Source organism: Rhinoderma darwinii, chromosome 9 (genome assembly GCF_050947455.1).
Source record: "Rhinoderma darwinii isolate aRhiDar2 chromosome 9, aRhiDar2.hap1, whole genome shotgun sequence".
NCBI lineage: Eukaryota > Metazoa > Chordata > Amphibia > Anura > Rhinodermatidae > Rhinoderma > Rhinoderma darwinii.
Genome location: NC_134695.1, coordinates 7269226 through 7413404, shown reverse-complemented (window position 1 = coordinate 7413404; position 144179 = coordinate 7269226). Strand labels below are relative to the sequence as shown.

Genomic DNA, 144179 nt, shown 5'->3' with positions numbered 1-144179 from the left:
AACAGTCCCGGTTTTTTGGAACGGTTGTACTGAGCGACAAAAGGAATGGAGTTTTAGTACTGTATGCATAAAGTGGAGGTGTTTCTGGAGTGTAACTGGGGCGAGTTTAAATAACCTGAGATTTGGTCTTTAAATGTCCGTTTCCCTTAGCCTGCTACTAGCAAGTCGCACATTGATCAAGGATTCTGCAATTGTTTTGACTGAAGCCGAACAACCTCGGGCTGTCTTTCACAGCATAGTGATATAGTTGTTTTTTTTGGGCTGTAATTTTGACATGAATTTTTGCAAAAATGCAGCAAAAAAACGCAATATGACACCTACATGTGAAAACACCCTTATTAATTTATTTGCATCGTGATCAGCTGTTTCCTGTTTTTTTTCACAGCATGGTGGGACAGCTCGACTTTTGTAGCTTTTACTGCATGAGTCTGTAACATCTAGACTACTAGGCCAAACATCTGCCCATTGATTTCAATGGGAAAAACTGCATTCTTTTCCAACGGGGCGTTGTTTTACACGGCCGTTTTGAAAAACAGCCGCGAAAAAAAAATGCCTGCGAAAGAGTGCATGTCACTTCTTGAGCCGTTTTTCATTGACTATAGAAAATACAGCTCCAAAAACTGCCGTATAATCGCAGTGAAAATCACGAGTGGCTTAAAAAACGTCTGAAAATCAGGAGCTGTTTTCCCTTGAAAACCGCTCCGTATTTTCAGTGTTTTTTTATTTTGTGTGCACATACCCTTATGAGTCTGTGTCTTATTGATCCCTTCACTGGTTTCTTGCTATCTGGTAGTGTTATAGGACGGGTGCTTTATAGCTCCCAGTGGACAGCAATGCTTTCTGCTTCCATGGTGACCGGAAATGTATGCAAGACAATAAGTGTAGAAACTCACTGAAGGCATTGGCTTTCCACCCATGAATATACGGTACTATTGGGAGCAGTACACTATATGAGCTAATGTGTTCTCTTGCTGTTGGAGGACAGAGCTCTTCTCTTGCAGGTCTCTAATGATCTCGTTCTACGGCTTAATTACAAAATGTTTATTCAACTTTGTGTGTTCATATATCCTTATTTATTGCCAAAAAGAGGAATGAATCCCACCATAGACAAGTGGGGGCAGGGCATGACAGACTCTCTTGTGTTCTTTGAATGTCTGTCATGCGCTGCCCCTTCAGCTCCTGCACTAGTCAGAACACTGTACAAGTTTTGCTCAGTGTTCCTTCTAGCTATGTGTGTATATGAAATATGTGGTGGGGCATCTTTAGGCTTCACTAAGGCGGGATTCACATGACCGGGTCCCGCCTGAGTGCCGGCCGGTAAAATCGGCCATTTTGCCCGGCCGGTTTGCATAAAGTTATGCATCCGTTCCGGGCCGGGCAGATCTGGACAGTGACATCAGCGGCAACTCCTGAAGGGGAATCCCCATGTGTTCGGGGATTCCGCTTCAGGAGTTTCCCCTGATGTCACTGCCCAGATATGGACAGAGACATCAAGCGTTCTGTCCAGGAGCGGAATCCCCGAAAACACGGGGATTCCGCTCCTTCAAGGAGCTAAAGTGGGGCTAGTACATAGCAGAGCGGGGAGATACCTCCCTGCTCTGCTATAGTGGCGTCGCTACAGTAGTAGCAGCAGCAGCTTCTAGCGGCGCCATCGAAGGTGTCGCCGGGCCAGGGCGCTTTTAAAACAAGCAGGGGAAGGGAGCCAGCGCCCTTCCACCTGCTGTACACCCCGGCCCGGCCACACAGTGTACAGCGTAGCCATTCGTCCGAATGGCTTCAACTCCTCCTCCTCAACTCCTGCACTCTGTGCTGTGAGGAGGAGGAGACAGAGCGCAAGCCACGGAAAACCCGGCCATCACTCGGGACACATTCCGGTGATGGCCGGGTATTAGCCGGCCCCATAGACTTTTATGGGAGCCGGGCGGCCAGGTACCCGGCCGAAAATAGAGCATGTCCTATTTTTTGACGGCCGGTTTTCCCGGCCGTCAAAAAATCGGTCGTGTGAATAGCCCCATTAGGGGTCTATTATTCCTAATGCAGCCGGGTGCCGGCCGATTTATGAACGGCCGGCACCCGGCCGGGAAAACCTGTCGTGTGAATGAGGCCTAACACTACTGTATGGTTTGTGCAAAAAGCCGGTTCGCATCCTGTGAGCAGACGGCTTTCACCAAAGAAAATTATTCTCTCACGGGATCAGACGCGCTTACTCCACATTTAGTCACATCTGCTCAGTTCCTAAAGTGAACTACCAGTCATTCAGAAGTAGTCACAGTAGGTCCAGGTACCGTAGCAAGAATAGTCTGAACAAAATTCAGAATGGAGCTCTGTTTAAAGCCAGCCTTTATAAATCCTTGATCCTGGCAAGGCCAGTATAGACAGAGTGAAGAAATATCATTCATAATTTGCGCCTATCCGAACGCTAAAAGCCCTTTTACACGGGGCAATGATCACACGAACAATTGTTCATACCCAATAGTTTCCCGGTGTGAACATGTCTCCCAACCAAAAGACAAAATGCTCATTTGTCATTGATCACATCTTTTATGCGGGAATAAAAATTATCGTTTGTCAGCAGCACTTTTCTTGTGTAAATGGGATGTGTGGCTGACAATCATATAAAGTGCATGATTTTTTTTAACATTTTGAGATACAGCTGCTATGTATCCTGTATCTTGGACTGAGACATGAATCCATCACGTTAGCGGCACGAACGGGCTCAGTGTCAGCGCGTCCTGCATGCCACCTGTTATCCGTCACATCTAAGTTATGAACTTTGATTTGATAGGTAACCCCTCAATCCTGAGTGTCAGACACGCAGGACCTGCTGTCACTGAACCACACAACTGCTCTGTATACAGGATATTAAGCAGCTGTATCTCAAAGTCCAAATATTTTTTTTTTATAAAAAAAATATTTTTTAAGTTTTAACAATTACACTGTTTTATTAAAAAAAATAAAAATAATAATATATTATTTTGAAAGGTGTATATAGCCTTTAACCCCTTCAGGTCTGAGCCTGTTTTGGCCTTGAGGACTAAGCAAATTTTTTTCAAATATAACTTGGGAATGCTTTTACCCATCCAAGTGATTCTGAGCTTGTTTTCTCTTGACATATTGTACTTTGTTTGTGAAAAAATTTGGTCGATAAATTCAATATTTATTTGTGGGAAAACACCAAAATTTAGGGAAAATTTGCAAAAATTATAATTTTCTAGATTTAAATGTATCTGCTTGGAAGACAGTAGCTAGTTTGTTTGGTATTACTATCTTTACTATCTATTTCACATATTCCATATATTTACATCGGTTTTTCAACATCCTTTTATTTTTCTACGACGTTGCAAGGCTTAGAAATGAAGCAGCAATTTCTCATATTTTCAAGGATTTCAAAAGGCTATTTTTTAAGTGACCAGTTCAGTTCTGAAGTGGCTTGTGGGCCATATATATATATATATATATATATATATATATATATTAGAATGTCCACATAATTCACGCTACTTTGAAAACTGCACCCCTTTAAAATATTTAAAACTGCATTAATTCCTAAAGGGTTAAAACACTTTCTGAATGCTAAGTAGAGGTGAAACACTTTTTTTTTTGGGCAAAATTTATTTGTAATACATTTTTTTCTGTAACACAGAAGGTTTTACCTGAAAAATGCAACTCAATATTTATTGCCCAGATTCTGCAGTCTTTAAAAATATCCCACATGTGGCCCTAGTGTGCTGCTGGACTGAAACACAGGCCTCAGAAGCAAAGGAGTACCTAGTGGCTTTTGGGGCCCCCTTTTTTTTTTTTTTAGAATGTATTTTAGGCACCATGTCAGGTTTGAAGAGGTCTTGTTGTGGCAAAAGAGTAAAAGAAAAATCAAAACGGACTCCCATTTTGGAAACTACACCCCTCAAGGAATTGTTCTATCGGCATAGTTATCATTTTGGCCCCACAGTTTTTTTTTGTAGAATTCATTGGAATTAAGCTGTAAAAATGAAAATCTACTTTTTTTTGGAAAAAAATGTAGAAATTTGTTGGTTTTTTTTCTTACAAGGAATAAAGGAGAAAAAGCATCCTAACGTTTGTAAAGCAATTTCTCCTGATTACGGCGAAATCCCATTTGTGGTAATAAACTGCTGTTTGGACCCACAGCAGGGCTCAGAAGGGAAGAAGCGGCATTTGGATTTTGGAGCGCTGATGTTGCTGGAATAGTTTTCAGTGCACTGGAGGGACCAAAACAGTGGAAGCCCCCCAAAAGTGACTGCACTTTTTTTTTACCGTATGGTTTTTTGGCAGAATCTTGTGGAAACCTGGCGTGAAAAATAATAATAAATTTATTTTTTTCAGAAATGCTTCATTTATAGGACATATTTTTCAGACACAGAGCATGTAAGTGCAAAAAGCACCTCAACATTTATTGGCCCATTTGTACCGAGTTCAGAGATACCCCCAAAGTGGTCCAAATATGTTCTGTGGACACATGGCAGTGCCTGGAAGTGAAGGAGCAGCCTTAGATTTTAAGCACCCAGGTTTTGCATGATTGGTTCAACATCCCAATTTGATCTTTGAAGAGACTCTGAGCCCCCATAACGATGAAAAAAAAAACAGAAATGACCCCATTTGGAATACTACACCCCCTCAAAGAATTTATCTAGGGGTGTGATAACTTTTTTTTGACCGTAGTTTTTTTGCAGAAACTTGTGGAAAACTGGCATGAAAAAGAACATTTTAAATTTTCTCACAAATGCTTCATTTATAGGACAGATTTTTCAGACAGAGCATGCAAGTGAAGAAAAGCATCTCAACATTTATCAGGTTATTTCTTCTGTGTTTAGAAATACCCCCAAATTGGCCCTAATCTGCTGTTGCTGGACATATGGCAGGGCCAGAATGTATTGGAACAACAAAAGGATTTTGAGGCCTTATTTTACTTGGATGATTTTTGGGCACATGTCATGTTTGCATACTCCTAAAAAATTGTGCAGATACTACATAATGTCGCTTGAGGAGGACAGAGAGTGCGAGTGATGCTGGGTCCACTTTTGCTGTGTCCGATGCGAACATCTCATACGCCTCCTCTGCAGTAAATGTTTTGTAGGCCATTTTTATTATTTATGTAGAGTATATGTATAATAGAACTTTTTTGTTTTTTATTACATAAAACACTAAATACTAACGTACACTAATATATTTTACTAACTAAACTACACTGACAAAAAGACGACTAACTGTTCATCAGCGTCAGTCCGTTAGTGTCAGTCAGTGTGTGATTGTCAGACGGTCTGAAACTAAGTGACACGGACTAAATTGACGCAGACTAACACTGACTAAATTGACGCAGACTAAGGCCTTATGCAGACGAGTGTATTTCACGTCCATGTTACACGCGTTAAAACAACGAACGTCACAAGGACCCATGCAATTCAATGGCGCCATTCAGACGTATTTTTCACACACTATGTCTGCTGCGTAAAACTCACTGCATGTCCTATACTTCCGTGTGCTGTCCGTCATTCACGCAACAGTTGCTAAAGAAATGATGAGGAAAAGAAAAACGCCTTCAGTTTTGCTGATGTAAAAAAACGTGTGACATACGGATAACATACTCACGTAAAAAACGCAGACGCACGCCGCACACTGATGTCACACGGAACTGCAACGCAGGAAAAACGTTTCACACGTGCAAAACTGACACTTTCGTGTGAATAAGGCCTTACACACACTAAATTGGAGTTAAATTGACGCTGACCCACACTGACTAAATGGACGCTGACTAACACACTAAATTGACGCTGACTAACACACTAAATGGACACTAACACTGACTAAACTTCTTTTTATAGGCTGGGAGAGGAAGGGGGGGTGATCACAGTTACAGACTGTGATCAAGGGGTTAATGGGGATATTACGTTTTTTTTTTACTTTTCCTGAAAATGACGGCTGCAGGCTCTAATCTCCTCGACTTCCTGACTCCAACAGAGGAGATCAGAGCATGTGACGTATTCTTTTCTTAAAGGGGTTGTCCACCTTCTAACAATTGATGACCTATCCACCGGATAGGTCATCAGTATGTCATCGGTGCAGGTCCGACACCCAGACCCAGCACCGATAAGCCGCTCTGGTGGCACATAATGCTATGTACGGAGGCAGTTGACTTGAATAGGAGCAGTACTGCAGCTCGGCCACTGTTCCGTGGCCGGAGCGAACTGCTTCCAGCTTGTACGTCCGGTGCACAGAGGCATCGGACCAGCTGATCTGGGTGGGGCCCGGTTGTCGGATCCCCACATATCATGTACTGATGACCTATCTGGTGGATAGGTCATCAGTTGTCAGAAGCTGGAAAACCTATTTAAGTTCTAAGCTCCGATTGGTAAGTCTGTACAGACTAACTAATCGGAGCGATCTCCAACAAGGGACCGCTTTAAATTGGTCCCTTGTAATCAGCACGGAGACCAGGGCAGACAGACTGTGAAGTTAACCGCCGCTGCGATGTAGCACCAGGGGGGTAGATAAAAAGCAGCTGGTCTCTCCGGAAGCGTTCTGCCTGGGGAAGCACCTGATGTAACTGTCCATATATGACAGTGATGCCAGGAGCTTCCCCAGGGACGAAGTCCCCAGGCAAAGCATCAGGTAGCGCTCTAACGTGGGGAGGGGGGGGGAGAGGGAGTCAGGGGTGTGTGGGCGACATATCCCACTGCCTACACACATATACCTCTGCCTGGCTGTTTAACCACTTATATGCTTCAGTCAATAGCGATCGCTGCTTTTAAGATGTTAGAAAGAGGACAGCCCCCTCAGACAGCCCATCGCCCCCGCAACGCGTGGTGCCGATGTTTGTCGTGGCAGTCCAGGGGCCTAAAGAAGGCCCCCAGGACTGCCTTCTGTCTGCCTCAGGTTTAAGAGAAGCCTGTAAAATTTACAATATACTACAATACATTAGTATTGCAGTTTATTGTACTGAAGATCGCTGGTTCAAGCACCCTAGGGGGGACTATTAAAAAGTGAAAAAATAAGCTAAAAAGTTTTCCGTAGTATAAAAAATATATATAAAAAAAATGAAAAAAAAATAAAATCTTTCCAATTATTTCCCTAAAATAATGTTAGAAAAAAAAATAAAGTTTACATAACTGGTATCTCCACATCGGTAAAAGTCTCAACTATAAGAATATAATGTTATTGAACCTGCTTGGTTGTAAAAAATATATATTGAAACTGCCCTAATTTCAGTATTTTGGTCACCTTAACTCCCCCAAAAATGGAATAAAAAGTTGCATAAAATAATACCAATAAAAACAACAGCTCGCCCCGCAAAAAATAAGCCCTCAGTGCTTAACAGACGGAAAAATAAAAAAAAGTTATGACTATCGGAATGTGGCAACACAAAACAATTTTCTTTTTTAACAAATAGTTCCTTTATAAAAGTGGTAAAACAAAAAAAAACAAAACAGCAATTTGGGATCGGCGTAATCGTATCAACCTTTAGAATAAAGTGAACATGTTGTTTTTACCGTACAATGAACTCCGTAAACGCAAAAAAATGGAGTGATCGCTGTTTTTTTGCCGATTGGACCCCGCAAACAATTTATTTTTCAGTTTCCCAGTACAATATATAGTACAATAAATGGTGACATGAAAAGCTACAGCTTGTCCCGCAAAAAACAAGCCCTCATATGGCTATGTCGATGAAAAAATAAAACGGTTATGGCTTTTGGAAGACGAGGAAGAAAAAAATAAAAAATGTCTGCGGCGGGAAGCAGTTAATGGCACCATTTAAAGAGGATGTGACCACATTATAAGTGGCCTATCTTGTACATAATGTGATCGGCGCTGTAATGTAGATTACAGCAGTGTTTTTTTATTTAGAAAAACGATCATTTTTGACAGTTATGACCTATTTAAGCTTTATGCTAATGAGTTTCTTAATGATCAACTGGGCGTGTTTTACTTTTTGACCAAGTGGGCGTTGTGGAGAGAAGTGTATGACGCTGACCAATCAGTGACCAATCAGCGTCATACACTTCTCTCCATTCATTTACACAGCATATAGTGATCTTATTAGATCACTATGTGCAGCCACATACACACACACACTAACGTGCACATACTCAAGTGCACTGAGACTTCATAGACATCACTGCCAACCAGGACGTGATGTCTATTCAGAATCCTGATACTTCGCTAACGTTTGTGTGCCATTTACAGCACAGCACATCATGTAATCTAGTGGGAAACTGAAAAAAAAATATCTTAGTTGGTGATACATTGTTTTTTGGGTTTTTGTTTTTATGGCATTCACCAGACAGTAAAAACTTAATGTTTCTTTATTCTGCGGGTCAATACGATTACAGCGATACCACACTTATATTGTTTTTTTATTTTTTATTATGTAATACTTTTACAAAGAAAAGATTATTTGTTTAAGAAACTTATAGCTCTCTGAATATTGCGACACATACGATATACCTTTTTTTAAAGTGTAATTAAATGTTCGACGAACTTCTGACATGTCATAGTGACATGTCAAAAGTTTTGATTGGTGGGCGCCAGATCAGTGAGATCCCCACCAATCACTGAAACGAAGCGTCAGAAGCGCTCGTGTGAGCGCTCAGTTGCTTCGTTTCTATTCGTCTTTTTCCGGAAAGCCGATGTAGCGGAGTACGGGCTCATAGGCTTTCTATTGAGTCCACACAATGCTACATTGATATCCGGAAAAGGCCGAAAAGAAACTAAGCGGCTGAGCGCTCACACAAGCGCTTCGTTTTAATATATAACCTGTTTTTATTACATTTTCAACTTTTTCTGGAAGGGATACAGAAGGAAAAAGGGAAGGGGATAAAACAAAAATATTCCAAAATGTCCATTTCTACAATAACACGTTCAGAATTATTATGTGGTACAATCGGCTAATGACAGTCAATCAAAATTCTAGTCTGGTAAAACACAATTTGTCATGGACAATATAGATTAGCATGTTATCAGAACAAGGGGGAGGGGGGGGGCAGTGACGGGGCATCCGGGCCCGTTCCTGGTCCAAACACTTTGGGTCAGCACCCCTAGTATATTATATTGATTCCGTCATATCCTAATTGGTGGGGAGCCCGAGAGAGTCTGCTGTAAATACCAAGTAGTAGGGCCAAAGCAAGATTGTACTTTAAAGAGGCTCTGTCACCAGATTTTGCAGCCCCTATCTGCTATTGCAGCAGATAGGCGCTGCAATGTAGATTACAGTAACGTTTTTATTTTTAAAAAACGAGCATTTTTGGCCAAGTTATGACCATTTTTGTATTTATGCAAATGAGGCTTGCAAAAGTACAACTGGGCGTGTTGAAAAGTAAAAGTACAACTGGGCGTGTATTATGTGCGTACATCGGGGCGTGTTTACTACTTTTACTAGCTGGGCGTTGTGTATAGAAGTGTCATCCACTTCTCTTCACAACGCCCAGCTTCTGGCAGTGCAGACACAGCCGTGTTCTCCAGAGATCACGCTGTGACGTCACTCACAGGTCCTGCATCGTGTCGGACACATCGGCACCAGAGGCTACAGATGATTCTGCAGCAGCATCGGCGTTTGCAGGTAAGTCGATGTAGCTACTTACCTGCAAATGCTGATGCTGCTGCAGAATCATCTGTAGCCTCTGGTGCCGACACGATGCAGGACCTGTGAGTGACGTCACAGATCTGCACTGCCAGAAGCTGGGCGTTCTGAAGAGAAGTGGATGATACTTCTCATCAGAACGCCCAGCTAGTAAAAGAAGTAAACACGCCCCGATGTACGCACATAATACACGCCCAGTTGTACTTTTACTTTTCAACACGCCCAGTTGTACTTTTGCAAGCCTCATTTGCATAAATACGAAAATGGTCATAACTTGGCCAAAAATGCTCGTTTTTAAAAAATAAAAACGTTACTGTAATCTACATTGCAGCGCCTATCTGCTGCAATAGCAGATAGGGGTTGCAAAATCTGGTGACAGAGCCTCTTTAAGCTTGATCCTATCAGGAAGAAGGGTTATAAATTTGTTCCAGACTTTGAAGAAGTGTTTTACTTTCTTTTCTTTAGACAAGGAGGCTTCTATCCAGTCCATACGAAAGAGGTGGGATAATTTCTCAAGAAAGAGTCTAATAGTGGGCGGGGAGGGTGAGATCCAGCAGTGAAATATAGTTTTACGCGCTGCTGCTGAAATAAATAGTAAGAGCTTTTTCTCATGTTGTAGGATTATGTTATGTTCAGGTGGGACAATACGAAATAAGCTCCACACATCTGCATTTGGACAAGAGTGTAGCAGGTTATTGGTGACAAAAGAATGAATTTGCGTCCAGAATACTCTTATTTGAGGACACAACCAAAGACAGTGAAGTAAATCTGCGTTGGGCGAGGAGCATTTGGGACAAGAGTGATCAGTGGTGTTGCCTATCAGAAAGCCTCTATGTGGGGAGATGTAAGCTCTGTGAGTTATTTTATATGCCATTTCCCAATACATTGCTGATGGGAGATATTTATTTGCTGTTTGTAGTGCAACCAGAATATCGTCTACCATAATGTCAGATAGTAGAGTGGTCCAACGGATTATTCCCGCCTTGGATTTAGAGTAATCCCATTTATGGGAAAGTAGTTGGTAATATGTCGTTATTAGTTTGGGGGAGTGTTGTCTGGCTGGTGACAGTGCCAGAAAGGGATCATCCCAATCGCTATCTGTCATGTGATGTAGTATCTTAGTGATGTAGCTGTGAGCTTGTAGATAGTAGAACGGGTGCGGACCCACTACATCATGTTGCAATCTTAGTTCATTAAAGGTATATATCTGTCTCCTGGACTTATCCACTAGGTTTTCAATGCTACTCAGGTCTCCCAAGTGCCAGAGTTTGACCATGTTGAAAAGTAGGATTTTTCAGGAATTGCAGGGATAGGGAGTATCTCGGATTAAGTGACAGTAACTGTCTACTCTTGGTCCAAGATTTCCATGTTGTGAACAATAAAGGGTTTTCGGTAATGCCTTCAGGGAGTTCTGAGTATGGGGTATGTAGGAGGTTAATCAACGATATATAAGGAAAAAATTGACCTTCCAATATGGTGTCTGTGTATACCGAGGTTTGTTGTAACCAGTCCCCCACAATGCGCAGCTGGGCGGCTATGTTATAACGTATGTCCGGGAAGTTTATACCCCCATTTGTTTAGTGTTGTTGCAGAATATTTAGTCCAATTCGTGGTCTTTTGTTGTTCCATATGAAACGGCGAAATAACCCATTAATGACTCCTATGTCCCGTGGTTTTAAAAAAACTGGGAGAGATTGGAAAATGTATAATAGCTTGGGAAATATTACCATTTTTAGGAGATTTGCCCTTCCTAGAAAGGAGAGTGTGAAGCCTTGCCATGTGGTAAGTTGGGACCCCAGATATGAGATGAAGGTTCCTATATTCTGTTTGTATAGGCAACTGGGAGATCTAGTGATTTGGATGCCCAAATAGGTAAGAGAGGTGGTGTTCCAGTGGAAGCCATATCTAGGGGTCCAAGATGGGTTTGCAGGGCCTTTTAGAAGTAGTGCTTCAGACTTAGTTGTATTGATTTTAAAACCTGATATTGAGCCAAATTTGATAACATCAGACAGTAATGTATCAAGAGAGGTTCGTGGGTTGGTGATATATAACAATATATCATCGGCAAAAGCTGAGAGCTTCAACTCCGTGGGGCCAACATGTATCCCCTCAAACGGCGTCAGCGTGAGTAAGTGTCTGAGAAAGGGGTCTATGGAGAGGTTGAACAAAAGGGGTGATAATGGGCAACCCTATCGTGTGCCTCTGTGAATTTCAATGGGTAGTGTGTTACTGCCATTTATAGTGAAGGTAGTATGTGCCTGGTCTTGTGATCCCGTGAGCAAGATTAGGAAAACCTTTCCAAACACTCTGTATTGAAGATTGGCGTGTAAGAAAGGCCATGAGACAGAGTCAAAGGCCTTCTCCGCGTCCAATCCCAAAATGCATTGTGGGTGCAGAATGTGGGTGCAGGGCCTTTATCGTGGCTGCCACTGCCTGTCTGATCCCTTTGGTGGAGTGTCTATTTCTAAGAAAACCTAATTGATGCTGCGTAATTATGTTTCCCAGGATCAGTTGCGTCCGATCTGACAAAATCTTCGTTAGCAATTTGTAGTCCTGGTTTAATAGGGATATAGGTCTGTAGGAGCCTATGTCTGTCGGGTCTTTATGTGGTTTCTTAATTAAAATAGTACGTGAGCTGAATAATTCACGTGGCCCAGATCCCTTGATATAGATGTCATTCAGAAATCTAGTTAAGGGCTGTATTAAGTGGGGTGACAACATTTTATAATATTCTGAGGATATGCCATCCGGGCCTGGTGTTTTATTATTTGGCAAGGCAGTGATGGCTCTTTGTACCTCCTCTTCTGGGAGTGCCTGTTCTAGGAGTTGCTGGTCTGGTAGTGAGTTTAGGTAACTTAAAAAGGCTCTGTCACCAGATTTTGCAACCCCTATCTGCTATTGCAGCAGATCGGCGCTGCAATGTAGATTACAGTAACGTTTTTATTTTTAAAAAACGAGCATTTTTGGCCAAGTTATGGCCATTTTTGTATTTATGCAAATGAGGCTTGCAAAAGTACAACTGGGCGTGTTAAAAAGTAAAAGTACAACTGGGCGTGTATTATGTGCGTACATCGGGGCGTGTTTACTACTTTTACTAGCTGGGCGTTCTGATGAGAAGTATCATCCACTTCTCTTCAGAACGCCCAGCTTCTGGCAGTGCAGATCTGTGACGTCACTCACAGGTCCTGCATCGTGTCGGCCACATCGGCTACAGTTGATTCTGCAGCAGCATCAGCGTTTGCAGGTAAGTAGCTACATCGATTTACCTGCAAACGCCGATGCTGCTGCAGAATCATCTGTAGCCTCTGGTGCCAATGTGTCCTCGCTCGTCTGACACGATGCAGGACCTGGGGAAGTGACGTCACAGCGTGATCTCTCGAGAACACGGCTGTGTCTGCACTGCCAGAAGCTGGGCGTTCTGAAGAGAAGTGGATGATACTTCTCGTCAGAAAGCCCAGCTAGTAAAAGTAGTAAACACGCCCGATGTACGCACATAATACACGCCCAGTTGTACTTTTACTTTTCAACACGCCCACTTGTACTTTTGCAAGCCTCATTTGCATAAATACAAAAATGGTCATAACTTGGCCAAAAATGCTCGTTTTTTTAAAATAAAAACTTTACTGTAATCTACATTGCAGCGCCTATCTGCTGCAATAGCAGATAGGGGTTGCAAAATCTGGTGACAGAGCCTCTTTAAGAGAGGATAGGAAAGATCCCGTTGTCTCCGAATCAAATTGTGCGGGTTTGTAAAAATCCAAGAAAAACTCTCTAATAGCTTGTTGGATTTGGTCTGGGATCAACATGGTTTCTCTTGTGATGGGATGAATTAGTTTTGGTATATCATATGAAGATCTACGCGGCTTGTGGATTTTCGCCAGCAGCTTTCCTATACGGTTGCCCCAGCAGAAATACTTGTTATTTATGGCTTCAATGTGCCATTTAGCTTGACCCTGCAAGTACGTGTCTAGATGAGCTTTAGCTTCTATGAAAAGGGATTTTTTCTCCGCTGATCTGTCTGATAAATAGGATTTATGTGCCTCCATCACCCCAAGATTTAATTTATCAAATTGTTTCTGTAGGTTGCTACGTCTGTGTTTCAGATATGAAATAACATGACCTCTCATAACTGCTTTTGATGTCATCCAAAATAGGCTGGAATTATCTATATGTTCCCTATTGTCTGTGGTAAATAGATAAGAGGTAAATAGATAAGAAGGAAATTTACAATTACGTCTTTTAAGTTTTAGTGGTCCTGCATCTATTGTGAGAGTTATGGGAGCATGGTCAGATATGGCCATTGTTAATATTTCCACCGAGACAATCGCAGGGAAGGCCTGTAGTGACATCATGAAGAGATCAATTCTGGAGTGTGAGTGGTGAGTGTGAGAATAGTGGGTATAGTCTCGTTCAGTCGTATGTAGTAAGCGCCAGGGGTCACACAGAGATAGTTGAGTCATTAGGTCAAGAATAACCGAGGCTGCCGTGTCATCCTGCTTAGACGAGCTAGTATGGTCTATGCAGGGTGGTGTTAAAGTCTCCCCCAATTATCAGGGAATGAAGTGATTGTTGTAGTAGAAATTTTAGCAAGTGAGAGAAAAAATGTGCATTCGGGTAATTAGGAGCATATATATTGAGGAGACTGTATCTAGTGTCCTGGATTGTTACATCCACATATAAGAATCTCCCTTCTGGATCTGCATAAGATTCATGAATGGCGTATGATAATGATTTGTGTATGATGATCGCTACTCCTCTAGTCTTTGATGTGTGAGACGCCGTCAGGCAATCGCCTATCCAGTTCGCTTTTAGGGTCCCTACTGCCTCTTTGTGCCAGTACGTTTCTTGCAGGAAGACTATGTCTGGTTTCAATCGTTTTAGGTGAGTTACAATTTTTCTACGTTTAACAACTGTGTTCAGTCCTGCTACATTCCAGGATACAAAATTTAGTGTTTGGGGTTGTGGGTATGTGTGTGTCAACGTGTCTGTGTCAAGAGTACTCATCCTATTCCTGTGCGTGGATGATAGTGTACGTTTGATCTGTCATTTCGGGAAGACTCCACGTCCCAGCTAGCGTAGAGCCTCCTCAGTTCCCAGAGCCCGGATGTCCAGAAGGGGGGGGGGGGGTAGGGAGACCATGGGTCATAGGAATGAAAAAACAAAGGTTAACATGTAAACCCAAAACTTTTGACAATATGCAAAGGTAAAAGGGAAAGAAAAGCATAACATTAAAATTATTAAACATTTAGAAATGGAGAAGATGGAAAGTCTCCTCCCTGGGATTATATTAATATAGATCAGTCCGGTGCCTCTCTGATCAGGCGTCGTCTATCTTCAGCCGGATCTTCATAGAACGTTGGTCTGCCATCCTCCAGAACCTTCAGGCGGGCAGGAAACAGCAGTTGAAAGCGGATCTTCTGTTCGAAGAGATATTTGCAGATCGGAGTAAAGGCCTTTCGCTTCAATGCCACTGCAGCCGAAAAGTCCTGGAATATCAGGATGTTATGACCTTGTATTTGAAGGGGAGATTGCTTCCGATATGCTCGAAGAATTGTATCCTTGATAGTCCAGTTTAAGTATTTGGCGATAACCGGTCTTGGTCGGTTGTCTCTCTCTCCCCTCGGTGGCCCGATTCGGTGAGCCCTTTCGATGGTCAAGGGATCAAATGTCGGGTCAAGGTTGAGAGCCAGCGGAACTTCTTTAGTGAGATAGGGAATAATGTTCTCAGCCGAGATCTTTTCCGGAATTCCTATGAATCGTAAATTATTTCTCCTATCCCTGTTCTCCAAGTCCTCTATTTTGTCACGGAGAATAATTTCAGCATTTTGTCGTTGCGACATAGCTTGTTCCAAGTTCGAGATGGTGTCCTCGTGCGACATTAATTTATTTTCAAGATTAATTATCTTTTGAGAGTTGGTTGTTATTTGAGTCAAGGCAGAGTTGATAGAGGCGTGCAAAATGTCGAAGCGTTTATCCAGTATTGGGAGGAGCTGTCGTGTGACTTCTTGCGCCATATCAAAAGCTGGCCCCTGCATAGAAACTGGGGAAAATTCAGGAGAGGGTGCTGGAGAAAGATTGGGGGGAGTGATATCCCCATCTGAGAGTAGATCCTGTGATGGCGAGAGTGTCTCTTCCACCGGTGGAGCACAAGATTTTTGTTGCGCCTTTGTGTTGTCTTTCGGTTGTTTCCCTTTAGACATCGTCAGTGTAGGTGGTCGTGACGATTGAGATTGTCTAGTCTGTCGTAGATTCGTGGCTGAGGAGGACTTGTGAAGGTATTTGTCCATTTCTGTATGGGTAGAGTGGGAGAGAGAGATCAGCTTCCCCACGGAGGGTATCCAATTAATCTAGTTCATGTGGACGCCCGGTGGACCCAGATAGGTCATCAGTACGGAAAAAGTCAGGGCCAAGCATTCAGGAAACTATGAACCTGTATCTTAGGGCGTCTCTATGTATTATTCGTGCCGGTTGTGTTCACCTGCTAAGCCAATATTAACTTTCAAAACAACGTCTCTAGAGTATCCGTAGAGAGGTTAGAACCTCAGGGCCAAATAGGTCGTAGTGTCAGAAGATATACAATTTATGCACCGAATGGATTGCCACATGGGGTCCTATTATGTATTATAAAAGCACTTTCAAAGTATCCGGCCAGTACACAGCTTCAGGGCCAGACACCCCCTCTCAGGGACCCCAGGGAGCGTGGGGCAGGGGTTGTACACCTGCAGCAGTGTGGATGTAGCTTCGCAGCCTGGGATTACAGTCAAGCAGTCAGGCAGGAAGGGGGGCTCAGGCCTAAACTCTGGGCCACACACCAGGGTCTCAGGGGAGCAAAGATCACTTCCCTGTGGTAAGTTGTAGCTATGCTGTCCGAGGTGGTAATTCAGGATCTTTCCTATAGAGGCCCTCTGTGTGTATTCATGCAAGAGGGGAGGGAGTTGCAGGCCTAGACTCAGGGCCAGGCGCCCCTTCCCAGGTATACCAGGGAGCGTAGGAGTGCTCACCTGTGGCAGCCGGAGTCTTTGCTGTCCGGGAAGGCAGGTCCACAGTAGCGCTGGGTCCCCACTCTGCACACCGGCTCTCCCAGGGCGAAGTCCGGAATGGCGTTTAGGCCCGAATCAAGGTGGCGGACCGTGTAATGTGGTGCCGTGCACCCAACAGCATTGCCCGACTTTCGGGCCGATTCCGGCGGAACTTTTGGTGCTCCGAGATCCGCGCTCCCTGCAGGGTGCTACCAGACCCCCGTCCACGTCGGATGAGGTGTAGATGGCGCCGATATCCCCCCGCTAGCACCCGGTCTCCCGGAGCCTCTGTAAAATGCGGCCACTCGCGATGCCCCGCCCACCGGAAGTCAATCTGCCGCTTTGTTTTAGCGATTGGTTGGGGTCTCAGTGCTCGGACCTTCACTATCAGATGTCAGCAGTTCGTCGAACCTTTAGTTATCCTTTAAATAATATTTTTTGGGAATTCCAGCCGAGAAACCGCAGTTTTTCGTCCTTAATGTCTGCTGCGGAAAACTGCACGTAAAAAAAGTTTCATGCTTACCCGCAGTCTTGGTGACGCGTCCCTGCCGTCCTGCAGCCAGGCCTCCTCGGATGACTCATTTAACTCATGTGACCGCTGCAACCCGTGATTGCAGCAGTCACATGGGATGAAACGTCATCCCTGGATGCAGGAGCAGGGAATTCTGGGTAAGTAAATATATATATATATATATATATATATATTTTTTTTTTTTTATTTGCCATTTTTGCAGTGGAATTGTAGCTTTTCCGCCGCAAAAATCGCAACAACTGCTATTTGCTGCGGGTTTTACCTACCCAATCAATTCAATGGGGAAAAACCTGCAACAAAATAGCAGTGATTACACAAATACAACGGATATCCTGCGGATTAAAAAACTGCACCGCAGGTCAATTTAAGTGTTTTTTTCCCAGCTTATCATTTACGCAACATGTGGATGTGATTTGTTCAAATCTCATCCATTTTGTGGCTACCATTATGGTGTGGATTTTCCACAACAAAATCCTTTGTGCAAAATCCACAATATTTATGGTGTGAGCCCAGCCTAATAGCACATTTTACAAAAAAAAATAATATATAATATATATATATATATATACATATAGCAAATCAGAAGATCCAGCAGCACCGGAATAGAGATGTGGGTGCAAGCCTATGGGAGCAGACCAGGTCCCCAGTAATACAGCAATTCAAAAACAGGCAGCACACCGTAGTTTAAAGTGACAAAGAGGGTACTTTATTGCCCCATGTGCGACGTTTCAGCTCCAAACACTAGAGCCTTTCTCAAGCAAAATACATGTGCATACACAGCAGTATAAAACAAGGTGTAAATCAAAAATTGGCAATTAGCAATTAATTACATACATTATAAAAATGCAGAGTAAACGTGAAAATGATATTCATTATATACTCCAATAGGAGTAATTTAAGATACAATAGTGATCAAATAGTAAGTGTAATCATACCCAACAGAAACGTATAGGGAGTGTAAAGTTTCAATAATTATTGATACCTCCACCTGTATCGTGATAATACAAAACATAGTTAAAAACTAATATCACCTGAGGAGACTCCATCATTGCGCCGCAACGGCGGCGTCCACCTGGCGCTTCTGCGCATGCGTGAAAAATGGCTGGGTACTACGGTGTCCCGGATGTGTAGCGCGAATCTGCGCATGCGCACTAGCTAGATGGATACTACGGGCACCATCTTGGAAATTGGCAGACAAGAGGGATATCTTGTCCGACGCAACACTAAGTAAGTGCTGGTTAATTTAGTATTATGTAAATGGCAATCGCTGAATGCGTGTCCACTGAGGATAGTATAGGGAGGCAGGCATTAAAGTGATAATACATCACCGGGACCCGTACACATAAACGGCTACAATCCAATGGGGAGAAATCAAACTCATACAGCTTAAGGGACAGATGGAGGTCAGAAGACCGCAAATGCAGTCTCCAGCCACCAAAGATAGGGATAGCACCAACACTAATTTGAGTGAATGTCACACACATGTGCAATGGTGCGCTCCCAAACATCCCTGCCATATTTGTGAGCGTATAAGCAACAGTATTGGAGAGCACTTGTGTCACCATGGGTCCAGGCAAAAAAACTATGTATGCCTATAGCCAACTCATTACTCACTCATAATTAGATAGCATCCAAATAATTAAAATGTAGTACAATAGAACACAATCACAGGGTAACCAGCCATAAAGTAGATAAGAAGTAGTAATTCAATAGGTCCACAGGGGTGATATCCAAATAGATGTAACATCATCTAAAATAAAAGAAAACAATTAGTATCAATTCAGTAAAATGTAATCATCATGTCAAATCTATACACGGAAAATGATATTAACCCATATCACCACTGAGAATCACTGTCAGGGGGACCTATACCAATCCTCCCAATGCGAAATCTATATTCAAACCCTTAGGTTTCAGAGTATCGAGCCTACCTATCCATTGCAATTCCCTTAATTTCAGGAGCTTAGTCCTATCACCTCCTCTTCTGAGTGGCGGGATGTGATCTAAGATCCAAAATCTCAACTGTGACTCAGTATGTCCCTATTCAGCAAAATGTTTGTATACTGGAAGATCCAATTTTTTCGTTCTAATGGTGTACCTGTGCTGATTGAGTCTAGTTTTGAGGTCCAGGGTGGTTTCACCCACATACAGCAATTTACAGGGACATTGGAGAACATAGATAACAAAATCACTGTTACATGTAAGATCTGGAATGATCTGCCTGTGGTGGGGTGCTCTAAATAGGGACCCTTACGTATTAGTTTACAGTTGACGCAGCATAAACATGGAAAACAACCAACTTTAGGTTTAATCAAGTATGTCTGTTTTCTTGCTTTAATTGGACCCACATCTGCTCTGACTAATTTGTCCTTGAGACTCGGGGGGTCTGCGGTACGAGAACAAAGGTTGATTAGAGAATTCACTGATCGATCAGGAGTACATAAAAAGAAAAAAGTGGAACAGAGACGCGGATGATTACCAGAAGGGCAGGATCTACAACTGGCAAGGAGACAACTAGTGTTGGACCCATCCTTGTAAGGACAATCGGAGACGCAGGAGATCGGTGGGATCTAATAGAGCGGTGGCAGGAGCTACTTTTCCTTTTTTAGGGGAGACCTCGGACACTTCCACACTAGCAGGAAGCGTACCAGGAGAGGGGGCAGAAGACACGGCTGGCGGATTAAATCAAAGGGCGAACAGGTCCAGACCTCAAATGAGGAGGGGACCAATGGAGCTGAGGAAGCGATAGTCATCAATATTTCTTCCAAGGTATTGACTGAAACACAAATGCAACTTCTGAATAAAGGTCTTTCATTTTGCCCAGCATCCTGCACTGATTGGTTCAGGATTGAAGCAGATTTATTCCATTTTTTTAGGTCCATTAAACTTAAATGGTGGTTCTCTGATAAGCAAGTTCTCTAATTATGAGTGAGTAATGAGTTGGCTATAGGCATACATAGCTTTTTTTGCCTGGACCCATGGTGACACAAGTGCTCTCCAATACTGTTGCTTATACGCTCACGAATATGGCAGGGACGTTTGGGAGCGTACCATTGCACATGTGTGTGACATTCACTCATATTAGTGTTGGTGCTATCCCTATCTTTGGTGGCTGGAGACTGCGTTTGCGGTCTTCTGACCTCCATCTGTCCCTTACGCTGTATGAGTATGATTTCTCCCCATTGGATTGTAGCCGTTTATGTGTACGGGTTCCGGTGATGTATTATCACTTTAATGCCTGCCTCCCTATACTATCCTCAGTGGACACGCATTCAGCGATTGCCATTTACATAATACTAAATTAACCAGCATTTACTTAGTGTTGCGTCGGACAAGATAACCCTCTTGTCTGCCAATTTCCAAGATGGTGCCCTTAGTATCAATCTAGCCAGTGCGCATGTGCGGATTCGCGCTACACATTCGGGACACCGTAGTACCCAGCCATTTTTCACGCATGCGCAGAAGTGCCTGGTGGACGCCACCTTTGCGGCGCAATGATGAAGTCTCCTCAGGTGATATCAGTTTTTAACTATGTTTTGTATTATCACGACACAGGTGGAGGTATCAATGATTATTGATACTTTACACTCCCTATACGTTTCTGTTGGGTATGATTACACTTAAAGGGATATTCCCAAGTTGACTCCAATTTTTTTTTATAGACATTCTAAGCAGAAAATTAATTTTAAAACATTTGCTGTTTAAAAATTCATTCCCGAAGTACCTTTTTTTTTACACTTATAACCAGCACTTGCTGAGTTATCCTTTTCTAAAAAGAGGCGTGAGCGGCTCGATGTCAATCAAGCCGCTCTGCAGTCCACGCGCTCCCAACGTTGCTAGATACTCTAGTTCTAGCAACACCGGGAGAATGTTCGTCTCAAGCGGGCATAGTAAGCCCGCTTCAGACGAACTTACCGTGAATGTCAACAACACTACACTACACCACACTACATTACATTCACCCCGTTTCGGCAACCAACTCCCCCCCCCCGTCATTACATGTAATTTTTGTAGCCGCCGCACCGGTGCTGCATCAGCACCCGGCGAACAACAAAAAATATGTAAAAAAAATTAACTCACCTAAGACGTTCCTACGGAGCTCTGAAAGGTCCTGTCACTTACCATCTTCCTTCTACTTGGCGCCGCTCACATTCATAGTAACAATGCGTTGTGGCGCAGATGACGTAATCATATCAGGCCCACGTGATTACGTCATTTGCGCCCACCGCTCTGTTATTGTGAATGGGAGCAGTAAGAAGAAAAGTGACGGGACCGTTCAGCTCTTCGTGGGAACGTCTTAGGTGAGTTTATGTATGTATGTGTATATGTGCATGTATGTATGTATGTATGTATGTGCATGTATGTATGTATGTTGGCATGTATGTATGTTGTCATGTATGTATGTGTATATGTGCATGTATGTATGTTTGCATGTATATACGTTGTCATGTTTGTATGTTGTCATGTATGTATGCATGTTGTCATGTATGTATGCATGTTGTCATGTATGTATGTGTATATGTGCATATATGTATGTATGTTGTCATTTATGTATGTTGTCATGTATGTGTATATGTGCATGTATGTTGTCATGTATGTATGTGTATATGTATGTATGTTGTCATGTATGTATGTTGTCATGTATGTATGTGTATATGTGCATGTATGTTTGCATGCATGTATGTACAGTATGTTGTCATGTATGTGTATATGTATTTTTGTTGTCATGTATGTATGTGTATATGTGCATGTATGTTTGCATGCATGTATATGTGCATGTATGTGTATGTTTGCATGTATCTTGGCATGTATGTATATATGTGCATGTTAGTATGTATGTTTGCATGTGGTCATGTATGTATGTTTGCATGTATGTATTTTGTCATGTATGTATGTGTATATATGTATGTTTGCATGTAGGTATGTTGTCATGTATGTGTATATGTGCATGTATGTATGTATGTTGTCATGTATGTATTTATATGTATGCTTGCTTGCATGTATGTATGCATATATGTTTGCATGTATGGTTGCTTGTATGTATGTATGTTGTCATGTATGTATATACAGTGAAGGAAATAAGTATTTGATCCCTTGCTGATTTTGTAAGTTTGCCCACTGTCAAAGACATGAACAGTCTAGAATTTTTAGGCTAGGTTGATTTTACCAGTGAGAGATAGATTATAAAAAAATAAAAAAGAGAAAATCACATTGTCAAAATTATATATATTTATTTGCAATGTGCACAGAGAAACAAGTATTTGATCCCTTTGGCAAACAAGACTTAATACTTGGTGGCAAAACCCTTGTTGGCAAGCACAGCAGTCAGACGTTTTTAGTAGTTGGTGATGAGGTTTGCACACATGTTAGATGGAATTTTGGCCCACTCCTCTTTGCAGATCATCTGTAAATCATTAAGATTTCGAGGCTGTCGCTTGGCAACTCGGATCTTCAGCTCCCTCCATAAGTTTTCGATGGGATTAAGGTCTGGAGACTGGCTAGGCCACTTCATGACCTTAATGTGCTTCTTTTTGAGCCACTCCTTTGTTGCCTTGGCTGTATGTTTCGGGTCATTGTCGTACTGGAAGACCCAGCCACGAGCCATTTTTAATTTCCTGGTGGAGGGAAGGAGGTTGTCACTCAGGATTTGACGGTACATGGCTCCATCCATTCTCCCATTGATGCGGTGAAGTAGTCCTGTGCCCTTAGCAGAGAAACACCCCCAATACATAATGTTTCCACCTCCATGTTTGACAGTGGGGACGGTGTTCTTTGGGTCATAGGCAGCATTTCTCTTCCTCCAAACACGGCGAATTGAGTTAATGCCAAAGACCTCAATTTTAATCTCATCTGACCACAGCACCTTCTCCCAATCACTCTCAGAATCATCCAGATGTGCATTTGCAAACTTCAGACGGGCCTGTACATGTGCCTTCTTGAGCAGGGGGACCTTACGGGCACTGCAGGATTTTAATCCATTACGGCGTAATGTGTTACCAATGGTTTTCTTGGTGACTGTGGTCCCAGCTGCCTTGAGATCATTTACAAGTTCCCCCCGTGTAGTTTTGGGCTGAGCTCTCACCTTCCTCAGGATCAAGGATACCCCACAAGGTGAGATTTTGCATGGAGCCCCAGATCGATGTCGATTGACAGTCATTTTGTATGTCTTCCATTTTCTTACTATTGCACCAACAGTTGTCTCCTTCTCACCCAGCGTCTTACTTATGGTTTTGTAGCCCATTCCAGCCTTGTGCAGGTCTATGATCTTGTCCCTGACATCCTTAGAAAGCTCTTTGGTCTTGCCCATGTTGTAGAGGTTAGAGTCAGACTGATTAATTGAGTCTGTGGACAGGAGTCTTTTATACAGGTGACCATGTAAGACAGCTGTCTTTAATGCAGGCACCAAGTTGATTTGGAGCGTGTAACTGGTCTGGAGGAGGCTGAACTCTTAGGGTATGTGCACACACACGAATTACGTCCGTAATTGACGGACGTATTTCGGCCGCATGTCCCGGACCGAACACAGTGCAAGGAGCCGGGCTCCTAGCATCATACTTATGTACGATGCTAGAAGTCCCTGCCTCGCTGCAGGACAACTGTCCCGTAGTATAATCATGTTTACAGTACGGGACAGTTGTCCTGCAGCGAGGCAGGGACTTCTAGCATCGTACATAAGTATGATGCTAGGAGCCCGGCTCCTTGCACTGTGTTCGGTCCGGGACTTGCGGCCGAAATACGTCCGTCAATTACGGACGTAATTAGTGTGTGTGCACATACCCTTAATGGTTGGTAGGGGATCAAATACTTATTTCTTTGTGCACAATGCAAATAAATATATATAATTTTGACTATGTGATTTTCATTTTTTTTAAATATATATAATCTATCTCTCACTGGTAAAATTAACCTAGCCTAAAAATTCTAGACTGTTCATGACTTTGACAGTGGGCAAACTTACAAAATCAGCAAGGGATCAAATACTTATTTCTTCCAATGTATGTGCATATGTATGCATGTATGTATATATGTGCATGTTAGTATGTATGTATGTTGTCATGTATGTATATATGTGCTTGTATGTTTGCATGTATGTATATATGTGCATGTTAGTATGTATGTATGTATGTTGTCATGTATGTATGTATGTTGTCATGTATGTATATATGTGCATGTTAGTATGTATGTTTGCATGTATGTATGCATGTATATATGTGCATGCTTGTATATATGTCTGTATGGCCATGTATGATACGGTCTGCTGGTGCCCTGTATCTAAGTCAACTTCGCGGCAGGCTTCTATACATGGTATAACAGTCAGTATCACACATGAAACTGAAACTAAGCATATGACATGTTTTATTTCTTTTTTTTATATATATATATATATATATATATATATATATATATTTTTTTACAGGTTTGGTGTTTGGACTACGTCGGTTTCGAGGACTACTTAGATGACGTTTTTTTTCTCTACAATAAAATGGTTAATGAGGGTTGTGTTGGGGGTGCTTTATTTTATCTATATCCTTGTCTTTTCTTTTCAAGTTTTATTACTACTTTAGTAATGGCCGCGGTCTGAGTGACAACGTCAATTACTAAGGGGAGGCTTAGTGTTAGCCGGTGCAGAGGCTAACACTAACCACCATTATTACCCCCGTACCCACCACCACTAGGGGTGCCGGGAAGAGCCAGGTACGATCCAGTACCCGACGATCTGATGTGGTCTGGCACTGGGGCGGCCGCAGGCTGGTATTGAGGCTGGGAAAGGCCAAAAACAATGGACCTTCCCACCCTTGTAATGCTAGGCGGCGGCTGCTGCTACTGTGTTGTATCTGGCTGGTTATAAAAGTGGGGGGACCCCACGTCAATTTTTTTATATATTTATTATTTTTTTTAAAAAGACATGGGGGTTCTACTCAATTTATCATAACCAGCCACAAACAAGTGTTATTAGCCTGGGAATCTACTAAACCAGTGGCCCCTCCCACCCACGTAATGCCAGGCTGCTGCGGCCTTGTATATGGCTGGTTATTAAAAATGTGGGGGACCCAACGTCTATTGTTAAATCCCCCCCCCCCCCCATTTTTATAACCAGCCCGATACAACACAGCAGCCTAGCATTACAAGGGTGGGAAGGTCCACTGTTTTTGGGCCTTCCCAGCCTTGTAATACCAGCCTGCAGCCACCCCAGTGCCCGACCATCACAACAGATGGTCAAGTACTGGATCGTACCAAGCTCTTCTCGGCACCCCTGGTGGTGGTGGGTACCGGGGTAATAAAGGGTGGTTAGCGCTAGCCTCTGCGCCGGCTAACACTAAGTACCGCCTTAATAATGGACGCCGTCAATCAGCCAACTGCCATTATCTAGGCACTAATAAAGTTTTGAAAAAAAAAACCACAAATACATTTTTTTTTTATTGAAATAAGAAATTCCTTAACAAAACCCTCGTTAACCATTTTATTAAAATTTGCAAAAAACTTAGATCTACGCCGTAGTCCAAAGAATCGAAGATGTAGTCCAATCACTACATCAAAATCTGCAACAACATAAAAAAAAGTTATCAATGTGAACAATACCAATACTTATACTCACCTACACACACACAAACACATATATTACACAAACACACCAATATATACACAAACACACACATAAACAAACACACACATACAAAAACACATATATATATATATATACACACAAACATATACACAAACACCCATATGTGCACAAACACACCCATATATACAAACATGCACACACATACACACCCATATATATATATATATATACACACACACACACCCATATATACATACAAACACATATATATATATATATATATATACTTACCTTTAGCGGAGCGCAGACTTCTCGCGACGGGTGCCTTCCACTGCATCTCCTGCGCAAGCGCCGATATTCGCGTTCACGGGTAAATGACATCCTCTGCTCAGGACGCAGAGGATGTCATTACGCATGCGCGGCCACCGATAAAAGGTAAATAGCGGTGGCCGGGAACCTAGACAACGAGCAAGATACAAAGAGGGACTGACCACGACTTCAATTAAGAAAACGACATCGCTGGGCGACGGACAGGTAATTAGAAAACTTCTTATTTTTACATGGGGGAGCTTCCTAGATACATTTTTTAAGATGGGAATAACCCTTTAAACTGTTTGATCACTAGTGTATCTTAAACTACTCCTATTGGAGTATATAATGAATATCATTTTCACGTTTACTCTGCATTTTTATAATGTATGTAATCAATTACTAATTGCCAATTTTTGATTGACACCTTGTTTTATACTGCTGTGTATGCACATGTCTTTTGCTTGAGAAAGGCTCTAGTGTTTGGAGCTGAAACGTCGCACATGGGGCAATAAAGTACCCTCTTTGTCACTTTAAACTACGGTGTGCTGCCTGTTTTTCAATTGCTATATACACTACCGTTCAAAAGTTTAGGGTCACTTAGAAATTTCCTTATTTTTGAAAGAAAAGCAGTTTTTTTTCAATGAAGGTAATATTAAATTAATCAGAAATACACTCTATACATTGTTAATGTGCTAAATTTCTAGCTGCAAACGTCTGGTTTTTAATGCAATATCTACATAGGTGTATAGAGGCCCATTTCCAGCAACCATCACTCCAGTGTTCTAATGGTACATTGTGTTTACTAACTGTGTTAGAAGGCTAATGGAGGATTAGAAAACACTTGAAAACCCTTGTGCAATTAGGTTAGCACCGCTGTAAACAGTTTTGCTGTTTAGAGGAGCTATAAAACTGACCTTCCTTTGAGCTAGTTGAGAATCTGGAGCATTACATTTGTGGGTTCGATTAAACTCTCAAAATGGCTAGAAAAAGAGAGCTTTCATGTGAACCTCGACAGTCTATTCTTGTTCTTAGAAATGAAGGCTATTCCATGCGAGAAATTGGCAAGAAACTGAAGATTTCCTACAACGGTGTGTACTACTCCCTTCAGAGGACAGCACACACAGGCTCTAACCAGAGTAGAAAGAGAAGTGGGAGGCCCCGCTGCACAACTGAGCAACAAGACAAGTACATTAGAGTCTCTAGTTTGAGAAATAGACGCCTCACAGGTCCTCAACTGGCAGTTTCATGAAATAGTACCCGCAAAACGCCAGTGTCAACTTCTACAGTGAAGATGCGACTCCGGGATGCTGGCCTTCAGGGCAGAGTGGCAAAGAAAAAGCCATATCTGAGACTGGCTAATAAAAGGAAAAGATTAATATGGGCAAAAGCACACAGACATTGGACAGAGGAAGATTGGAAAAAAGTGTTATGGACAGACGAATCGAAGTTTGAGGTGTTTGGATCACACAGAAGAACATTTGTGAGACGCAGAACAACTGAAAAGATGCTGGAAGAGTGCCTGACGCCATCTGTCAAGCATGGTGGAGGTAATGTAATGGTCTGGGGTTGCTTTGGTGCTGGTAAAGTGGGAGATTTGTACAAGGTAAAAGGGATTTTGAATAAGGAAGGCTATCACTCCATTTTGCAATGCCATGCCATACCCTGTGGACAGCGCTTGATTGGAGCCAATTTCATCCTACAACAGGACAATGACCCAAAGCACACTTCCAAATTATGCAAGAACTATTTAGGGAAGAAGCAGGCAGCTGGCATCTGTAATGGAGTGGCCAGCGCAGTCACCAGATCTCAACCCCATAGAGCTGTTGTGGGAGCAGCTTGACCGTATGGTACGCAAGAAGTGCCCATCAAGCCAATCCAACTTGTGGGAGGGGCTTCTGGAAGCATGGGGTGAAATTTCTCCAGATTTACCTCAGCAAATTAACAGCTAGAATGCCAAAGGTCTACAATGCTGTAATTGCTGCAAATGGAGCATTCTTTGACGAAAGCAAAGTTTGAAGGAGAAAATTATTATTTGAAATAAAAATCATTATTTCTAACCTTGTCAATGTCTTGACTATATTTTCTAGTCATTTTGCAACTCACTTGATAAATATAAGTGTGAGTTTTCATGGAAAACACAAAATTGTCTGACCCCAAACTTTTGAACGGTAGTGTGTGTGTGTGTGTATATATATATATATATATATATATATATATATATATATATATATATATATATCTATATATCATTTGCTATTGCTGTACTTTTACTGATCCGCAGAAAAAAGAAACAATGTACACGGTAAACGGCGTTAAAAAAATTTGAAGGTTTCCTGTTTTTTTTTACCTTTCCATCCCACAAAAATATTTTTTCCAGTTTCCCAGTACATTATATAATTATATTATTTAAATGGTTCCCGTCAAAAAATACAACTTGACCTGCAAAAAAATAAGCCCTCATACGGCCATGATTAGGAAAAAATATTTAAAATGTTATGGCTTTTGGAAGGCAGAGAGGAAAAAAAATTAAACACAAAAACTGGCTGCGTGGCTAGAGATTAAGATAAGCGAGTAAAACTTCCAAAAAAGGATTATACAGCCCTGTCTAGCCGCCATATGAACATAAGTCGGAGGCTGACTGTTTAGCATTGCTCTTGTGCTAGAATGCTTCACTTTGATGCTTGAAACCCAATATGAAAGTCCTCACAAAATGGTATCTGACTCCAGCCCGTATAGCCAAGGCATTACCAGAATACTCTCCATGCGGTTTTAGAGGTTGCCAGGAACCAGGGGATATGCTTCATATATAGTTGCAATGTCCTAGAGTACGGAGGCTTTGGGTGTGGGCATATTTTCCTGACCCTCACTGGTCAAAACTTAGTTTAAAACCCTTCTGTATATTCTCTCCTTGGCCGTTAATCAATTGCAAGGTCATGGAAGAAATCATCTCTTGACTTTGCTTACTAAGAGACGGCTGTCCTGGCACGTGACTAATGAGAAACGGACAACCATACTTGTGGACAAGTTTTAATCTGTATAGTCCCCTTTGGCCGACCATGTCAGCAATACCCCATTTCCTCGTCTTGCTCTCCCCTCGTTCCTGAGTGGAGCTGAAGTTTTTGTTAGTTGTCGGCATAAGCTTAGGGCTTGTGGGCTCATTGTCTTCCACTTTTCCTTTCTTCTGTGACCTTGACCACATTTCTCTATGGTTCCTTACGTACTACATGGTCTGTAGTTTTTATTGTCGAGCGGTCTCATTGATCGGTACTCTTTCACGGCTCATATTGGCCAGTGTAAAAGTATCTTCAGTGAGCTTCTATTGCTCTATTATACAGTACATGCCTAACCAGCATCATCTTTTGCTTCCAACTTCTGCTGTAATTTATCGAGCCATCTCTCTACATTGTTACCATGCCTTCTTTGTTAATGATTTGCAGGCTTCTGTTTTGGCCTGTATGCACTTTTATTGCTTGTATTCCTTCTGTTATCGATTTCTTTACATTTGGTTGGAAAACTGAAAAACGTTAAAACAAACAAGTTTACAAAAAAAAAAAAAAAGAGAAAGGATTGTACAGCCATTTTAACATGGATTTTCAAAGTAAATACACCAGATTCATCAGGTCGAGTTCCATTTAATAACGTATGCAGTTTGCATTGTGAAATCTGGTAACAAATCCTCTTTAAATTACCATAGAATCTGTGGTGATCTAAGTCCAGTTAAGTAGAACCACAGGTCATCTCGGTAGGTATTGTATATACAGATGCTAAAATACGTCCACATTACAGCGGTGTGAAACCAGCCTACAAATAAATCAACAATGAAATCCACATGTCATTTTGCTGTGGATTTTACTTATTAGGATATGTTCAGGCGTAATTCGGGCTCCATTACGCCTACAAACATCTGCCCATTGCTTGCAATGGGATTTACGATGTTCTGTTCCCACATTATTTTACGCGTCACCGTCAAAATACGGCGCGTAAAATGACGGCTCGTCAAAAAAAGTGCAGGACACTTCTTGGGACGTTTTTGGAGGCGTTTTTAATTGACTCCATTGAAAAACAGCTCCAAAAACGGCCGTAAAATACGCTGTGAAAAAGCGAGTTGCTATAAAAACATCTGAAAATCAGGAGCTGTTTTCGCCTGAAAACAGCTCCGTATTTTCAGACGTTTTTGGTCAATGCGTGTGAACATACGCTAAGATTCAAAATTGTTTGGAAAAGTGTCTGACAAGTCAATATAAGCACAATTTACTTTTTTTCAATCGTTTTATACATAACCCCCAAAGTCTGTAGAGTTGCTAGTAATAAACTTATATCTGTCAGCACCGTTCACAAGAAGCGCCAACTCCCAACAGTATGAACTTGTACAACAAAAGAAAAAGTCACAACCTGCATGAGGAAACCAGGTTTATCTGTAGCATACAGTTCTCACAGTTCAGATAGAGCATCATTATTTTCATATTTATAAGCCAAAAAAAAACACAACAGGAAAAAAAAAAAGTAATGAACAGGTCCCCAGCTCGAAAACTTTTCAGTCTGAAATTTAACATTGGGAATGCTTTCTTATAAATGAAAGCCAAAATGAGGCCGATTAATAAACAAAATAGACAGTTTATGTTAAGAATTATAACAAATCCATTTCTAAGCCACGTAAATTCATGTTCAATATGCTTCATATTCCTCTGGATCGGAGAGGTCGAATTATCACTCAAGCAGGTTCTCAACAACAATGTCCCGAGATGCTCGAGTGGTTATCAACGTCCTGGTGTGTGTGTGTGTGCGTGTGTGTGTGGGGGGGGGGGGGGGGGGGTTAAACAAACATATTTGTAGGCCAGCAGTATCATCACAGTCATCTTACTATCCCATTGAGACAAGTTAAATTATATGGGTGCAACATTACTTTTCTGAAAACTTATTACATTTGAGAAAATACATAAAATGCCTGCATTAAGGTTTCCAAGAAACAATATTTAATAAAGAGTTCATTGAGAAACAATTAAAATCTTCCTTAATGCAGCATACTTCTAGCAACAAAAGGTAACACCTAAGGAAGAGCCATACATTTGCTGGGATTAAAGCATTCAGGGGAATATAAAAAATAAAGTACATTGTGGACCATGTATTTTACCCCAAAACAAAATCTTTCATGGACCATGATTTCAGTCTGGTTCACGTGGCTGTAAAATGCAAAGCCACAAACAAGTATAATACGGTATGCATAGTTACAGTCTGCTCGCAAAGGAAGAACTAATGGATAAAAAGATTTCTGGTAGCGACTAAGTGGATGCATGGTCACTGATAGCAAGGGAGGAACTATGGGATATTCCAATGCTAATTCCCAATGCAAATCTTACAATGGGTAGTGAATCCTCTACTTGTCTGAAATGACGGGATCAAGACTGTAGATCGGGCCTAAAAATGACTCACCATCTTAATGTGCAAAGACTACAGAATGAGCCACAAGTTAGGCCAAGTCAAAAGTGGTGGTTATTTCTTTACACGTTAAGGTTTTGGGTTCTTTATGACTCCTCCATAGCAAGGGACTTTCGCTTGCGTCCTTTCACTTCCTCCTGGGGTTGAGTTTTAAAACACTCCTCAGAATGAATATAATGTAGTGCCATTTCACTATAGGCCTCCAAGATCCTCTGCCGCTCCTCAGCCGTGAAATCTACGGAATAAGGGTGCACCTGAACTATGTGGCGCTTGATAGTGCTGACTTTTAGGGTGGCTAATGTCCCACCACATACCATGCAGATGAGACCTTGGCGACGGCAGTCATAGTCCATCATGAATTCTGTGCGCCAGCGGACCTGGTAGTTGCGCTTTGCACTATTACATGGAGGTGGCAGGGAAGGGGTAGATTTGGCCGACTTGGTTGGTAGAGTGATTTCAGGACGGGGGCTGCTGGTTGCAGCACTTGATCCATTCGTTTCAGAGGTGGTTGAGTCTTCTGTGTTGGGGAAAAGAAAAGCATAAAAAGTAATTATAGTTTGGAAATTATAAAACATAAGATGGTAACAAACCAATAAAAATGTTTTACATAGTACAGTCACTTCTCAGTAAAGACAGAGTGTAAATCTGACTTTGAAAGGTCTGGAATGATAATCCAGAATATAGGTATCCCTTTGGTGATCCCCTAAGTCCTATTTCTGGGACACTGTTGCTATATTGAACCCATTGTGCTCCGATACTGGCCAAAGTACACAGGTGCTGGGATTATTAGAAGACACAGCCCTGATACACGCACTGTAGCGAGCCATGCAGCTGTGTGTACATCACATGACCATGGACAGAATTGTATTCACTCGAAGTAAACAATGAATGTTTCTACTGAATAACAACCTGCAGAGATCTTTAAGTCCAATTAATAAAGAATATTGTAAAATTGTATAACTTTGAATTACACAAAAATTAACATTAGCTAAAACCGGACAACCCCTTTAAAAGTGACCTCCGAATCCCAGCACCATCTAGTGTATTTCTCAGGTAGGAAATTAGTGTCTTGCTAATTAACTCGCAATAAATGGGTAACATCCACAAATGCACCAACACTGCAGGCTGCTGTCACAAACGGTCTAATGTGAAGCTCCAATGGCTCTAAAGCTGCACACAGACAATTCTAGAGAAAATAGAGGGTACAGTCCCAACTGCTGGATTTGGCACGTGGCAGCGGCCTCAGCCTATGTGGTTGCAGGAATTCCAAAAGAGTGCGCTTATTGCATAATTTTTTTATGTTTTTTTTTTTTATATAGAAAGTGAGGCGCACGCCTATTAAAAAGCAATACGACCCCATTCTGTAATAAAGCAAATGGAATGGGAGCTTGTACGGTCTTGACATATTACAGTTTTGACACTGGCCACTAGAGCAGTCACAAAGCTGATATTTCCTGTTCTATGTAGCTCACTTGTCAGCTTCGCTGTAAATACAGGCACAGGGTAAGGAGAATCATCTCATGGTTAGAGGGTGGGCAAGTTAAAGGCAGCTCTATTGGACTGTAGGCCTAGATAAGGCAGACACACACACAGACACACACGCACGCACGCACCCCCCTGGTCTCTGCAGTAGTCTGTAGCTATATTTCATCACTTCATGGAGACTATAAAAATCTTGGTCAATTGATTCCTCTTTATTTCAGCTGCCATAAAGTGCACACACCATGCTGTACGGAGTACAAAGAAAATACAGGAAGGAAGTGTCTCCAATATGGCCACCCCCAGGAAAGATTTTAAAGATAGAAAATAGCCACAACATTTAAAAAATAAAGATCACACAAATTTTTAATCCATACGCTTAAATCTAATTAATGAAACTAAAATTAAACACGTCACATTCCCGTTAAGTTGTATATAATGACTATTGTCCCCACTAAGAAACAAACAAAGGGGCAGATTTACTACCGTTGTCTAAGATTTAGACCATGTAAACTTAGACGAGGAAGTTAAAAGATGAACAAAATTAATCAAACTTGTGCACGCTGTATGATAAATTTGGCGCATCTAACTAGACATGCTAAACACTTTTCACATCCTTATACCTCCTCTTGTTAGCTCAGTTTACGTGTCTTTTGCGCATAAATTTAGGAGCACGGCGTTGCATTTTAAGCCACAACCTGTTAGACCACGCTCCCATTTTCGCCAAACCACTCTCCCTTGACGTGTGTGGCACCAAACTGTTAATAAATTTGGCGCACAGCATGCAAGCAAAAATTCTGCCAATTTCAGCCAGAATTCTGGCACATTTTGAAGAGTAAACGCTCCCAAATGAGTTGGATATCACTGTTGGATCATTTTTATACCCCCACACAATTTACTCACCATTTATTTCTATGCAGATTTCATCTTCGCCATGGTGCGGTCCTGTAGTTTTTTTGCCAACAGACAATTTTTGCTCCCACTCTTCCATGACGACAGCTTTTTCCTGATCACTCAGGTACGTTGTATCTGGGTGCTTCTGTTGGATGTGCATCTTCACTGTACTGATTTTTGGATTCATTAATGTCGCACCACATACCATGCAGATTAATCCATCCTTTGCTGGGGTGTAGTCCATTAAGAACTCTAGCTTCCAACGATCATGCTGATACTTACGGGGGTCCTTTGCACCTTGCAGTCTTCCAAATGCAAACTCCCAAGAAGCGCCTTTACCTTCTGGTAGTACACCAGCCCAGCTAGACTCTTCCTCCTCAGGTTCTACAGGGTCACAATCTGGTGCTTTTACAATATTCCGGTCCTGGTCTGAAATAACATAAGAGGTAAATAAACATATGAGAAAGATTAAAAAGCTAAGACGTGGATACTGTATTTGGGTGAATAATGTGCAGAGACTTCCAGGAGCCTATAAGCTATATAAAGGGATTGCCTCACAAAGACAAATTTAAACCACGGCCATGAACCGCTGGGCCGACTTCTCACACCCTTGGCAAACAGCTGTTTTTGCCAGGGAAGTTGCCATCAGCTTTACATTTCTTCTGCAGTGCCCGCTACAGAGAAAATTTTAGTATTACATGCGCCTATCCACGTAAGCATTTTGACCCATGAAAATGAAAATCTACATTTTTTCAAATAAAATGTAGGTTTAGCTATTTTATTTTCATTTCCAAAAGAACTAAATTAGAAATAGCAACACAACATTTGTAGAGCAATTTCTCCAGAGTAAAACAATACCCCACATGTGGTAATAAACGGTTGTTTGGACAAATGGCAGGGCTTAGAAGGGAAGGAGCGCCATTTGGCTCATGGAGCTCAAATTTAGCAGGAATAGTTTGCGGAGGCCATGTCACATTTGCAAAGCCCCTGAGGGGACAAAACAGTGGAAACCCCCAACAAGTGACTCCATTTTGGAAACTATACCCCTTGAGGAAATTATCTAGGGGTATAGTGAGCATTTTGACCCCACAGGTTTTTTGCAGAACTTATTGGAAATAGGCCGTAAAAATGAAAATCTAAATTTTTTCAAAGAAAATGTAGGTTTAGGTATTTTTTTTTTCATTTCCACAAGGACTGAAGGAGAAAAAGCACCGCAACATATGTAAAGCAATTTCTCCCGAGTAAAACAATACCCCACATGTGGTCATAAACATCTATTTGATTTGGGGGCAGTTCAGTTGTGAAGTGGCTTTGAGGTCCTTAGATATTAGAAACCCCCAATAAGTCACCCCATTTTAAAAACTGCACCCCTCAAAGTATTCAAAACAGCATTTAGAAAGTTTCTTAACCCTTTAGACATAGCGCAGGAATTAAGGCAAAGTAGAGGTGAAATTTACAAAGTTCATTATTTTTCTCCAGAAATTCATTTTGAATCCATTTTTTTTGTACCACCAAAGGTTTTACCACCAAAGGTTTTACCAGAGAAATGAAACTCAATATTTATTGCCCAGGTTCTGCAGTTTTAGGAAATATCCCACATGTGGCTCTAGTGTGCTACTGGACTGAAGCACCGGCCTCCGAAGCAAAAGTAGCACCTAGTGGATTTTGGGCCTCCTTTTTATTAGAATATATTTTAAGTACCATGTCAGCTTTGAAGAGGTCTCGTGGAACTAAAACAGTGGAAACCCCCCAAAAGTGACCCAATTTGAGAAATGATACCCCTCGAGGAATATATTTAGGGGTGTAGCAAGCATTTTGACCCATGAAAATGAAAATCTACATTTTTTCAAATAAAATGTAGGTTTAGCAATTTTATTTTCATTTCAAAAGAACTAAAAGTAGAAATAGCAACACAACATTTGTAGAGCAATTTCTCCCGAGTAAAACAATACCCCACATGTGGTAATAAACGGTTGTTTGGACAAATGGCAGGGCTTAGAAGGGAAGGAGCGCCATTTGGCTCATGGAGCTCAAATTTAGCAGGAATGGTTTGCGGAGGCCATGTCACATTTGCAAAGCCCCTGAGGGGACAAAACAGTGGAAACCCCCAACAAGTGACTCCATTTTGGAAACTATACCCCTTGAGGAAATTATCTAGGGGTATAGTGAGCATTTTGACCCCACAGGTTTTTTGCAGAACTTATTGGAAGTAGGCCGTAAAAATGAAAATCTACATTTTTTCAAAGAAAATGTAGGTTTAGGTATTTTTTTTTTCATTTCCACAAGGACTGAAGGAGAAAAAGCACCGCAACATATGTAAAGCAATTTCTCCTGAGTAAAACAATACCCCACATGTGGTCATAAACATCTATTTGGACACACGGTAGGGCTCAGAATGGAAGGAGCACCATTTGGATTTTGGAATGGTTTCTGGGCGCCATGTCACATTTGCTGAGCCCCTGTAGTACTAGTACAGTGGAAACACCCCAAAAGTGACTCCATTTGGGAAACTGCACCCCCTGAGGAATCATCTAGGGGTATAGTGACAATTTTGATCCCAAAGGTTTTTTGCTGAATTAATTAGAATGAAGCCATGAAAATGAAAAATATTTTTTTTTTCAACAAGATGTCGTTTTAGATCAACATTTTTCATTTTTACAAGGAATAGAGAAGAAAAAGCACGCCAACATTTGTAAAGAAATTTCTCCCGAGTACGGTAACACCCCATATGTGGTTATAATCAGCTGTTTACATATATGGGAGCATTCAGAAGAAAAGGAGCGGTATTTATCTTTTGGAGCGTAGATTTTGCTGGAATGGTTTGCGGACGCCATGTTGCATTTGCAAAACCACCGATGTACCACACAAAAGTGACCCCGTTTTAGAAACTACACCCTTAAAGGCATTTATCAAGGGGTGTAGTGAAAATTTAGACTCCACAGGTGTTTTTATAATAATAATCTTTATTTATATAGCGCCAACATATTACGCAGCACTTTACAATTTAGAGGGGACATAGAGGTGTTTTTCAGAAATTAATACGCAGTGGATGGTGCAAAGTGAAAATTGCAATTTTTCCACTGATCTGCCTATTCACCGCACAATATGTTGTGCCCCTAGAGAATCTTACCCCATAAATTGTTAAGCGGGTTCTCCCGGGTATGGTAATGCCTTGTGGCCATAAATTGCGGTTTGGGCACACTGTAGGGCTAAGAAGGGAAAGACCGCCATTTTGAGCATGGATTTTGCTTGGTAGTAGTTCTGTTTGGGGTTTTGCTGGTATTTCAGTTTATAATGTGGTGGCATATGTAATCTGTGCGGAGTACATCAGGGCAGAATAAGAAGGTATAATAATGGGGTAAATAATAAAATTATCCATAGATTCAAAATATAGACTCCAAACAAAATTGTAATAAAGGCTGGGAACTGTTTCAACTACAACTGTCCCCGCATGTCACTTAGGCGGCTCCATAGACTAATCCATATAACATAGAGAAACAATTTAGAGCCTTTGACGCCTCTATATATATAAGTTTTTGATTTTTATTAAACAAACACCATAAATAGTTAAAACAAACAGAAAGATACGATTCTAGTATAACAAGCGGAGTCCGCACCAGATATTGTTGCTGACTATAGTATATGGGCAAACATGTGAGTACTTAGACAGACATCTGTTTCAAAAGAGTATCACTAGTACACCGTCTCTTAGACCAAAAGAGAAATTAACTTCATAAGTAGGAAATTGTAAGCAAGAGAAGGTGTAATACAAATAACAGTGCATTGAGCAAAGTTAGCTGTCTGGTCATAGACTTACCCATAGGTAGCAACAGAGAGTAAAGGACAGTGTCCGCTCCGCTACATAAACCCCGACGCGCGTTACGCCACGTGTGCTTCCTCAGGGATATGTGTAATTGTGTGTGTCCTATCGCTACCCTTATATAATGCCTAAACTGTGTGATTATTATGATGTACAACGGCGCATCAATGCTGAAACGGCTGGAAGCGAGGCAGGCCCCACATCTGGCTCCCGGCACGGCAGCACGTGTCCGGATTCCCGACGCGTAACGGGAGTTCTGGACATACGCAGTGCGCCCAAGGAGGCGGAGCGCTTCGCAGGCAGCCGTCGCAGCGGACATGCGCACATCACAAAATCGAAGTTATAGAAGCCTGGACCGGTGTATTGAGCTAATCGATCTCTCTGACCTCTCACTATGGCTTGTATTAGCAGTGCATAGGTTAGTAAACCCAAACAACTATCTCTCCATAGTAAGGTGCGTTCAAAACATGAATATGTAGGGGTTATATCGTAATCCAATAGTTCTAAGTGTATTCGAGGAGTTTTTTGTCTTTATCTACGTGTGTGTATCTATTATTAAAAATATATTAAAGAAAAAAGAGGAAGAAAAGGATAGCTGCGTGGACAAACAGTGAAGAAGTGTTAATGTGAAGGATATATTATATCACAACCAGAAACTGGTATTATGACTACTACAATTTGTGTAAACTAACACAGAGTGAGTTTAAATTATGTATAAGGGGAAAGAAAAAGTAAGAGAATAAAAAACACAATTAACAGTGTATAATATGAAAAATCAATACCACTAAAAAATTAAAGGGGTACATAATGACCCGGATATATATATAAAACACCCCGTGTTATAAATCGACAAAATACTCTTAACACAGAACAATAAATACAAAAGAAAATAAATAAATAAAATGACCCAGATATACACATAAATTATCCTATATATATATCACAATCGAAAATATTAATTAACCCAGTCAATAAATATAGAGGAATCAATAAATAGAATGAATAATGACCCAGATATATAAACAAGGCGCCCCATGTACCAAAATAGTGGAGTATTAATTGGATATGTCAACAGATACAGAAGTAAAAATAAATAAAGTACGTAATAACCCAGATATATAGATGAAACATCCCATATACAAAAATAGTGGGATATTAATATATAAAAATGGAGAGTATTAATTAACCCAATCAATAAATACAGAGAAATCAGTACATAAAATACATAGTAATCCTGATATATAAATAAGACGCCCCATATATAGAAATAGTGAAGTATTAATTAAATAAGTCAATAAATACAGAAGCATGAATAAATAGAATGCATAATAACCCAGAAATATGGATAGATAAGACTCCCCATATACAAAAATAGTGAAATATTAGTTAAATAAGTCAATAATTACAGGAAAATAAATATATGAATAAGTGATAACCATATATTACATCCAAATAAAACAACCTCAAAAAACACTCCAAACACAAAAATAGTAGAAAACAGATCAATAAATACAAAAAAAATTAATGTATAAATAGTAGCCATATATTACTTCCATTTTTAAGCCTACTTGAAAAGTCATCATGTACCCCTTAATTTTTTTAGTGGTATTGATTTTTCATATTATACACTCTTAATTGTGTTTTTTATTCTCTTAGTTTTTCTTTCCCCTTATACATAATTCTTGAACTCACTCTGTGTTAGTTTACACAAATTGTAGTAGTCATAATACCAGTTTTTGGTTGTGATATAATATATCCTTCACTGTTTGTCCACGCAGCTATCCTTTTCTTCCTCTTTTTTCTTTAATATATTTTTAATAATAGATACACACACGTAGATAAAGACAAATAACTCCTCGAATACACTTATAACTATTGGATTACGATATAACCCCTACATATTCATGTTTTGAACGCACCTTACTATGGAGAGATAGTTTGTTGGGTTTACTAACTTATGCACTGCTAATACAAGCCATAGTGAGAGGTCAGAGAGATCAATTAGCTCAATACACCGGTCCAGGCTTCTATAACTTCGATTTTGTGATGTTGTGCGCATGTCCGCTGCGACGGCTGCCTGCGATGCGCTCCCCCTCCTTCGGCGCACTGTGCATATCCGGAACTCCCGTTACGCGTCGGGAATCCGGACACGTGCTGCCGTGCCAGGAGCCGGATGTGGGGCCTGCCTCGCTTCCGGCCGTTTCAGCGTTGTACATCAGAATAATCACATGGTTTAGGCATTATATAAGGGTAGCGATAGGACACACACAATTACACATCCCCCTGAGGAAGCACACGTGGCGAAACGCGCGTCGTGGTTTATGTAGCGGAGCGGACACTGTCCTTTACTCTCTGTTGCTACCTATGGGTAAGTCTATGACCAGACCGCTAACCTTGCTCAATGCACTGTTATTTGTATTACACCTTCTCTTGCTTACAATTTCCTACTTATGAAGTTAATTTCTCTTTTGGTCTGAGAGACGGTGTACTAGTGATACTCTTTTGAAACATATGTCTGTCTAAGTACTCAGATGTTTGCCCATATACTATGGTCAGCAACAATATCTGGTGCGGACTCCGCTTGTTATACTAGTCGTATCTTTCTGTTTGTTTTAACTATTTATGGTGTTTGTTTAATAATAATCCAAAACTTTTATTTATATATATATATATATATTATATATATATATATATATATGCGTCAAAGGCTCTAAATTATTTCTCTATGTTATATGAATTATCCATAGATGTGTGTTACGATGTGAAGCAATCCGTTATGCGCAGGCCGTGTGCGGTCTTGTTTTTTGCGAGACGGGCTGTAGATTTTATTGGTACCATTTTAGAACACATACGACTTTTTGATCACTTTATATTTCATTTTTTGGTAAAGGAATATTACCAAAAATAAGCAATTCTGGAATAGTTTATTGTTTTTTTTTTTTACGTTTTTCCATCGTCGCATTCCAAGAGCTATAACTTTTTTATTTTTGCGTGGACATAGTTGTATAAGGTATTGTTTTTTGTGTTTTTTGCGGGGGGGGGGGGAAAGAAAAAAAACCTGAAATTTCGCCACTCTTTTTTGCGTCCTAAATCTACGCCGTTTACTGTGTGGTATAAATAACGCAATAACTTTATTCAGTGGGTTGTTACGATTGCAACGATACAAAATTTGTATAGATTTTGTATGTTTTACTACTTTTACACAGTAAGGCCTCATGCACACGACCGTAAAAACTCCCGTTATTACGGGTCGTAATTACGACCCGTAATAACGGGCTCATAGACTTCTATTGGCGACGGGTGCCTTCCCGTTTTCTCACGGGAAGGTGCCCGTGCCGTTGAAAAAGATAGAACATGTCCTATTTCAGGCCGTAATAACGGCACGGACAGTCCATAGAAGTCTATGGAGCTCTCGTAATGACGGGTGGCTACATGTGTGCACCCGTCATTACGGCAGCGTTGCTAAGCGACGTCAGTAAATAGTCACTGTCCAGGGAGCTGAAAGAGTTAACTGATCGGCAGTAACTCTTTCAGCACCCTGGACAGTGACTACCGATCAGTATAAACCTGTAAAAAATAAAAATAAAAGACTTTCATACTTACCGACAACTTGCTGATTCCTCCAGTCCGGTCTCCCGCCCGTTGCCTTGGTGACGCGTCCCTCTCGACATCCGGCCCGACGTCCTGGATGACGTTTCAGGCCATGTGACCGCTGCAGCCAATCACAGGTCAATCACAGGCTGCAGCGGTCACATGGACTGCCGCGTCATCCAGGGATGTCGGGCTGGATGTGAAGAGAGAGACGCGTGACCAAGACAACGGCCGGGTAAGTATGAATTTCTTTAACTTTTATTACAGAAAAGGCTGTTCCTTCTCTCTATCCTGCCCTGATAGAGAGAAGGGGCTGCCGATTAGTGCAGTGCTATTTTGCCGCCAAAAACGTGCCCGTAAATACGGGTGGAATACGTGTACACCGGACCCGTATTTACGCCAGTATTTACGGGTGGGAAAAAATACGGCCGTGTGCATGAGGCCTTAAAATGCTTTTTTTTTTTCAAAATTATTTGTTTTTGTATTTCAATATTTGAAGAGCCATAACTTTTTTATTGTTCCGCCGATGCAGTTGTATGAGGGCTTTTTTTTGTTGCGGGAAGACTTGTAGTTTTTATTGGTACCATTTTGGAGTAGATGCGACTTTTTGATCACTTTTTAAGGCCCCATGCACACGACCGTGCCCGCAATCACGACCCACGATTGCGGGCACGGCCGGCCACTGACTGACAGCCGCATTTTCGGGCCGTGCTCCCATACAAAGTATGGGAGCACGGCCCGCAAATTGCTAAAGAACGGACATGTTCCATAATTCCCGGAACATTTCCACGGCACTGACACCCTTCCGTAGTGCTACGGAAAGGTGTCAGTGTTCAATGAAAGTGAATTGCTCTGTTTTTGCAGACCGCAATTGCGGTACGCAAAAACGGAGGTTTTTTGCTGTCGTGTGCATGGGGCCTATGTCAGGATTCACAGAAAACAGCAATTGTTCCATAGTTTTTTATTTTATTTTTTACCGCGTTCACCGTGCGGGTTAAATAATGTAATGGCTTTATAGTCAGGGTCGTTACGGACGCGGCGATACCAAATATGTGTAACTTTTTTACTTTATTTTGTTTTTTTTATTAGTAAAGCAGTTTGTAAGGGGAAAAAGTGGGTTTTTGTTTTGTTTTTTCCAGGTTTTTTTTAATTAACTTTATTAAACTTTTTTACTAGTCCCACTAGGGGACTTTAATATGCGATTCTCCGATCACTATTATAATACACTCCAAAACAACTCAGATTCGATGCTCGCTATGGAGCGCCGCATCTGATTGGTTAAACGGGTGAGATTGATACTTATATATCGATCTCACACGTTCGAGCAGGAATGCCCCCAGAGAGAAGGGAGATTTAACGGCTTCCTGATCTGTTTATTTATTCTGATGCAGCGCCGTAAAAAGGTGTATGCATCAGAATAAAGCCCATTAGCGGCCGCCATGAAAAGGAGTATTGGCAGTCACTAACAGGTTAATATCTTAATTAACAATGCATATGCCCTGGATTTGAGCGAGAGATTTACATGTTATTCTTGCTCCCTAAACATCCTGTTACTATACTAATATAGTCTTCCAAAGATCCATAAAAATTTACAATGTCTACCCGGACTCCCGATTGTATTGGGTAGGGATTCTCTGCTCAGTCCTTCAGCTTTCTTTTTTGGACAAGCGGTTAAGGAATTTAGCTACTGGAGCCAAATCTTACATTAGGGACACGTCGGATTTCTTTCCAAAATCCATGATCTGGTCATACCCAATGGAGCCATTTTAGTCTCTTTTGATGTCATTTCTCTATACACATCTATTGGTCATGATAGGGGTCTATTGAGTATTAAGAGAGCTTTAGATACGACAGGCTACTCTTCAGAATGTAAGGACTTTGCCCTTGGCCAATTGGAGATAATTCTGAGCTGTAATTATTTTCTTTTTGGTGACATTTTTTTTGTTCAATTAAGAGGTACAGCTATGGGTCCAATGTAGCCCCTACCTACACAAACATGTATATGGCTGACCTTGAGGGATCTATCTAGGTGTCCCACCACTTCTCTAATGTTCTGTGGTGGTGCCGATACATAGACTACATTTTCCTCATTTGGACTGGTTCACATGATGCTCTAAATGAGTTCTTTAGCTATTTGAATTCGGTGGACCGGGATGTCAAATTCACAATGGTGAACTCGCTTGAGTCCATTCAGTTTTTGGACACCACGATCTACATTAAGGATAATTGTTTATTGACTGATCTTTTTATAAAACCTACGGACCGTAATAACCACCTAAGGTATGAAAGTTAGCACCCACAGAACATGATTATATCCCTCCCCTTTAGCCAAATGCTCAGGGTAAGGAGGATCGTTGATGATGAGCCAGTTATGACCGACCGCCTAAATCATATGGGTTGGAAACTTTGTTCTAGGGGCTATCCGTGCAAATTGATTAAAACACATATTTCTAAGGCTAGAGGCAGTGGTAGGTCAGTAAAGAAAGTGGTTGATTCCCCTAAGAGACGAATCCCATGTATCCTACCATGGACAAAGTCCACAGATGACGCAGGTCATACATAAATATTGGCGTATTTTGGGCAATTTCTGAGATTCCGTCTTTTCAAATACCCCCTCTCTTTTCATATAGGAGGTCCCTCAACTTGATGGATAGACTCAACTTAATGTAAATTTTTCACTGTTACTCCAACCACTGTGGGATGTATAAAAACCTGTGTGTTACAGCTGTGTATTACTGCTTGGCAAAGGCTGAATTGAGCAGCTGAAACATACTACTTTATTGCACATATGCGAGAATAAATCCATCTCTTTGATATTTTCAACTTGGAGTGCTGCCGCTGCCTCTTCCTCTTGTTCTTGTCTGCATACTGTGGGATCTTCAAGGCCGGCACCCGTTTGCCCTGGAGGCTTTGCTGTTCTGCCCATACCTCTAACATTTTTATTTACTCAGAGTCACTCACACTGAACTATCCATCTAGCAAGGCAATTCAGCAACCAAACACTTGAGGCTATACTTATATATTACTACATCGAGATTTATAGAAGTGATACCTTGATTCTATTGACGCATGGACGCACGCACACACACACACAGAAGATCAGGCTCACCAGGAACTAGCCTTGAGGTGTATGATAATAAGGCCCTGTTCACATCTGTGTCGGAGGCTCCGTTCAAAGACTGTCAGATTTGGTGTGAAGAATAGTGATGCATGCTTCCCGTCAAAATTATAGACACCGCGACAGAATCAGACAAGCCCAAATATAAGTTGGGATCCGCTAGGCACCAGTGGTATCACGGTCGTACTGCATCGGAGTATCAGTTATAATTGTAAACTGCAACACAGATGTGAACAGAGCCTAAGATGTCACAAAGACTGATTAACAGGAAGTAAAAGGGAGAAGGGAAGACATACTGGGGGGAATCTTCAGAAAAAGGTGACCAACCAGAGAAGCTCCATTACTAAGAACATGAGGAGTGGAAGTGGTGGGGTAAAACTAAAATTGGATCCGCTCATCGTCCTTATCTTCAGGGAGAGGGGAGGGCTATTTCGATGCTCCCTCCTAATGTCCATGTCAGGTAACAAGGCAGTTTGGAAGCAAGGTCATAAAAAAAAATCCTGATATTGATTGAATTCTTGTCTTTTAACATAAAAAACATGATTTCCATCTAATGCTTTGTAGATGTCCCTTACCTCCTATAGCTACTCCTTCCTTGATTGGCTTTAATGCCATCTTCTTTATTTCAGACAGCTTATTCTCCCAGTCACGCATAACCGTTGCCTTCTCCTCTGCAGTGAAATTTGCTGTATGTGGGTGCTTTTGTACAATGTGTCTTTTGATACTGCTCTCTTTGAGTACAGTTAGGGTGGAGCTACAATACATGCAGACCACGCTACCACGTACTCCATTAAAGTCCATTAGGTAATCCGAGCGCCAACGCATTTGGTAAGTGTTGCATTGGACTAAATTTCCGTTGTTACCCCGCCACACACTAACCTCCCATACTGTGGGGTCAACCCCAGCGGGAGACTGTGGGGTATCAGTGCTAGCAGAGGCTAGTCTTGGATTTTGGTTGTCTACTTGAGAGATTTTTGGAGCAATAACCCGCCAGGTTTTCGAGATATCAGAAGCAGAAGTGGAGGGTTTGGGTTTTGATGGCTGGAGAATTGTATGTTCTGGGAGAACAGAAACCCGTGTTATAATTATAGGTGTTGGAGTTTCCACTGAAAGAGAAGCATACGAGTTGCTTGTTAGGTTACTAACATACATTCGTTATCAATAGCTTTGTAATAAATCTTTAACATGTCAGTTATAAACACATTTCTAATTTTATACCAACCAACAAATGCTACAGATCTTTTGTATATTAGTGTAAATCACGATCTTTTGTACATTAGTGTAAATCACAACATAGCTTTTTGTGTCAAAAACTCATTTTTACCCATTTACTCACTTTTTAATAAAGGAAGTCCAATTCCCAGCACAGCTGGTGCTTTCGGCATTGGTTGCACCTTTATTATATGCTTCAATGGCTCACTGGACAGTGTTTTTCCACCTATCACAATTTTTTTAATAATATGTTGCTTTTCAGTTTGAACATTATTTGCAGACTGTGTCTCTTCTTTATCATTCCCTGCCAGTTCAACATTGTGGTGGTCCTCTATCTTGACAATTATTTCTTGTTTCACATTCTGCGCTTCCCTTGATAACCCTTGGACCTCTTTCAACTTCTCTTGTACTTTCGGTTCTAGTGCCTTGGTCTCCTTAACCCTGTCTTCATCCAGCAACTGAGCTTCCCTAGTTTTTGTTTTGTCCTCCTCCAGCAGCTGAGCCTCCCTGGCTTTCTTCTTCTCTTTCTCCAGCAGCTGGAAATCCCTAGCTTTCTTCTCTTCCTCCAGCAGCTGGACATCCCTAGCTTTCTTCTTATCCTCCAGCAGCTGGACCTCCCTAGCTTTCCTCTCATCCTCCAGCATCTGGACCTCCCTAGCTTTCTTCTCTTCCTCGAACAATTGAGCCTCCTTAGCTTTCTTCTCTTCCTCTAATATCTGTGCATCCTTAGCTTTCTTCTCTTCCTCCAACAGTTGCGTCTCCCTAGCTTTTTGTTGTTCCTCTTCTAACAGTGCGGCCTCTCTGATTTTCTCTTGTTCCTCCAACAATTGCTTCTCTCTAGTTTTTTGTTCCTCCTCCAGCAGCTGTCTCTCCCTAGATTTGCTTTTCTCTTCCCCCATAACCTGGCCTTCTTTAGCTTTAGGTTTCTCTTCCTCTAGCACAGAAGCCTCTCTTGCTTTCTGGTTTTCTTCTAGAATTAGTAGTGCTCTGGCTTTCCATTCTGACTCTAGCAGAGGTTTCTTTCTTGCTTTCCATTTCTCATCGGCCAGCAGTTGCACCTCTTTGGTATTCCATTCCTCTTTATCAAGCAGCTGAACATCTCCGGTTATTGGTTCCTCTTCCTCCAAGAGCTCTATATCTGTAGGCTTAAGTTTCTCCTTTTCCATCAGTTGTGGACTACAAATGTCAATATTCTCTTCTCCTAAATAATGGACAGATTCTTTCTCTATTAAATCACTAAAACATTTAGCTTTTAACATCCTATTTTTAGATCTTGAATCTGTAGTGGTCTGTGCCACTTGATCGTCTTTCACATCTATGTTAGATAATTTCTCATCTGCTTCATCATCATCCATGTCTTCTCCCGCCTCCGGAGTCATGTCTTCTCCCGCCTCCGGAGTCATGTCTTCTCCCGCCTCCGGAGTCATGTCTTCTCCCGCCTCCGGAGTCATGTCTTCTCCCGCCTCCGGAGTCATGTCTTCTCCCGCCTCCAACTCCGGAGTCATGTCTTCTCCCGCCTCCAACTCCGGAGTCATGTCTTCTCCCGCCTCCAACTCCGGAGTCATGTCTTCTCCCACCTCAAACTCCGGAGTCATGTCTTCCCCTGCCTCCAGAGTCTCCTTACGATTTATCCAGGCATCTAGAATCACACTTTTCTGGGTAGGGCTGAACTGCAGTGAGGTGGGATGATTATCCAAAATGTGATGTTTTATGTCTGTAAGACTGAGACTTGGTAAGGCAGTTGTACACATCATACAATGGAGCTGGTTTCCTTGGTAGTCATAATCCATCAGAAACTCTAACCTAAACCACTGTTGAAGAGACTCATTCATATACTGCTCCAGCTGGGTTTTGTCAGGTGGTGAAGGCAGAATACGTTCTGGACCCAGCAGAGGCCGCCACGTTCCTTTAGCCACTGGTGGCAGACGCCGTCTTTTCTTTTTTGGGCCAGTTCTGGCTTTCATACTCTCTGGAAAAAAGCAAAATAAAACACTAAAGATATAATACTAAATAATAAAGAGATATTGGTAAGTAGAAAATAAAAACATGAAAGAAAACCAGAAGTAGTAGAAACGCAAATAGGGAAACTGACCATTTGCTTATTAAAGAGGCTCTGTCACCAGATTTTTCAACCCCTATCTGCTATAGCAGCAGATAGGCGCTGCAATGTAGATTACAGTAACGTTTTTATTTTTAAAAAACGAGCATTTTTGGCCAAGTTATGACCATTTTTGTAGTTATGCAAATGAGGCTTGCAAAAGTCCAAGTGGGTGTGTTTAAAAGTAAAAGTCCAAGTGGGCGTGTATTATGTGCGTACATCGGGGCGTTTTTAATACTTTTACTAGCTGGGCGTTCTGATGAGAAGTATCATCCACTTCTCTTCAGAACGCCCAGCTTCTGCCAGATCACGCTGTGACGTCACTCACAGGTCCTGCATCGTGTCAGACGAGCGAGGACACATCGGCACCAGAGGCTACAGTTGATTCTGCACAGCATCAGCGTTTGCAGGTAAGTAGCTACATCGACTTACCTGCTAACGCCGATGCTGCTGCAGAATCAACTGAAGCCTCTGGTGCCGATGTGTCCTCGCTCGTCTGACACGATGCAGGACCTGTGAGTGATGTCACAGCGTGATCTGGCAGAAGCTGGGCGTTCTAAGGAGAAGTGGATGATACTTATCAGAACGCCCAGCTAGTAAAAGTATTAAAAACGCCCCGATGTACGCACATAATACACACCCACTTGGACTTTTACTTTTAAACACACCCACTTGGACTTTTGCAAGCCTCATTTGCATAACTACAAAAATGGTCATAACTTGGCCAAAAATGCTCGTTTTTTAAAAATAAAAACGTTACTGTAATCTACATTGCAGCGCCTATCTGCTGCAATAGCAGATAGGGGTTGCAAAATCTGGTGACAGAGCCTCTTTAAAGTCCAAACTATTGCAAGCAACATTTTACGGAGCCTGTAAAAAACAGGTGGCTCTCCAGTGGTTGCTAGACTACAACTTATGGTGAGAAAGGAAGAAGGTAGGATCCAGCGCTAAAAACTGCTTAAAAAGGTAGATTAAAAACATTAAATGTATAAAATAAAAATAAAGCCCAGCAACTTGTACCTTAATCTCTATTCCTTGATTCCTATATTGTCTCATATTGCAATCAAAACCGGGAAATATATATGTAAAAAAAATATGATAGTATAGGTGTTCCAGCTCAGCTCCAGCTTTAACAAGCTTGTGTCTGGCTGCAAGACAAGTGGCTGCAGCAGGACCCTCCCCTCCTTGCCCGGTCTAAAGTGGACTTAGACGCAAAAAGGGATGAACTAGTCCACTCAGCATCAGCGACATAAATGGAGGTTAGAAATACCTTGTTTGTATCAAGAATGCTGTCATTAGCCATTGTTTTAGGGAAACTTGTCGGGGGTCAGATAGGGACTTCTTAAAATTTCAAAATAACAAAAACATCTCCTGAGTTAGGGCAGATTCAGACAAACGTTGCGTTCTTGCGCGCGCAAAAACGCGGCGTTTTGCGCGCGCAAAAACCACTTGACAGCTGCGTGTGTCATCCGTGTATGATGCGTGGCTGCGTGATTTTCGCGCAGCCATCATAGAGATGAGGCTAGTCGACGCCCGTCACTGTCCAAGGTGCTGAAAGAGCTAACTGATCGGCAGTAACTCTTTCAGCACCCTCGACAGTGAATGCCAAACACAACATCGAGAAACCTGTTAAAAAAAAAAAGAAAAAGTTCGTACTTACCGAGAACTTCCCTCCCGGCCGTTGCCTTGGTGACGCGTCCTTGGTGACGCGCCTCTCGACATCGGGCCCCACCTCCCTGGATGACGCGGCAGTCCATGTGACCGCTGCAGCCTGTGCTTGGCTGGAGCTGTCACTTGGACTGAATTGTCATCCCGGGAGGTCAGACTGGAGGAAGAAGCCGGGAGTTATCGGTAAGTCAGAACTTCTTTTTTTTTTTACAGGTTCATGTATATTGGGATCGGAAGTCACTGTCCATGGTGCTGAAACAGTTTAACTCTTTCAGCACCCTGGACAGTGACTATCTCCTGACATCGCGTACCGGAAATTTTTTTGCCGGGTTCGGCCAAAACGAGTTCGGCCGAACCCGGTGAAGTTCGATTCGGTTGTCCGGGTTCACTCATCTCAAAGACACTCCGTTTGGATGCTTGGAAACAGAAAAGCACGTGGTGCTTTTCTGTTTACATTCATCCTTTTGACAGCTGGTGCGCTGTTTCAGTCGGTTCGCACGGAAGTGCTTCCGTGCGACCTGCGTGGCTTTCACGCACCCATTGACTTCAATGGGTGCGTGATGCGCGAAATACGCGGAGATATTGAGCATGTCCTGCTTTTTGCGCAGCTGACAAACGCTGCGCAAAAAGCACGGACTGTCTGTACTGCCCCATAGACTTGTATTGGTCTGTGCGTGGCGCGTGAAAACCACGCGGCCCGCACGGACCCAATACACGCTCGTGTGAATCCCCCCTTAGTCTACAGGACATATTGAGAGCTGCAGCCACGTTTATTTAATCATATATCTGTGTGTTGAAGGATAACAACACTATTGGATCTTGTCCAAGCCCTAGATCATTATTACTATATTCAGCATAGATGTTCGTGGTTTTAGGAAAAATTTATCTATTTAAGTTAAAACACAAATAAAAGTTGTGTTTAATTGGGATAGAATAAGGGTATTTGCTGCCTTAGAGCAAAGTGTGAATTAATCTATTAATTTAGCCCTAACCACACGTAGAGTCAATTATAAACAAGTACTATGGACTGTCTGCTGTAGGACACAAAGATTGCTACGCCCCTCAGCCAAACCCCGCCTCTGTCGTTTACCATTCTAAAATGGAAAAGATAATTAGGAAATTAACCCATGTTCAGTGCAGGATTTCTAAAAGGCTGTTTGTTTCAGGGACGTGCAGAACATCCTGCAGGTTGACAGACAGTGTGGGCAAATATATATATATATATTTAGGGCTAAATTAATAGATTAATTTATACACGGGCGGAAAGCAACCGGAAAAACTGGAAGCAGAACACCTCCAAACATCTGCCCATTGATTTCATTGGGAAAAACGGCCGCGTAAAAAAAACGCCTGCGAAAAAGAAGTGCATGTCACTTGTTGAGCCGTTTTTGGAGTCGTTTTTCATTGACTCAATAGAAAAACAGCTCCAGAAACGGCCGTAAAAAACGCAGCGAAAAACGTGAGTTGCTTAAAAAACTTCTGAAAATCAGGAGCGGTTTTCCCTTGAAAACAGCTCCGTATTTTCAGACGTTTTTTGCTAAGCGTGTGAACATAACCTAACAGGCTGTGATCTGTCTTCCTGCTGTCTTTGAATCTTCACCAGCTCCATTACAGTGACTCAAAACCAAGTAAAAACACTTCTTGTTGCTCCCCAACTTCAAACGAGTGCTGCTCCCTGAATATTAAGCCTGGTGTCATTTGAAAGCGAAGATTCTGGACTTTACTAGTACACCAAGATCTGAGCTCTAGATAAAGCAAGCATTTAGTCCTACAACACTCGCAGAATGTCAAGTATTTAAACCAGGCTTGGGTTAAACAGTGCAGTCTACTGTCTGCCTATCTCACCATAGACTTTCTTAAAGAGGCTCTGTCACCAGATTTTGCAACCCCTATCTGCTATTGCAGCAGATAGGCGCTGCAATGTAGATTACAGTAACGTTTTTTTTTTTAAAAAACGAGCATTTTTGGCCAAGTTATGACCATTTTTGTAGTTATGCAAATGAGGCTTGCAAAAGTCCAAGTGGGTGTGTTTAAAAGTAAAAGTCCAAGTGGGCGTGTATTATGTGCGTACATCGGGGCGTTTTTAATACTTTTACTAGCTGGGCGCTCTGATGAGAAGTATCATCCACTTCTCTTCAGAACGCCCAGCTTCTGGCAGTGCAGATCTGTGACGTCACTCAAAGGTCCTGCATCGTGTCGGACACATCGGCACCAGAGTCTTCAGTTGATTCTGCAGCAGCCTCGGCGTTAGCAGGTAAGTCAATGTAGCTACTTACCTGCAAACGCCGATGCTGCTGCAGAATCAACTGTAGCCTCAGGTGCCGATGTGTCCTCGCTCGTCTGACACGATGCAGGACCTGTGAGTGACGTCACAGCAGTGATCAGGCAGAAGCTGGGCGTTCTGAAGAGAAGTGGCTGATACTTCTCATCAGAGCGCCCAGCTAGTAAAAGTATTAAAAACGCCCCGATGTACGCACATAATACACGCCCACTTGGACTTTTACTTTTAAACACACCCACTTGGACTTTTGCAAGCCTCATTTGCATAACTACAAAAATGGTCATAACTTGGCCAAAAATGCTCGTTTTTTTAAAATAAAAAAGTTACTGTAATCTACATTGCAGCGCCTATCTGCTGCAATAGCAGATAGGGGTTGCAAAATCTGGTGACAGAGCCTCTTTAAAGACGATCTCCTAGCTAATCTAATAGGTGCTGTCACACTGATAATACTAGTGAAACTGGTGTCCCAATAAGTTTATTATTTTAAGTCATGAGCTTTTTACCTCAATCTGCAAGTGAGGGAATACTAGACAAGTGGGTGTCAATACCAGCAATTCTCCTGAGGTAGAGCTACCTCATAGCCTCTGATGCTGCTTCACACAGTGTGAGAGACTGAGACTGGAGGGAAGGGAGATCACTTCAAATAGCCATATCTCCAGCTGTGGACCACCTTGAACAGTGGCATATGAAAGAGGAGATTATAATCTTTCATGTGGCACCAGAATCGCAGTTCTAGCTGTGAAACAACCGGTATCACCAGTTGAAAACAGTCGGGAATGAAAGCTGTATACTTTATGATTAGGCTGTGTTGCTGGGCAGAGAAGGGGGGAAGCTGTATGCTGATTTGGCAGCGTCATACCGAAAACATTACACCGCCCAGAGTGAAAAGAAAGAGTTACCTCCCATTTGGCAAATATAGCCAAATTAGCATATTTAGAAAAATGCTCATAACTTTGAAAATAATAAACATTTTTGGGAAAAAAATTACTGTAGTTATCAGCATCATAGCGCCTATTAGATTAGTTGGGAGATAGGGAATTAATAATATTGGCGCAACTTTCTAATTAGTTTTTATTAAAAATTATTTTTACTTTTTGGAATACAGCTGCTCTGGATTCTCTATACACAGCAGCTTTATCATTCGCTATGACCTGAATCCGTCAGCCCTGCGGATCTGACGGGTTGAGTGTCATCGGGGTCTGTGTGTCTGAGAAGCAGGATCCACCTGTAATCACATTTACATTCATAACTTAAATGTGATAGATTATACATGGCAGTTATACATGGCACAGATCTAACATCCATCTCTCTTCTCTTCATACAGGTATATAATCCATTCCATTCCTGCTTTAAAGAGGCTCTGTCACCAGATTATCAAATCCCTATCTCCTATTGCATGTGATCGGCGCTGCAATGCAGTAACGTTTGTTTTTTTTAAAAACAATCATTTTTGGCCAAGTTATGAGCAATTTTATATTTATGCAAATGAGCCTTTCTAATGGACAACTGGGAGTGTGTTTTCTCTTATTTCCAACTGGGCGTGTATTGTGTTTGTAACATCTGGGCGTATTTACTTGTTTTACTAGCTGGGCGTTGTTAACCCCTTAGTGACCAAGCTTGTTTGGACCTTAATGACCAAGCCAAATTTGTCAAATCTGGTATGTGTGACTTTATCAGAGAATAACTCTGTGAAAGTTTTGAATATCCAAGTAATTCTGACATTGTTTTTTCGTCACATGTTGTACTTTATTTTAGTGGTAAAAGTAGACTGATACGATTTGCGGAAATAACTTAAAAAATAGAAAAATTGAAGAAATTTTGTAAAAATTATCATTTTCCCCTATTTTTAACTGCAATGTCACATATGTACACACATACTGTACAATTTTTTTTATTAAATATATATTTCCATCTCTTTACTCTATTTTGGCAGCACTTTTGAAAAAAAAAATTAATTTTTGAGCAATTTAGAGGACTTACACGTTAAGTAATAATTTTATAAATTTTGTAGTACATTTTGTTTTCCTGCACCAAGCCAGGTTTTCATAGGCTCATAGGTGTCAGAATGGTGGAAACCCCCACAAGTGACCCCATTTTGAAAACTAGACCCCTTAAGGTATTTATTAAGGGGTGTTGTAAGTATTTTGACCCCACAGTTTTTTTGTAAGAATTCATGCAAAGCAGGCATAAAAAAAATATAATTTAACTTTTTTCATAAAAGTATCACTTTGAAGACCGATTTCTTTGTAAAGCGACTATAAGAATGAAGAAACACACGCCAAAATCTATCACCCTGTTTCTCCTGTTTTCAAAAATGCCCCCATTGTGACCCTAATGTGTTGCCTGGACACACAGCAGGGCCCGAAAGAAAGGGAGCACCCGGAGGCTTTCAGGACTCCTATTTTGCTTGAAAATGTTTTAGGCCCCACTGTACATTTGGAGAGGTTTTGAACTACCAGAACGATAGAAACTCCCCATAAACGACCCCATTTAGAAAACTAGACCCCTTAAGGTATTTATCTAGGGGTGTAGTGAGTATTTTGACCCCACAGTTTTTTGCTAAATTTAATGCATAGCTGGTGAAATAAAAAAAATAAATCACTTTTTATATAAAAGTATCACTTTGAAGACCGATTTCTTTGTAAAGCGAACATGAAAATGAAGAAACACACCCCAAAATCTATCACCCCGTTTCTCCTGTTTTCAAAAATACTCTCATTGTTGCCATAATCTGCTTATTAGACGTGTGGCTGGACCAAAAAGAGAGGGAGCACCCTTTGGCTTTCAGGGCACAATTGAATAAATTCTAGGCCCCATATCATGCATTTAGAGGCATTGAGCTGCCTGAACAAAAAAAAACCACGCAGAAATGACCCCATTTTAAAAACTAAACCCCTAAAGGTATTCATCTAGTGGTGTAGTGGGCACGCGGACCAAAAATTTTTTAAAGGAGGAAATAATGGGTATCATTTCAGACACTATGGGTATATAATGTTTTCTTCAAGCTTTTATTACGTTTCCACATGAAATAGAGGAGACGTGGTAGAAGGTTATTTTGTTAGAAATCTGCCACATTAATAAATTTGTGCGGCACAGAATAGAAGTGAAGCCGTGTATTCATAATGGATACATGTTGCTATAGACGTATTTGCCTGTACTTATGACTATGTCTTGCTGAAGAAGCAGTTGGTGCCATTATGATGTCATTGTGGACAGAATTCTGTCCTAATATAAAATCAGTCAGAGAGGAAAAAATAAACTGTACTGGAGTGACGGGCAATATCTTCAAACAAATGGAGGAAAATGTATCCAACTATGTTGCAAACTCGAGTCTGTTCACTAGATAGAAGAACACCTGCAGGGCTGTCATGACAAGGATTTTTTTTTTCAGTGACTGGTTGTACAACGTCTCTTTAGCTCCATCAATCCTTATGAGGGACGAATGTGCCAAGTGACGCGGTACACCATAACAGACCCCTGCCCGGCAAGGTAGGAACCGCTATGTGCACAAAACAACCAATCACCTACAGAATATATAAAAGGACAGTGTCCAAAACCATATATAGGAACAGTAAAGGATCACTAATCCCCAAAATGATGTCAGTATTTCCAGAAGAACCGTAACAAAGCCCATGGTGTATTGATAAGGAACAGCTCAATTATTAGAGATCCTCCAAATAAAAAAAAAGATCATGCCCGTATCACGGTACAGAATTAGGAATGTAACAGCTGTATGTGGCAGGACATAGTCATAAGAACAGTCAAAATAAAAAAATTGTGGATGTGGGATTTTGTACTGGACAATTAATTCCAGCACTTGATCACCCACAAATAAATAAAAAATCATAAGGGGTAAAATTAGTTTCACGGTCTGAAAAAAATGTGCTCTACAACCTCTCCCACAAGAAATAATCCCTACTTGGAAAGCCCACGAACTAAAAAGAAAATATAAAGAAATTGACTCCCTAAAAAGGCCCCCAACCCATTATTTTTTTTTGTGTTAAATTCTAGTAATTTGCAACCGTGTGAAAGGTTTCGAAACAGGGGTAGTTACAAAGGGCTGGTTTTGATGGACACATGGGGCAATAAAAGCGGGTATCCCTCCTCCTGCCATGCCTGCTACATACCCGACACCTTTTTTGGGGATATTTTTGGGTCTCAGTGGAGGGAATAGGGTGTAAAAAGTGGCGCTCTGAAAGCCTGCGCACATCCTCAGATTCGCAGGATTGTGCCGGTATAGTGGACTCAAAAAGGAGATGCTCAATGACCTTCTCCTGAAATTGAAGGAAAGTGAGCGTTCCTTGGGCTTTTTTGAAAATAACAAAACTGTTATAGGTAGCAACCTGGATGAGGTAGATTGCTACCTTTTTGTACCAGGCCTTATTTTTGCGCTTCACCAGGTAAGGCTGAAGCACCTGGTCGGAAAGGTCTACACCCCCCATAAATTTGTTGTAGTCTGTTACACAGACAGGTTTCTGCTTTGCAGTGGTAGCCCCCCTCTCCGTAATTGCCACAGTGGTGTCCGTGTGTACGGTGGACAGCATGTAGACATCCTTCTTGTCGGCCCACTTCACTGCAAGCAATTCCTGACTTGCAAGGGCCATGGATGTTCCCTTTCCCAAACGCCTGGACACCAACTGTTGTGGGAGTCCCACTCTGTTCTTCCGTACTGTCCCACAGGCCCCTGTATTTGCAGCATGGAGGGCTTTATAAAGGGCAACGCTGGTATAAAAATTGTCTGTATAGACGTGGTACCCCTTGTGCAGAAATGTCTCCATTAGGTTCCACACAATTTTGCCAGAGGTGCCAATAGTTTCTGGGCAGCCTGGGGTATAAATTTGGCAGTCCCTGCCTTCATAGATTTTGAAACCGCAGGTGTAACCCGTTGTGCTCTCGCAAACTTTGTATAATTTCACACCATATCTGGCTCGTTTGGAAGGGATGAATTGACGAAAGGAAAGACGCCCTTTGAAGCTCATGAGCGATTCATCTACTGACAAATTTTTGTCAGGGGTGTACAACTTTAAAAATAAATCATTTAGAAGGGTGATTAATGGCCTTAATTTATTAAGCCGATCATAAGCTGGGTCACTTCTTGGGGGGACTTGGGAATTATCAGTAAAATGCATGAATCGCATTAGGGCCTCATAGCGGTTTCTGGACATCACTGCTGCAAATACAGGGGTAGCGTGGACAGCACTACAAGTCCAGTAGGACCGGACAGAGGGTTTTTTAACCAAACCCATATTGAGGGTAATGCCTAAAATTTTTTTTATTTCTGGGACACTTGTGGGGCTCCACATTCTGGAGTACATAGACGCAGGCTTTTGTAGAACAAACTGCCTAGCATACAGATTAGTCTGCTGGACTATCAAGTCTAGGACCGTATCACATATAAATAAATTAAAAAAATTATAGGGGGTAAAATTTTGGACGTCGACACTAATTCCTGGGGTCGCTTCAAATTGGGGTACTTGGGGGGAAAATGATAGTGCAGGATCCAACATCACGGGAGGGACTGCAACACTCGGCCCTGCACTTGACACCTCTACAGCGACTGACGTATCCACCACCATAGGACTATGGGGTTCAGCGGTGGAATTAGAATCGTCACTATCTGGAACAAATTCTGAAGCGGTGTCTGTTTCGCTTTCAGAAGTGTCGGAACATAGCAAGGCGTAGGCTTGCTCCGCGCTGTACATACGCTGAGACATATTTATAGATGTGTATGTATATATATACATATACATATATATATATATGCCCTATAAGTCCTAACCCTAAAGTAAACCTAAAATCGACACAAATTATTATTATTTTTTTTTATATATATATTTTTTTTATATATTTTTTTTATTTTTATATAACAGACGTAAAATTAATTCTAAACGGCCCTAAACACGAACGCTAAACTAGCCCTAACCCTAAAGTAACGCTAAACTAACGCTAAACTAGCACTAACGCTAAACTAGAGCTGACGGTAAACTAGCGCTGACGCTAAACTAGCGCTGACGCTAATCTAGCGCTGACGCTAATCTAGCGCTGACGCTAATATAGATTTGATATATTATATATATATATATATATATATATATATATATATATATATATATATGTGTGTATAAGAACTATGATTTTTTTTTCACTTTTTCTTTCTTCACAGCACAGGACTTAGACTGATTTCTCTCTCCTCTCAGAACAACTACAATGGGAGGAGAGAGAAACACAGCCCATGTCCTGGCTGTGTTTTTAAAATAACTGTCAGTGATCTCTGTGATAGGTTTTATCACAGAGATCACCTGATCAGGGACCAGTCACAACGGTCCCTGATTGTTGCTGTGCCAGATGACGACACAGGTAAGTTATGCAAAGCGCACTCGGGCGCCATTTTGGGGGGGGGGGGGATCGGACCGGGGGGGGGGGGATCGGATATGAAGGGGAATCGGACGGGGGGGGGGATCGGACGTGGGAGGGGGGGGGGCGCACTATTTACCCGTTCTCTCTCCTCTCTAAGGAGTTATTCCATGAGAGGAGAGAGAAATGGCGATTATCCGCCGGTTTAGCGTGAACGCCGTGAAATAGCGATTCACGGCGATCACGTGACCAGAGACCACTCGTTATGGTCTCTGGTCGTTGCCCCGAACTCTCAGCTACCTCCGGTAGCTGAGAGAACGGAGCCCCGATCTTTAATTTCGGCGCTACTTTAGGCTAATGCGATCACGTTAAAAGGCGTCGCATTAGCCTAAAGCCCATTAGTGAGGAACGTAAAAAGGCGTACTGTTGGTCACTAAGGGGTTAATAGAAGTGTTTGTCAGCATCATACACTTCTATTCACAACGCCCAGCTAGTAAAACAAGTAAAAACGCCCAGATGTTACAAACACAATACACGCCCAGTTGGAAATAAGAGAAAACACACTCCCAGTTGTCCATTAGAAAGGCTCATTTGCATAAATATAAAATTGCTCATAACTTGGCCAAAAATTATCGTTTAAAAAAAAAAAAAAGTGTTACTGTTATCTACATTGCAGCGCCGATCACATGCAATAGGAGATAGGGGTTTGATAATCTGGTGACTTAGCCTCTTTAACCACATCTCAGCTGTACCTGCATTTCAAAATGCTGAAACTTTTATTTTATGGTACTCTGCTTTCCCGTCTTCCCATATAGTCTAATGTTATCTCTAACTTTTGTCAAAGTGTTTGAGCGTCGTTAAGTTTTATGATCATCCAGACATGATCTAGTTTAGACATCCAGGCTAGTTTGTTTATCTCTGCATCCCTTTTCACCTCATGTGTCTAGTTGATTTGATTAACCCCTTCTCGTCATTTGACGTATCCATACGCCAAAGTCGGGTAGGGGGAAGTATGGAGCGGGCTCACGGTGTGAACCCGCTCCATACGATGCAGGTGTCGGCTGTTTGTTACAGCCAACAATTTAGAGTAACAAGCTTGAGCGTGATCCCGCTCGTTTAACTAGTTAAATGCTGCAGTCAATAGCGACTGCAGCATTTAAAGAGGCTCTGTCACCAGATTTTGCAACCCCTATCTGCTATTGCAGCAGATCGGCGCTGCAATGTAGATTACAGTAACGTTTTTATTTTTAAAAAACGAGCATTTTTGGCCAAGTTATGACCATTTTTGTAGTTATGCAAATGAGGCTTGCAAAAGTCCAAGTGGGTGTGTTTAAAAGTAAAAGTCCAAGTGGGCGTGTATTATGTGCGTACATCGGGGCGTTTTTAATACTTTTACTAGCTGGGCGCTCTGATGAGAAGTATCATCCACTTCTCTTCAGAACGCCCAGCTTCTGGCAGTGCAGATCTGTGACGTCACTCACAGGTCCTGCATCGTGTCGGACACATCGGCACCAGAGGCTTCAGTTGATTCTGCAGCAGCCTCGGCGTTAGCAGGTAAGTCAATATAGCTACTTACCTGCAAACGCTGATGCTGCTGCAGAATCAACTGTAGCCTCAGGTGCCGATGTGTCCTCGCTCGTCTGACACGATGCAGGACCTGTGAGTGACGTCACAGCAGTGATCAGGCAGAAGCTGGGCGTTCTGAAGAGAAGTGGATGATACTTCTCGTCAGAAAGCCCAGCTAGTAAAAGTATTAAAAACGCCCCGATGTACGCACATAATACACGCCCACTTGGACTTTTACTTTTAAACACACCCACTTGGACTTTTGCAAGCCTCATTTGCATAACTACAAAAATGGTCATAACTTGGCCAAAAATGCTTGTTTTTTAAAAATAAAAACGTTACTGTAATCTACATTGCAGCGTCGATCTGCTGCAATAGCAGATAGGGGTTGCAAAATCTGGTGACAGAGCCTCTTTAAATAGTTAGAAAGAGTGGGGCGACCCCCTCTAATAGCTCATCGCACCCCCGCAACGCAATTGCGGGGGTGGCGATGGTTGCTATGGCTGCCTGGAGGCTTAATGAAGGCACCCAGGTCCGCCATCTTTGTGCACCTACTAAGCCCTGCCTCCGGCAGGGCTTAATAGATGCCTGTCAGAATCACGATATACTGCAACACATTAGTATTACATTATATCGTGCAAGCGATCTAACGATCGCTGGATGAAGTCCCTTAGGGGGACTAATAAAAAAAAGTAAAAATTAAATAAAAGGTTTTTTCTGTGTAAAAAAAGAAATAAATATATATATATATATATATATATATATATATATATATATATATATATTAAAAGTTAAAAAAAAACACCTTTTCCATTTTCCCCCTAGAGCATAGTAAGAAAAATAAATACATAAACATAATTGGTATCGCCGCGTCCGTAAAAGTCTGAACTATTACAATATATCATTATTTAACCCGCACGGTGAACGCCGTAAAAAAAAATTCTAAACGCCAGAATCTCTATTTTTTGGTAACCTAATCTCCCACAAAAAATGAAATAAAAAGTGATCAAACCGTCGCAAGTACACCAAAATGGTATTATTAAAAACTAGTTTATCCTACAAAAAATAAGCCCTCATACCACTTAATTGACGGAAAAATAAAAAGTTATGGCTCTCGGAATTTGGCGACACAGAATAACTTTTCTTTTTTACATGTAAGAGTAGTAAATTATAGAAAAAACAATATATATTTGGTATCGCCGTAATCGTATTGACCCACAGAATAAAGTTAACATGTTGTTTTAATTGCACAGTGAATTCTGTAAAAACGGCGCGCAAAAAAAAATGTTTTTTTTCCTTTTCATTTTCTACCCCACAAATATTTTTTTTCCCCTTTCCTAGTACATTATATGGCAAAATAAATGGTGCGACGAAAAACTACAACTCGTCCCGCAAAAATCAAGCCCGCATAGTACTATATCGACGGAAAAATAAAGACGTTATGGCTTTTGGAAGGTGGGGAGGAAAAAACTAAAATGAAAATCTGAAAAAGGGCTGCGGTGGGAAGGGGTTAATAGCTGAAGGAGCTTAATTAGGCCTAGATCTGAGCATCTACTCCGCTATAAATTTAGATGTAACATATGGGGAAGGCACTCGTGCAGGGTGGCATGAGGGCAGAAGTCATCTCTGTCTAAGTGTCATATTGTCAAAGTGTCCTGGCAGTTATACATGGCACTTAGACAGGGTCAGTGACAGGTAAGCTGAAAAACGAAACAAACTAGCAAACATTCTAATTATTAGATTCCATATTCTATCTGTTTACAAACAAACTCCTCATTATAGATGCTCTTGGTTTACAATCCAACCGCCCATTTAGGCCTTGGCAAAAAACAGTCCACATCAGTCCCTCTCTCCTTGACTCGGCCATGTACAGCTCCCATGCACTATTCACTTTCCTCAGTCACCTTAACCCATCTCATCCCACTGCTCAACATAAAAATCGCTGTCATAAATCACAGAACCATCTACTGTCTCTCTCCATTGTCCTGCTACTATCTGCAGGGGACATCTCTCCCAAACCTGGTCCTCCCTTCTCTTCTGCCAAGCTCAACCACTTACCTACCACACATAGAAGCCCTGCAAATCTTCTTACCATTCCTAACTGTGCTCTCTGGAATTCTCGGTCCGTGTGCAACAAACTCACCTTTATTCATGACTTATTCCTTTCTAACTCTCTCAACCTCCTGGCTCTTACCGAAACATGGCTACACCTGTCTGACACTGCTTCCCCTGCTGCTCTATCATATGGTGGTCTCCAGTTCTCCCATGTCCCCAGACCTGAGAACAGGCAGGGTGGAGGAGTAGGTATACTTCTTTCCCCACACTGCACTTTTCAGGTCCTTACCTCGGTCCCCTCACTCACATTTCCCTCTTTTGAAGTCCACGCCCTCAGACTCTTTCACCATTTTCCCCTCCGAGTGGCAGTTGCCTACCGCCCCCCTGGCTCACCCCGCCAACAGCTGCATCATTTTGCTGCCTGGCTTCTACAATTTCTATCATCTTAAACACCCACTCTTATCATGGGTGACTTCAACATCCCCATTGATAACCCAATCTCCCCATCTGCCTCCCAGTTTCTATCTTTAACCTCGTCCCTCTGTCTGTCACAACTTACTAACTCTCCTACACATGAAGACGGGCATTCACTTGACCTGGTCTTCAGTATCTGCTCAGTTTCTGACTTTATTAACTCTCCTCTCCCGCTCTCTGACCACAACCTTCTCTCCTTTACTATCAAATATTTTCTGCCTCCTCAGGTCATGCCTACGTATCAGACATACCGAAATCTACATGCCATTAACACTCAGAAACTCAGACAGTCTACAGTCCCCTATCTCTTGTTTCTCCTGTCCCAATCTGGCTGCCAAACTTTACAATAACACTCTCAAAAATGCATTGGATGAAGCAGCCCCCCTACTCACCGAACCACCCGACAAAGACGCCGACAACCCTGGCACAGCCCTCAATCCCGCTTTCTTCAGCAGTGCTTGAGATGTGCCGAACGACTGTGGAGAAAATCGCATTTGGCTGCAGACTTTCTCCATTACAAACTTACAACTCTGCCCTTCACCGAGCCAAACAAGTCTATTTCACTTCTCTAATCTCCACTCTATCTAATAATCCAAAACGCCTCTTTGATACTTTTCACTCCCTCCTTAGTACTAAAGTGCAGACGCCAATCACAGATCTCTGTGCTGAAGACCTGGCCAATTATTTTAAAGTTAAAATTGACAACATCCGGCATGATATTATCTCACAGTTCCCTAGTAACATCGATCCCCTGCACTCCCTCTTCTTCACTTTCAGCATTTGACCCAATAACAGAAGTCTCTAAGCTCCTCTTTCTTCTCGTCCTACTACCTGCCCTAGTGATCCTATCCCCTCACACTTCCTCCAGTCCCTCTCCCCAGCTGTCACTAGTCACCTGACTAAAATATTTAACCTCTCTCTTTCCTCTAGTATCTTTCCTTCCTCTTTTAAACATGCCATTATAAACCCATTACTGAAAAAAAAAACAACTCTTGACCCATCCAGCGCTGCTAACTACCGACCAGTCTCTAATCTGCCCTTCATCTCCAAACTCCTGGAACGCTTGGTCTACTCTCGCCTTATCCACTATCTCTCTGCTAACTCCATTCTAGACCCCCTTACAATCTGGTTTCCGCACTCTACACTCCACAGAAACTGCCCTTACTAAAGTCTCAAATGATCTCTTGGCGGCTAAATCGGACAGTAAATACGCTCTCCTGATTCTTCTGGATCTCTCTGCTGCCTCAGACACTGTAGACCACAAACTCCTACTTAACATGCTCCACTCTATTGGCCTCAACGACGCGTCTCTCTTGGTTTTCCTCCTATCTCTCTGACCACTCGTTCAGTGTGTCATTTGCTGGTTCTACTTCTTCTCCTCTTCCCCTTGCGATTGGGGTTCCTCAGGGATCAGTCCTAGGTCCGCTCCTTTTTTCTCTCTACATAGCCCCTATTGGACAAACCATCAGCAGATTTGGCTTCCAGTACCATCTCTACGCTGAGGACACCCAATTATATATCTCTCTTCCCATGACATCACCACTGCTCTAATACAAAACACCAGTGATTGTCTGTCCGCTGTCTAACATCATGTCCTCTCTCTATCTGAATCTGAAACTTTCTAAAACTGAGCTTCTTGTGTTCCCACCATCTACTAACCTCCCTAAACCTGATGTCTCCATCTCTGTGTGTGGCACTATCATAACTCCTAAGCAGCACGCCCCGTCCCTGGGTTATTTTTGACTCAGATCTTTCCTTTACTCCTCACATTCAATCACTTTCACACTCTAAAGCATCTCCAGAATCCGCTCTTTTCTTACGGAGGAAACAGCCAAAACCCTCATTGTTGCTATGATTCACTCTCGTCTTGACTAGTAACTCATTACTAGTCGGTCTTCCCCTCACTAAAGTCTCCCCTCTCCAATCTATCCTTAATGCAGCAGCCAGGCTCATATTTATGACCAACCGCTGCACCAACGCCTCTAATCTTTGCCAGTCACTGCACTGGTTGTCCATCCACTTCAGAATAAAATTCAAACTTATTACCCTTACCCACAAAGCTCTCCACAGTGCTGCACCTCCTTACATCTCCTCCCTCATCTCTGTCTACCACCCTACTCGGGCTCTACGTTCTGCTAACGACCTTAGATTAAAATCCTCAATAATCCGATCCTCCCACTCCTGTCGCCAGGATTTTTCTCGTGCTGCACCCGTCCTCTGGAATGTGCTACCCCAGACAATTAGATTAATTCCCAATATCCAGTTTTAAAGGTGCCCTGAAAACACATCTTTTTAGACAGGCCTATAACATTCCCTAATCGGACTCCTTTCCATGGCCCCCCTTTTAGATCATCAGAATAAGATTCCCTCACACTTCTTCTCTTCATGTCCGTCATACACGGATACTGGCTGGTGACCGGCTCATGCAGCTTTATGTGTACCACCCCATGTGTATAAAAATGGCCGGGCTATTGTACAGAACAAACACTGCTACACTTTGTGTCTCCCTTATTTCCTCATAGATTGTAAGCTCTGGCGAGCAGGGTCCGCACTCCTCTGGTTTGAAATGTAAATTAACTTTGTCACTATGTAATGTCTCATATTGTTTGTTTCATGTTCCCTCTAAATTGTAAAGTGCTGCATAATATGTTGGCGCTATATAAAGATTATTATTATAGATTGCAGGTGGATGCTGCGGACCCACTGACACTTAACCCGTCAGGTCCGTGGGACTGACTGATTTAGGTCATAGCGAACGATACAGCTGCTCTGTACAGTATAGAAAATACAGAGCAGCTGTATCTCAAAAAGTAAAAAAAACTTTTAATAAAAACCAAATATGAAAGTTGCACCAATTACACACTTATTTTATTTTTAAAAAAATGCCTTTCAAAAAGTTTACATAGCCTTTAAAGGAACAGTGTCACCAAAATTTTTTTTTTCATGTCAGTTTTATTAAAAACGTTTTTATTTATTTGTGTGTTTGTGTGTTACTTTTTTCTATTTTTTCACTTTCTTCCCTATGGGGGCTGCCATTTTTTTTTCCATTTCTGTATGTGTCGATTAACGACACATACAGACATGGAATACGGCAGCCACAGTCCCATAGGGACTGCGAACGGGGCCCGTCCCATCCACTTCTGTGTACGCCGTCTGTGTGGGAACGGCGCATGCGCCGCTCCCACACAGTCCAATTTGAAATGCGCGCTGCCCGGCGCCATTTTCCTGTGGACCGGAAGTCGCGGCCGGACAGTAAGATTACTACTTCCGGTCGCGGCTTCCGGACTTGTGCACTTGGACCAGCGGCAGCAGACGGAGCGGACGGGCCGGAGGGAGCCGCGGCGGCAGGAGCAGGTAAGAGATTTCTATGTATGTTCGTGTTTGTGTGTGTTTACTACTGTATGTAAACCTACTACACGGTGTGTTAGCTCAAAAAATGGCGACACACAGTGTAGGAGGTTAGACCGTTCAATCCCCTCGTTTATCCCGGCACTAGCCAGGATAAAGGAGGGGGGGATTCTCAGAGCTCACTAGAGCGAGTGCCTTTTTCCAAATTTTGCAGCAAAAAGCAATGTGGTTGCTTTACCACATGCAATGCTGCAATTTTAGGAATAGCTCCATCTAGTGACCAGCACTGGGAAATATTATAAATTAGAATCTAATTTATAATATTTCCTGACTCGTGAAAAAAATAAAAAAAATGTGAACAATGTTTAATCACCTACACACTAAATGTTTAACTAAAAAAAAAAAATACATGTTTTGCTGGCAACACATTCCCTTTAATTATAAAATAATTAGCAAACAATTATGCCATTAACCAAGTGTAATGAGATTACTATACATTTATGTTCTCCAGGATGACCGTGTTAAATCCAACTACCCTAGCATCTGTTCAACAGCTTAGACTGCCCTACTTATTCCAAAGCAGACCCACTAGTTGCTATAAGCCCCTGTATTTTTATATAACATTTAATTATTTTGTGTTTTTCTTTCAAAAGGTCAAAATTTCTATCTGAATTGTAAAATATATGTTTATAGCGGTCTGTGCTGTTTTTATGATACAATCGCTCAAATCCCCTACAGCCACCATTAGAGGAAGCTTAAGAGCTTACTACATACAGTGTTATTATTGCGTCCAACATATAAAGTCAGCTCCTAAGTTTCCTCTATTGGTGACAGCAGGCAGCATGAATTTATTATTTAACTATATGTCTATGGAAGGCATTTGGAGTGGTGTACTCGAACAATCGAGCTCTGACAGCTATAAAGATATAGCAAGGAATTCATTATCACAGAATAGTTGACCTAAAACTACTTGCTGTTTAAAAGGTGGACATTATTAGTATTTAAATATGAATAATTAGGAAAAAAGGTCTCCGTTAACTTCGTGATAAAAGCTTTAAGAGGTGAGGATGACTTAAAAGGGGTTTTCCAGCTTCTGACAACGGATGACCTATCCACCCGATAGGTCATCAGTACATGATCTGTGGGGGTCCGACACCCGGGCCCCGCACAAATCAGCTGGTCCGGTGCCTCCGTGCATCGGACGTATAAGCCGGAAGAAGTTAGTAGCGGCTGAGCTGCAGTACTGCAGCTCTGCTCCTATTCAAGTGAACAGGAGCAGACCTGCAGCACGGCCGCTATGCTATGTACGGAACCGACTGCTTCCGGGCTCCGTACGTAGCATTATGTGCCACAATATCCAGTGCCCGCAGGGCACCGGAGGGGCTTATCGGTGCAGGGTCCGGGTGTCAGACAGACCCGCACCGATGACATACTAATGACCTATATGGTGGATAGGTCATCAGTTGAAAGAAGGTGGACAACCCCTTTAAGGCCCTTTTACACCAGACGGTGCGAGCGACAATCAACAAGACATCATTGATCGGCGCTCGCTTGCTCCTGTCACACGGAGCTATGGATGGATGAACGATAATCATCTTTTAAAAAAAAAAACCTATACGACCAGCAGATGATCGAGCGTTTGCTCGTTTATCTGCTGATTGTTCACACGCGGCAATTATCGGCAAGGAGCGTTATATGAATGCTCGTCTGCCCGATAATCTTCCTGTGTAAAACCCCCTTTAGGCTACATTCTGACAAGTGTGTACGGTTTGGGCGCGTAAAAAACGCAGCATTTTTCCTGCATTTCATGTCCGTTGCGTATTGGCATCAGTGTGCTTTGCGTGTGGCATGCGTTTTTCACGTCCGTACAAGAACTCTTTTAAAATTTATTTCTCTGCTTTTCTATGTAACGGATGTCGTCCATGTGCTGTCCGTGGTTTTCATGCACCCATAGACTTCAAAGGGCGACTAGGTGCACAAAAAACGCACCTGACACTCGCTGTGTGAAAGCTCACAGGTGTCTGAATAGCCCCATTGAAATGAATGGGTCTGTGTGCTGTCAGTTATTTCAATGTACAGCACACGGACGAGTATTTTGCTCGTCTGAATGAGCCCTTAAGCAGAGGTCAACTGTCCACATGCAGCATTAAGCAGTCCAATGGGGAGATTTATTAAGACCGGTGTTTCATACGCCAGTCCTAATAAACAATTAGTTAGAGTATGATGCGGCACATTTATTATGAGGCAAACGCATCTCAAATGTGTCACATCTTTCGACAGGCAGTGCGCCGTAATTGTGGTGTAACGACCACGGCCAAACGCTCGGGGACTCCAGTACTGCTGCCGACGTCATTGTCGATTTAGTACAGAATTTTAAATTAAAAGTACATTAGTAAGTTACTTCGTTTCACATAAATATATTATTGCAATGCAATTTTTGGTCCCCGGATAACCCCTTTTAAGGTCTTTTCCTTGAAGGGGTTAAATCCGGTTTTCAACATTTAAAAAATAAAAAGTTATTTTTTAAATGAAAATATTCTAGTAATTACTATGGCCACTAGAACAGTCACTAAAATCACATCTGTTTTGTGAAACTCTATATTGTATAGACTGGGGACGTTATTTCATTATCATTAGAAGGTGGGCAGGTTAATGACCGCTCTATTGTACTGCTGGAAAACTAGAAAATGTAGGATAGTAAGGCACCATGCACACGACCGTGATCCGTACTTACGGCCATGCTCCCATTATAAAGTATGGGAGCACGGTCCGTAAAATAAAAAAAATAGGACATGTCCTGTTTTGTTCGGAACGTTTCTACGGGACGGACACCTTCCCGTCGGCCATAGAAATGAATGGGTCCTGTAATTACGGACCGGAATTACGGCCAATTTTATGGTCGTGTGCATGGGGCCACACAGATAAGAGAATGTTTGCAGCTCCCGTCACTCTCTGGTCGAGGGGGAAATACTCCATCACTTCCTGGAGACTGTAAGATCCCATGGAGCAACATTGGCATGGCCAACAGCCAATCTCTTCGGCACAGCTGTCAATTTGCTCGTTAATGGCCGTGCTTTGTTGTGGATAAAACAGCTGTTTACCTGCAAAAATGTGAAGCCATAAATGTTGTATTCATAATGGCCGCACGATTTTAGCCACTTTACCAGCAACACCGCACAGCCATTAACAAGCAATTTGGCAGCTGTGCCGTACAGGGTGCCAGGCTCGCTCCTTGCGACCTTCCACTAATAGCCCATTGACTGTCGTCACTGCAGCTGCCATAAAGCACGCACACCCTGCTGCACGGTCTATACAGACAATACAGGACGTGTGTGCCTCTAATATGGCCACCCTCAAGGAAGTTTAAAAACACACAAACACATACACACTGTACTGTGCAAAAGTTTTAGGCAGTTGTGGAAAAATGCAGCAAAGTAAGAATGCTTTCAAAAATAGAAGTGTTAATAGTTTTTATTAATCAAGTAACAAAATAGAAGAAAAATCTAAATCAAACCAATATTTGGTGTGACCACCCTCTGCCTTCTAAACAGCATCAATTCTTCTAGTTACACTTGCGCAAATTCAGGGATTATCAACACTTCTATTTTTGAAAGAATTCTTACCTTGCAGCATTTTTTCGCAACGACCTAAATCTTTACATTGATATGCTATAGTCGCTTTTAGAAACGCGCGTTATAGTCTGCGGTATATTGCTCGCCAGGAGGTTTCTCTTGGTGGTGTGCTGTGTTCCCTCAAGGAATACGCTGAAAACGAGAGTGTACGTGATCTACCACAACCTGGACGACCCAGAGAGACCACAAAACCGGAGGACAATTTTATCAGAGCGTGTTCCAAACGGGACAAATATAAAACAGCTAGTCTGATCCTTGCTGCTCTGATGGAAACGAGGAAGAAAAGCGTTTCAATCGCGATTGTCAAACACCACCAGTGGCTTAAAGGGATGTGTTGCAGCCTGAAAACCATTGCTTAGGGACATTAATAAAAATCTAAAGTGTCATGGATTCTAAATGCTACCACAACATCCTGGTGTGCCATGTCATCCTTTCAGCACCCATCTTATTGGTTGTGGTTTCACACTACAGCAAGACAACCACCTAAAATATACCTCCTGTCTATTCAGTCAAAAGAACGACAACCGGTACTGAAGAACATGGTTTGGCCACCACAGAGTGCAATCCAAACAAACTCCTTTGGGATCATCTGAATAGATGTGTTCGAGATGTGCAAGTTACTAGCCAAAATCACCTTGGAGAGTTACTACAAAAGAAGCGGGCTGCAATCAAAGCTGAAAACTTAGACAAGTTGACCGGCAGAATGCCCCACGTTTGTACTGCTGTGATTGCTGCCAAGGGTGGATACTTTGATGAGAGAAAAATTTAAGGAATTCAAGGCTCAATTCATTTGTAAACATTGTTCATGAGAACAAAATAGATTTACCTAAATTCATATTCATCACAAACTAGCTTCTTTTGTTTATTTCCCCCCAAAAATCCATGATTGGGAACATAAAGCTCTGGTCATTGAGTTGCACTGACCAGGGCCCTCATCATTGTACAAGCTAGCTGTGACCATTAGTTAAAAGGTGACTAAGCCCCGCCCACTTCCCCAAAATCTCTAGTTTCAGCAGTGATGTCACTGCGGATACCAGCCGCACTCCAGCTGATTATGGAGGCTGGAAGAAGAGGGCTCCTACTTTGTCTGCAAGATTTCTGCACAGATGCTTGTCTAGCTTGCTGAAAGTCTTGCAGGAATATCTGTAGAGGACATTGTATGTATTATTTTAAAAAAAAATCTTTTTCAAGTTTTAATGTCTTTAAAAGGGGGAATGTTATACATTTTCCGGTCCCTTGTCCAGGTTTAGAAGAGTAACAAGGGACACAGGATGCCCATTGTTCTGATCGGTTGTGGTCACTCATACAGTTCACAGCTGCATTTACAATTCTGCAAGCGTCAGAGTTTAAAAACTTACCAGCAATTTTTGCTGGTGACTTGCCTTCTGGGAAGTATCCTCTTTCCACCAAGCACTGTACAATAATGAGATGTGACAACAACCTTGACAGCTATTTCTAAGGACATCAAGCAGACTTGTGAATGTATCTGTGGGCGATAATACAAGCTGTTTCTCAGGATCAGGCATGCGTCAGAAACTGACAAAAATCTCCTAATATATATCCCCCATAGTGTGTATCCATCATATAGAATCAGAAAACATTTCACCGAACCAAACAAATATAACGACTTTCCTAGGCCAGATGATAGCCAGCAGTTCTGTCAAAAAAAATGTAGTCAGAAAAACAACCGACTGATCCAACAAAAATAACACAATAAAACTTAACTTTTTCTTTGTTAATTATGATAAAAAAGGAAGGCAGTTATGTTTTGAAAAGAGGGAGGGTCAAAAATGCTATGGGGACAATCAACTGGCCCTGTTAAACCCTACCAGGTCAACATGCCTAATCAGAGCAACACCCCATCTCTAGCAGCGGCCCCGACCGCCAACATATACCCCAAACACCCTGTTAATGGCCTAGCCAATTAATGGTTACGTAAATAAATGGGGTCTCTAGAAGGCTAGAACCCGCTGTGCGTTTTCTGAGAACCGTAGTATTGAGCCCCCTGCTCTATTGAGTCTAATCAGTACATCCAGGGAGCAGAGTTCACTCCTGTTTTGTTCAAAAGTAAACCCGAGGCCCATATGATTGTTTAGTTCTACCATAAAGAAATGAAAGGAGTCCCCTGGCCCAGACCATATGATGAGGATGTCATCTATCTAGTGTGTGATGTAATCCTGGTACTGGGCTAGGGGTTCCAAGAAAACAAGGGTATACTCCCACCAGAGAAGGAACACGTTAGCATAGGTAGGTGCCACAGGGCTCCCTATAGCGGTGTCCCTGAGCTGATGAGAGACCCGTGAGTCACACAGGAAGTAGTTTTATGTGAGGACGAAATTGAGAACTGTAATATATACATTTCTACTTTTTAAGTAGTACTGCACAGCTTCCAACCCATATTGATGTGGGATGGATCTATACAGGGCCTCCACATCTACAAAAACTGAAGGATATCTGGCTATGCAGTATAGATCTGTAGTGTCCCTGATGAATGTGGCACAAAGGGGGACAAGAGCTGATCCAAATATATCCCCAAACTTTGGGTCAGATTGTTAACCCCTTAGACAATAGGATGACATTTTTGTGGCTGGCAACCCTTATGGATCTTAGGAAGTCCATAAAAACGTGCCACCTGTATGCGTGAGGGATAGAGGAATGCAAATTCTCGCTCAATCAATCAATCAATCAATCAATCAATCAATCGCTTTTTCTACTGTAGAGCTACATCAAGTATCTTCTTGAGATCTTTTTGATACGTGACTATACGGTCAATATTTAGAATATTGTATCCTTCTCAGTCTGAAAGGATTATCAAACACATGGAGCGAAATTGTGACACCCGTGGCCGTGGACCGTCGGGATTACTCACCCCCTGACGGTCCTTAGCCATGGATCAGTGAGTGCTGGCACGTATCTCCTCCTCTGGAGACGCCAGCGCTCACTTCCGCTTCACTCTGCTGTGTTCCGTAGGGTGCGCGCGCACCTGAAAAGTATGTAAAATTAGCCCATGATCACCCTGGACTATAAGGAGGGCCCTGCCCCTCCGTCATTGCCTGAGCGTTGTTGTGTTTACCCATGTTAGTCTTTGCAAATGGTCCCTTAGTGTTTTCCAGTTCCCAGTGTTCCCATACCTGCTACCTGCATCCCGTGCTATCTTGTTCCTGTGCCATAGAGAGTTGGAGTCGTGTTGCACCGTATTCTACGCCTGCTGTGTTACACCACGCCCATTGTCTGCCTGCTGCAAAGGTCCCATCCGAGCCCAAACATCGCTCCGGTCTGAATTTCCACAGGTACCCTTATTCGAACTAGACATTGACTTGCTATCCTGTTGGCCAGCTGCTATCCCACTACGGCGGTACAGCCTAGTGGGTCCACACACCCATCGTGACAGACATGCCTGGTGGTCCAGTACAACCAGGTTTCCCCCTTTAATACCGCACTGCTGTTTTTTGTTATTCACATTTGATCTGTTGGTATGGCACTAATTCTCACTGTGTCTGTACCCCACCTATTTCCTTAAACATTAATTGGCTAGGTCATTAACAGGGTGTTTAGTGTATAGGTTGAAGGTCGGGCCACCACCCCTTGAGTAGGGGCGTCGCTTCAATTAGGCAGGGTGACCTGGTAGGGTCAGTTGATTGTCCCCACAGCATTTATTGACGCCCACTCTTTCAAAGGATAGTTTCCTTCCTTTTTATCATAATTAACGAAGTTAAAATTGCGTTTTATTTTAAATTTTAGTTGGATCTGTCATTTTTTTCTGTGACTAAACATATAGTATTAGAGCAACATACAACATAAGAAAAGACTGTATTTACATTGTATGATTCTCAGTTACAAAGTTCTAGGTTTCATCTCTCATTGACACTGCACCCACACACTTCATTCAATTGGATCAGCTAATATTTATCCTGCTTCTTTAATGGTGGTCTTTTACTGCACTTATACCCTACAACAGGGGTCTCAAACTCGGCTGGGTAAGGGGGCCACATATAGAAAAAATGGGAAGTTGACGGGCCCCATTACTTTCAAATTTGATATAATACAAAATTATTATTGGTAATCAATTTGTTATTTGAACTACTAACACACTATATTACTATAATACTAAATCACTGTAATAATACCGCTAGGTTTAAAATGAGAGATTTTTCCACGTGTTTATTTCAACAATCCAGTTTTACAGTTTAAGTGTCGCTAAATGCAGTCCGGCGGCTCAGTTGGCAGCGTTTGGCAGAAACACGTCAAAATTGGGCAGCCCCTTTTTAGATAGTGCCACAGAGCCCTCTATAGATACTGCCAGTGCCCTCTGTAGATAATGCCACAATGCCCTCTGTAGATAATGCCACAATGCCCTCTGAAGATAATGCCACAGTGCCCTATATAGATAATGTAACACACCCCTAGATAATGGCACAGTGTCTGAGTCCCGGAGCAGAGACTATACTAGCGCTCTGCATGGGACTCCGGCTCTGGGGAAGCCCCGAACATCGCTGTCCCTATGTGGACGGCGATGTCAGGGAATTCCACAGAGTTATGTACCAGCGGCTGTGTCCCGGGGGCCGCAGATGACAGCCCCAGGGGCCGCATGCGGTTCGCGTGCTTGAGACCCCTGCCCTACAACATGGAGTAGATAAAGTACTGCAAGCTTTAAAGGGACACAATCTTTAAAACATTTTTATTTTATTTTAATACTGCCTGGTATGAGTATCGTGCACCCGCATGACTTCACTGCTGAAACCAAAAGAGCTAGGAAAGGGGCAGGGCTTAGTCCCCATTGACTATAAGGGTATGTTCACACGCCCTATTTACGGACGTAATTCAGGTGTTTTTCGCCTGGAATTACGGCCGAAAAAATGGCTCCAAACATCTGCCTATTGAATTTAATGGGCCTTACGGTGTTCTGTGCAGGCGGGCTTTTTTTTTTTTACGAGCCGCTGTCAAAAGACGGCGCGTAAAAAGACGGCCACCTCAAAGAAGTGCATGTCACTTCTTGGGACGTAATTGGAGCCGTTTTTCATTGACTCCATTGAAAAACAGCTCCAATTACGTCCGTAATGGACGCCGCGAAAAACGCGTGTATTTGCAAAAACGTCTGAAATTCAGCTGTTTTCGCCTGAAAACAGGGTATGTTCACATGCAAACGTAAAATATACGTCTGAAATTACGGAGCTAAGTGTAGGAACACATTAGGTGGATAAACTGCGTAAAACTACACAGCGTATCCGCCCTAGAACCTGCAGGTAATTCGGTCTGAAAAACCGCACTAAATTGTAGTGTCGTTTTTCAGACGACATGTCTGCTGCGTAAATTCTGCAGAAATAACACAAAAAAATACTTTATACTTACCTCGGCTGTAGTCATGGCGACCCTTCCCGCTCTTCTGAGTGCAGCCCGGCCTCCTAGAATGACGCTGTAGTCTATGTGACCGCTGTCGCCTTTGATTGGATGCAGCATTCACATAGGATGAAACATCATCTTAGGCCGGGCTGCGCTCAGAAGAGAGGATCGCATCACTAGGACTATGGCAGGGATAAAGTATGAGCTTTTTTATTTGTTTCAAATAAACAATACCTTTTTTTTTCATTCGTGATTTTTGTGGTGGAATCGCAGTGTTTCCGCCACAAAAGTCGCAACACATGGCTCTTTGTTGTGGGTTATACCTCCCTATTGAATACAATGGGAGAAACCCGCAACAAAGAGAGCAGCGATTCCGCAGCATAAATTGACATGATGCGAATTAAAAAAACGAACTGTAGGACAATTTCTGAACATTTTTTTCAGCCGATATTTTCTGGTAGCAAGGCTGAGATTTGTTCAAATCCCACCAACACTGCAGGGACACCTCCAAGGCAAGAAGTACAGCAGGAAAAGGTGAGTTTTACCGGTTAAGCCTCATGCACACGACCGTATTTTTGTCCATCCGTAAATACGGGTCCTTGGTCGACCCGTATTGCACCAGTATTTACGGACCCGTGCCCGTAAATACGGGTCCGGTGTCACCCGTATTTACGGGCACGTTTTTGGCTGCAAAATTGCTCTGCACTAATCGGCAGCCCTTCTCTCTATCAGTGCAGGATATAGAGAAGGGGCAGCCCTTTCCGTAATAAAAGTAAAAGAAATTCATACTTACCCAGCCGTTGTCTTGGTGACGCGTCCCTCTCTTGACATCCAGTCCGACCTCCCTGGATGACGCGGCAGTCCATGTGACCGCTGCAGCCAGTCTTTTTTTTTTTTACAGCTTTATCTATATTGTGATCGGTAGCCACTGTCCAGGGTGCTGAAACAGTTACTGCCGATCGTTTAACTCTTTCAGCACCCTGGACAGTGACTATTTACCGACGTTGCCTAGCAACGCTCCCGTAATTCTGGGTGCACACACGTAGTCACCCGTAATTACGGGAGCCCCATAGACTTCTATGGTTTGCCCGTGCCATAATTACATCCTGAAATAGGACATGTTCTATCTTTTTCAACGGCACGGGCACCTTCCCGTAAGCATATGGGGAGGTACCCGTGGCCAATAGACGTCTATGGGCCCATAATTACGGGAGTTTTTATGGTCGTGTGCATGGGGCCTTAGTTGTTTTTAATTCCTGTGTGTTATGTTGTGTAGGGCAACTGTGGTGCTAATTTTTTAGAGCATTATGTGTAAAAATTGTAGAAAAATATTTTCCTGCCATTTAAAAATAATGCAAGTTACCCATCTTTCCCAGGTTCCTAAAAGGCAAATCAATTTTGGGGCAATACTGCTCTGACACATTGGGGGAATTTACACCATACGCCAGTCTTAAACAGAAGCCCGCTGGCAAAATATACACTAAATTTATTAAAAGGTGCACGCCTCTAAATAAATTGGGTGCATCTTTGAGCCGACGTAGATCTCCACAAATTTCTGAATTATAGTAAATCTATCGGGGCTGCGGGTCCCTCCAACCCCCTAAGCCCCACCCACTTATATTTAAAAAAAAAGGCAAGAGCAACATAACAAATTTAAAAAATACACACATTTTTTGCGCAAAACAGGTGTACGCTATAATTTTCAACTTTTTTTCCACCAGAAAACTGGCGCAATCTGCTTGATAAATCTCCCTTCTTGTGTGCATCTATGAAATACTATCAGGGCAACATAACCTGTGGTCTCAACTGCAGCTCCACAGTGTTTGTGTTTAGGTTCCTGGGAAAGTTGGGTGACATGTTGATCTAACTACATGGGTGGGGCGGGGGATTTATTGCTGAGAGAGCTAAAGAACAACATTCGCAAAGACGTAATAGAGGCCACACTTGGTAAATACATTGTGTACATACTACATGCTATATACATACATAAAGCCTTAGGGCAAGAGGGTATACTACATTTGGTCTCCAGCATAACTAATTGGTTGTTACTAAGCTTTCCAAAATCTTGAAGTCTGCTTAATTACGCAGTGATATAGTAAAGCGGGACTTATCACGGCATAATTAGGTAGCTTTGCCTTTCCGGAGTTATGGAAAGCTGGATGGCTCTCCTTGTAGAACCGACCACTCCCGCCCTGATTTACTGGCGTAAATACGGCTCCTTGGTCACACGTATTCGACCCGTATTGCACAAGTATTTACGGACCCGTGCCAGTAAATACGGGTCCGATGTCACCAGTATTCCACCCGTATTTACGGGCACGTTTTCGCTGCAAAATTGAACTGCAGTAATCGGCAGCCCTTCTCTCTATCAGTGCAGGATAGAGAGAAGGGACAGCCCTTTCCGTAATAAAAGTAAAAGAAATTCATACTTACCCGGCCGTTGTCTTGGTGACGCGTCCCTCTCTTGACATCCAGTCCAACCTCCCTGGATGACGCAGACCATGTGACCGCTGCAGCCTTTGATTGGCTGCAGCGGTCACATGGTCTGAAACGTCATCCCGGGAGGCTGGACTGGAGGAAGAAGCAGGGAGTTCTGGGTAAGTATGAACTTCTATGTTTTTTACAGGTTGATCTATATTGTGATCGTTAGTCACTGTTCAGGGTGCTGAAAGAGTTACTGCCGATCAGTTAACTCTTTCAGCACCCTGGAAGTGACTATCCCGACGTCGCCTAGCAACGCTCCCGTAATTACGAGTGCTGACACACGTAGTCACCCGTAATTACGGGAGCTCCATAGACTTCTATGGGCCTGCCTGTGGCGTTATTACGGCCTGAAATAGGACATGTTCTATATTTTGTAACGGCACGGGCACCTTCCCGTAAGCATACGGGGAAGTACCCGTGGCCAATAGATGTCTATGGGCAATTACAGGCGTTTCTACGTTTGTGTGCATGGGGCCTTAGTGTGTGTGTATATATATATATATATATATATATATCTTGGGACAATAGTATATTGTTTGAGTAATCTGTACGATGGCTTCTGCCACAAAAACACCTTCTACTTAACCACTGAAAGTCAGAGAGCTTGAGTGAGGTGGTGCCACTATGTGTGAATTACTGCTACAACTGGTAACTAAAAGATTCCTACCAACAAAATGCCTTGGCCCTGTACAGACAAAAAAAAACAACAAAAAAAAAAACGTAGCAGCCTAAACTCTGCCCCCTCCTAAACTTCCCAACATACGTGCACTAGAATTAGAGGGAGAAAAACATGGCTGCCTCCTAAAAGAAGAATACACTGCTTTGCTATTTTATTTTTCAAGCTTTGAAATTAAGATATCGGACTGAACCAGAGCAATAAAATGTGTCAGGTTTTATTTGTTGTTCTTTTTTTCTTAGTTTGGATTTTATGTTTCGTGCTCCTTCAAGAAGCCAGTGGGACTTTTTCCCCATAGCCAGGCAATAATAACTTCCATAGACACGAATAAAAAACAAAGCAGAAAGTATACACCAGAAGCACATTTCTAGGCGCACCAACTACTTGGCTTTGGGATTTGACAAGCCCTGAACATAAACCTCCATTTATAATATCCTTTGTCCTTTAAATGATAAGTAAAAGTCATGCCAATTTGCTGACCATTAAGATGCAATGGAAAACTTTCCAGGTGTGAGATTTACTTTTAGCAAATTTACAGATTTTTTCCATTATATTGTCTAGACTAGATACATTGGGGAATCAGACGAATCAGCAAACCGGGGAAAGGATTTGCTCGGCTCTAGTAATAAGATCTGAATGGCAGCTCCTTCTAATATTGCGTTTCTTTGCAGTTTTTCTGTTACATAGTTTCCATTGTTCAGAAAGGATTGAGTTTTTTCTGCTCATAAGTAAACAATTAAAACAACAGCTGTAAACTTTAAAAGTTACTTACAGAAACCAGGCAAACATGCAAAACTGGCAGACTATTACAGAATTACCTGCCACGTGCTCCTCACTTCCAGCAAGTGTCTGAGCATCAACGCATAAGTGCGCATCCCAGCTACCAATGATGACCTCCTTCTCACAAGGAGTCCAGTTGAGGGAATAGGGGTGCTTCTGGCGTATGTGTCGCTTGATGGTGCTGAGTTTTAAAGTGGCCAGAGAACTGCCGCAAACCATACATATCATACTATGGGAGCAGGCATTGAAGTCCATCAAATACTCTAGTCTCCAGTGATTATGGTAGTAACGCCTGTGGTCTTTTCCAGGGATTCGGCTATTTCCTGGCCGGGAAGCCCTTTCTTCATAGACCTCTTGCCCTACTACTCCTCCGACGTTGTTTCGCCCCTCACTACTACTATCTGGGGAACTCCAATCAAAAGAGGCAGAACCTGGGAAAAGCCCACCAGGAAATGAATCAGACGGATCTGGATACATGTCATCTATTGAGCTTGTATAACTTGTATCTAAAATAATAATAAAAATAAATAAAAAAACAAAAACAAAAAAACAGGTGGTTAAATTGAGAGACCACAACAGACAAAAGTTATCTCTACAAAGAAGAAAAATAATCCTGTTTTGAAGGGAAACTTCATGCTGCTCTCTCTGATAAAGAAGTGACAGCGGGGTGTTACTTAGGTGTGAATGTACTGTAGTTTTGGAGAACTTACAGTTTAATCGTTGCAGTGTGACGTGAAGACCTGCCGCTCCCACCGTCTCCCTCGCGCTGAATGACCGCTTTTTCTCTAATAGGGTATGTTCACACCGGGTGGATACGCTGCGTAAAAGCACGCAGCGTATCCGCCCTCATGATATTCCGGCCGAAAAACCACACTAAATTGTTAATTTTGCGACGGAATTGCAGCTTTTTTGGCGCAAAATTAACAATTTAGTGTGGTTACTTAACAATTAGCAAAATCTGAGATTTGTTGTGGGTTTAACCTGCCCATTCAATTCAATAGAGAAAACCCGCAACACAAAACCAGCGATTCCACAGCATAAATTGAAGAAAGTTTTTTCTGCAGGTTTTTTCCGCAGCTCGTGGATGAGATTTGTTCAAATTTCATCCACGCTGTTACTACTGTGTTACACTGCAGATTTTCCACAATGAAATCCATTACAGAAAATCTGCAGTATTTACGCTACGTGTGAACCTACCCTTACCACGCACAGAAATAAGCGGCTGGATGGTGGGGGGGAGCAGCAGATTATGACAACACCGGAATTCTTCCGCACAATACTCGCATTGCGCTGCTACTGTAAGGCTGGGTTTACACTGAATTTTTTGCAGGAGGAAAATCTGCCTCAAAATTTCGTTTGGAAGTTTGAGGCAGACTCGCCTCTGCCTGCACGCCGTTTTTCGCCTGCGGCCAGATGTCAATGGGAGGTCAGAAGCTTAAACACCCGAAGATAGGGCATGTCCCTTCTTTTTCCCTCGAGCCGGTTTTTCCGCTCGCGGGGAAAAAACGCCTCCGCCTCCCAATGAAATCGGCGCGTTTTCCACGTAAAAAAAACTCTGTGAACTCCCCCTTAAATTGTAAGTTATTCAAAACGACAGTACATTCACACATAGGTGACAGACCCCTGAAATCAGTGTGTCTGTCACTACTTTATGCTGCCGTCAGACAGGGCAACATAAAGTCGCAGATAGGTAGCCTTTAAAGGGGTTTTTGAGTAACAGAAGATCGCACATAAGTCAATTATCCAAAAGCTAATAACTTACTAATATACATCTTGCTTCCCAATGCAGCACTTTTGTGAGATCATATCTATGTGTTGATCTCAGACTCTCTGCACTGTGAGCAGCACTCCCCCTCCCCTTTTGTGACCATAGTGCACAAGTGGACTGGCCTTATCTACTGCTCTCTTTGCAAGGGGGAGGGGGTACTTGCAGAGGGAGCAGGAGATAAGACAAGCCCAAAGTGCAGAGAGACTATAGGTGGCCATGCACTTACAATAGCTGTCGGACGACAGCTATTCCTAACCAACTCTCCATACACATGCACCCTTGTTCTGCTGAATGTGCATGTTTTTTTCTTCAATGGAGTGTTTTTTCCTCGAGAACAAAAGGATCGAGCATTGAAATTCAACATATCCGATCCTTCTTGAGGGAGGCCCCCCTACACAATAGATGATTGGCGGGTGAGGCCAAAATTAATCTAATGTGTACGGGGGCCTTCAAGCGACAGGTTACAAGTTGAGGAACTACCAAACTTCCGGCAACGAGGAAGTGAGATATGATCTCAGAAAAGCACTGCTGATCTCACAGGACAGGTGACAAATGTCTGATTGCTGGGAGCCCCATCACTGGCACCAACACTAGAACGGGTCTATGGGACTGACTGAAAAAACTGAGCTCTGTACTCTGTCTTTTCTGTTAGTCCCAAAGTCTTTGAATGGAGCGGAGGTCGTGGTGCCACGCCATTCAAAGTTCTCCTCACTAAAGTCGTGGAGGTCCCAGCAGTGGGGCCCCCAGTGATCAGACATTTATCATAACTACTGTGGATAGGTGATCGATGTCAATTGTGGAAAACCCCTTAATAGGCTAAGGAGACCTTTGATATGAAAAAAAAAACCGATATATTTTTACATAGGTAAGTTGCACTAATTTTCAGGCTGGACTCTTCAGTCCTTCATACATTTTTAGACTTCCTGATATTAAGTTTGCAAGCTGCTCCTAGTTTCAGGCCTTTCTCCTGTGGGCATGTCCTCCCAGTAATACATGCTGGATGTGAGCTGGATGTGAGTTCTGTGTGTTCACAATGATGCTGCCTTCACTTAGCTCTCATGTATCAGCACAGCTTTGGGCCTGTTCACATCACGTTTTATTTACGCTCAGCGTGTATGTTGGAAGAGCTCCCGACATACACACTCATAGTGTCCATTTGAGCTCAAACATCTGACAGACGCCAAAAGTGTGTCCTTTTGGCCTTCGTCTGGCCGGTATACATCAGTGTAGCACAAAATAAAAAAAGGTAAAGAATAGCGTAGACTAGGCTATTCCATTTTGCTTAGCCCAATTTAAAAAAAAAAAACAACACATTAAACATCTATTTTTTTTTATCATGGCAGTCTATGGGTGACTGATGCCACTGTTTGACTTCCATCAGTTGCATCTGTTAAATGTATACGTAGGTCTGGGCGATATGGGCCACCATGTTTTCAAGCTTATGGACAATTATCAATTTTAACCCCTTACCGCACCAGGACGCACCGGTACGTCCTGCATTGAAGTGCTTTAAAGAGACTCTGTCACCACATTATAAGTGCCCTATCTCCTATATAAGGAGATCGGCTCTGTAATGTAGGTGACAGTAATGCTTTTTATTTAAAAAAAACGATCTTTTTTCACAACGTTAGGAGCGATTTTAGTTTATGCTAATGAGCTTTCTTAATGCCCAAGTGGGCGTACTTTTACTTTCGACCAAGTGGGCGTTGTACAGAGGAGTGCATGACGCTGACCAATCGGCATCATGCACTCCTCTCCATTCATTTACACTGCACTAGCGATATAGTTATATCACTATGTGCAGCTACATACACAAGCCCTAACATTAGTACAGTGTCCTGATCATGAATACACATGAAATCCAGCCTGGACGTCATGTGTACTCAGAATCCTGACACTTCTGAATCTTTTCTGTGAGATTTACAGCAACGGATTCGAAATCTCGTTTACCTCGTAATCTCGCGAGATTTCGTATCCGTTGCTGGAATCTCACAGAAAAGATTCAGAAGTGTCAGGATTCTGAGTACACATGACGTCCAGGCTGGATTTCATGTGTATTCATGATCAGGACACTGTAGTAATGTTAGGGCTTGTGTATGTAGCTGCACATAGTGATATAACTATATCGCTAGTGCAGTGTAAATGAATGGAGAGGATTGCATGATGCCGATTGGTCAGCGTCATGCACTCCTCTGTACAACGCCCACTTGGTCGAAAGTAAAAGTACGCCCACTTGGGCATTAAGAAAGCTCATTAGCATAAACTAAAATCGCTCCTAACGTTGTGAAAAAAGATCGTTTTTTTAAATAAAAAGCATTACTGTCACCTACATTACAGCGCCCATCTCCTTATATAGGAGATAGGGCACTTATAATGTGGTGACAGAGTCTCTTTAAGGCACAGGGACGTACCGGTGCGTCCTGGCTAAAATCTGTCACCCTGTCAAAGGACAAGGTGACAGAACTGTGCCGTCAACTGTTTGACAGTTGACCGGCACAGTAAGACGGCAGGGGACCATTCACAGCGGTCTCCTGCCGGCGATCGCTGTGATTGGTCAGTCAAAGCAGACTGACCAATCACAGCTCTATGACGTGTGTATGTGATGACGCTGGCTCAGAAGCTGAGCCAGCGCGATCACCGCCGGGTATCGGCTGTGCAACAACCCGTAGTAACGGCCAGGACCGGAGCTAGGCTCTGATTAACCCCTTCGATGCATCGATCAACGTGATCGATGCATCGAATTGTCTTGTAGCCTGTCGGCAACCACGATGGTTGCCGGGGGCGTAGGTGTCAGCTGTTTGTCACAGCTGACATCGTGCCCTAACTGCCAGGACCGGAGCAAGGCTCCGATCCAGCCGATTAACCCCTTAGATGCAGCTATCGCTGCATCTACGTGATTAGATCGTACCCTATGGTTGCTAATGACAACCATCGGCACCCGCGGGTGTTACGATGGTTGCTATGGCAACCATAGCCTAACAATCGCTTCCTATTACGGAAGCCTATTAGGCCCTGCCGGGAGGCGAAGCCTAATAGGCTTGCTGTCAGTGAATAGCTGACAGCTCTAATACACTGCACTATGTAGGTAGTGAAGTGTATTAGAATAGCGATCAGGGCTTCATGCCTTCAAGTGCCCTAGTGGGACAAAAAAAAAGTTAAAACAAGTTAATAAAAATGTTGTAAAAAAGTTTAAAAAAAATACGTTTCATGTTAAAAAAACACTAACAGCCTTTTTTCCTATAAGTCTTTTATTATAGGAAAAACCAAAAAACATAAAAAAAAGTACACATATGTGGTATCCCCGCGTCCGTAACGACCCAAACTATACAAATATCACGCTATTTTACCCGTACGGTGAACACCGTAAAAAATGAAATCAAAAACTATTCCAGAATCGCTGTTTGTTAGTCGCTACCCCTCGCAAAACAGAATAAAAAAGGGATTTAAAAGTTGCATGTTCCCCAAAATTATACCATTAAAAAACGCAGCCCGTCCCGCAAAAAACAAGCCCTCCCACAGCTTTTTTGGCGGAAAAATAAAAAAGTTATGGCTCTCAGAATATGGTGACACCAAAAATAAATTATTTGAAACAAAAGTGATTTTATTGTGCAGACGCTGCAAAGCATAAGAAAAACTATATACATCTGGTATCGCCGTAATCGAACCGACCCGCAGAATAACGTAAAATTGTCATTCATAGCGCATGGCGAACGCCGTAAAAAAGAAATAATTAAAAAACATCAGAATTGCCAGTTTTTGGTCACCTTGCTTGCCCAAAAAATTAAATACAAAGTGATCAAAAAAATCGCATGTACCCCAAAATGGTACCAATGAAATCTACAGATTGTACCGCAACAAATAAGCCCTCACCCAGCTCCGGTGGAGAAAAAAGGAAGACGTTTTGGCTCTCAGAATAATGGTGATGCAAAATATGCAGAATGTCCCAAAGCGGATAAGATCGGGCGCCATTTATCAGTGCGACACCGGCCACACATCTGTGGATAATTATTTATTTACCCCATTATACCCTCTTATTATACCCTGAAGTACTCCGCACAGCTTACATGTGCCCCCACATTATAACTGAAATACCAGCAAAACCCCAAACAAAACAACTAGCAAGCAAAATCCACGCTCCAAAAGCCAAATGGCGCACCCTCCCTTCTGAGCCCTGCAGCGTGCCCAAGCAGCAGTGTACGTCCACATATATGGCATCGCCATACCCGGGAGAACCCGCTTAACAGTTTGAGGTATTTGTCTTCAGTGGCACGTACTGGGAGCAAAATATTGTGCACTAAAATGGCACATACCTGTGGAAGTTTGCAATTTTCACTATGCACAATCCACTAAGCATTCATTTCTAATAGAAAAAAAAAACCTGTGTGTTCAAAATGCTTTGAGGGGTGCAGTTTCCAAAATGGGGGTCACTACTTGGGGGTTTGTTTTACTATTTGACCTCAGAGCCCTGCCGTTGTGGGCTAAAGCGGCGAAAATCACCAAAATAGGTCTCACACGCGCCTTTCAATCCTAAGCCCTGTCATATGTCCAGGCAAATGATAAATGCCTTGAGGGGTGTAGTTTACGAAATGGGGTCACTTCTCATGGTTTTACACTCTACTCTGGTACCTAAGGGAGCTCTGCAAATGCGACATGGCGCCCATACACCAGTCCAGCAAAAGCGGTGCTCTAAAAGCCACATGGCACTCCTTACATTTTGAGCTCTGCCATGTGCCCAAACAGCAGTTTAGGGCCACACATGGGGTATTGCCGTACTCGGGAGAAATTGGGTAACAAATTATGTGTTGTTTTTTTCTCCTATTACACCTTGTGGGAAAAAAATTGGGTGCAAAATGACATATTTTTGGGGAAAAAAAAATGTTTCACATTTTTTTTCATTTTCACTGCCTCATTCTAATACAATCTATGAAACACCTGTGGGATCAAAATGCTCAGTACACCCCTAGATGATTACCCTGAGGGGTAAAGTTTCCAAGATGGATTCACTTCTCAGGGGTTTCTACTGTACGGGTACCTCAGGGGCTCTACAAATGCGACATGGCGCCCAAAAAACTATCAACCAAAATCTACATGCCAAGTAGCAGTCCTGCCTTTCTGAGCCCTGCGGTGTATCCAAGCAGCAGTTTATGACCACATATGGGGTATTGCCGTACTCGGGACAAATTGCTTTACAATTGTTGGGGCGCTTTTTCTCCTTTATTCCTTGTGAAAATGAAAACAATTCAACATTTTAGTGGAAAGAATGTAGATTTTCATTTTCACTGCATAATCCCAATAATTCAGCAAAAAAACTGTGGGGTCAAAATGCTCACTATACCGCTAGATAAATTCCACGAGGGGTATAGTTTCCCAAATGGGGTCACTTTTGCCAGGTTTGCACTATTTTGGCCCCTCAGTGGCTTTGCAACTGTGCAACAAGCAAAACTTGAGCTCCAAAAGTCAAATGGCGCTTCGTCCTTTCTAACTTCCGCCATGTGTCCAAACAGCAGTCTATTACCACATATGGGGTATTGCTGTGCTCAGAAGAGTTTGCTTTACAAATATTTGGGTGTTTAGTCTCCTTTATCTATTGTAAAAATGAAAAAAAAAAATCGGAGCTAAAACTACATTTTATTAGAAAAAATTTCGATTTTCAATTTCACTGCATAATTCCCATAAATTCAGCAAAACCGTGTAGGGTCAAAATGCTAACTATACCTCTAGAAAAATTCCTTGAGGGGTGTAGTTTCCAAAATGGGGTCACTTTTGGGGAGTTTCCACTGTTATGGTCCCTCCAGGGCTTTGCAAACACGACATGGCACCGAAAACCATTCCAGCAAAATCTGCGCTCCAAAATCCAAATGGCCTTCGTTCCCTTCTGAGCCCTGCCGTGGGTCCAAACAGCAGTTTAGTAACCACATATGGGGTATTGCCGTAATCGGGAGACATTGCTTTACAAATGTTGGGGTGCTTTTTCTCCTTTATTCCTTGTAAAAACTAAAACATCGTATGTTTTTTCAGAAAAAAAGTAGATTTTCATTTTCACAGACCAGTTCCAATAAATGTAGCAAAAAACCTGTGGGCTAAAAATGCTAACTATACCTCTTGAAAAATTCCTTCAGGAGTGTAGTTTCCAAAATGGGGTAACTTTTGGGGGGTTTCCACTGTTTTGGCACCACAAGACCTCTTCAAACCTGACATGGTGCCTAAAATATATTCTAATAAAATAGAAGCCCCAAAATCCACCATGTGCTACTTTGCTTCTGAGACCAGTATTTCAGTCCATTACCACACTAGGGCCACATGTGGGATATTTCTAAAAACTGCAGAATCTGGGCAATAAATATTGAGTTGCATTTCTCTGGTAAAACCTTCTGTGTTACAGAAAAAACTGTATTACAAATGAATTTCGTAAAAAAAAAATAGAAATTTGTAAATTTCACCTCTACATTGCTTTATTTCCTGTGAAATGCCTAAAGGGTTAAAATAATTTCTGAATGCTGTTTTGAATACTTTGAGGTGTGCAGTTTTTAAAATGGGGTGTTTTATAGGGGGTTTCTAATATATAAGACCCTCAAAGCCACTTCAGATCTGAACTGGTCCCTGAAAAAATAGCCTTTTGAAAGTTTCTTGAAAATGCGAGAAATTGCTGCTAAAGTTCTAAGCCTTGTAACGTCCTAGAAAAATAAAAGCACGTTCAAGAAACGATGCAAACATAAAGTAGACATATGGGGGATATTAACTAGTAACTATTTTGTGTGGTATTACGATCTGTTTCACAAACAGATACATTACAATTTAGAAAAATGCATATTTTTGCAAATTTTCTCAAAATTTTGGTGTTTTTTACAAATAAATATTGAATTTAACGCCTAAATTTTTTCAGTATCATAAAGTACAACATGTCACGAGAAAACAATCTCAGAATCGCTTGGATAGGCAAAAGCATTCTGGAGTGATTACCACATAAAGTGACACGTCAGATTTGCAAAAATCGGCTGTGTCCACAAGGCCAAAATAGGCTGTGTCCTTAAGGGGTTAATCCCAATTTTCTTGATTTTGCTAAACAAACTAAAAAAAAAAAACATATATATTTTACATAAGGGAATTGCATGCGCAGCTATTCATAGTGTATAGTGATTATTAGGGTATGTGCACACACTAATTACGTCCCTAATTGACGGACGTATTTCGGCCGCAAGTACCAGTGCTGCTAGGAGTCCCTGCCTCGCTGCAGGACAACTGTCCCGTACTGTAATCATGTTCAGTGCAGGGACTCCTAGCATCGTACATAAGTATGATGCTAGGAGCCCGGCTACCTGCACTGTGCTCGGTCCGGTACTTGCGGCCGAAATACGTCCGTCAATTACGGACGGAATTAGTGTGTGTGCACATACCCTTAGAATTTTCCCTCAGGTGCGGTCTGTGATCACCCTCACTTGTAAAAGGGACAATTGTGAGAAGCAATAACTATTAAGAAATTGCTGTGAATGCAATTCCCTTATTTGTCCCTATGACAAACTTCTGACATGTCATAGTGACATGTCAGAAGTTTTCATTGGTGGGGGTCCGAGCACTGAGACTCCCACCAATCATTAAATGAAGTGGCTGTAGTGCTCGTGTGAGGGCTCAGTCGCTTCGAGTTTGTTCAGCTTTTTCTGGAAAGCCGATGTATCGAAGTACGGGCTCATAGACTTTCTATTGAGCCCGTACTCCGATACATTGATTTCCGGAAAAAGCCGAACAGACACGAAGCAGCTGAGGTGCTCACACGAGCGATTCTGACGCTTTGTTTTTAGGATTGGTGTTGTCTCAGTGCTCAGACCCCCACCAATCAAAACTTCTGACAAGTCAGAAGTTTGTCAATCGTTTAGTTACCCTTAATTCACAGCAATTCCTTGCGACGGATCTGTCAGATATTCATGCTGCCCTGTCTGGGGGCAGCATAAAATAGTGACAGACATGCCGTTTTCAGCGGTCTGTCATTTAGTCAGTAATGTGCTGTAGTTTGGGCGAATTTACAGGGCTAGTGTCTAATGATATATTTAGATATTCAAGCGATCCCCAAATCAGCCTGTCTGTCACTACTATATGCTGCCAAGGCAGCATAAATATGTGACTGATCCGCTTTAACCCCTTCCCGACATTTGCCGCAAATGTACGTCATGGAAAGCATTGACTTGCCGTAAATGTACGGCATTTTGCGGGAAATGTTTGGCACCGGTTCAGAAGCTGAGCCGGTGCCATCATCGTCGGATCTTAGCTGTATCTTACAGCTGACATCTGACTGTAATGGCGGGAACCGAAATTAGCTTCGATCCCCGCCATTAACCCCTTAAGTGCAGCGCTCAAACGCGATCGCTGCACTTAAGGTGTTTGCAGCTCATCGGAACCCCAGCAATGAAATTGCCGGGGTTCCGGTGGCTGCAATGGCAACCGAAGGCCTAATACTGGCCTCCCGGTCTGCCTAGCACCGAAGCCGGTCAAGATCCGCCCGGTGGCGGAGCCTGAACGGCTTCCGTAGCTGCCGGCAAGATTGCGCCGGGTCAGGAGCTGATCCGGCGTCATCAGCGGTGGAAGTCAGCTGTACTGTACAGCTGACATCCACCTGTAACGGCAGGAACCGGAGCTAGCTCCGATCCCTGCCATTAACCCCTTCGATGCAGCAATCGAAAGCGATTGCTGCATCGTAGCGGTTACTAGCAGATCGCCAGCCCTGACAGGCAATCAGGACTGGCGACTGCTGTTATGGCAACAGGAGACACAATGGTCTCCTGCTCTGCCATTACGGAAGCCGATTTAGGCCCCGCCGGGAGGCGAAGCCTAATCGGCTTGCTGTCAGTGAATGACTGACAGATCTAATACATTGCACTACATAGGTAGTGCAATGTATTAGAAAAAAAAATAATCTGACCGTTGGACCTTCAAGTCCCCTAGTGGGACTTGAGAAAAAGTGTAAAAAAAGTATAAAAAAGTGTAAAAAAAAGTGCAAAAAATAAAAGTTGGAAAACAATAAAAGTTTCAAGTAATCAAATAAAACACAATCCCCCTTTTACTCTTATCAAGTCCTTTATTATTGAAAAATAATAAAACATAAGTATTTGGTATCGCCGCGACCGTAACGACCTGAGGTATCAAAATATTATATAATTTATTGCATGCGGTGAACAGCGTAAAAAAAAACGTAAAAAACGTTACCAGAGTTTCTGTTTTTTGGTCACTTTGCCCTACAAATATTAGAATAAAAAGTGATCAAAAAGTCGCACGTATCCAAAAATGGTACCTATAAAAACTATAGCTCGTCCCGCAAAAAACAAGTCCTCATATACCTCCGTCCATAAAAAAATAAAAAAGTTATGGTTCTCACAACTTGGCGACAGAAAAAATACATTCTTTTTACAAAAGTAATTTTATTGTGCAAAAAGTTGTAAAACATAAAAAAGTGCTATAAATTAGGTATCGCCGGAATCGTACTGACCCACAGAATAAAGTTAACATGTAATTTATAACGCATGGTGAACGCTGTATAAAAAAAACTAAAAAAGCTGTGCCAGAATTGCGTTTTTTTGTTTACCTGGCATCCCAAAAAATAGGATAAAAGGTGATCAAAAAGTTGATTGTACCCTAAAATGGTACCAATAATAACTACAGCTCGTCCCGCAACAAACCAGCCCTCATACCGCTACGTCTATGAAAAATAAAATTCGTTATGGCTCCAATAAGTCAAGAAATAAAAAAATATGCAGTTGTGCCCGAGGGGAACATTTCTTCTGTTTCAAGAGGCGATTTATCAAGGACCTAAAATTAGGGAACCAGTAGAGGAGAGCCCAAACATATCCGCTGGAAGCGACGGTGCCCGTATTATACCAGGACAACACTTCCCAGCAAAATACCCCAAACTACAAAGGTGCGGAGTGTGGACCAAAAGGGGCATAAGAAAGGACGCCATTTATCAGTGCGACACCAGCCTGTGCAGAAAGGATTGTGTCACAGCGTAACACACATCTATGGATTATTTTATTATTATTTTTTAGCCCATTATTATACCACCTGACTATGCCCCTTATATACTCCGCCCCGCTTACATGTACCCCCACATTATAAATGGAAACACCAGCAATACTCAAACAAATATAGTACCAAGCAAAATCCGCTCTCCAAAAGCCAAATGGTGCTCCCTCGGCTCTGAACCCTACAGCGTGCCCAAACAGCAGTTTCCTTCAACATATATTGGCATCGTCATACCTGGGAGAATCCTTTTAACAATTTTTGGGCTGTGTGTCTCCAGCGTCATAACATATTTGCCACTGAATGGCATATCTAGGGAAAAATAAAAATTTTTAATTTGCACCATCCGCAGCGCATTCATTTATGGAAAAGACCTGTGGGGTGAAAATGCTCACTACACCCCTTAATAAATGCCTTGACGGGTGCAGTTTCCATAATAGGGTCACTTCTCAGGGGTTTCTTTTTATTATTTCACATCTGAGCCTCTGCAGTTGTGAACCAATACTTTGTAAATCGCCAAATTAGGCCTCCACTCCGCATGGTACTCTTCACTCCTGAGCCCTGTCATATGTGCAGGCAAAAGATTAGGGTCACATGTAGGGTGTTTCTAAAACCGGGAAACACTGCATAATAATTAGAGAGCTGTCTCGTTATGGTGGCACAAGCCGGGCACCACATATTGGCATATCTATGGAAAAAAAAATCCCATTTTCACTCTGCAACATTGAGTGCACACTAATTTCTACAAAACACCTGCAGGGTTAAAATGCTTACTACACCCCTTGGTAAATGCATTGAGGGGTGTAGTTTCCAAAATGGGGTCACTTCTGGGGGGTTTCCACTGTTTTGGGTCCACAGGCGCCCAGAAACAAATCCAGCAACATCTGCACTCCAAATGGCGGTCCTTCCCTTCTGAGCCCTGCCGTTTGCCCAAACAGCAGTTTATGACCACATATGGGGTATTGCCGTACTCGGGAGAAATTGCTTTACAAATGTTGGTTTCTTTTTTTCCTTTATTTGTTGAGAAAATGAAAACATTTGCGCTAAAACTACGTCTTATTGAAGAAAAAGGATTGTTTTTATTTTCACTGCCCAATTCTAATAAGTTCTATGAAACATCTGTGGGGTCAAAACGCTCACTACACCCCTAAATGAATTCCTCAAGAGGTGTAGTTTCCTAAATGGAGTAACTTTTTGGGCGTTTTCATTGTTTTGTCCCCTCAGGGGCTTTGCAAATGTGACCTGGCCTCCGCAAATCATTCCTGCTAAATGTGATCTCCAAAAGCCAAATAGCGCTCTTTCCTTTCTAAGCCTCGCCGTGTGTTCTAACAGCCGGTTATTACCACATGTGCGGTATTGTTTTACTTGGCAGAAATTGCTTTACAAACTTTGCGGTGCTTTTTATCCTTCAGTCCTTGTGGAAATGAGAAAAAATGAGCTAAACCTACATTTTCTTTGAAAAAATTTAGATTGTCATTTTCAGGGCCTACTTCCAATAATTTATGCAAAAAACCTGTGGGGTCAAAACACTCACTATACCCCTAGATAATTTCCTCAATGGGTGTAGTTTCCAAAATGGGGTCACTTGTGGGGGGTTTCCACTGTTTTGTCCACTCAGGGGCTTTGTAAATGTGACATGGCCTCCGCAAACCATTCCTGCTAAATGTGAACTCCAAAAGCCAAATAGCGCTCTTTCCCTTCTAAGCCTCGCCGTGTGTTCAAATAGCCGGTTATTACCACATGTGGGGTATTGTTTTACTCGGGAGAAATTGCTTTACAAACTTTGCGGTGCCTTTTCTCCTTCAGTCCTTGTGGAAATGATAAAAAATTAGCTAAACCTACATTTTCTTTGAAAAAATTTAGATTTTAATTTTCACGGCCTACTTACAATAATTTCTGTAAAAAACCTGTGCGGTCAAAATGCTCACTACACCCCTAGATAATTTCCTTGAGGTGTGTAGTTTCCCAGATGGGGTCACTTTTGGGGGATTTTCACTGTTTTGGCACCGCAAGAGCCCTTCAAACCTGACATGGTGCCTAAAATATATTCTAACAATAATAAGGCCCCAAAATCCACTAGGTGCTCCTTTGCTTCTGAGGCCGGTGCTTCAGTCCAGTAGCACGCTAGAGCCACATGTGGGATATTTCCTAAAACTGCAGAACCTGGGCAACAAATATTGAGTTGCATTTCTCTGGTAAAACCTTCTTTGTTATAAAAAAAATTGTATTAAAAATGTATTTCTGCAAAAAAATATGAAATTTGTAAATTTCACCTCTACTTTGCTTTAATTCCTGTGAAATGTGTAAAGGGTTAAGACATTTTCTAAATGCTGTTTTGAATACTTTGAGGGGTGAAGTTTTTAAAATGGGGTGACTTTTTGGGGGTTTCTAATATATAAGGCCCTCAAAGCAACTTCACAACTGAACTGGCCCCTCTAAAAATAGCCTTTTGAAATTTTCTTGAAAATGTGAGAAATTGCTGCTAAAGTTCTAAGCCTTGTGATGTCATAGAAAAATAAAAGGATGTTCAAAAAACGATGCCAATCTAAAGTAGACATATGGGGGATGTTAATTAGCAAGAATTTTGTGTATTATAACTGCCTGTCTTACAAGCAGATACATTTAAATTGAGAAAAATGCAAATTTTTGCAATTTTCCGCTAAATTTTGGTGTTTTTCACAATTAAATACTGAACATATTGAGCAAATTTTGCCAGCAACTAAAAGTGCAATGTGTCACGAGAAAACAATCTCAGAATCGCTTGGATAGATGAAAGCAATCCGTAGTTATTACCACATAAAGTGAAACATGTCAGATTTGAAAAATGAGGCTCTGTCAGGAAAGTCAAAGGTGGCCAAAGAGGGAAGGGGTTAAAGGGAAGGTGTCATGAAAATAGTTTTTTTTTTTATAATATTGCTTTTAGTATGTTATTAAAATAAATTTTATTTATTTGTGTTCTTGTGTTGTACTTTTTCTTCTCTATGGAGGGCTGACATTTTTTTTTTCATCTCTGTATGTGTCGATTAACGACACATACAGAGATGGAATACGGCACATACATCCCCATGGAGAATGCGAACGAGAGCCGTTCCATTCACTGCAGCCTACGCCGTCTGTGTGGGAACGGCGCATGCGCCGCTCCCACACAGACCAAAAGGAAGGTCTTTGGCAGAGCAAAATCCGGCGCCATATTCAGGTGGACCGGAAGCCATGGCCGGACAGTAAGAGGACGACTTCCGGTCGCGGCTTCCGGCCATATGTTCAAGGAAGCGAAGGCGCAAGGCAGAGGAGCGGAGGCGGCAGGAGTAGGTAAGTTATTTTCGTATATGTGATGTGTGGTTTACGTTCGTGTTATACTGTGTGATTAGCACTGTATCTAATCCTCCTACACTGTGCATTCGCTCAGAAAATGGCGGCACACAGTGTAGGAAGTTTGAAGATTCAACCCCCTCCTTCTCCTGGCACTAGCCAGAATAAGGGAGGGGGGATTGTGTGAGGACACTAGAGTGAGTGTGTCTACCCCAAATTTGCAGCATAAAGCAATGAGGTTGCTTTACCACATTGCCAATGCTGCAATTTTAGGAATTGCTCCCTCTAGTGCCGAGCACATGGAAATCTTATAAATTATAATCTAAATTTATAATATTTCCTGACTTGTGAAAAAAATAATTACTACAATGTTTAATCACTTACATAATAATTGTTTAACTAAAAAAAATAAAAAATTCTAGCGACACATTCCCTTTAATTGCTTCCCCTTGAATAAAGTATTTTTCCTGGTTGTCCTCACACGTCCCTGCCATGTAGACCTCTAGTGGAATGAGATGACAGCCTCCCAACAGCAGCAGGCCGGCATGACAAAGTGAAAATAAGGACCTTGCACATGTTACTAAGCAGTTAAATACAGTGTAAACCAACCTCCGGTCACTAGTCACCTCCAACCACTGATAATGGGATTGCTCTCCAATTACTACCCAAGCCAGTCCAGAGTAGATCCGTCTCCTGTCACCACCATCCATAGACACTGTGCCTCACCCCGGTATTCATCCATGTGAGTTTTAATGTAAATGCTGCTCAAATCACAACCAATGCAAAGTAGTGTGGACCCAGCACCTGTCCCCACTTGACCTCACTACTGTCAAATCCAGGTGATGTCCCCTGTATTCCCACTTCGCTGTAGCTCATGCCAGGCCACCTTCACCATGGTCAAACTTACAAAAAAATGTTTGTTGGGGAGAAGCCTATACCACTTGGTCTCTAGTTCCTAATTTTCATCCTGTCACAGAGCAGGGCAAGCAGGACCCTAGGGCCATTAAGGGAGTCGTCGGCGGGGGCTGCAGGCTTTGAGCGGTCTGGTGCTCTTCTCCGCAGACGGGGAGACGTTCAAATGTGAGTGGTGGGGTGTCCTATCCAGCAGGGACTCCATCATTGAGGCATCCATCTATCTCCTTGTGCTCCCGCAAATTCTTCCAGTAGCCCCGCAACACCTTCTCCCGTGGTTCTGGCATTTTTCACGATTTTAACTAAGATCAGAATCATGCTTAATTGATATGGCAAATTAATCAATTTGATTTTATTAATCGCCCAGCCCTACGTATACGTCTTTATCTTTTTATGACGTATCCATGGAACGTATGCCATTATATCCTATGGGTGACTGATGCTTTAAAGGAATGCATCAAAAAGCTCATGATGTATCCGTTAAATGGATGCCATTATAGCCTATGTATGACGAATGCCACTGTTATGCATACCTCGCAGCCTCAATTTAAAGGGGTTTTCCCATGAGACGACAAAAAAAAAAACATGATGTGCCTTCATTCCTGTACTGCCGTCTCTCTACCCTAATAGACTGTGTGATTCCTCCTCCTTCCCTATCTTCATTCTGATGCAGTATATGAAGATTTGGATGCTTTCCTCTCCCCCTCTCCACACTCTGGTCTGCCAGGGGGAGTGAAGAGAGAGCGGATGACGTCCGCCCCCACAGGAACAGTGTGCCGTCGAATTTATGTCAGAATTTGCAGAACACCAGCCAGGTACAGACCTTACATCACTAAAATTGTAGAAAAGTTGCTTAATTTTATATTTAGGGAGTAAATAAACAATAAGAAAAATTTCAGAGCAAAAAAGGTATACATAGCCTTTAACTAAATACATTCATTAGATCAATATGTGATCCTTGGCTATTAACTTCATAGTGTATAAAATAATAACACAACAGACCCGAATTGTATCTTAAGAAAATGGAAATAAACATCTCAGCCAGATAATGGAAATACAGAATTACCATACTATAGGAAAAAGCCAGTGAATATATATTCATGTATACAGTAGTGTCCAGAAGTATATGGACAGTGACAGTTTTCATAATTCAGCCTCTGTACACCATCACAAAGGATTTAAAACAAAGCAAAGCATATGTGATTGAAGTGCAGACTATCAGCTTTAACCCCTTACAGTCAAAGACATTTTTAAATTTTAATGTTTTCGTTTTTCACTCCCAGCCTTCTAGGAGCCATAACCTTTTTATATTTCCGTCAATGGAGTGGTGTGAAGGCTTGTCTTTTGCGGGAGGAGTTGTAGTTTATATTGGCACCATTTAAAGTACAATATAATGTACTGGGGAACTTAAAAAAAATTCTATGTGGAGTGGAATTGGAAAAAAATGTGATTCCGCCATTTTCTTTCAGGGTTTTGTTTTTAAGGATATGTGCACACGCTAGCTGTCATTTACGTGTGAAAAGACAGACTGTTTTCAAGAGAAAACAGCTGCCTCGTTTCACACATAAATGCTCCTCCTCACATTTTGCGAGGCGTCTGAGACGCTCGTAAATCTTGAGCTGTGCTTCATTGAGTTCAATGAAGAACAGCTCAAATTACGTGGCAAAGAAGTGTCCTGCACTTCTTTGCCGAGGCAGTCCATTTACGCGTCGTCGTTTGACAGCTGTCAAACGACGACGCGTAAATTACAGGTTCTCTGCACAGTACGTCGGCAAACCCATTGAAATGAATGGGCAGATGTTTGCCGACGTATTGTAGCCCTATTTTCAGACGTAAAACGAGGCATAATACGCCTCGTTTACGTCTGAAAATAGGTCGTGTGAATCCAGCCTAAGTCTTTCACCGTGCGGTAAAATGACATATTTACTTTATTCTGCTGGTCAAGAAGATTACAGAAATACCAGATTTATATAGGTTTTTTTAATTTTTTACTCCTTTGACAACGAAAAAAAACTATTTGTTAGAAAGAAATATTTATTTTCCATATTCTGATTTTTCATCTATTGAGTGGCATGAGGGCTTATTTGCGGCACGAGCTGTGGTTTTTGTTGGTACCATTTTTTAATACAACATACAACTTATTACATAACTTTCACCACTGAGTGACCAAAAAAAACCAGCAATTCTAGCTTTATATATATATATATATATATATATATATATACACATACATGAGTTCAGAAGAAAAATCAGAAGTGTTTTTTTGAACTTTTAAAGTTTTCTTTAATTCTCTTTTCACTACTAAAAACTTTATTTAACTTTTTTTTTTACACACAATCTATTAGTCCCCCTACGGGACTTGAACCAGTGATGTACTGCAGTGTATAGTCATTTTTACCAGCTTCTGTTAAGCCAGGGTTTAAGGCCTCATGCACACGACCGTAGCCATGTGCACGGCCGTGATTTTCGGGTGGGCCGGCCGCGGAGTGTCGCAAATCGCTATATACTAGGAGTCTCTGCCTCCCCGTGGAACTGCTGTTCTGTACAGTATCATTTTGTTCACTAAAGAACAGCAGTTCGATGGGGAAACAGAGACAGAACGGGGCGGACCAGGAAGTGATGAGGCGGCGGGGCTGAGCTTCCTCCCTCAGCACGGCGCAACTAAAGAATAGATTCTACGATTCGGTTAAAAAACAGAATCGTGAGAGTTCTTGAGCGCGAATTAATCGAATAAGCTCTAACCCCCATACAACTGAATAGGAATTAAGAAAACAGCCGAGGGTGCTGTTGGAAATGGAAAAAAGAGAAGGGAGATGTTCATTCCCCTTGACTGCAAGTGAAAATAGGGAGTAGAAACTACTGATCCAGGCCTGCATATTGAGGCCCAAATTAAAAGGAACCCCCCAATCTACCATGGTCAATGCCTTCACGGTACCCGTGGACAATGTAAACATCGGGAAAGCAATCGACATAATATGGTGGAGTAGGTTCATGGCCATAGTTGTGTTGTCTTGATCTTTTAGAGTGGGCATAAAGCTGTGTGTATAATCGGGGACAGGAAAGGGAAATCTTGTGACCAGTATTTTAGCAAAAAGTTTCAACACCACGTTTATTAGAGAAAATGTTAACAGAGACGAGTCCTTCCCTTTTTTTGGTATTACAGTCATGTGTAATGTGTAATACAGTCATGTAGGGAAAGAGTCAGAAACCTTCACACACAGAATTTGGCGTTTTAACCCCTTAATGACCGGGCATGTTTGTACCTTAATGACCAAGCCAGATTTGTCAAATCTGGTATGACTTTATCAGAGAATAACTCTGTGAAAGTTTTGAATATCCAAGTAATTCTGACATTGTTTTTTCGTCACATGTTGTACTTTATTTTAGTGGTAAAAGTAGACTGATACGATTTGCGGAAATTAATTAAAAAATAGAGAAATTGAAGAAATTTTGTAAAAATTACCATTTTTCCCTATTTTTAGCAGCAATATGTCACATATGTACATACATACAGTACAATTTTTTTAATTAAATATATATTTCCATCTCTTTACTCTATTTTGGTAGCACTTTTGAAAAAATTTTTTTTTTTTTTAGCTATTTAGAAGACTTACAAATTTAGTAATAATTTTATACATTTTGAAGTACATTTTGTTTTCCTGCACCAAGCCAGGTTTTCAGAGGCTCATAGGTGTCAGAATGGTGGAAACCCCCACAAGTGACCCCATTTTGCAAACTACACCCCTTAAGGTATTTATTAAGGGGTGTTGCAAGTATTTTGACCCCACAGTTTTCTTGTAAGAATTCATGCAAAGCAGGCGTAAAAAAATATAATTTCACTTTTTTCATAAAAGTATCACTTTGAAGACCGATTTCTTTGTAAAGCGACGATGAGAATGAAGAAACACACCCCAAAATCTATCACCCTGTTTTGAAAAATGCCCCCATTGTGACCCTAATGCATTGCTTGGACACACGACAGGGCCCGAAAGGGAGGGAGCACCGGAGGCTTTCAGGACTCATATTTTGCTTGAAAATGTTTTAGGCCCCACTGTACATTTGGAGAGGTTTTGAGCTACCAGAGCGATAGAATCTCCCCATAAACGACCCCATTTAGAAAACTAGACCCCTTAAGGTATTTATCTAGGGGTGTAGTGAGTATTTTGACCCCACAGTTTTTTGCTAAATTTAATGCATAGCAGGTGAAAAAAAAACAAAAAACACTTTTTCCATAAAAGTATCACTTTGAAGACCGATTTCTGTGTAAAGCGACCATGAGAATGAAGAAACACACCCCAAAATCTATCACCCTGTTTCTCCTGTTTTCAAAAATGCCCCCATTGTGACCCTAATGCAGGGCGCGAAAATTAATATCAAAATTTTTTCCACTAAAGGGATAAAGGAGGAAAAAAACAACCATTTTTTATAAATCAATTTCTCCCGAGTACGGAAATACCTCACATGTGGTCTAAAGTTTTTTCATTAGAAATGAATTAACCCTTTCAGGACTGATCCAGTTTTTGCTTTCTTATTTTAGATTTTCACTCCCCGCTTTCCAAGAGCCATAACTTTTTTATTTTTCCATCAATAAAGTGGTGTGAGGGCTTATTTCTTGCGGGAGGAGCTGCAGTTTTTATTGGTACCATTTTTTGGTACATAAAAAGTGATTCAAAAGTTGTATTACATTTTTTTTTTAGAGCGAAGGTGCTGATTTTGGCACCTTGGTTTCAATTATTGCATTTTTTGATGGTGTTCACTGTGCAAATTAAATAATGGTATATTGTAATAGTTCGGACTTTTACGGACGTAGCGATACCAATTTTGTTCATTTTTTTTACATTACTTTAGAAGGAAAATGCGAAAAGGTGTTTTGTTTTTTTAACTTTAAAAAAAAAAAAATCTCACTACTAATAACTATAATTCTTCTACACATTTTATTAATCAATCCCCTTAGGGGACCTGATCCAGCGATCATTGGATCGCTGGTACAATACACTAATGTATTGCAGTATATTGTTATTCTTACAGGCTTCTGTAACAGAGCGATCGCTGTACCTGTCCGTTAGTCTCGGGTATCAGCTGTAATACACAGCCGACACCGAGAACGTGAGCCGGCTCCATACATCAACCGCCGCACCATGACGGGCAATTAAGTCATAGTGCGCAAAGGGGTTAATGCACAGCGGATGGTTCAAAGTGAAAATTGCAATTTTCCACTGATACGCCATTTTAGTGCATAATATGTTGTGCCCAGTTTGTGCCACAGTAGACAAATATGAGGATAAAACGTTAAGCGGGTTCTCTCGGGTATGGCGACGCCATATGTGTGGGCGCAAACTGCTGCTTGGGCACGCTGCAGGGCTCAGAAGGGAGGGATTTGCCGGAATCTCACAAAAAAAGATTCAGAAGTGTCAGGATTCTGAGTACACATGACGTCCAGGCTGGATGGTCATGTGTATTCATTATCAGGACACTGTAGTAATGTTGGGGTTTGTGTATGTAGCTGCACATAGTGATATAACTATATCGCTAGTGCAGTGTAAATGAATGGAGAGGAGTGCATGATGCCGATTGGTCAGCGTCATGCACTCCTCTGTACAACGTCCACTTGGTCGAAAGTAAAAATACGCCCACTTGGGCATTAAGAAAGCTCATTAGCATAAACCAAAATCGCTCCTAACGTTGTGAAAATAGATCGTTTTTTTAAATAAAAAGCATTACTGTCACCTACATTACAGAGCCGATCTCCTTATATAGGAGATAGGACACTTATAATGTGGTGACAGAGTCTCTTTAAGGGAAATCCATCTGGACCAGGGGCTTTACCCTTTAGGGAATCTTTAAGGGCAGCTAAGAGCTCAACATCTGTTAAGACACTCCAGTGCTTCTAGAGTTTCCAAGGAGAGATGTCCAAAGCCAGAATCGTGAAGGTAAGCTTTGATTCCCTGTTGCAGAGAAAGATTTTTGGGGATGGAGGGAAGGAGTAAGGTTATATAAAGATTGATAATTGGATCAAAATATTTCTGCGATTTGGTTTGGTACATGGAAGCGTGCACCCTGGACATTCAAAATGAACGGAAAAGGTATACTTGGAAGTAAATCCTTTGTATTCAATAACTGTCTGAAGTCTGGAACCCATGGACATCACCAAACGCTCAGTTTCCTCACTTGAGATGCTTTCCCAGGCCTTTACTGTAGTGACCTTCAGATGCTGTTAGTTTGTGGGAATTCAGCCTTTAGTTCTGTCTCCAGTAAGTGAAAAGCACGTTCAATCGGGTTATAGTTTAGTGACTGACTAAGCCATTGAAGAAAATTGAGTAGGTTTTGGGTCATTATACATCTGCACTACGAATCTATAAAACATAGTTGAAGTAGTGTTATAGCATGGAAACTTACGACAGCCAATGAAACTGGGATCCCATGAGTTTTGCAGCATTTGACTGAATCGGAGCAGAAAGTCTCACTCTATAAACTTCAGAATTCATCCTGCTCCTTCTATCCACAGTCACATCATCAATACACAACATTGCCCAGTTCCATTGGCAGCCATACATGCCCATGCTATAAGACTGCCTCCCCCATGTTTGACAGCCGATGTGGTATGCTTCCGATCAGAAGCCTTTCCTATCCTTCTTGATACCATTGTTTTCCCATCATTCTGGTACAAGTTCATCTTGGTTCAATCTTTTGTCTAAAGAATCTTGTTCTAGAACTGGGCAGCTTTCTTAGATATTTTCCAGTGAAGTCTATTCTGGCCTTTCTGTTCTTGAGTGTTACCAGCGGTTGGCATCTTGAAAGGTAGAATTAAGCCTTACCGATAATTCGGTTTTCATGAGCCACCACGACAGCACCAGAGATTGCCCTTTGAATTAACAGGTTCCCGACCGCTGGCTGTATTTTTACGGCCAGCGGTCAGGGTCTCTGAAGTCCGTCGTATAGACTAATTACGGCGGCACTTCAGAGACTGTGCACGCGCGATCGCGTGCACACAGCTCTGTTCCCTGGCTGTTGCTTTTGGCCCCTGAACATGTGATCGCTGTGACAACCAATCACAGCGATCACATGCATTTGTACGTATAATACAGTGTGCACGCGATCGCGTGCACACAGCCCTGTGCCCACGCTGTTACCAACAGCTCTGGGCACTGGGCAGAGTATCAGGGACCAATCTGATGGTCCCTGAACATGTGGTCGCTGTGAAAACCTATCACAGCGACCACATTTGTTTTACTTTGACTTTTCTGGCAGCAAATCTCCTGCCTCTTTTCTTCTCCTCAAACATTGTTTCCGTGTGAGGAGAAGAGACTCGAGAGAATTGCTACCAGAAGAATACAGTTACAAAAAAAATAAAAAAATACAGTTACACTCTATAAAACATTCTCTGTATAGATAGATTTCTATCTATCTATCCATCTATTTTTTTTCTATCTATCTTGCTTTCTTTTATTCTATTAGAATAGGCAGGTAGGGAGTATATAATTATATATATATCCACATATATATATAATATATATAGCAATTGCGGTTTATTTTTTTGTTAGCGGTAGTGTAGATATATATACCAGTTAGTTTGTGTGTTTTATAAAAAAAAAAAAAAAAAAAGTTTGTTTAGTTAGTGACGTTACGGCGAGGAAGTTGTTTAGCGGCAAGGAGGCATACGCCATGCTATGGTCTGAGTCGGAGACCGCATCAGAGATGGAACCTGTTTTGGGTAGGTTCCACTCCCAGCCAGCTTCTTTCACTGCAGACACAGCGTGACGTCACCCACAGGTCCTTCAACCTTGGCGTCGGAAGAGAGAAGACACCACAGCTCCAGGCGTAAAGCAGCAGCATCACCATGTGCAGGTAAGCATAGCAAACTCCCTAGAGACGAGAATATTAACCTTTTGGACGCCTTTCAGCCGATGTATCTTCTTTGTCCGACGCCAAGGTTGAAGGACCTGTGGGTGACGTCACGCTGTGTGTCTTTAGTGAAAGAAGCTGGGTGGGAACGATGAGAAGTGTATGATGCTAATTTGTCAGCATCATACACGTCTATTCACAATGCCCAGTTAGTAAAACAAGTAAACACGCCCAGTTGTTAAAAACACAATACAAGCCCTGTTGGAAATACGAAAAAAACAAAACAAGCCCAGCTGTCCATTTCAAAGCTCATTTGCATAAATCTAAAATTGCTCATAACTTGGCCAAAAATTATCGTTTTTCAAAAAAAACAAAACAAAAACGTTACTGTTATCTACATTGCAGCGCCGATCACATGCAATAGGAGATAGGGATTTGATAATCTGGTGACAGAGCCTCTTTAAGCTTTATAAACTGTGCGAAAGCGGGTCAGGATATACCACCGCCTTCAGAATTTATGAAGGGCGGGACCGCTCAATAAATGTTCCTGGATGCCCCCCTGATCTTTCCACCAGCAGTAAGATCATGTGGGAGATAATGCAGCCTCTGCTTCACAAGGGGTACCACCTGTACTGTGATAATTTTTATTCCAGTGTGCCCCTGTTTAGGCATTTGCATGCTGCAAGGACTGGGGCATGTGGTACAGTGCGCAAAAACCGAATTGGTTTTCCGCAGCAATTAGTGGGGAAGCGCATGGTAAAGGGGGACTCCTGTGCTTATGCATCTGAGGAATTGCTGGCGGTCAAGTTCAGGGATCGCAAAGATGTGTATGTTCTAAGCACGATTCATACCGCAGGAACAGTGGCAGTGAGGGAAAGGGGGCAACATCGGACAAGCACAAACCAGTGAGCGTGTCCGAATATAACAAGTACATGGGGGGGGGGGGGGGGTGGATTTAAGAAAACAGGTTTTACAGCCCTATTTAGTGAAGCAAAAAACAAAAACCTGGTACAAAAAAGTGGCCATTTATTTGTTACAGGTGGCAATCCACAATTAATTTGTGCTCTACAAAAAAGGAGGCAGAGACACATACCTGGATTTCCAGGAGAAAATTATTGAAGGCCTCATTTTTGATGTTCAGGACACCAGAGAATGCCCCCAGTCTGAGGATGTCACACGACTGACTGAAAGACACTTCATCAGTCGGATTCCCCCAACACCAACCAGAAGCAACCACCAGAAAAGGTGCCGCATCTGCAGAAAAGACGGGCACCGCAAAGATTCCCGATATTTCTGTCCATCATGTCCCTCACAACCAGGCCTGTGCATTGACCCATGTTTTAGAAAAATACCACACTGTTCTGCATTATTAGATTTTAGTTAATTAGTTGAAAATATATTTGCCCTACATTACATTTTTATTTTTCCCCTGATTTTACTCCAAGGGTGAGGGAGGGAATGGGTGGGGGGGGGGGGGGGTGGATGTCATGTTTGCATGTTTTCTAAAGTTCATCTGCTGGAGATTCCATTTGCATAAACCTGCAATTTCTTATTTTAGAAAACCAAAAAAAATAAATTCCCATTATACCCCTAGATGAATATTTTGGGATCTCTGCTCCAAGAGCAGATATTTTGGAAGTGTTATAGAAACTCTGTTGAGTTTTGTAAAACCAGCTTTGAAAAAAGGCAATTTGTGAAATAAGCTTCTTCTATCGTCCGCCCTCCTACATCTCTATGTGATAAATAAGGCACACATACTTGGTATCCCCATGCACAGGAGAAGTGGCAGAATTTTTTAATAGATTAATTTTGTCCGTGGTCTATACGGTGTGTGAAAAATGCTGGCATAAACTGTAGGGATGCACGGTGCATCGAAATTTCGATACGGTTTCGATACTGTGCATCCCTAAACGGTTCGATATCGCTATTTCCTGTATTTCGAAACTGAGCTGCGCAGCCGCACAGCTCAGTATAGTAATACATGAATGTATGGGAGCGCGGCTGCGGCTGTGTAATTCAGCCACAGCCCCGCTCCTGAGTCCTGACATGTGCGCGCCGTCAGGATGATGCGATGCGGCCGGCGCTGCACTAATGAGCGGCGGCACTGAAGACAGAACAAGGCGGGCGCACTGCAAAACACCCCCATGTTCTGTCTCCAGTGCCTGAACCGCCGCTCATTAGTGCAGCGCCGGCCGCACCTCCTCATGCTGACCGCGCACGCACTTCCTGTCAGGAGCGGGGCAATGACTGTATTACACAGCCGCAGCCCCGCTCTATAACGGCGGAGATCAGAGAAACCTCTCATCTCCGCCGCTATTCCCCTGAATGCTGCGATCACAGCTGACTGCAGCATTCAGGAGAAAATGAGAAGGGGGGATGCCCCTGGATCGCCGTCACAGGGAATTCCTGTGACACGATCGAGGGCCATACCATATATGGGCAGACAGCCCAGGGTCTATTGACGGAACCCAGGGCTGTCTTACCATATTTCATGTTGTTAGGACATACCCAAGTATGTCCTAACAACAGCCTGTGTGCTATCCGTCCACAGGCTAAAGTACTGGCCCATATCTGATATATGTCAGTACATTAAAGTTTAAAAATAAAGTAAAAACAAAGTATTGTTAAATTTTAAAAAAAATACACATTCACCTTTTTTACAATAAACATTAAAATAAGTCTCAATACATAAAATATTCACACATTCAGTAATGGCGCGCACAACAATTTTTTTGCATAATTTATGATGTGTACGCTGTAAAAAAATGAAATAAACACTGCTTTCATTCACTTATTAATGTGAGTCGCGATTAATTTAACCTCCATGTTCCTCACATTAATAGTAATTAACCCCATCATGTACCTTACATATTAACCCATTATGACTGAGAAACATGATGTGATTAATTACTATTAATGTGAGGCACATTCAAAATTCATCACACGTCGCGCCTCACATCAGAAAACGGAAGAATTTTTTTTTTATTATTACTGTTGGCAAAGTATCGAAATTGGTATCGAAATCGCAATACTAAACGAAGTATCGGTATCGAAGTCCAAATTCTGGTATCGTGACATCCCTAATAAACTGAGGCATTTGCTAAAAAAAAAAAGCTGATTTTATGATGTTCCATCTTATTCAAGAAACTTACAGAAGAAAAGTGGACTTGCTAAAAATATGATAAACCCCTTGAAGGAAACCTTGTGGGGTCTACTTGTGTGAATGAAGTCATTTATGGGGTGTTTCTAATGTTTCAGCAGCGTTAGGCCCCCCAGAAAACAGTATGCGGCTATAAAATCAAATGCAAAATTCCTGGACCGAAAAGGCCAAAAAGCCTCCTTTTATGCCAAGCCCTGGCACATGCCCGCACAGTGAATAAGGCACACATATTTGGTATCCCCATGCACGGGAGAAGTGGAAGAATGTGAAAGGAGATGAATTTTGTCCGTGGTCATACTGTGTGTGAAAAATGCTGGCATAAACTGACGCTATTGCTAAATTCTTTAATTTTTTTTCCAATTTTGGCACTTTAGAGAAAAAAAAAAAAATGATATATACTGACAAATGCCACTAAAACAAAGCCCTATCTGTCCTTTAAAAAGAGTGTAAAATTCAAAGATGAACTTTATTCACCTGCAGAGTTATAGTCATCTAAAGAAGCGCATAGCAAAATTGTGACATTTGCTCTTGTCATTTAGCTGTAAAACAGCCTAGTCCTTAACCGGTTAATAGGAACAGGAAACAGAGGGGTTAAATGCCCAGTCCCCCTTCTTATCTCCAGTGATTTCCAACTTAAAGAGGCTCTGTCACCAGATTTTGAAACCCCTATCTGCTATTGTAGCAGATAGGCGCTGCAATGTAGATTACAGTAACGTTTTTATTTTTAAAAAACGAACATTTTTGGCCAAGTTATGACCATTTTTGTAATTATGCAAATGAGGCTTGTAAAAGTCCAAGAGGGTGTGTTTAAAAGTAAAAGTACAACTGGGCGTGTATTATGTGCGTACATCGGGGCGTTTTTAATACTTTTACTAGCTGGGCGCTCTGACGAGAAGTATCATCCACTTCACTTCAGAACGCCCAGCTTCTGCCAGATCACGCTGTGACGTCACTCACAGGTCCTGCATCGTGTCAGACGAGCGAGGACACATCGGCACCAGAGGCTTCAGTTGATTCTGCAGCAGCATCGGCGTTAGCAGGTAAGTCGATGTAGCTACTTACCTGCAAACGCTGAAGCTGCTGCAGAATCAACTGGTGCCGATGTGTCCTCGCTCGTCCGACACGATGCATGACCTGGGGCAGGAAATCTCGCGAGATTACGGAGCTAAACGAGATTTGGTTTCACTTGCCGGAATCTCACAAAAAAGATACAGAAGTGTCAGGATTCTGAGTACACATGACGTCCAGGCTGGATGGTCATGTGTATTCATTATCAGGACACTGTAGTAATGTTAGGGTTTGTGTAGGAGGCTGCACATAGGGATATAACTATATCGCTAGTGCAGTGTAAATGATAGGAGAGGAGTGCATGATGCCGATTGGTCAGCGTCATGCACTCCTCTGTACAACGCCCACTTGGTCGAAAGTAAAAATACGCCCACTTGGGCATTAAGAAAGCTCATTAGCATAAACCAAAATCGCTCCTAACGTTGTGAAAATAGATCGTTTTTTTTAAATAAAAAGCATTACTGTCACCTACATTACAGCGCCCATCTCCTTATATAGGAGATAGAGCACTTCTAATGTGGTGACAGAGCGTCTTTAAAGAAAATAAGCTGGGCTGGAACAATGAGAAGTGTATGACGCTGATTGGTCACTGATTGGACAGCGTCATACACTTCTCTTCACAACGCCCAGTTGGTAAAAAGTAAAAACACGCCCAGTTGTCTATTAAGGAACTAATTAGCATAAATCTAACATTGCTCATAACTTGCTCAAAAATGGTAGTTTTTTTTAAATAAAAACCACTGCTGTAATCTACATTACAGCGCCAATCAGATTATGTAGGAGATAGGGCATTTATAATCTGGTGACAGAGCCTCTTTAAGCCCTTTAGGACAAAGCCTGTTTTGGCCTTGTGGACACAGATGATTTTTTCAAATCTGACATGTCATTTTATGTGGTAATAACTCCGGAATGCTTTTACCGATCCAAGCGATTCTGAGACTGTTTTCTCGAGACATATTGTATTTTATGTTAGTGAAAAAATTTGGTCGCTAAATTCAATATTTATTTGTGAAAAACTTTTCTACATTTAAATGTATTTGCTTGTAAAACAAATAGTAATACCACACAAAATAGTTACTAGTTAAAGAGGCTCTGTCACCAGATTTTGCAACCCCTATCTGCTATTGCAGCAGATAGGCGCTGCAATGTAGATTACAGTAACGTTTTTATTTTTAAAAAACGAGCATTTTTGGCCAAGTTATGACCATTTTTGTAATTATGCAAATGAGGCTTGCAAAAGTCCAAGTGGGTGTGTTTAAAAGTAAAAGTCCAAGTGGGTGTGTATTATGTGCGTACATCGGGGCGTGTTTAATACTTTTACTAGCTGGGCGCTGTGAAGAGAAGTAACATCCTCTTCTCTTCAGAACGCCCAGCTTGTGACAGTGCAGATCTGTGACGTCACTCACAGGTCCTGCATCGTGACGGCCACATCGGCACCAGAGGCTACAGTTGATTCTGCAGCAGCATCAGCGTTTGCAGGTAAGTCGATCTTACCTGCAAACGCTGATGCTGCTGCAGAATCAACTGTAGCCTCTGGTGCCGATGTGGCCGTCACGATGCAGGACCTGTGAGTGACGTCACAGATCTGCACTGTCACAAGCTGGGCGTTCTGAAGAGAAGAGGATGTTACTTCTCATCAGAGCGCCCAGCTAGTGAAAGTATTAAAAACGCCCCGATGTACGCACATAATACACACCCACTTGGACTTGTACTTTTAAACACACCCACTTGGACTTTTGCAAGCCTCATTTGCATAACTACAAAAATGGTCATAACTTGGCCAAAAATGCTCGTTTTTTTTAAAATAAAAACGTTACTGTAATCTACATTGCAGCGCCTATCTGCTGCAATAGCAGATAGGGGTTGCAAAATCTGGTGACAGAGCCTCTTTAACATCCCCCATATGTCTACTTTATGTTTGCATCATTTTTTTCACGTACTTTTATTTTTCTAGGATGTTACGAGGCTTAGAACTTTAGCAGCAATTTCTCATATTTTCAATAAAAAATTACAATAGGCCATTTTTTCACGGACCAGTTCAGTTCTGAAGTGGCTTTGAGGGCCTTATATATTAGGAAGTCCCCATAAATCACCCCATTTTGAAAACTGCACCCCTCAAGGTATTCAAAACCATATTCAGAAAGTATTTTAACCCTTTAGGCGTTTCACAGGAATTAAGGCAAAATAGAGGTGAAATGTACAAATTTCATTTTTTTGGCCGAAATTCATTTGTAATAAAAAAAAATCTGTAACACAGAAGGTTTTACCAGAGAAACGCAACTCAATATTTATTGCCCGGATTCTGCAGATTTTAGAACTATCCAACATGTGGCCCTAGTGTCCTAATGAACTGAAACACCGGCCTCAGAATCAAAAGGAGCACCTAGAGGATTTTGGGGCCTCCTGTTTTTAGGAATATATTTTAGGCACCATGTCAGGTTTGAGGAGGTCTTGTGGTACCTAAACAGTCGAAACCCCCAAAAAGTGACCCCATTTTGGAAACTACACCCCTCAAGGCATTTTTCTAGGGGTATAGTTAGCATTTTGACCCCACAGTTTTTTTGCAGAATTTAGTGGAATTAGTCTGTGAAGATGAAAATCACCTATTTTTCTGTGGAAACATAGAATTTTTCCATTTTTACAAGGAATAAAGGAGAAAACGCCACCCAACATTTGTAAAGCAATTTTTCCCGATTACGGCAATACCTCATATGTGGTCGTAAACTGATGTTTGGACCCACAGCAGGGCTCAGGAGGCAAGGAGCGCCTTTTGGATTTTGGAGCGCAGATCTTGCTGGATTGGTTTTCAGTGCCATGTCGGGTTTGCAACACCCCGAAGGGACCAAAACAGTGGAAACCCCCCAAAAGTGACCCTATTTTGGAATCTACACCCAAGGAATTTTTCTAGGGGTATAGTGACCATTTTGGCCCCTCAGGATCTTTTCTAGAGCTAAGGTGACCAAAAAACTGCGATTTTGGCGCTTTAAATTCTTTATTTATTACAGCGTTCACCGTGCGCAATAAATTACGTTTTAATTTATTATGCCGGTCGGTACGATTACGTCGATACCATGTGTATAGTTTTTTTTAAGTTTTGCAGCGTTTGCACAATAAAATTAAGTTTCTATAAAATAATTTATTTTCTGAGACACGCTATTCTGAGCCGTAACTTTTTTATTTTTTCATCAAAAAAGCTGTGGGAGGTCTTGTTTTTTGCGGGACGGGTAGTTTTTATTGGTACCATTTTGGGGTAAATGCGACTTTTTGATCACTTTTTATTCTATATCTTGGGAGGTGGTGACCAAAAAATAGCGATGCTGACAGTTTTCCGTTTATTTTGTTTGCGCCGTTCACATTGCGGAAAAATGAACATTATAGTTTCATAGTTTGGGTCGTTACAAACACGGTGATACCAAATATGTGTACTTTTTTTTAACGTTTTCATTTTTTCCCTATAATAAATGACTTATTGTAGGAAAACAAAACCTTTCATTTTTACACTTTTATAAAACATTATTAACTTTTTTTTACTTTTTACACTTTATATTTTTGACCTGCAGCTCTGATCGCTGCTAGAATACATACCACTACCTAGGTAGTGTAACGTATTCCAACTGTCAGTGTGACGTCACAGTCACTCTGACAGTTGGTCTACGAGGATCAGCAGAGGCTGATCCTCATAGGATGATATACATGGCAGACCCGGGGGCCGTTGTCTGGCCCCCGGGTGCCATCACAAGCATCAGAAGCCCCCACGATTGCATGGGGGCTGCTGATGCGCTACAAACCCGCTACATGCGGAGATCGCAATCGAGCCTCGCATGAAACAGGTTAATTGCCGAAATCAGCGGCGATGAGCCGCTGATCGGCAACACTGGAGTGTCAGCTGTTGGGGACAGCTGATCTCCAAGTTTCCGATGCACACTGTCGCCGACAGTGTGCCATCGGGAACGACACAGTGACTTCCTGTCACTCTGACAGGAAGCCTATCAGGACCAGCCGAAGGTTGGTCCTGCTGGGCTTCCGTCCATGGCAGACCCGGAAGCCATTGTTTGGCTTCCGTTTGCCATAGTAACTATCGGCAACCCCGCGATTTCAGACCGGGGTCTGCCGATATGTTAGAAACCCCCAAAATTCGTCGATTGCAGCTGATCGCCGAATTTAAAGGGTTAATTCGCCGAAACCAGCGGCAAAGGACCGCTGGTCGGCAAGAGTGGGGTGTCAGCTGTCGGCGACAGCTGACCTGCCGGTTCCCGGTGCACACTGTCGCCGACAGTGTGCACCGGGAAAAACTCAGTAACTGTACGCCCTTGTGCGGGAAGTAACCTCCCGCGACGACGGACAGTTACGTCCTGGTGCGGATAGGGGTTAACAAAAAGAATGTAAAAACAGGGAGGGAAAACAAACAGTGTTGTCATCGGAGAGACCACCACCCAATACTGCTGACAGTCTCCTCCAGTGTCACCATACAATCCTGCTAACCGCCTCCTCCAGCATCACCACCCAATACTGCTGACAGTCTCCTCCAGTGTCACCATACAAGCTGACAGTGATGCTGGAGGAGACGTTTTTGGAGGCGTTTTTCATTGACTCCATTGAAAAACAGCTCCAAAAACGGCCGTAAAATATGCTGCGAAAAACGCGAGTTGCTACAAAAACGTCTGAAAATCAGTAGCTGTTTTCGCCTGAAAACAGCTCCGTATTTTCAGACGTTTTTGGTCACTGCATGTGAACATACCCTTATTGGACCCTGATGAAGAAGGTCTTTCTTCTGAGGAAGGAGGATAGGCTCCTCCAGAGACAATCTTCTTTAAAGACTGAACCATCCTCTTTTTGGCCAAAAGAGAGCGAATATAATTTGAACCTCCTCCACCTGGATTCTGTGTAGGGTCTTCGCTATTAAAGGAAGAGGGGGAAAAACATAACTCACCCTGAATTCCCAAGGTTGGGCCAGTGCATCCACTACCAGAGGACTGTCCCGAGGATTCAGGGGAAAAAATTGGCTGGTTTTGTTGGTTTTTTTTGGAAGGAAAAAGATCTATTTCTGGTACGCCCTATTTTTCTACTAACATGTTGAAGACCTCCTGATTCAGAGCGCACTCTCCCGGATCTAATTGGTTGCGGCTCAGAAAATCTTATGATTTTCTTCCCCTTTGAGAGGAATTGCCGTGACGGATAGATTTGTTTCTGCCAAAAGATAGATTTTTTTCTGAAAGGGTTAGCAAAAGATTGGGTCTTGTTCCACCTTGATGTTCCAGAAAGGCTACTATTTTGACGTTGTCTGAATATATATGGACATTTTGGTGTAGCCGAAGATGTTGTGCTGCTTTTGGACTTTGTCATATTGCTCTCAACTTTTTGTAATTTGAAGAAAACTTTTTTCTGGCCACTCGCTTTGAAAGAAGGTTTCTCGTACCTGAGCACCCCAACCACTTGCATCTGACATGATTGACACTACCAGATCCAATATCCAAGGAACGCCCTGCCTAGATTCTGTGGATTCTTCCACCAATTCAGGGATGATCTTACTGCTAGAGGAAGGAGCATTTTTCTGTTCAAAGATAGAGATCTGTGCCAGGATGACAGAATCTGTGACTGCAGAGGTCTGGATCGAAACGGACTCCAAGTCTCTGAAGGTATGCAGGACGTCATTAACCCCTTAATGACCAGGCTATTTTGCATGTTAATGACCAAGGATTATTTTTTGTTTTTTCACGGTCACATTCCAAGAGTCGTAACTTTTTTTTTATTCCGTCGACATAGCCGTATAAGGGCTTGTTTTTTTGCGGACGAGTTGTATTTTGTAATTGTACCATCTTTAGATGCTTATAATATATTGATTAACTTTTATTAACTTTATTTTAGGAGCGAATTGAAAATAAGCAGCTATTGCAGCATTAATTTTCACGTTATAAATTTACGCCGTTTACTATGCAGCGTAAATAACATGTTAACTTTATTCTATGGGTCGGCACGATTACGGGGATACCAAATATGTAAACGTTTTATATGTTTTCCTATGTTTGCACAATAAAAAGCCTTTTAGAAAAAAATTACTTGTTTTTGCATCGCCGCATTCCAATAGCCGTAATTTTCTTATTTTTCTGTCAATTTGGCGGTATGTGGGCTTAATTTTTGCAGGTCAATGTGTAGATTTCATTAGTACTATTTTGGGGTACATAGGACTTATAGATTACCTTTAATTTTTTATGGGGGGAATGGGAGAAAAGAGAGAATTTTGCCGTTGTTTTTTGCGTTGTTTATGGATGCCGTTCATCCGGCGGTTTAATTAATGTGTTCATTTTATTGGTCAAGTTGTTACGATTGCGGGGATACCATATATGTGTATGTGTGATTTGTTTTGACACTTTTACTAAATAAAACCACTTTTTGGGCAAAAAAAGTAGGTTTATTTGATTTTGACAAATTTTTTTTCCACAAACTTTATATAACTGATTGACATTTTCTTTTTTAGTCCCACCAGGGGACTTCACTATGCGATCTGTTGATTTCTTTGCGGGGACGCCAAGCTCCCTCCTTCTGTCAAACACATTAGATGTCGCTGTCACTATTGACAGCGGCATTTAATGGGTTAAACTGCGCATTTCGATTCCGGCAGTTGCAGCAGGAGCCAGGCTGTGTATAACAGCCATGCTCCTGCCGTTGATCGCGTGGGTACAGTGGCAGTACCCGCACCATCACAGGACGGATATATCCGTCCTCCTGCACGAACTAGCAGCTGCAGAGGACGGATATATAGTCTTTCGGCGTTAAACCCAGTACCGACATTGCCACCCGGACAGAGCAAACTGTTTACTTCTGAAATACAGAGATCGTCTGCCTGATAGATGTCTGCTTGTCCAGGGGTAAAAACGACATTTGGGTAAAAACGACACTTGTCTTTTTGAATCCTGCATGATTCCTAAGAATTTTATCTTTGGCTTCGGAATTAAATCTAACTTTTAATTCGGAATCCAGCTTAGGTCCTGAAGAAGCTGGAAGGTTATGTGAAGATGTTTCTCCATAATTTGAGATGATGCTGCGGTAATTAGAAGGTCGTCCAGGTATGGTATAACTGTCATATCCTAAAGCCTCAAAAATGCTACCACCTCGAACATGATCTTTGTGAATAACCTTGGAGCTGAACACATCCCAACTGGAAGGGCTACAAACTGAAATTGACATACTTTTCTTTGAATTTTGAGAGCGAATCTGAGAAATTTGTACTGTCCTGGATAAATGGGTACATGAAAGTAGGCATATTTCAGATAGATTGTGATCATCGATGCGTCTTACTTGTTTCCATTTTGAAATGTCTGTAAGCAATGAATGTTTTCAGGAATTTGAGGTTTATAATGGTTCTGCTGTACGAGGCTTATGCACATGATAAGTTGTGTATTAGCAAGAGGAGTGTTTTTAACAAAACCTCCAAACGTCTCCACATGCTCGCTAAATTAATCTGTGTGTATGAGGAGACGTGGAAGCCTGATCACTCAGAAATGAAGAGTGATTCCCCAAATCTTCACTGCCAGTGTTGTGCCAACAATGTGAAGTTGCAGACACAACTGGCAGAGAATGCCCAATGTAGAGATCAGCAAATTTGCATGCTGGAATCGCAGGTGATAGATTTGAGAAATCACGGTGATGATATTGATGCACAGCTGACTGGGTCTTATGCTGTGATCAATGCATTTAAGGCAGCATCTACGGATGCCATCATTGGCAAGTTGAATGATGAGCTTGCTGCTAGGTCACAATTGGTTGCCAGTATGCAAAACATCATAAAAGATTTCTCAAAAATGTTACCGGCTTTGTCTTTTTCAAGGCCTGATTCTGCTGTAAGTTTGCCCTCTACAGGGCAAAAAGGGGGGAGTAGCAAGAGTGATGGATCAGATGTCCCAAATCGTGATCCCATCCGGAATCCTGAAGGTAACATTGTTACGAAAGTGTTACGCAGATGTAAGCGTACGATATTTAGAAGTGCGTCCCTAGCCATGCAGAACTTTAAGAGATCATGCACTGCTGACTGCCCTAAGTCCAGCAGAGCATGTACTGTTAAATGTTTTGTATGTGCCGGATCAGGCCACATTGCGAAGTACTGCGAGTCTTTGAGTACTAAGAAATGTGGTCCTGTTAAATGCTTTAAATGTGGTCAGATGGGACATATTGCGAGGAACTGCCACGGCATAAGCAACCATGGAAAGCCCAGTGAAATGGCAATAGAAAATGGCCACGTCACAACAAAACGTGGGTTTAGACAAAATGGCTGCATAAGAGTCTCCTTACAGCCTTATGCGCTCCGCCATGTATTTAAGGGTCTAAATGACCAACCACAACTAGGGAGGAGTTTAGGAAGTTGGCCATAAATTGCATGTTCAGTCTGGTGTTACGTCTGTAATGGTTGTTTATGGTCTGTTGTGTTTGTCCCCAGTTGTCTGTTTGTTTTCATTTATGTTTTTATTTTGTGGTTCTTTCACATATTCTATTGTGGTATATTCCTGGTTATCAGTAGTTATGTATTTATATTATATAGGTGTTGCCTGTATTTATAATGCATAATTAGAAAACCACTCCAGGAAAACAACTGGGGAATCAACCATTGGATAGTGGTGTATTTGCGCCCAATGTTTTAATTGCTCTCTATTAGGATAACGTTGAAGTTGTTATTATACTGTGAACTCAGGTTGGGCTGTGCGAACAGGTAACATAAGTTCACGGTGTAGTGTTTCATGTTATTCTGTGCACCTAGACCTGGGGGGTTCAGACAGGTAACACAACTTCATCTGAGGCCTAATGCGAGTGCAATTAAATACAGCGAATAACAGTATGGCTGATTCTTTTGTGTTTAACTGGAGTTAGGAAACTTTGGACAGGGGGAGGTAACCCTGGCATTACACCCATATCTTGATTTTAAAATAATGGGTTTGGTAAGACAGGGATATAGTTCCACAAACCTGAGAATTGTGAGGAACCACAAAAACAGTGCTTCATCCACAGCTCCCCTCGGATATACTGACCTACACCAGTGTTGGGATACCGAGGGGTCCTGTGATATGAAGGCTAATCCAATGCCCTCCTGAAGACATGGGTCAAGGATATTGGTGCTGGTATCTAATGCAGAATGCCACGCGACTAACTGCACCGAAAGAGGCATACTCCTCCCCGGAGCATACTGTACCCTTAATCCCGTATTAGGCGTTGACATGGCAGATCAGAAGGGAAGAACTTCGGTGACACCTGAAAAAAGGCTCGACATCCGTCCAGACACCCCTGTGAGACTCCAGACGATTCCTCTTGGGGTTGGCATCGAACTAAGAAATCTCCTGCTAGACTTCAATGAGGAAGAGGATGTCGTGGAGAAACTGAAAGATTCCCAACACCAAGCCACTATTCAGTTGGAACATGACACTAAAAAGATCACAGGAATTGTGAACAACCTTGAGGCGGACACGGAAGTGTCTTGGTGGGAGAGCTTGTTCGGATATAGTCCCAAGGCCACTTCCTTCTTCAACTTGCTCATCCACCCAGTGATAATCCTTCTCACTCTTGTGGCGATTATGTACGTTGGACTGTTCTATGTGTACCGACGAATGAAAGGACTGGTTGACCAAATACAACGAGGTCAAGCAGAAAGCCACGAATACATTCGTAGACGGGGTCTAAGGACATAGTGATACAGTTCTGCGACCCAGAATTGTTTATTATTGTATGTGTATATATATTTGTAAAGTGTAAATCTTAATCAATGGGTCGTACAAAATTTTCAAGGTGTACATATAGACATTCTAGGTGTTGATATGTGTCCGCAACATAGGCATACTCAGTGAGGACGTGCCCGTCCCACAGCGAGTGAGTATGTACATGGAGGCGGGCATATATTTACAGCCTGTAGTCACCTCATTTACATGTGTACCTTGCACGTGTTTATGGAGGAGTAGTGTGAGATGCTGTTTGAGCATGAATCTCTATATGTACATATACCTATGGTTGGTGGGGGAATATTTTTGTATGTTTGGTTATTTTTCACTTTGTTTGTGTGATTGGGTAGTGTGTAGGAACCCTTAGGGACAGGTAAGGTATTCACACACCCTTGTAGGTATTTGCCACCTCAACCTGAGAACTGGTATGGTCAATATGATGATGGATTGAATGTCAGAGGGGAAATGGAAGGCGATGCTCCACCCCACAGTAGATTCCTGGGTACCAAGACCTCACCTCCTCCTCAGGGATGATAACCTGCCATGATGAAGACCTGGATATCGGCCCACAAAGATTGTTTCGTCTTCAATCAAGATGCTGGGAAAAGTTGGAAAAGTAATGGATCACGTACAAAAGGTTATTGAAAGGCGGGCTAAGCCATTCCAAGGCTGACCATATGAGGGCACAAGTAGCCTTACACGGGTCGGCATGCTAAAATTGGATCGGCCACTGGAAAGACCTGCTGACGCCACTTAAGAGGAAGGAACTCCAAGCAAGAAAGAACAAGAAATCTGCGGTTCATGGACTTTGAGGCTTTCAAATGAGCTTTGTTCGTTTGATGAGCTTTGAGGCTTCGTTCAACCCCGTTCTATGGACTATGAAGGTTTCTTCGTTCTATGGACTATGAAGGTTTCATTTCAACTTCGTCTGATGAGCTTCGAGGCTTCGTTCTATGGACTGAGTTTTATCTCAACTTCGTTCTATGGACTAGGAGATTTAATTTCATCTTCATTCTGTGAACTTTGAGGTTTCGTTTCTTTGGACACTAGACTCCAGAGTCAGAGGACTGGTGGGAAGGTGTCCTTGAGGAGATAGCTGATGTCGAATATCTAGGTCTAATAGTATACTTCCTTCCATCTCAGACCATTACCAGTAACCGGGGAGGTTGAGGGGGGTAAATAGAACCCCACAAACACTTCCCCAAATTGCCCCCGACAACAGGGGGATTGTAAAGGGAAGTGTCCATATGTATGTGTGTGTGTGTGTATATATATATATATATATATATATATATATATATATATATAGTATGTATACAGTGTATGTGTGTATATGTATATATAAATATATATAATATATATGTGTATGTATAGTACATATAATGTATCATGAGCCAGGGCTGTAACAACAACAGCCCGGGTCATGAATACGGTTGGAAGCAGAGCAGGTCAATTAGCATGTCCCTGCTTTGTTAGGAAACCATGGAGACAAGGGATAGTTATCCCCTGTCTCCATTTCAAGTCTCCCGCGCGCACGGACTGTCTCGTGCGGGCTCTCATGAGTCGGCTGGTGATACATTATCACCATGCCGACCCATGCTAGCCTGGGGCAAGCGCCACACTCCCCGCTGGGAGCGTACGGTATGCTCAGAAGCTGAGCTCAGGAGCCGAAGCCAGCTGGAGCTACGATCAGCTGAGAGCTGCCTGCCTCACACACCACTGACGGCTCACCTCTCTCTCTCCTCCAAAGACCTGGGTTCCTGCTGCTGCCTCTGCTGCTCCAGTATCAAGTGTAGCAGCAGCTACACTTAACCCTGTCTCTCCCTGTCTCCTCCTGCTGTAACCCTTGCTTCCCTGAGTTAACCCCTTGATCTCCCAGAGTACTGTCCCTGAGTTAACCCCTTGCTCTCCCTGAGTCCCTCCTGTCCCAGAGTTAACCCTTGCTTCCCTGAGTTAACCCCTTGATACTGTCCCTACTGTCCCTGAGTTAACCCCTTGCACTCCCTGAGTCCCTACTGTCCCAGAGTTAACCCTTGCTTCCCTGAGTTAACCCTTGCTTCCCTGAGTTAACCCTTGCTTCCCTGAGTTAACCCTTGCTTCCCTGAGTTAACCCTTGCTTCCCTGAGTTAACCCTTGCTTCCCTGAGTTAACCCTTGCTTCCCTGAGTTAACCCTTGCTTCCCTGAGTTAACCCTTGCTTCCCTGAGTTAACCCTTGCTTCCCTGAGTTAACCCTTGCTTCCCTGAGTTAACCCTTGCTTCCCTGAGTTAACCCTTGCTTCCCTGAGTTAACCCTTGCTTCCCTGAGTTAACCCTTGCTTCCCTGAGTTAACCCCTTGATACTGTCCCTGAGTTAACCCCTTGATACTGTCCCTGAGTTAACCCTTGCTTCCCTGAGTTAACCCCTTGCTCTCCCTGAGTCCCTACTGTCCCTGAGTTAACCCCTTGCTCTCCCTGAGTAAGTTAACCCCTTGTTCTCCCTAAGTTAACCCTTGCTGTCCCAGAGTCCCTGAGTTAACCCTTGCTGTCTATTTTACACAGTAACCCATTCCCCTTGTTCCTCCTTATCCCGTATTAACCCTTAGTGTATAGGGAAAGTTATATTAGGAGGGAGTGGGATAGAGATAGAGAGCGTGTGAGAATCACAAGTAACTTATGTGTATTGTGTTGTAACGTAAATGTATTCTGTGTATGTTTAGGTAAGTGGGTGGCGGTATAATATTGTGATAACTCAATTGTGGGGAAAATGTTTGAGGGGCTATTGAGGGACTATATACAGAATTATGTGACAATAAATAGTATTATAAGTGACAGCCAGCATGGTTTTACAAAGGACAGAAGCTGTCAAACCAACCTGATTTGTTTTTATGAAGAGGTAAGCAGAAGCCTAGACAGAGGGGCCGCTGTGGATATAGTGTTTTTGGACTTTGCAAAGGCATTTGACACTGTCCCTCATAGACATCTAATGGGTAAATTAAGGACTATAGGTTTAGAAAGTATAGTTTGTAATTGGATTGAGAATTGGCTCAAGGACCGTATCCAGAGAGTTGTGGTCAATGATTCCTACTCTGAATGGTCCCCAGTTATAAGTGGTGTACCCCAGGGTTCAGTGCTGGGACCACTATTATTCAACTTATTTATTAATGATATAGAGGATGGGATTAATAGCACTATTTCTATTTTTGCAGATGACACCAAGCTATGCAATATAGTTCAGACTATGGAAGATGTTTGTGAATTGCAGGCAGATTTAAACAAACTAAGTGTTTGGGCGTCCACTTGGCAAATGAAGTTTAATGTAAATAAATGTCAAGTTATGCATCTGGGTACGAAAAACCTGCAAGCATCATATGTCCTAGGGGGAGCTACACTGGGGGAGTCAATTGTTGAGAAGGATCTGGGTGTACTTGTAAATCATAAACTAAATTTCAGCATGCAGTGTCAATCAGCTGCTTCAAAGGCCAGCAAAATATTGTCGTGTATCAAAAGAGGCATGGACTCGCGGGACAGGGATGTAATATTACCACTTTACAAAGCATTAGTGAGGCCTCATCTAGAATATGCAGTCCAGTTCTGGGCTCCAGTTCATAGAAAGGATGCCCTGGAGTTGGAAAAAATACAAAGAAGAGCAACGAAGCTAATAAGGGGCATGGAGAATCTAAGTTATGAGGAAAGATTAAAAGAACTAAACCTATTTAGCCTTGAGAAAAGACGACTAAGGGGGGACATGATTAACTTATATAAATATATGAATGGCGCATACAAAAAATATGGTGAAATCCTGTTCCATGTAAAACCCCCTCAAAAAACAAGGGGGCACTCCCTCCGTCTGGAGAAAAAAAGGTTCAACCTACAGAGGCGACAAGCCTTCTTTACTGTGAGAACTGTGAATCTATGGAATAGCCTACCGCAGGAGCTGGTCGCAGCAGGGACAGTAGATGGCTTTAATAAAGGCTTAGATAATTTCCTAGAACAAAAAAATATTAACTGCTATGTGTAGACATTTTTTACTTCCCCTTTCCCATCCCACTTCCCCTTTCCCATCCCTTGGTTGAACTTGATGGACATGTGTCTTTTTTCAACCGTACAAACTATGTAACTATGTGTTTATACTGTACTGTGATTAGTTACTGTATTATACATATGAGAGTGATTACTGTATGATAATAAATATTACCTTTATTTACTATACGGTCTTATTCCCTTGAGTAACCGCTAAAGCAATTAGATCGACGTTAGTATAAGGAAAAGGTAGGGGAACTAGGCATAACCCTAGTGACCCGGTTTATAAAGGCGGTAGTAATAGTGGGTGTCACTAACCAGTGAATCCTGCTATTTCCCCTACCCCCTTTAACAGGAACCTTTCCTTTATTTCTCTAGGAATTACAAATTTTCTTTCCGGATTATTCCATGCATCCAAGATTAATTTCCTAATAATTTTTACGAACTGAAAAGACCCTTCTTTTAGGAGAAACCAATATTGCAAACATTTCATCATGTATAGACAAACGTTCATTTATTTCTTCTATATCCATTGTACATCTTATGGCTTCTAGGAGAACATCCGTGTCCTTTGCAGAAAAATAAAACTTTTTAACCTCCTCGGATCTGTCAGAAACAAATTCTGATGAAGGAGTGAGCAGGTGCTTTAAATAATAATAGCCACTCCCACTGGTCTTGAGGGGAGTGGTGTGTGTGTGGTGCATGGGATGTGTAGTAAGAAATAAATGAATAGTGTGTGTGTGCAAGTGTAATACTATGAGTGAAATATAGGGGGCAGTAATGAGTAAAGTGCCTCAATAGAAATAAAATGGATAATGGGGTGCAAGTGTGTGAAACATGGAGGGATAGTGTGTACGTCATGAGGCACAACGTGTATAGCCAGGTAGAAGCCTATTTGTGACGCCTTGATAGTTCATAGAGCGGGCTACCCTGCTTGCTATGCCAAACAACAACACACCATGCTCTCCCAGCATCAAAGACCCAGCTGTGTCCAAGAGAAGCGAATATATGTAGTAATGAAAAATACCTGGGGTATTAGTAATCATTTTGGCCAAAAGGACGCAAGCTCGCAATCCACGACAAGGATCCCCAGACTTGCGAGTCCCTAACTCCTTAAATGGAACAGAACGTTCCTGATGTACAAACAGAACCGATAAAAACAAGGGGACATATATGAAAACACAGAAAAAGGCCATACTTGCAAATGGACACAGCCAGGTCAGAAAATGCTGATGAAGGAGTGAGCAGGTGCTTTAAATAATAATAGCCACTCCCACTGGTCTTGAGGGGAGTGGTGTGTGTGTGGTGCATGGGATGTGTAGTAAGAAATAATAAATGAATAGTGTGTGTGTGCAAGTGTAATACTATGAGTGAAATATAGGGGGCAGTAATGAGTAAAGTGCCTCAATAGAAATAAAATGGATAATGGGGTGCAAGTGTGTGAAACATGGAGGGATAGTGTGTACGTCATGAGGCACAACGTGTATAGCCAGGTAGAAGCCTATTTGTGACGCCTTGATAGTTCATAGAGCGGGCTACCCTGCTTGCTATGCCAAACAACAACACACCATGCTCTCCCAGCATCAAAGACCCAGCTGTGTCCAAGAGAAGCGAATATATGTAGTAATGAAAAATACCTGGGGTATTAGTAATCATTTTGGCCAAAAGGACGCAAGCTCGCAATCCACGACAAGGATCCCCAGACTTGCGAGTCCCTAACTCCTTAAATGGAACAGAACGTTCCTGATGTACAAACAGAACCGATAAAAACAAGGGGACATATATGAAAACACAGAAAAAGGCCATACTTGCAAATGGACACAGCCAGGTCAGAAAATGCTGATGAAGGAGTGAGCAGGTGCTTTAAATAATAATAGCCACTCCCACTGGTCTTGAGGGGAGTGGTGTGTGTGTGGTGCATGGGATGTGTAGTAAGAAATAATAAATGAATAGTGTGTGTGTGCAAGTGTAATACTATGAGTGAAATATAGGGGGCAGTAATGAGTAAAGTGCCTCAATAGAAATAAAATGGATAATGGGGTGCAAGTGTGTGAAACATGGAGGGATAGTGTGTACGTCATGAGGCACAACGTGTATAGCCAGGTAGAAGCCTATTTGTGACGCCTTGATAGTTCATAGAGCGGGCTACCCTGCTTGCTATGCCAAACAACAACACACCATGCTCTCCCAGCATCAAAGACATATATTCGCTTCTCTTGGACACAGCTGGGTCTTTGATGCTGGGAGAGCATGGTGTGTTGTTGTTTGGCATAGCAAGCAGGGTAGCCCGCTCTATGAACTATCAAGGCGTCACAAATAGGCTTCTACCTGGCTATACACGTTGTGCCTCATGACGTACACACTATCCCTCCATGTTTCACACACTTGCACCCCATTATCCATTTTATTTCTATTGAGGCACTTTACTCATTACTGCCCCCTATATTTCACTCATAGTATTACACTTGCACACACACACTATTCATTTATTATTTCTTACTACACATCCCATGCACCACACACACACCACTCCCCTCAAGACCAGTGGGAGTGGCTATTATTATTTAAAGCACCTGCTCACTCCTTCATCAGCATTTTCTGACCTGGCTGTGTCCATTTGCAAGTATGGCCTTTTTCTGTGTTTTCATATATGTCCCCTTGTTTTTATCGGTTCTGTTTGTACATCAGGAACGTTCTGTTCCATTTAAGGAGTTAGGGACTCGCAAGTCTGGGGATCCTTGTCGTGGATTGCGAGCTTGCGTCCTTTTGGCCAAAATGATTACTAATACCCCAGGTATTTTTCATTACTACATATATTCGCTTCTCTTGGACACAGCTGGGTCTTTGATGCTGGGAGAGCATGGTGTGTTGTTGTTTGGCATAGCAAGCAGGGTAGCCCGCTCTATGAACTATCAAGGCGTCACAAATAGGCTTCTACCTGGCTATACACGTTGTGCCTCATGACGTACACACTATCCCTCCATGTTTCACACACTTGCACCCCATTATCCATTTTATTTCTATTGAGGCACTTTACTCATTACTGCCCCCTATATTTCACTCATAGTATTACACTTGCACACACACACTATTCATTTATTATTTCTTACTACACATCCCATGCACCACACACACACCACTCCCCTCAAGACCAGTGGGAGTGGCTATTATTATTTAAAGCACCTGCTCACTCCTTCATCAGCATTTTCTGACCTGGCTGTGTCCATTTGCAAGTATGGCCTTTTTCTGTGTTTTCATATATGTCCCCTTGTTTTTATCGGTTCTGTTTGTACATCAGGAACGTTCTGTTCCATTTAAGGAGTTAGGGACTCGCAAGTCTGGGGATCCTTGTCGTGGATTGCGAGCTTGCGTCCTTTTGGCCAAAATGATTACTAATACCCCAGGTATTTTTCATTACTACATATATTCGCTTCTCTTGGACACAGCTGGGTCTTTGATGCTGGGAGAGCATGGTGTGTTGTTGTTTGGCATAGCAAGCAGGGTAGCCCGCTCTATGAACTATCAAGGCGTCACAAATAGGCTTCTACCTGGCTATACACGTTGTGCCTCATGACGTACACACTATCCCTCCATGTTTCACACACTTGCACCCCATTATCCATTTTATTTCTATTGAGGCACTTTACTCATTACTGCCCCCTATATTTCACTCATAGTATTACACTTGCACACACACACTATTCATTTATTATTTCTTACTACACATCCCATGCACCACACACACACCACTCCCCTCAAGACCAGTGGGAGTGGCTATTATTATTTAAAGCACCTGCTCACTCCTTCATCAGCATTTTCTGACCTGGCTGTGTCCATTTGCAAGTATGGCCTTTTTCTGTGTTTTCATATATGTCCCCTTGTTTTTATCGGTTCTGTTTGTACATCAGGAACGTTCTGTTCCATTTAAGGAGTTAGGGACTCGCAAGTCTGGGGATCCTTGTCGTGGATTGCGAGCTTGCGTCCTTTTGGCCAAAATGATTACTAATACCCCAGGTATTTTTCATTACTACATATATTCGCTTCTCTTGGACACAGCTGGGTCTTTGATGCTGGGAGAGCATGGTGTGTTGTTGTTTGGCATAGCAAGCAGGGTAGCCCGCTCTATGAACTATCAAGGCGTCACAAATAGGCTTCTACCTGGCTATACACGTTGTGCCTCATGACGTACACACTATCCCTCCATGTTTCACACACTTGCACCCCATTATCCATTTTATTTCTATTGAGGCACTTTACTCATTACTGCCCCCTATATTTCACTCATAGTATTACACTTGCACACACACACTATTCATTTATTATTTCTTACTACACATCCCATGCACCACACACACACCACTCCCCTCAAGACCAGTGGGAGTGGCTATTATTATTTAAAGCACCTGCTCACTCCTTCATCAGCATTTTCTGACCTGGCTGTGTCCATTTGCAAGTATGGCCTTTTTCTGTGTTTTCATATATGTCCCCTTGTTTTTATCGGTTCTGTTTGTACATCAGGAACGTTCTGTTCCATTTAAGGAGTTAGGGACTCGCAAGTCTGGGGATCCTTGTCGTGGATTGCGAGCTTGCGTCCTTTTGGCCAAAATGATTACTAATACCCCAGGTATTTTTCATTACTACATATATTCGCTTCTCTTGGACACAGCTGGGTCTTTGATGCTGGGAGAGCATGGTGTGTTGTTGTTTGGCATAGCAAGCAGGGTAGCCCGCTCTATGAACTATCAAGGCGTCACAAATAGGCTTCTACCTGGCTATACACGTTGTGCCTCATGACGTACACACTATCCCTCCATGTTTCACACACTTGCACCCCATTATCCATTTTATTTCTATTGAGGCACTTTACTCATTACTGCCCCCTATATTTCACTCATAGTATTACACTTGCACACACACACTATTCATTTATTATTTCTTACTACACATCCCATGCACCACACACACACCACTCCCCTCAAGACCAGTGGGAGTGGCTATTATTATTTAAAGCACCTGCTCACTCCTTCATCAGCATTTTCTGACCTGGCTGTGTCCATTTGCAAGTATGGCCTTTTTCTGTGTTTTCATATATGTCCCCTTGTTTTTATCGGTTCTGTTTGTACATCAGGAACGTTCTGTTCCATTTAAGGAGTTAGGGACTCGCAAGTCTGGGGATCCTTGTCGTGGATTGCGAGCTTGCGTCCTTTTGGCCAAAATGATTACTAATACCCCAGGTATTTTTCATTACTACATATATTCGCTTCTCTTGGACACAGCTGGGTCTTTGATGCTGGGAGAGCATGGTGTGTTGTTGTTTGGCATAGCAAGCAGGGTAGCCCGCTCTATGAACTATCAAGGCGTCACAAATAGGCTTCTACCTGGCTATACACGTTGTGCCTCATGACGTACACACTATCCCTCCATGTTTCACACACTTGCACCCCATTATCCATTTTATTTCTATTGAGGCACTTTACTCATTACTGCCCCCTATATTTCACTCATAGTATTACACTTGCACACACACACTATTCATTTATTATTTCTTACTACACATCCCATGCACCACACACACACCACTCCCCTCAAGACCAGTGGGAGTGGCTATTATTATTTAAAGCACCTGCTCACTCCTTCATCAGCATTTTCTGACCTGGCTGTGTCCATTTGCAAGTATGGCCTTTTTCTGTGTTTTCATATATGTCCCCTTGTTTTTATCGGTTCTGTTTGTACATCAGGAACGTTCTGTTCCATTTAAGGAGTTAGGGACTCGCAAGTCTGGGGATCCTTGTCGTGGATTGCGAGCTTGCGTCCTTTTGGCCAAAATGATTACTAATACCCCAGGTATTTTTCATTACTACATATATTCGCTTCTCTTGGACACAGCTGGGTCTTTGATGCTGGGAGAGCATGGTGTGTTGTTGTTTGGCATAGCAAGCAGGGTAGCCCGCTCTATGAACTATCAAGGCGTCACAAATAGGCTTCTACCTGGCTATACACGTTGTGCCTCATGACGTACACACTATCCCTCCATGTTTCACACACTTGCACCCCATTATCCATTTTATTTCTATTGAGGCACTTTACTCATTACTGCCCCCTATATTTCACTCATAGTATTACACTTGCACACACACACTATTCATTTATTATTTCTTACTACACATCCCATGCACCACACACACACCACTCCCCTCAAGACCAGTGGGAGTGGCTATTATTATTTAAAGCACCTGCTCACTCCTTCATCAGCATTTTCTGACCTGGCTGTGTCCATTTGCAAGTATGGCCTTTTTCTGTGTTTTCATATATGTCCCCTTGTTTTTATCGGTTCTGTTTGTACATCAGGAACGTTCTGTTCCATTTAAGGAGTTAGGGACTCGCAAGTCTGGGGATCCTTGTCGTGGATTGCGAGCTTGCGTCCTTTTGGCCAAAATGATTACTAATACCCCAGGTATTTTTCATTACTACATATATTCGCTTCTCTTGGACACAGCTGGGTCTTTGATGCTGGGAGAGCATGGTGTGTTGTTGTTTGGCATAGCAAGCAGGGTAGCCCGCTCTATGAACTATCAAGGCGTCACAAATAGGCTTCTACCTGGCTATACACGTTGTGCCTCATGACGTACACACTATCCCTCCATGTTTCACACACTTGCACCCCATTATCCATTTTATTTCTATTGAGGCACTTTACTCATTACTGCCCCCTATATTTCACTCATAGTATTACACTTGCACACACACACTATTCATTTATTATTTCTTACTACACATCCCATGCACCACACACACACCACTCCCCTCAAGACCAGTGGGAGTGGCTATTATTATTTAAAGCACCTGCTCACTCCTTCATCAGCATTTTCTGACCTGGCTGTGTCCATTTGCAAGTATGGCCTTTTTCTGTGTTTTCATATATGTCCCCTTGTTTTTATCGGTTCTGTTTGTACATCAGGAACGTTCTGTTCCATTTAAGGAGTTAGGGACTCGCAAGTCTGGGGATCCTTGTCGTGGATTGCGAGCTTGCGTCCTTTTGGCCAAAATGATTACTAATACCCCAGGTATTTTTCATTACTACATATATTCGCTTCTCTTGGACACAGCTGGGTCTTTGATGCTGGGAGAGCATGGTGTGTTGTTGTTTGGCATAGCAAGCAGGGTAGCCCGCTCTATGAACTATCAAGGCGTCACAAATAGGCTTCTACCTGGCTATACACGTTGTGCCTCATGACGTACACACTATCCCTCCATGTTTCACACACTTGCACCCCATTATCCATTTTATTTCTATTGAGGCACTTTACTCATTACTGCCCCCTATATTTCACTCATAGTATTACACTTGCACACACACACTATTCATTTATTATTTCTTACTACACATCCCATGCACCACACACACACCACTCCCCTCAAGACCAGTGGGAGTGGCTATTATTATTTAAAGCACCTGCTCACTCCTTCATCAGCATTTTCTGACCTGGCTGTGTCCATTTGCAAGTATGGCCTTTTTCTGTGTTTTCATATATGTCCCCTTGTTTTTATCGGTTCTGTTTGTACATCAGGAACGTTCTGTTCCATTTAAGGAGTTAGGGACTCGCAAGTCTGGGGATCCTTGTCGTGGATTGCGAGCTTGCGTCCTTTTGGCCAAAATGATTACTAATACCCCAGGTATTTTTCATTACTACATATATTCGCTTCTCTTGGACACAGCTGGGTCTTTGATGCTGGGAGAGCATGGTGTGTTGTTGTTTGGCATAGCAAGCAGGGTAGCCCGCTCTATGAACTATCAAGGCGTCACAAATAGGCTTCTACCTGGCTATACACGTTGTGCCTCATGACGTACACACTATCCCTCCATGTTTCACACACTTGCACCCCATTATCCATTTTATTTCTATTGAGGCACTTTACTCATTACTGCCCCCTATATTTCACTCATAGTATTACACTTGCACACACACACTATTCATTTATTATTTCTTACTACACATCCCATGCACCACACACACACCACTCCCCTCAAGACCAGTGGGAGTGGCTATTATTATTTAAAGCACCTGCTCACTCCTTCATCAGCATTTTCTGACCTGGCTGTGTCCATTTGCAAGTATGGCCTTTTTCTGTGTTTTCAGAAACAAATTCTAAATCAGAGGATTCTGATCTAGGTCTTTCAGATGGAGGCAGGGGAACACCTGAAGGACTAGGTAAATTTAAAGAGGCTCTGTCACCAGATTCTCAAATCCCTATCTCCTATTGCATGTGATCGGCACTGCAATGTAGATAACAGTAAAGTTTTTTGTGTTTTTTAAAAACGTTCATTTTTGGCCAAGTTATGAGCTATTTTATATATATATGCAAATGAGCTTTGAAATGGACAACTGGGCATGTATTGTGTTTTTAACTGGGAGAGTTTACGTGTATGACGCTGACCAATCAGTGACCAGTCAGCGTCATACACTCCTCTCCATTCATTTACACAGCACATAGTGTTCTTACTAGAACGATGTTCAGCCACATACACAAGTGTCCTGATAATGAATACACATGACCATCCAGCCTGGACGTCATGTGTATTCAGAATCCTGACACTTCTGAATCTTTTCTGTGAGATTTCCAGCAAGGGAAACGAAATCACGAGATTACGCGTGACTTGCTGTAATCTCACAGAAAAGATTCAGAAGTGTCAGGATCCTGAATACACATGACGTCCAGGCTGGAGGTCACGTGTATTCATTATCAGGACACTTGTGTATGTGGTTGAACATCGTTCTAGTAAGAACACTATGTGCTGTGTAAATGAATGGAGAGGAGTGTATGACGCTGACTGGTCACTAATTGGTCAGCGTCATACACGTAAACACGCCCAGTTAAAAACACAATACACGCCCAGTTGTCCATTTCAAAGCTCATTTGCATATATATATATATATATATATATATATATATATAAAATAGATCATAACGTGGCCAAAAATGAACGTTTTTTAAAAAAAAGAAGACTTTACTGTTAGCTACATTGCAGCGCCGATCACATGCAATAGGAGATAGGGATTTGAGAATCTGGTGACAGAGCCTCTTTAAGGCAGCAATGGAGGCCTGAACCTCCGGTCTTATAATCTGCCTCATTTCTTCTGAAACGAGGCCTTGTTCTTGTTAGATATTTAGCGCCCAATATTTAAATAACCCCCTCAACTGTCAATGGGGCGTGTAACATCGCTGTGACACTGTCCAATCAGCTATGGAAAGAATCACAGCGAGAGCTGGAGAGGGGAGAGCGCGTGCGCACCCGCAGCTCGGAGCTGTGCGAGCATGCATAAACGCTCTCACTTTTCAGCTCTTGGACAAGACTTTGTGATATCTCACGAGAGATCCCAGTCTTGTCGTCCTTGTCTGCTGAGAGCTGAAGAGTGAGTGAGAGTGTGCGCGCATACCCGCCCGCACAACTCCGATGCCGCTGCTGAAGATTCTCCTGCCGCTATGGAAGAGAAGAAGAATTATTCACCTTCTCTTCTGTTCCGCGGTGGTGGCAGAGATGCGTGTGCTCGCCTCTCTCCAGCTCTTGCTTTGACACTGTCCATAGCTGATTGGACAGTGTCACAGTGATGTTACACGTCCCCTTGCCAATTACACACCCCATTGACAGTTCAGGGGGTTATTTAAATATCGGGCACCAAATATAGCAGCACCAATATCTAAATAACGGAGAAAGATAGGAAAAAATAATTATAATGAGACCGAGTTTGTACAGCCCTGCCCATTACATGCTGCACATGTATGGGCAGGTGAAAGGTTCTCTTTAAAGCCACTAGGTCATATAAGTTGAACTGGTCTGAATAACAATGTCTGATTCCAGTGCTGTTTTTTTTTTTCCTGGGCCCCCATTTCATAGATATGTCCCACTGTTGTGTTGGCTCCCTATATGCTAATTTGCGGTACTTAGCCAACATAGTTCATGCCCGGTTAGCAAACTACAGCAAATTAGCATATAAGGAAACTACCCTCAAGCTGCCTTGCGCTTATTGGTCAGAATCAGAGGCAGGGAAGCTAGCTCCACCCTGTTGGCGAACTACAGAAAATCAGTATATAGGGAGCCAACACAACAGTGGGCCTTATCTCTGGAACAGGTGATAGTCGACTACGCTATTGCTTCTGGCAAAATGACGGATCCGGTGCACAAGAGACAAACAGAAACCACGGGCACCGGATCCGTCACCATTGATTTCAATGGTGATGGAAACCTCCGGTTTCCGTCGATGTTAGTTTGCGTCTGCTCAGGGACCGCAACGCAGATGTGAACAGAGCCTTAGGTTGTCCATTATTTATTTTTTTTTTTTTAAATAGATCATTTATCGTTTTCAATAAACCTGTATTAGAAATTCAGTTCGCATACATTTCTTATAACAGAGAAGTAGCCTCGGTCTAAAAAAAACCAACAGTATAACCCACAGATTAGTCCAAATTATCCATGAGCTAACTGAATAGGTTTAAATATGGCAATAGTCATGTGACCCCCCCCCCTTACACACACATCATCTGACCCCTGCCATTTAGGTAACAGGTGTGTAACAGGTGAATAGTAGTTTATAACTTCTGCAACTGATTAAAGTATTTATATCTACAGCAACATCTCATTATCATGTCTAAGTCGGGGGCAGAATAAATACATACGATCATTGTACGTCTGATACGCCGCAACTATAAACGAAAGTTCTCCTAAACGACAGCAGTTTACCTAATAACAGACAGACCGATGAATTCAGCATGTGGATCGCTTCTTTATGCTGCGCTTAGACAGGTCAGCATAAATATATAACAAATCCACTTTAACGTTATTAAAAACATGACAACTTCTCCAAGAGACAGGTAGCCATTTTATACATCACCTAAAGACAGGCAGCCAGTTTATACAAGTAAATACACGCACAGAGAAGTAGTTGCTCATCATTATTCCACCATGAGGGTACGTGCACACGATAGCAGGTATTTACGTGTGAAAAGACAGACTGTTTTCAAGAGAAAACAGCTGCCTCGTTTCACATGTAAATGCTCCTCCTCGTATTATGCGAGGCGTCTGTGACGCTCGTAAATCTTGAGCTGCTCTTCATAGAGTTCAATGAAGAACGGCTCAAATTATGTTGCGCAGTCAATTTACGCGTCGCCGTTTGACAGCTGTCAAACGACGACACGTAAATTACAGGTCGTCTGCACAGTACGTCGGCAAACGCATTCAAATGAATGGGCAGATATTTGCCGACGTATTGTAGCCCTATTTTCAGGAGTAAATCGAGGCATGATACGCCTCGTTTACGCCTGAAAATAGGTCGTGTGAACCCAGCCTGAGTCCTATTCACTTAGCCCATGGATGTGTCCTCTATGGTGCCCCAACACATATATGACATTATAACCTGTTGCTCACTGAATGCTAGGGGGTCACATGATGTTTGTAAATGGAGGGGGGGGGTCACATTACGGACGCCATGATTAGTCATATTCAGTTAGCTCATGGATGGATGGAAGTACACAGGGCTAATTTGTGGGTTATACCATTCTACTGTTAGAGGGGCCTTATGCACTATAAGAAAGGTATGTGAGCAGAATTTCTGATACATGTATATTAAAAAACAGCATCATTTCTAAAACTCAGGCTCCATGCACACAACCGTGCCCGTAATTACGGGTACGGCCGGCAGCGGGCAGCCGTCCGTTTTTACGGGCCGTGCTGCCATTATAAAGTATAGGAGCACGGTCTGTAAAATAAGAAAATAGGACATGTCCTATTTTTTTCGGCATGGACACCCTCTTGTAGACATACGGGAAGGTGTCCGTCGGCCATAGAAATGAATGGGCCCGTAATTACGGGTGATTTTTATGGTCGTTTGCATGGGGCCTAAAAGTGTTCACTTAAATCACATCTTGAAGTGCTTTGTTTCATATCCACTGTTGTGGTGTACAGAAGATAAATTTTAAAAATCGTGTCACTTTTCTAAAAGTATCTTCATAGACAACATTGCAGGATATCACATACAAGCCAGTACATTTAAGTTTCCTGAAGGTGGAACTGTAGCCGGCACATAATTTGCTTGGCTCAGTCTGATATTGCTTGAATTCACATCATTTGCCTTGCATCATCTAATTAATCAGAAAAAATATAATTGAAGGGAGTCGTTTGATTTAAAAACACATTTTCAATCTCATATTATAAATAATATAGGGAATTATGAGTTAATAAAGGGGGTCACATTCATCTATAAGCCGGAGCAGAGTGCAGCTGCCAACAGAGTCTCTCGCTCTGGGGGACACAGTACATCCAGGTATTACATGGACAGCCAATAAAATTATATGGGAACTGTGTAATACTTCGTTTCCTCTGTTGTGGCGCTGCAAGGGAATTCAACACTTGTTATCTGGTTCCAGATAACCATTGATCTCGTGATCCCAGCAGAAGGATACCCTGTGATCAGCTTATCATCAAGGGAACCTTTCTCCCAGGACGGGATATGATCACATACTTGGCACGAGGGTGTATGGCTCGTGCACGAGCCGTACACAGATGTGATACGGCAATGTGAACGATCTGTAAGGCAAAGGCTAGACAGAAACATTTTGCAATGTCCCAGCCACAGTCCATAGCAATATATTGGGGCAGTTTTACTATGCAAAATGTGCCAGAATTCTGCCATACATGCAGCGCGCCACATTTATTATCTGTTTTAGAGACTTTTTGCACCACGATAGACAAGGGGGTTTGGATTAGTGGGAAAATGCGCCACCGTGCACCAAAATTGAGGAGAAAAAAAACTGGTGTAAATTAAGCCAACCCAGAGGTGACATAAGGAAGAGAAAAGTGGCAAACATGTCTAGCCAGATTTCTCATATGGTGTGCGCCACTTTGACCAGGCATTCAGAAGATGCATCAAATCTACCAAAGTTTACAACTCTAAGTTTATAAAAAAAACAAAACGCTGCATTACCACAACCTGATGCAACCTCAAATGTTGCCCTAACCTAAATCTTTTCCATAAGAGTATATCAACACGCAGCAAATTATTTCCGGTACGTATGCATGGGGTTTTAAAAACCAGATCCATATGTATTTATGGATACGTTTTTCTGAGACTGTCCCATATATCTCAATCTTTGCACATGCTGCAGAAACAACCACATTCAGATGAATGAAATAGATTTTTAACCGCAGAAATTTCTGCAACAAATCTGCCGCATGTGAACGTAATCTAACAGCCAAATGATTTAAGATGTAACATAATAAGGCCTCATGCACACGAATGTATTTTTGTCCTCCCGTAAATACTGGCTTAAATACGGGTCCTTGGTCCACCCGTATTTACGGGCACGTTTTCGCTGCAAAATTGCACTGCAGTAATCGCCAGCCCTTATCTCTATCCGTGCAGGATAGAGAAGGGACAGCCCTTTCCGCAGAAAAAGAAATTCATACTTACCCGGCCGTCGTCTTGGTGACGCGTCCCTCTCTTGACATCCAGTCCGACCTCCCTGGATGACGCGGCAGTCCATGTGACCGCTGCAGCCTGTGATTGGCTGCAGCGGTCACATGGGCTGAAACATCATCCCAGGAGGCCGGACTGGAGGAAGCAGGGAGTTCTGGGTAAGTATCAATGTCTTTTTCTTTACAGGTTGATCTATATTGTGATCGGTAGTTTCTGTCCAGGGTGCTGAAAGAGTTACTGCCGATAGTTTAACTGTTTCAGCACCCTGGACAGTGACTATTTACGGATGTCGCCGAGCAACGCTCCCGTAATTACGGGTGCACACATGTAGTCACCCGTAATTACGGGAGCCCCATAGACTTCTATGGGCCTGCCCGTGCCGTAATTACGGCCTGAAATAGGACATGTTCTATATTTTTCAACGGCACGGGCATCTTCCCGTAAGCATACGGGGAGGTACCCGTGGCCAATAGAAGTCCATGGGCCCGTAAAAACGTGCCGTAATTATGGGCGTTTTTACGTTTGTGTGCAGTCAGAGATTGTCGTTCAGTCACAAACAACAGGGAAGACCAAAGATCACTACATCTCCACCATAATTCTGCGTTCACACATAGCGTAAATATTATAGGCCTTAGTTAGACGAACGTGTTTAACATCCGTGATACGCTCATGAAAATCACGCGCGTCGCACGGACCTATGTTAGACAATGGGCCCCATTCAGACATTCCGTGATTTTCACGCAGCGTGTGCCCGCTGCGTAAAACTCACGACATGTCCTATACTTGGCCGTTTTATGTGCATCACGCACCCATTGAAGTCAATGGGTGCGTGAAAATTACGTAAGGCACACGGAAGCACTTCCGTGTGTTGCGCGTGATTCGCGCAACAGTAGATAAAGAAATGAAGGAAAAAATAAAACCACCTCCTTCATTTCTTTTTCTAAACATCAAAACCGCGTGTCATAAGGATGGCATATGCGTGAAAATCACGCAGCCACGCACCATTCACTGATGACACACGGAACTGCAACATGTGCAAAACGCACACGTTCGCGTGAATAAGGCCTAACCCTGTTGAATATGCCTACAAAACCACACCTGTGACATGAATAATAAACTCGATGCAGATTTTAAAATCTGCTGCATGTTCGTTATTGCCGAGGATTCTGCGATGAAAAAACCACAGTCTAGCTCCATTAAACTACAATGGGGCTAATCCGCTGGCCAATCCGTGGAAGAAATCCAGGATTCAGCCGCAGAAGAAAACATAGCCTTAGTGAATGGGGTTTGTTAATACCCCATTCACTTACATAGTATTGTACTTTAGTTTAAAACTATAAAAAAAAAATCTGACAAATTAGAAAACATTACCAATATATTAGAGTGAGTATATACGGGACGTATGTATTAAGTTTTCATTTTATTTTTTTATGGTTTCTCTTTGTTTCAGTTTGGATTCCGTTCATGGGGTCGGACAGAACCCATGAACAGTGTCCCGACGCAGATGTGAAAGAAGCCTTAGGCCCTGTTCACATCATAGTCTGTGTTCCGTTGAGGGGTTCTGTGGGAGGTTTCCATCGGGTTAACCCCTCAGTGGAAAGCAAACGGAAACCTCAGCTTCCGTTTTCCCTCACCATTGAACACAATGGTGACGGAAACCTAGCTAATCGTTTCCGTCTGTCACCGTTGTGACAGGGTTCCGTCGTTATGTCATACTGCAAAATTTTACAAAAAAGCCAAAAAATAAAATAACCTAATTCAGCTAGGAGCAGTGGTGGCCGGACATTTTCACCTGCAGCAGCTACTACAGAGGAAACATAATATTACATCAGCCATTCAAATATATGGCCATCCATGCAATACATGGACACGAGTCTGCCAGTACTGCTCTTTGCTCTATTTCAGAGGTGGGATCCGATAGAAAGACCCCGTATATGACTTCTATGTCCCCTAAGAAGTCATATGGACAGGGGTTGTCTTCCTTAGACAACACCTTTAAGGGCTCATGTACACACATGGCAATGCCATAACCTTGTACGGAGGCAGGAGTCCCTATTACAAAAAGCATGCGGTACAGTATGGACCTCATATTACGCATCAGTTATTGTGCACAAACCGGAAAAACTATAATTGCTACAGAATTCCATAGACACATAAGTCAACTTTTGTTTACCTCCTCAACGGAAAGGCAAATGGAAACCTAAGCATCTGTTTCCATCACCATTGATATCAAGGGTGACGGAAACCTAGCTAATGGTTTCCGTCTGTCACTGTTGTTACAGGGTTCCGTTGTTCTTGACGGAACCAACAGCGCAGTCGACTGCGCTATTAAATCAGTCAAAACGACGGAACCCTGTCACAACAGTGACAGACGGAAACCATTAGCTAGGTTTCCTTCACGATTGTGTTCAATGGTGAGGGAAACGGAAGCGGAGGTTTCCGTTTACTTTCCACTGAGGGGTTAACCCGATGGAAACCTCCCACAGAACCCCTCAACGGAACACAGACGATGATGTGAACAGGGCCTAAGGCTTCTTTCACATCTGCGTCGGGGCAGTGTTCATGGGTTCTGTCAGACCTTTCCGTAAGGGGAACCCATGAACGGAACCCAAACTGAAACAAACAGAAACCATGATTTCAATGGTGACTGATCCGATGCAAATGGTTTCCATGTCACTTGTGAAAGGGTTCCATTGTTTTTACGGAATGAACAGCTCAGCTCAGTCAACTACAGTATTGATTCTGTCAAAACAACTGAAACCTTATACAACGGTGACAAACTGAAACAATTTGCATCGGATCCGTTACCATTGAAATCAATGGTGATGCAAACGGAAACCTATGGTTTCCGTTTGGATTCCATTCATGGGTTCCCCTAACGGAAAGGTCCGACAGAACCCATGACTGGAGTCTCGGCGCAGATGTGAACGAAGCCTTAATGCTGTGCTCACACGTTGAGGTCATATGTACGCAATATTGCTGTAAATACGCAGCAGCTTAGCAGAACTGTGATATGATCGCAACCGCATTGCTCATTAAAAAGGGGATCGGGCACGCTACGCTAGGAGAATGTCAACCTATGCTGGGAGTTGTAGTTTCACAAGAGGGGGGCAACCACAAATTAAGTCACAAACATTTTCTAAACGGATACAGAATCTGTAGATATAAAATATCAGGAATCCAAAATATTTATTATACTTTCTCTAAGGACCCATTCACACCACATTTTTGGCCTGCCCCAGGAAACACTCCTGACATATCCGTTAAACACACGCTGTGATGGAAGCCCCAATTGTCATCAGTCACCCATAGACTGTAATGATAGAAGTTTAACGCATACGTCACGACTCAAGATCTTTTCAGGACGTATATGTTAAATGGATGCCATAATAGGCTATAGGTGACGGATACTCAACAGCTATAATGGTATCTGTGTAACGTATATGTAATAATACAATAGAAAAGCTCATGCTGTATACATTTAACGGATGCCCGTGACATATACCATAGTGGGATATGTCACCCTTACATTCCAATGTTAAAGAAAACAAAAATTCTGTGCGGTAATTATTTTATTGTTTTTGCAGGATACGGTTGTCTCTTGTAACACTCAAAATAACGCAGTCCACTACAATATTCCATACCTCAAAAAGTTATACCAAACCAGTCTGACGGAGGTAAAAAAGGACTCGTTTTTGGCCTCCGTGGGACCGATGGAGCCCTATGGACACTTTTAGCGAGTACGACAGGAACTTTCTTGGCGTATACGATAAACGCACATCATAAATGTGGACAGGGCCTAAGCAACCTATAACATAACTGTGCAAGAACTACAAGCCCCAGCATCATTTCCGTCACACAGTATATACAAGAATACTAGGATGCCTGAGCCAATGCTAAATGCAGCCGGAGCCCTTCCCTTCAACTACAGTAATAGACCCGCCACTCTGCACGTCGCTCGTTACGAGTGGTGATCCAGCATGCAATAATCCCTACAGCCACTAGGCGTCACTGCCTCGGCGTATATGGAGTCTGCAAGCTTTAGAACTGAAGAACTACAGGTTGCCTTAGCCAATACTAAACGCATCCAGAGTCTTCCCCTGCAACTAACCGGACCTCGCCAGTCTGCACGTTGCTCGTCACGAGTGGTGATCCTGCATGCAATAACTCCTACTGCCACTAGGTGACGCTGACTGCATGCCTTGTAGTTACCGCCTTCATACCGCCATGTGTCACCCATCGCTATAGGCTCCGCCACTCACCCCCTGCGGCCTCCTCCTTTATTCCCATCCTCGGACTATCCTGCTCTCGGTTGCCGTTCTTGGGTGACGATTCCGCCGCCGGGTCCGTCTTGGGCCCTATCGCCACTTCCGGATCTTCTTCTTTAAGCTTGGCGCGTTGCATATCTCCTGTCTCTCGTTCACCTTTCGCCCTTGTTGTACCGTTGCCCGCTCTTCAGCCCTGATCGCACACGGCAGAGACACGAAGGGCCCGAGGTACACGCCGCACAAGCACCGCACAGGAGGGCGGGGCTTTTTCCTGACGCCACGGAAGGGGCAGGGCCAGCGAGCGCCGCACAGGACTGAGGGGAGGGGAACATGGCGTCATTGGAGAAGCTGTATAGTGCTGCGCCGCACAGGACTTAGGAGGCGGGACCAGCACGTCACGGGACAGTACGGACTATCAATAAGCGCCGCACAGGACAGGGGCCGGTTAGTTTGCGTCATGTGGGGCGTGTATCCGCCCCCTCATGGTGCTGCACGGGGGTGGAGAGACGTAACACCCTGGGGGCCGGAGGTCTCTGTCATCGTCTCTCGTTGGTTATTCCTGAGCTGTGTGACGCTGCAGCAGCGCTGCATACACCGACATGAGAAGTTCCACATGCCCTGTGTGAACTGTGCAGCGGTGTACACTGAGGGTACAACGTATCCTGTCCGCCTCGTGTGTACCCGTGCTACGAAATGATCTGCACATCACGATCTTTATCCTAAAATGCTCTGCACATCACGATCTTTATCCTAAAATGCTCTGCACATCACGATCTTTATCCTAAAATGCTCTGCACATCTGCAGTAATGGCACAGTAGATGACAGGGATCACATGCTGCACAAATCTACAGTAAAGATAGCAAAATACAGCAGATTAGGCTTTGTTCACATCTGCATCAGGGCTCCGTTCCGTCAGAGCTTCCAGTCGAAACGTAACCCTAACTGAAACAAACTGAAACTAAGGGTATGTGCACACACACTAATTACGTCCGTAATTGACGGACGTATTTCGGCCGCAAGTCCCGGACCGAACACAGTGCAGGGAGCCGGGCTCTTAGCATCATACTTATGTACGATGCTAGGAGTCCCTGCCTCGCTGCAGGACAACTGTCCCGTACTGTAATCATGTTTTCAGTACGGGACAGTAGTTCCATGGAGAGGCAGGGACTCCTAGCATGGTACATAAGTATGATGCTAGGAGCCCGGCTCCCTGCACTGTGTTCGGTCCGGGACTTGCGGCCGAAATACGTCCGTCAATTACGGACGTAATTAGTGTGTGCACATACCCTAAAGGTTTCCTTTTCCATCCCCACTGATTTCAATGGTGACGTATCCGGTGCCAATGGTTTCAGTTTGTCTCGGTCGTGCAAGGGTTCCGTCGTTTTGATGGGATGAACACCGTAATCGACTACGGCATTCATCCCGCCAAAACGACGGGGGGGGGGGGGTGGTATGGTGTTTGCCCAGATTAACTGCTCCTCTGCCAGGACTATGAACAGCCCATTCACTCCCCCTGAATGTCTGTCTAAATTATTCAGCTTTTCTATGATTGTCTATCAGCTTTGCAATTTATACCGAAGAATGACTCGAAATCAAATATTTCATAAGTATCAGTAAAGGATATGCACGTAAACATTTCATCAACATAATAAATAACATTGTGGAGTGAGTGTATTTTCTAAGGACATATTGTTTACCGGTTATTTATATAGTACAAATAATGCTGCCATACAGTATAAGTACTGCTGCTATACAGTACACAAATAACATGCCCATATAACGACAGCCCCCAATAACAGTGCAATCAAGGTTCCCCATTGCAATCACTCTGCTTATGGGAGCTGTTTAAGGGGTACATTGATGGCATACCACTTGGATATGCCATCAATATCCGATTGATGGGAGTCTAACCACTGTGAATCGGTCACTAGAACAAAGTAGCAGCACTAGGTAAAACGATGTGCTCCTCTCTGCCCAGCTCTGCTTATTTTAGAAGCTCCATTCATGGACAACGGTCAGCACTTTCCTAACATTGCTGCCGCTTCATTTCAGTGTTTACTGGCAGTCACAGTGTTTGGACCCTACAGCGATTGGACATTGATGGGTGATTTGCCAATGTCTTTAGTGAGACTACCCCTTTAACTTGTACGTATTCTGAAGTAGATGAGATTTTATGAAATCTCATCCACACGCTACGGAACAAATCCTGTGATGACTTTTCATTACAGGAGACATGCAGCCACAGCCTGCAGTGGTCACGTGATGAAACGTCATCACAGGAGGCCAGCTGTAGAAAAAGTAACTGGGGGTTCAGGGATGCGTTGCTATGACAGCGCCAGTAGTGATGAGTATAGTTTTTTTTCAGTCGGCCGTTTTCTATAGCGGTCAATCCAGCCGAATATTCACACCAAATGAAAGTAACATTTGGTGTGAATCCCTGATTGGATTTTCCCTTCAGGTTTTCCGCAGCGTATCCGAACATAACTTAAGATATGCTGGAGTTGTTTTACAAGTAAAAATGGTACCACACATCATTATGGTATAGACCAGGAGTCTCAAGCACCCGGCCCGTGGGCCGCATGCGGCCCCTGGGACAGTCAGCTGCGGTCCGCGGGACACAGAGCCGCTAGTACAGACTCTGCTCCGGGACTCTGTGGAATTCCCTGACATCGCTGTCCACATATGGACAGCGATGTCTGGGGCTTCCCCAGAGCTGGAGTCCTGGGCAGAGCGCTAGTATAGGCTCTGCTCCGGGGCTCTGGAGAAGCCTCTGACATCGCTGTCCAAACATCTACAGTGATGTAAGGGACTTCCCCAGAGCAGGAGTACCAGTGATGTCAGGACATAGCTGGAGTCCCAGGAAGAGCCTATTAGCGCTCTGCCCGGGACTCCAGCTCTGGGGTTGCCCCTGACATCCATGTCTATATATGGACAGTGATGTCAGGAGCAGAGCTGGAATCCCAGGCAGAGTGCTAGAAGTGGCTCTGCTCCGGGACCCCAGCTCTGGGCAACCCCTGACATCACTGTCCATATATGGACACTGATGTCAGTGGCTTCTCCAGAGGTCCAGCGCAGAGCCTATACTAGTGCTCTGCTCAAGGAAAACGGGCTCTGGGGTTGCCCCTGATATCACATTCCCGTCCAGGAGGATCCCCTGAAGACACAGTGTATGGACAGTGACGTCAGGGGCTCTAACAGCAGAGGAATTCCCAGCCAAAGCGTCGGCAACGCTCTGGCTGAGGATTCCACTCCTAGAGGGAGCCCCAATGGAGCTATCTACTTGGGGTGTGTGTGGCATTATCTGCATAGGGCACTGTGGCAGCATCTGCAGAGGGCACTGTGACAGCATCTGCGGAGGGCAATGTGGCAGCATCTGCGGAGGGCAATGTGGCAGCATCTGCGGAGTGCACTGTAGCAGCATCTACGGAGGGCACTGTGGCAGCATCTACGGAGGGCACTGTGGTAGCATCTACAGAGGACATTGTGGCAGCATCTACAGAGGGCACTGTGGCAGCATCTACAGAGGGCACTGGCATTATCTACAAGTGGGTGTGGCAGTATCTAAATAGTTGAAATAACTAATTGATTAACAATAATTTAGTATTGTATCAAATTTGAAAGTAATGCGGCCCGTCAACTTCCCATTTTTTCTATATGTGGCCCATTTACCCGGCTGAGTTTGAGACCCCTGGTGTAGACCATATAAGTAAAGACAGTACTGATCTGACACAGAGTACAAAACAATTAAAGGAACACTAAACATACAAAATGCACAAAAAAATATTCCAGCAATTCCTCCCTGAAAGAGGTTGTCCCATCATTAAATATCATATTCATTGTATAGATCAGGGGTACTTAACTGGCAGACCGCGGACACCAGTTCTCTGGACCTCAGACAACTGGTGTTCCAAACTCAGCCGCCAGCCGGGATGACCGCAGCGCAGCAACAGACTGGTCGGTCAGTGTAGAAGGAACGTCCCTCCTCTGCTGCAGCAGAACGTCAGTTCCACAGCGCGTTAAGTGCTGGTTTAGCAGAGAAAGAACCATTCACCTCCACTGAGTAAGTGACTGACCACTGCCAAGAATTGAATAAAAGTTCAGGAAGGGAAGGATGTGTACTTACATGACTCGTTTTTGCCCAACTTTTTGTAATTGCAGCAAAACTGCAATGTTTTTTTTATTTTTAAATGCCACGGTTTTGCTGCGAGATTGCATTAGGCTCAGTGGGGCTACTAATGTGAGGTACATGGGGTTACATACTATTATATTGTGAGGCACATGGGGTTATTGAGGACACCCATGTGCATGTTTTAACCCCATGCATCTTACATTAGTAACACTAATGTAAGGTACTTTGTGGTTACTAACGTGAGGTAGATGGAGTTGCTTACTATTAGGGTATGTCCACACACAGCGTCCTCAGAATGCAGATACAATTGAATACTATGGTGGAGTAGAGAGCTATCTGCACTACATACAAGGGGGTGTTACACTATCTACAGGGGGTTGTGTGGCACGATCCACATGGGGAACTGTGTGTGGCACATTCTACAAAGGAAACTGTTTTTATACAATATCAAAGGGTTGTGACACTACACGGTGCACTCTTTACAAATATCTTGTGCAGTGTTCTAGGAGTAACACCAATCATATCCCCGCTTGTAGCTTTCCCACGCTAACTTAGCGCTGGACAGCTGCAAGCGGAGCTGTGATTAGTTAGTCCGACTCAGTACTTCCACCACCTCCGCTACTGCCAGGACCTGTTTTAGATAAAGTGGGGCCCTGGGCAAAGTTAAAGTGGGGCCCCAAATGTTGAATTATTGTAGCAATAATGCAGTCAATTCAGAAGGTGATGTGCAGTGAACTTCATCGCTGATTTCTAGCGCATCCAGGAGTGTTGCAAGCCCCAAAGCATATGTCCCTCCCCCTTCTCACACAAAAAATATGATCTATATACATATACAGTTATTATATCATACCACTATACCAGATTAAATATTACCTGTATAACAACTATTACCTACTGAACACAACTCAATATTATAAGACCAATATTACCAATAATAACACAATATAATGTCCAAATAATAACGCCGCACCATAACCACATAGTGACTGAATAATACCCCCATGTTACTAAAAAAATACCGCCACACTATAACCACATAGTGACTGAATAATACCCCCATACTGTTACTAAATAATACCTCCACACCATAACCACATTGTGACTGACTAATACCTCATACTGTTACTGAATAATACCACCACACCATAACCACATAGTGACTAAATAGTACCCCCATACTGTTACTGAATAATACCGCCACACCATAACCACATAATGACTGACTAATACCCCCATACTGTTACTGAATAAAAACCACTATACAAAGACAAATATTACCAGTAGATAGTGACCATATAGTGGTGGTAGGAGCTCTGCAGACCATATAATATTACCACCGTATACACCGTGTTACAAATTATTATGCACATTGGATTTAAGTGTCATAAACATTTAATTATTAGTTTTTCAATTAAACTCATGGATGGTATTGTGTCTTAGGGCTCTTTGGATCATTGTTGAATACGCACAATGATAGAGTATTCCGTTCCGTAAATTAACAATTTTACTGCCTGAAGATAGAACGATTAAAATTGATTTATTAAATTGTTTCATTAAAATGAGCCATCTTAGCCCTAAGTAACAATGTAAACAGGCTCAGATAAGGTGGTCAGTAATAAGGAGAGGTGTGCTGATGTGATAGTATAGTTGCAAACACCAAGCACCTCCTCACCCCTCACGATATATTCTACTGACACACCTCACTGACTAACAGACAATCCAACGCGTTTCAGTGCCACATAAATAAGTGACACATCATCAGGGATTATCGATTCTATTCGGTATAGTGTATTATTTCACTGTTAATTCAGCCGGCTAGCACAATTGTGTGCTTGTTATACCTCCCAGCGTGTGTACGACACTAATGCCTTGGTCGCACACGCGCCGGCGAAGTTCCGGTCTATTTGACAGGTCCAGGCCCACCCACTGTGCTGACGTAGCTTAGGCCCGGCACCAACCCGCAGTGACCACGTCAAAAGAATGACGTTGCAGGGTGAGTGCCGAGCCTCCTTACTGGCCACCAATCAGCTTAGTTAAGGACGCCACAGCGTCCTGTGTTGCCATGGAGGTCTAAAGGCGGACACAATCTCCCATAAAAGATCCAATACCGCAGTACACATGCCTCTCAGCACGAAATAAACAACAACAAAAACACCAAATGCATCATAGACATAATCAGATATTGAATATCTAGATTTGATGGAATCCCCTTGTGATAAATGATCC

At 42.6% G+C, this 144179-nt stretch overlaps 1 protein-coding gene across 3 annotated transcripts; it reads right to left on the bottom strand.

The window, feature by feature from the left end:
• Positions 1-29634: 29634 nt before the first annotated feature.
• On the bottom strand, positions 29635-138195 carry ZFTA (zinc finger translocation associated). Of its 3 annotated transcripts, XM_075837206.1 has the most exons (6): positions 137818-138193; positions 78363-78830; positions 45693-47537; positions 44932-45462; positions 33837-34256; positions 29635-31971 (listed from the first exon to the last, which is right to left on the bottom strand). In XM_075837206.1, exons 1-6 carry the CDS (start codon positions 137957-137959, stop codon positions 31541-31543), a joined length of 3837 nt encoding a protein of 1278 aa, XP_075693321.1. In that variant the 5' UTR covers positions 137960-138193; the 3' UTR covers positions 29635-31540. The 3 variants fall into 3 exon arrangements, with proteins under 3 accessions (XP_075693321.1, XP_075693323.1, XP_075693322.1); XM_075837208.1 differs by lacking the exon at positions 44932-45462 and having other exon boundaries at positions 137818-138195; XM_075837207.1 differs by lacking the exon at positions 78363-78830 and having other exon boundaries at positions 137818-138185.
• Positions 138196-144179: the final 5984 nt, after the last annotated feature.

Bases quoted from the DNA above. Each gene is read 5' to 3' on its own strand.
- ZFTA (XM_075837206.1), bottom strand. From the start codon at position 137,959: ATGCAACGCGCCAAGCTTAAAGAAGAAGATCCGGAAGTGGCGATAGGG. The intron at 47,538-78,362 runs GTAATTCTGTAA...GCTTTTTTCCAG, and splicing joins AAGTGAGGAGCACGTGGCAG to AGAGTATGAAAGCCAGAACT. The intron at 34,257-44,931 runs GTAAGGGACATC...ATGTTATTTCAG, and splicing joins GGAAGGAGTAGCTATAGGAG to ACCAGGACCGGAATATTGTA.